The 144,179-nt window shown below is 38.4% G+C and overlaps 1 protein-coding gene across 1 annotated transcript; it reads left to right on the top strand.

The window, feature by feature from the left end:
* Positions 1-6,756: 6,756 nt before the first annotated feature.
* LOC122533217 (discoidin domain-containing receptor 2) lies at positions 6,757-97,693 on the top strand (the record flags this gene model as incomplete). Its single annotated transcript, XM_043662709.1, has 15 exons — positions 6,757-6,988; positions 31,724-31,871; positions 35,403-35,582; positions 44,103-44,242; positions 45,672-45,879; positions 49,112-49,267; positions 53,953-54,128; positions 71,792-71,915; positions 74,252-74,403; positions 76,346-76,659; positions 80,869-81,060; positions 83,834-83,926; positions 87,806-87,947; positions 95,179-95,328; positions 96,015-97,693. Coding segments are annotated over 15 exons (2,569 nt in total), but the record flags the coding sequence as incomplete, so codon positions are not given.
* Positions 97,694-144,179: the final 46,486 nt, after the last annotated feature.

Genomic DNA, 144,179 nt, shown 5'->3' on the forward strand with positions numbered 1-144,179 from the left:
TCTCGCGTGAGAATGGAGCCCCGTCTTTCCGCGATTCGTACGATTAACTTGATCAAATATTACTCCCCTTCTTTCTCTCTTTCTCTCTTTCTCTTGTTTCGTAGAAATTAGCGTGGAAAGTCTGAAGATAAATTGGATACCTTCCTTGCCCGTCAACGTGCCAACGTAGACGCCTCGCTAAATAAAAAAAGAGGTGTAGACGAGAAAGGAAAAGAGAGCAGGGAGAGAAAGGAGAGACTGTCCGAGGTGTCAGTTCTACGGACACGATCGCGATAGCTCATTCTCGAATAACAAACGCGGCCGGGATGCTCAAGGTGGGCAAGACGATGACGGTATTTGGTGTGGCGTGTGACGGCGACGGTAACGATCGCAGGTCATTAGCAATGCTAATGCACCTTTCGACTGATGAGGCAGCGTAATGCCTCTCTGGTCTGCTGGGCTTCCACTCGGGCGCATTTCTCAACCAGGCTACTTTGGAATGGCCGAGCCGTAAGGCCGGTTCTCTCGGTCGGTTGGTTGCCCGGGCTCCTATCCGTAAATTTTCCCGAGACTATTGGCTTCCTATTGCGATCGAACTCTGTAACTATTTTCCAAGAAATTAGGATAGCTCGATAGCGTAACACCATCGCGTGAGACAGAGAGTTAGACTTGTAATTGTCTCGTTTCGACCCGGTGAACTTTGATCATGACAAAGAGAGAGAGAGAGAGAGGCAAATTTTTATTCATTTAGGTATGTTTATTATACGATATATTATATTTACAGAGAAATGATTGGTACTTTGTTTATCTTTTATCTATTTTTGGTTTTATCTTTTACATTTGTTAATTCTTTCATGACGTAGTTACAGGAGAGATGTCGAAATTGTTTTATATTATATTATATTAATGATACTTATATATCGTGTTAGTAGTTAAATTATATATTATATTACATGAGAACTTCGGTTAAATCGTGATATTAACAATTTTTTTTCGAATATATACGACACTAAAAATTCATAACGAAATTTCCTTTCTACGAACTGTCAGTCGAAAAAATATTAACTCATTTTTATGTCGGGACATAAAATTATGGAGGAAATTGACTACTGGAGATAGATTCGACGGAATACGTTACAATATAACTTTACTCGCAGTTTCATTTTCATTTTCCTTTGAGTTCATTCGTTCCAATTCACTTACACTAATTTAAATTACGATTTTAATCAAATATTACATCAAATTACTATCGTCGCTAATAACTGCATAACCATGTGAAAGTAGTCTCTCAAAGAGTTTTCGTATCGAATTTTCGCATTTCATTTTCGTGCTATCAAATTTTTATAGTCATACGAAAGTGCCACTAAATGATAGAAGATTTAATATACCTATGTGCAGATGCTTCTCCTAACCTCGGTAGTTGATGCAACGTAAAAATTTATTAAAAAGAGAGAAAGGAGAAATTGTTAAAAATTGCATGCGCTATGTTTACAACTTTTTCAAAGAAGATACACCTATCATACCATGGTGAACAATTTGGCCTATGTTCTTTTTTACATATGGAGCTTCAGCGTTTCGCTCAGAAGAATTTCATTCGCCCCCGGAACGTCAAAGAGAAGATTTCGAGTCTGATGAAGCTCTTGCGCGCGCTGCTTATGATATTCTGTGAAAGTTTATGATTAAAGGCGGCAATTCCCTTACGTATCTTGAACCGGTACGTTTCGAACTTCTTTCACATGTTTCACGCTCCTGAAATTCGACGAGTTGGGCATTCTCTTGGTCACAGGATTAAATTTCTCCCGATTCGTCGAGCATCGTTTGCTTTCGTTTGTAATGGACATCGTGTTTTATAATGCATCACAACTAGAAATTGTGGAATGTCGCAAATTATTTCATCGTGACTTACAAAAACACCACTAATTCGTCATTACAATATTACTCGACTGTTCAGGTTCAATTTCAGATTTCGCGAATCCCATCTCGAGACGCTCGTTTTTTGAAAACTTACAAAACGTCGTCCAACTTTCACGAACATATTCGACCTTTACACGCGACACCGTGCTACCTTACCGTGTTTCAACACCAAGGCGCAATGACCCTCGTCTAAAGAGATTAAAAATGAAAGAATTCACCGAAGCGATCGTCGAGAAACAAGAATAAAAATTCGGCGGACAGACGAAGCTGTCCTCGTCGAAATTTTGCAACGACCTGCGCGCGTCGCGTCGCGACGGTTAATTTTCTTGCTGGCGTAATTAACCCGCAGCGACGACAGATAATTAGCGACCTCGAGGCGATCGTGGAATCGGTCGGTTTAAAGGAGAGGTCGTGTGTCTGTGTGTGTGTGTGTGTGTGTGTGAGTGGGATAACTTTATTCGGACGAAATCCTGGCCGGGATGGCTTGCGTTGCGGGGTGAATTTCGCTGGCTGAAGGTCCGTGGGACAGGATAGACGAAAACGGGTTGAGAAGAGATGAGAGGCAGACGGTAGCGAGGGGGGGCAGAGAGGGACGAAGCCAGGACATTGTTAACAGCATTGCTGCCTAATTAACCGCAAACGCTTTCAGTGGGTTTCGCCCGGTCTATTGTTTACATGCGGGCATGCCGCCTGTATGATAGTGCTCGACGACCGAACCAGCTGAAATATTTCCATGGAGAGATTCTCTCTCGTGCCGCTTTGTGCGGCACATGAACACGAGCGTCTATCTGGATCGGAACGTGGATCGTATAGGATACACCGGAAGTGTAACGTCCACTCGTGGGGAATTCCGCGCTTCTGCCGTGGAAATCGAGCCTCGGATCTCACGGATGGAGGCCGGCGTGCCGCCTCGGTTCCCCTCACCGTTATCTTTCGCCGATGGAGGTCTTCTTTGCTTTGAAGTTTCCATCCGCTTTCGGCGGATGAGCCGAAAGGTCCGTTGTTTGAGGAGAGTGTGCGAGGAATAAGTGAGTGCATGGTGTTGCGGAGTTTGTTAATGGTTATCAGATGGAGGGTGTCCCGATGATCTTCTTTCGAAATGAGATTGAACACGATGTAACGGTAATTGGGCTAAGCGTTTAATGGAAGTTTAATACTTGTTGTCGATGGGATGATGAAATAATCGATCATCGTTCAAGCGTGTGCGTTGAATAATTTACGGTTGTCAAATTGCACTTTACATATTGGCACATAAAGTAGTACAACTTCTTCAGGACTTTTACTAAAATGATATTCACTGTAAGCTATGTATTGTTGTCACGTTGTCTGATTCGTTTGGTACGTACTACTTATAGAGTCCATCCTGCTCGTGCAACAGATTTTAATAAAATCCTCGACGCGATAGAGAGTGAAATAAAAGGTAATAATCATCATCCATAAATTGGTTCATTGTTCGAAGTAATTCGAATCGTCTGATTTAAAGTAACGTATGCTACTTGCCACGGTACATCCCATTCTTGCAATATACTTTAACAAAATTCTTCAATGTGACACACAGAATTAAATAAGACGTATTACAAATTCCAGTCATCAAATATATACAAATCGTCGTTGAAATTAAATAATCAAATAATTGATATAATTAAAATTATCTGATTTGAATTGATACGTACTACCTGCAGTTGATATTCCTGCGAAATTTTCAATGTTGCGGAGAAAGAAATGAAAGGTGAAATCAATATTTGCCACAAAGTCGCGCCGTCATCGAAACGATCCAAATTCTCCCGACTCGAATCGAACAGATTTCGGTAAAATCTTCGATTCTAAACAACGCAACGTAAATTCTCGCTCGAATCATCCGATAATTAACGCGGATCGCCTTATCATCGAAATATCCAACGCGCTGGTTGAACGGCCGGCTGCCAAACTATCCACTCGTCAGAACAGTGGATCGCAACGAAATAATAGATTAATTACCAGCGCGGGGTCGAGCCTCGGGATCGGAACAAAGTATCGCGGCCTGTCAGAGGCAGGGTCTGCCCGCGGCGAGCCGGTGGGTCAGCTTTCATTAATTTTAATTGACGAAGGGAATCTGCGCGATATCGGGAGGAGGAGAAGCAAAAAAAGAAAAAAAAAAAGAAAAGAAAAAAAAGAAGTTGGCCGCTCTGGCCAACCCCTCTCTGGCGAGAAGGGGGTTGAGTTTCATTTCGAGACGATTACCGCTAACGAGCTTTGAAAATCAAGGAAATTGTATCGTGGCCCGGGAAGTCCGGTCGGTGAGGTTCAACGGTCTGGCTGTTTAACAGCGGACCGCCGGCCTCCTCGCGAGCGATAATAAGCCACTCGGCTTATGCGGTGGTTCGCTCGTCCAGTATCCTTAATTCCGAAAGCTCGTTGCGCGGGGTAAATAGAGCTTAAAATTAAACTCCGCCGGCTAACTTTCTTATCACGCGAAGAATCTCCGGCCCGTATATAATACGATCTTGTTATCGGCCGTGGCCGTATATTTTTAGCCCCCCGAGGGGGGCGGGAGGGGGCACGCGTGGAAAGTCGGCCACGTGCTGTCTGCTCAGCAGGTGGATCGAACGTGGCCCTCGTATCCTGGTATGGATCGGGGCCACGTTCTTCCAGGGTCTTTGCTGAATTAAAAACTCGTTTCGTGCTGGAAATTATGGGTCTCGTTCACACGGAATGTCCATGATTCTCGTATGGTCTAGGAACCGTTCCGCACGGTTCTCAAGAGGAATACATTAGGAGGTATCTCTGCGGTGGAAGTTTAGCGTGCGAGGGGGTTTGTTTGTTGGGCAAGGAGACGCTCTTTCTCGCGGATCGTTGAAATTACGAGCGGGCTTGGATTCGGACGTGGACGAGATAAATTGTTTCGGCTCGCGAATCGTTGCCCCGAGCGTAAAGACAGGCTTTCACGTTACGGCACGAGAAATCTCGATAACAGTCGCGTTCAATCGGGAATTATATTCGCGATGTTTTGCCAGTTAGTTTCTTCAGACGTTGGATATGATGTATGAGACTTTGTTGGAGTGTCAAGTTACAGATAAGTTTTTCACTAAAGTGATAAATGAAACAATGATATTGTGCACAATTATACGCCCCGACTACGTGCTAAGTTGCGATACTTCGTGTTACTCAAGTTTGCAAAAGTACTTCTAATTTTCTATTTTATACCTTACGAAACGTACATGCAAAACAGACTAAGATAAACTAACTAAAATCTGAATTGATCCAAATATTCATTAAATATATCTTTCATTCATTGTAATCGTTCAAAATTCACTGATGATTTTGTTCCCTGTCCTCGCGATAATTTCAAACATTCAGCAATCGTTCCTAAACGAGTAATTCAATCTCTCATAATTCGCGTAGAAGTTTCAGTTTGTTCGCGCGATGACTTTCGACGTACAATCCAAACACTCTTCTTCTCCATACAGCTTCAACTTACCAGGTCAAGTATTCATCGTTGATAAATGCCTGTCTTGATGAAACCCTGTCGCTTCTACAAAATCGGCACACGACCCTCGAAAAAGCCACACATTCGTTTCAAATGCGAAATCGCAACTCGTTCAAGTTGTACGTTCCTTGGGGGTATTTCTTGAGAAAGAGTCGAGCACATTAATTCCGTTGAAGCTGCGCAGCTGTAAAGGTTGAGCGTCGATAATAACGGCGTTCCATCGTCGATGAAGTGGCCTGGAATCGAAGCTGCTTTGTCGTTGTTCTCCGCGTCGACGTTGTACATAAATGGGTCAGAACGGTACGCGATGATTAAACGCCGATTGCTTTCCCACCTTGTACCACTGTCTACCTTCTCACACTCTCGCTGTTATCCCCCGCCTCTCTTGACACCGCTGTGTTGAAAGCCATTATCTCAAAATGCGCACCGACACACATAAATAATTATAAATATTTATATTACTATTCAAACATTAGTACCGTCTATAAATAATTTTTTTTTCACCCCCGTATAATTATATTATACTGTAATAAATTATATTATTCTCTCACTTTCTTCCTATTTTTCTCCATCTTTTTCTATCATCTCGAAATGCAGATCAGCACACATGAATGATTATAAATAATTTAAAACCGACAGTGAAAAAAAAAAAAGGATCTCCAGTTAAACGGTCGCTCGTAAATCAATCCGCGAGTCATTAATTTATACGGGTACACCGGTCGATCGCTGTGGGGAATCGCGTTCGCTAAAAAATATATATATAGGGAAAGAGGGAGGCAGGAGCAGCCATTAATTATTCTTCTACGCGTATCGAAACGCCGAGGGTTTGCAGAAATATGTTTCTCTCCCTTGGCTGTTGGGAAGGAAAATTTGCTGTACACTCCCGCGCGTTAAATACAACCTTCATTGCTTATTCATACGAAACGAGGGAACAGTATCTCTGTTTACCGAAGGATTTGTGAAAAAATACAGCATCCTTAAGATTGTCAGCGAACCTCGCTCTTCGTTCGAGAATACAAAGAAGGGTAAATCGAAAGTTATAATACTTATATGTGACCTACATCGCTGTCAAGGAGTAATTCCTTTCCGAATTAATTTTTTTAAATACAAACATATTAGATCAATGAGTTATTCAAAAATAGTGGTTCGAACAAAGAAAAGACTAACAGAATAACCTCTAATTCTACTCAAAAATAATCCATCGTGAAAAACATAGGTTTTTGAATCACTTTCTTCACGAGTGAACAAGACGATTTTATTAACAAATATTTTTTTTACCAATTTCTATCTCGTAGGTAATCGCGTGATTTCAGTTTAAAAACTTGCACGGTCTGTTTGCTATTATTGCGCGAAGAATATCCCCGTGGCAGTTGTAATAATTCCCGTGGTTTTTCCAGGTTGAGGCAAGACAAGGGTGGCGGCGCCTGGTGCCCGAAAAATATGGTCACGAAGGAGGGCAAGGAGTACCTCGAGGTGAATCTGCACAGTCCGCGTATACTAACGTCGACCAGGACCCAGGGCAGGTTCGGGAACGGCCACGGGGTCGAGTACACCGAAGAGTACTTCGTCGAATATTGGCGACCGGGGTTCAACAAGTGGGTGCGATGGAGAAATCGACGTGGCATGGAGGTACGTACACACCAGCTTCTGGCTGCTCGCCTGCCGATCGATTCGAAAATGTCCGCACTCTCTTTTTTACGTTTCTTTTCTCTCTCTCTTTCCCTGTTTTTTTCTTTTTCTACGTTTTCTTCCTGCCTCGAACTCGCGACCACTCGACTGTCTCTTTTATCGTCGTTAAGAACGCGACGTTCGAGGAAACGCGCGGAATCAATTTGAAATTTATCGAGTCGATTACGCGTTCGTTTGTGTTCGCAACGATGTCTCGACATGCAATCTTGCTGGCATGTTGATTTTGAACGTACTGATTCGTAAAAGTTTGTTTGTAGGAGTGAAATTGTATTGGAAAATAGAAAGGTTTTGAACTATTTTCGAATAATTGTTGCTACCAAATATTATGACTAGAATTAACGCCGGTTTGATTTCTGCTGTAAATATCATTATACCAATTTTTTTTTCCGTTTAATGTAATTGACAATTGGCAATTTGTGAATTTAAAATTCGAAGAAACAACATTTCCCGTGCGTCAACCTGATATAAAAGAAAAAAACAAGTGCGCGTTTGCATTGAATAGAAGAATAAAAGGAGCGCAAGTAGTAATGAACCGTCTATAGTCAGACGCTTCTCGGCCGCCCACGCAGACGCTACATCTTCCAGCAAACTTTTAATACGTGCATCATCTGGAAGTTATTTTGCGAAAAAAATTATTCAGGTCAACTTTGAAACTTTATAAGCACTATTACTTAAAATTTGTTTAATGCTCCTTGAGGACTAACTCTTTTAGGGGTGATTAAAGATATTACCAAGCGAGCGCTGGTTTTTCACAATCTTTACCAAGAAATCACGTTAATCGTAAGTGTGTCAAGAACTTGTAACGTAGTGAAGCAGACAGCTTATACTTTCATATACTTCCAAGCATAATTTCTTCGATCGAAATTCAATCGGTGGCAGTTTATGGAAATAAATTTTAAAATATGGAATGTCTTATTCGAAATATTTGTATTTTACAGAACTTGTAGAATAATAATAATGCTTGTAGAACTTATAGAGTTTCAAAGAGTCCAATACGAAACTGATATAGATTAGAGATGACGTATCTACAATACAACATTATTTTCGCTTTTGTTTCATTTTTTCAAGAATTGATATTGAAGATTAACATCGTAGTAAAATCTTCGGCACTGAAATCTTAGTTTTCAGTTGTATCTCCAATTTCAATTCTAATGCCAGTGCTCTCGAAACAATTACCCCTTCTCTACATCAACCATTGTCAGTCAAGTAATCACATACCTTCGTGAGGCTCGTGACTATCAAACTGGATCTCTTTTCTCATTCACCGCGGACGAGGATCGCGTCTGACAGATTTTTATACGAACGACCAATTATAAAGCAATTTTGCGGCGAGCGGCAGCCGTACCGACAGAATTAATGCACTGCCACTCTTTATAATTGCTCTCGTCAAGAAAATCGGATTACAGTTTTAGCCTAGCTCCGCTGAAAAAAAAAGAAAAGGAAAAAAGAGAAAAAAAGAGAAGGAAGGTGGGGAGAGGCCGACTGTAGAAGGGACAGGGAAGGGGTTGGAAACAAAGGGGTTGGCACCACCATCGCGTAATTCCATTCTTTTGAACAGGGGAAAATCTGCTCGTATCATGCGGAAACCTACCCCCATCCACTTTTCTCCCCTTTCCACCGATAGGCCCCCAGGCCGTCCACCATTTGGATTGCCAAACGGCCGAACACTTCGCCTCTCTGATTCCTCTCCCGTTTTCTTGTCGTCGCCGTCGTTGTCGTGAACGTGTATCCGCAGCCCGAGCCGAGCCAGCACCCAAGCCAGCTGTAAGCGGCCGTTACAACGGGGCGACGTGTTAATTAACGTCTCTTTAGCATGATAATCTGCGCGTGATATCCATTAGCTCGTCAAAATACATCATGCCTGGTAAAGCGATTTACCGGCGTCGATGAAATTACGAGGAACAGGCCTTCTCGTGCCAGTCGCCTTAAATTACTATTACGCGCGTGTGCACGCGCCAATAACGACGGTATGTGTATGGATGAGACGGCTGGCGAGCACTCGTACATCGGGGTGGTCAGTCGCGATTACGACGGGGCGTTTCCGCTACGCAACGTGTCCAGAATTGTATGTCTTAGGGATTAGTGAACGGTGAATTCGTGACGAAATTTTGGAATGGACGCTTGCACCTACGTTGTTTGATTTGTCGTGGGGTTTATCTGCTGACGACTTTTGGTGGAATGAAAGGAACAGGGTTCTCTGTACATACATATATGATGGATATATATATACGTATGTATATATAAAAGAGTACAAGTTGAATTTTGATCAAAATAATATGTCATCGTTCTCATCGTGTGATACAGAGCAACTCGTCGAGTATTTATAACAATTATTTTCATTTTACGTGGTTATTTTTCTATATAATATTTATAATATTACATAATGTTACAATATTTTATCACACATAATGATATAGTAACACATGTCTGTAATATGCATCTATAATATTTTTAACAATGTCAAATGCAACGCCATATTTTTATAATCACGATTAAAACTCGCGAACTATCTACGTAGAAAATAGTTTCACTTTCCAAACATCGTAATAAATAGTTGGATATTTCGTATATTTCACATTCTGTGTATTTTTTTGTGTAATACACAATTGGTACAATCAGTCTGCATTTTTCAGCTTTAATCTTAAAGTTCACACAGGTTTCCTCTCTTTCTCTCTCTCTCTCTTTCTCTCTCTCTTTTGCTGAACTCAGACATTTTGCAGACGCTTCGAAGCGTTCGGTCATTCAACCAAAACCTTGCTCCACCAGCTCCTCCTCTGCACCCTTCAGTCTCAACTGCTCTTTACAAATATTCTTCGTTCACGTTCCCAACGTTCGAAACTTTGTCACTCGCAATAAACATTCACGCGAGATTTCCATCTCGACATCACACCGTCGGCGCTTTCCTTGCGCGGAGAGAGAAATTTCTTATAGAGAATATTATTCAAGTTCTCTCGTTAGTCCCGCGACCATACCTCGTGGGTTAATTCCCTCAACGTTCTCTCTAGATTTCTCACTAAAATACTTGGCGCTACCCGCGTTACACACACGCTCCCTTAAGACTAAACGAATTCGCCGGAAACTAACTAAAGCTACGAGCGCTTCAGACTGAAATGAGCTTGTTCTTACAAAACAACGCTTCAGAGGTCAACGTTTCTCTGGTTTGCCTAATAAGAAAAAATCTTACGTTATACTCTCCGCGATTTTTTTTAGCAGCTGCGAGTAAAATTTCATTCAAAGATGCAACGAGTTGCCAGCGAAAATGAAATTTCTCTTTTTTTTTCTTTCTCCTTCTTCGAAATGAATTTCAACTAAAAATTGGATATTTTCACGATTCTTTTCGCATTGTTGCACAACATGCATACGTGTACATCTTGCTTGCATATTTTTATGCATTTGCGAAGAATCTGAACGCTTGCAAAGAATGTGAATATGAAATATCCAAAATACAGCACATCTAACAATATTTAGAACTAATAGATAAAATTATTCTTTACTTAACGTTTGTTCGTAGAAAGATGAATTCGTTTAAATGTCTGCAGTCGTTGGTTTTAGAAGCAAATGAAATTTCTTTTTCAATCGCTATAACACTTTAGAAAACTAAATTATTTAATAAAAGAAGGAACCTAACGCGAAAAGTTATCTACGAATTGAGAATTATCTCTTAACCGAGGGTCAAATAGTAACAAAAATCGGCGACATTTTAGCTAACTAAAAGGTACAACGCAGAATCTTTGGAACAATATAATCGATGAAATCCACCGCTGAGAGCAATAATCGCTTTTGTTCGCGGTCCAGGATGCCGGCAAATGGAGCTTTAATGGATACGGCGATGAATCGAGCACATTTATTCCGTTCGTTGAAACGGCCAGCTCATAATCAATCGTAACGAGCCGGCGTCCATTTTTTTTTTTTTTTTTTATTTCTTTCGATTTGTCCCGCGCTTTTCTTTATCGCGCGGACGTGTCGATTAAACCATCGTTGGCTCGAGTACGAATTGCCGACCATAAGTGGACGGAACGCTCCATGTTTCTCGATAGTTTCGTTTCCCTTCCGATCGACAAATGAACGCGCTCCAGCGTTTGACGTGTTAAACTTCGCCCTGGAATATCGGAAAAAATTGCATTTCATACGCGTCGAACCTCTCACCCCAATGTATCCCTTTCCCCTTTCAATTCCCATCCCGATGCCTTTCATCGAAATTTTAATACCAAATTTTGATAACTATGTACTTGGTGCGGTTGGAAATGTTCCGTGTGTTATTATTCTCTGTTCTCAAGGGCCTTGCATTTCCGGAAGAGAGTAAAGCCAAAGTTAGAAGTTGAATTAAGAATGTAGCTCTCCTTGGGCACGAAGTAATTTGTCTTTATTCATTTTTCATTCAACCTTGTCGGATAATTTGTATAATTAAGGTTCACATAATAAGGGTTCATCAATTTTCTCCACTTTTTTTTCTTTTTTTTGCTGTTTTTTCGTTCATAAAATAAAAGCTCGCGATTGAATAAGTGGATTCAAGAGTTTGCTTGATCGTGCATTAATTAAAACGATAAGCGAATTTCGCGATGAAACGAATCGCTTTCTTGTGTACGATTTGGTTAATGCATCGTTTAACAAACAGATCCTTGACGTTTCTCTCTATCTGTAAATAAAACAAGCAGACGATTATAAGCAAATTGAAATTCTCCGAGCACATCGCGATAAACAGGCTCCTCCATTTTGTGAAAAGAAACGGATTATTACAAGCTGCTGTAAACTTCCGTATTTTAATAACGCCGAACAAATCGCGAATAAACAGATCTCCAACTCGTCTACTTCAACAGAATAAACAAGACACCGCGAAACATTTCAAAGTTCCGTATATTTTAGCACGTCGAGGAAATCTTCAGTCCCTGTATTTTAAGAAGCTCAGGCCGTTGTGTAAGCGATTTTAAATTTACCTCTTTCAACGGGATCAAGAAAATCGCGATAAACAACTGCTCTATGGCCGGGAATGGGTTGGAGGCGGGCAGGGGAAGCAGGCAGATCGTCAACAAGCAATCTTAAATTCCCCGCGTTTTAATAGACCGAAATTGCGATAAGCAGATCCTCAATTTCTCCGCTGCGAAGATAGCAACCGCGGCAAAGCGATGCTATTTATGCACGACAAAGAGAGTCGCACGCCTTCCCGGCTGACTACCATAATTTAGCCTGATATTTCGATACCCGCTGGCACAGAGGGAAAAGCGGCACACCGCGTTGCGAAAATACTTGCGAAACTCCGGGGCTTGAGCACCGTCACACGGCCGTGTGTGTCTCGTTATTCGACGGGTCTCTGTGTCGTCTGAAGGCTGCCTGATATTCTCTCCTCGTGGCTCGGTTGACTCCCTCCTCCTCTTCCTCCTCCTCTTCCTCCTCTTTGTTGTCTCCTTCGAACGCGCACACCGACATGTACATACGCCCGTTTGAGTACACATAACACACGCCGCGTCGTGTGTCCCTCATCCGGGCTTCTTCCCTATTTTCACGCAGATTCGCTCAAAGCACGAGGAGGGAGCGCAGACGATAAACTCTGGCTGCTTGGAAAAGGAGCGTGTGCACTCGAAGGAGCGGCGAAGATGGGGACCAGTGGCGTGGCACCGGCGGACAAAGACAGAAGTAGGTTGGAGGGTTGGTTCAAGAGGGAACGGAAGTCAGAGGAGGATAAGCGAGAAACACGAACGTTTACCCTGCAGCTTCAATCTGGCCGGCATGTGATCTTTGTGCACGCGCGCCCCTCCACCCCCTCCTCGCCTCTTGTTGCCCCATGTACTTTGAATACGAGCAGGAAGAACGAAAGGGCGGCCCTGGTTTGCCGGTGGGGAAGGAGTCGGGACCGGTTGGAAGGAACGAGAAAGCAGAGAGCGAAACGGAGAGGAGAAAGCAAAACGACGAGTGTTATCGCCCGGTTGTACGTGACCCGTGCCCTCGCCAGGCATTTTTCTACGCGCGGTCTCTCCACTCTCGCGCGAGCGAGGAAACCGGCTCTCCGTTTTTCAGAGTCTCGATCGACCGTCGAGAGAAAAATCCACGCGCCGTGTGATTTCCTTTTACCTCGGCTGAGTGAAATATGTGCATTAAACGGGAGAGAGACGGGGGGGGGGGGTAAGAGAATATCTCGAAGTGGTTCCTTTCGAAATGGTTTACGAGCGGGCGTTCCTGCACGCGCGAGCATCAACCGGTCGGGGTCGTAACTGGTATCGGGGGGAAGGTTTGGAGAAACTGGTGCTGGAAGGCGAACTCGCTTCTATCCCTGTTGAACGAACGAGCGTTATTTTTCCTAGAAAAAAAAAAAGAAAAAGATGCAGCGTGTATCGCCTTACCGCGAACGCAATTTCCCTCGTCTTCGCGGGGTGTATTAAGGAGACGTGAAAGGAGGGATCAAAGACAGCGTAAAGCTGCGAGCTAGTTGGGACGCCAGTCGGGAGATTGTTTCTGAAACGAGTCTCGCGATGAATGCGCGTGAATGCGAAATTACTTGTCATCGGGCGAGCTATCGCGGGTACGAGCGCGCCTTACACGCATCGTGGAATAAATTGGTAATAGAATTGCTTGTAACGAACGAAACTGGCGTTTAAATAATCCTCAAACAGGTTTTCAAGGGGACTATTGTCAATTTACGTTGGTAAACTAAAACTTTGGCTATTTGATTTTTACTTTGTAAATTTCAATCGATGTTGAATCGAATTAAAAATTTCACAACTGAGCCACTTGAAACTCTAAACTGTTCTCAACTGGAACTACCGACGATTAAAGCGTAAAATTTCCATCAGAGACATTGAAGTCAAAAAAAGAGAAGAACTTGCTTTTTTTTTAGGAATCGGCGGTGAGGGTGGTCGAGTGTTTGTTACATGTTGAACGTTGTAGGTTGTACTTACGGACTTGAACTATTTTCTAGACTAAACTGAGTTCTTACAAACCACGTGATCGAGAAGGTAAGGCGTTTTATGATTATCGACAGGCTCAGACTCATAAAGTAATGTTGGCAAATGCGTCCTGAGTATGCACCCCTCACATTATATTTAATACTCCTGGCCATTAGTACCAAGGACAGAGGAATGCATCCCCTACACTTTTATTTCTATATTTTACAAAAAAATTATTTAAATCCTCAAAAATACGCGTGTGTTACGTCTATAAAATATCTAGTTATTTCGGCCACTTTGGTAGTTCTAGCGTTAACTACCATACAGTAATATAAAATTAATAGGAATTTACAAACAATTCATCCAAAGCTAGCGATCGAAAATGTAAATCTACTGTAGAGGAACTACTAGCGTGTAATGGCAAACGTTCAGGGAAACGAGCAAGCGTTGCGTGCCTATTTGTTAAGATTGTTCGCGTAACCCGTGTCTTGACCCAGATTCCTCGCGTTCTAAAAGTCCCTCTGAAATTTTCCCTTTCGCGCGCGTGCACCGTGAAACAGAGGCAACGAGAGAACACCGGCGGACATATTACTGCATACGGCCCCTGCAGGTCGGGGAATTAAGCCGAAAAGAGAAGGCTCTCTCATTTGAATTCACGGCTGGGTCGGTGAAAGAGCAGACGGTGTATAGACGCATCATGATGGAAACGAAACGAAACGAAACGAAACGTGGAGACGCGACGGCGACGTGCAGACTGGATGGCGCGTCTCTTTCTTTCCCGTTGCGGGTGCCGGTTTGTCGCGGCTGCGGCGAGACAATTGCCAACTGTGGACGTGTTTCATTAACGTCGGCGTGCCCGCGCCAACGGCAACTACCTCGACCAGCCTCATTTGCAACGTTCTTCTACTTACATTCATTATGTGGCAAGCATCGGCGAAATTAAATAACTCTGCTGGAAAATATTGTGGGAACGTTGAGAGTTGCGGATAAGATTTTAATATGTGCTGCGGGCTTCAACCCTCGGCGCCGCCCGGGACGACGTACTTGGATCGTGAAACCTGGAGTGGAGTCTGCGAGGCTCTTGTTAATTTATATACGTAAATGTGGAACATTCCCGAGAATCCTTCTCATTGATTCGCGATGGTTCGCGAAACTGTTCGTCTACGTGGAAGAACTTTTACGCCCAAACTGTGCGAGACTTTTCTTAATTTGAGTGTAACTATAAAAACGTAGCAATTTTTTTCTATCGATTTGCGAAAGTGTTCATTTAGTGAAATTTTTATGTATATATTGTGTGCGTTTTTAGAGATATATTGGAATTTTGCTAGCATTGTAACGATAGGTATAATTTGAAAATATATATAAAAGTTATTTATATATTGTATATAGATGTTGTAAATGTATATGGACGATATTTATACATATTTAGTAAAAATTTTAAAATATTATTAAAACATTACACGCATAATATATTTTTAAAACGTTCGCGAGCAATACATCCATCATACGTTTTCCTGTTAAACGTGACAGAATGGAGTGATCCGTTACGTTAATTCCATTCAAACTTGCATCAACGAAACTTGCAGCCTTATCGTTAAAGGGAATATGTAGAGGATCAGCGAAGTCTCCGAGTCTCCGGCTCGAGAGTAGAGGGTTAAACGAAACGACGGAAACTAGGTTTAATAATAAAATTGCAATTACGATTATGCAGGAACTTGAAGCTCTTGAACATCAGTTCTCGACTTTCCCTTCTTACTTTCAGTCTAATTTTCATTGACTTTTCATTGGCCGAACCGTTTGCTCCACGATTACTTTCTTTCCATCTGCATCTTTACTTCTTTTTTTTTTTTTTTATTCGAGGAAGCAGCCGTTCTTAAAAGACACTCGAGCACGTCCTAAAATCTCGGATGGTCGTGCACCTTTCATTCATTCAATAATAACGTCGTCTTTCATATGTATATTCGATATACATATTTACTCTAGATCAAATATTCGTCATTCGCATCTCTGTTTTTTATTTTTATCTGTTCCAAATATTTTTCACTCACTCGATGTAAATTTTTATTAGCAGACCGTAGCGTTTCTTTTTTTTTTATGAAGTTCTATGTCTTTACATTTAATGGAATATTTTTTCGAAATTTTCTATTGATGCAAGAAAATCCACAATCTACTTATAAATGTCACAGTATTGTAAATTGCCAGTACGATACTGTGAAGAAATTTGCTTCCTCTTGGCAATATGCAATGAGATTGTGCTAATAATAATATGCTGAGGAAAGGTGTCGATATATTTCTTTCAAGTGTTGTTAATAAATTGCGGAATTTTATGCCTTTATGCTTTGATGAGCAAAAATTGCATTTGGAACGTTCGAAGTACAGTTATCCGCTATAAGTTTCCTCGAGTGATGCAATTTTTTTTCATTTCCTTTACATTCTTAAAAATAAAAATTCGTTAAAAACATAAATTAACTAATCAAAGTCAACTCAGATTAAAATAAACTAAATCTGCTAAAATCAATTAAATACACGCGAGGAACAAATTGTTTAAAGTCTCTTCACGAGTGTTTTCATATAGTTACGTGTGTCTGAATCTATTTCCCAAAAGTTAAAATATCCAGCGAATTTTAAGACAGCAGAGTGAAAGTTAATCGAGCGCGGAAAGATTATACGTTCATTGTTATCCCGAAATTTAAATTTTGAACACACAGAGCTGTCGAATAAACATGCTCACGGCGCAGTAGTTTTCGTACGCGGAATTTATCGCGCGTGCAGCCGAGATTCCAGAAGAAAAGGAGGACACCACGCGCGTGAAACAAGACACGGTTGCTCCCCAATGATAACATTCCCCGAGGTGTGTCGCGATAAATCCGCAGGTGAAAGTCAACATGTACCACTATTCTCAGCGACATACATTCACGTTACTCGCGGCAGAGTTGTCTCTTTGTAGTTCTTCGCGCGTTTTTGCCTAATTGTCTTTTCAGATTTTCAATTTAAATGCGTCAGTCAGATGTTTAATCGAAACATCGATTTCTGCTTTCATCTATAGCCAACCTATTGATTTTAATTGTTATTTAGCATCTTTTATCACGACGTTAACAAAACTTTTTAATTCAAAACTGACGTTCAAACTTCCGAATCCGAGTTCTTTAATTCGTCTTTCCCTTTTGCGTTTAAATTTTAATTTTTCGAGATTCGGATCTTTCAATCGAGACTCGTGAGCTTCAATTTTTATATATTGAAATTTCTAAAAGTTTCCATTTTCCATTCGAATTATACCACATTTTTGAAACCAGTATATCCTCTACCAGTCTCCTCGAGCTTTAAAACTTTCTAGAGCCTAACGGGGAAAAAAGAAAAACAATGTTCCGTAGGGTCAAGTCGGCAGAGAGTTGGGACAAATAACCGGGAGGAGTGACACGAACTGAAAATGCCTTTAAGAATTTATTAAAGCGGCAGAGCGACGGCAACACGCGTCCGGCGTGTGGTAGATGACGAGTCCCCCGACTTCTGTTTGACTTGGCGACCGCGCGCCGCTTAAGTCCACAAGATACTGGGCGGTAATTTCCATCGAAATTTCAATCTCGTTTATATCCGCAAAGTAACTTGCCATGGAAGCACCGGTCCCTCGCAGTCGTTCCTCACCCTTCCGCGCTGTTTCATCCCCCGGGCGATCGTCGCGAGGGATTGGCAGCACGTATCGAATTTTAATCAATCACCGATAGGGACAGCCAATCCCAAAGCCAATTAACATATTCATTCCGCGTGTCTGCTTTTTCTACTGATTTCAGCGAAATTCAAATTGCAATACGGCGAGCGCCATTAGCGCTGAGGCCGATCACCAGTCATTATTACGCGGCAGTCATTACCGAGCGCGTTCGTTTGCGATGATATTGCCGCGAGTGCGACAGCGTAAAAAAAAAAAAAAAAAAGAAAGGGGACGGAGGAATGAAAGAAAATCAAAGAAACACGCTCTCTGTTATCGAGTCGGTTGATTACGCTTGCTCTTGATCGGATCAATTTTTTTCTAGTATCGCGTTGTTGAAACGACTGATCGATGTAATTAAAACAAACTGAAGGGAACAGAAGGAGCTCTTGGCGGACTGCTAGTCGCAATTGCGCGCTTTTTCGCTAATTAGAAATCAACCTTCCTGCTCTTTTCATCAGAGAGAATCATCGTTACGTGATATTGGCTTCTTCTACGAAAAAGTGTGTGATTTTTTCTTTGAAAGTTACTTTTGAAATAAAGATTGTTATTATGTTTGTTAAAGTAATGAAATGTAAAAGATTGCAAAAGATTCTGGGCTTCGTCCGGTGTGATTCGTGAATTTATAAATTATTTGATTTTTTATTCGTCCTGTAAATTTTCCTGATCTGTAGAATAATCGAAATTGTTCCTTACGGGACTTTCATGAAATTAAATAAAACAATAAAATATAAATTATATTATACGAAATATATAAAGGAAATTCTACACTTGTTTCCAACGAATAATTTGTTATTGTTAAGAATATAGTGTATGAAGTAATATAATAATGTTACATAAAATATAGTATATAAAAATCAATGATCGCAATACTTATAGGATTACTTAATATGTTCAACGCCTTTAATGCGCCGTGACGAATGAAAATTCAATGGTTTCGAACAACAGAGCAGCCACTTTACTTTGGCCAGTAGTTAAGGGCCGTGCGTGGTCAGACACTAGGTCGCTCAGCTATTCGATACGTTCGACACTCGTGCTCATCGATAGAATTTGCAGTACTTTTGAGAGATCAACCGAGCGTCCACAAAGACGATGGATGGACGGAAATCCTGTTGTAGGCTTGCACGTCTGTGTTTCATTTCGCGCAGGGATTAAGGAGAAAAATAAAGTTACAGGCGACTGAGCCGACAGATATTTCTCCTGTCCTTTCCGGCTCCGTTTCGCTCTCCCTCTTCCGAGGAAATTCAATGCGCGACAAGGGGAAACTAGAAAATTTCTCTCTGGCTGCTCGAACATGCAAATGCACCGAGTGTTCCGTGAAAATTCCTATCTGCTCCCGAGACGGAGGTCCTTGACCTGTTCGTTCGTGACATTAAAGGATTAAATTTACCAGAGTGATAAAAATGATCAATTTGTAATCTCTGATTTCAGATGCTTTTTGAAAAGGATCTAACAAATAAAAGCCTGTGTTCTTTATTATCTGTATCATACACACTTTTCTTTGCAATTTAATTTCTTTGACACGAAGATGACCGCGTTATGTCATCGTTAAAGTGCAAGTGAAAAACGACAAAGTCTTTTGAACTATTGTCAAATGAAAAATTAATTTTTCATTGAAGCAAGAGAGTGAGATTGATACTTCATCGACAGGTCTCTTTTTTCAGTCTAATTTTTAGTATCGTTCATCAAAATTACGTTTACTCACATTGCGATCTAATTATTTCCTATAAAACATCAATTGACATGGCTCATTGTCATAGTACTTGGTTTCAGATTCCACGAATATAATCCTTGTATTTTATTAAAAACTCAAGGTTCGCAGTCTCTTGACATTTTGCCGAATATATCAAATCGATCGTTCGATTGAGATAAGTGAAATTAACCATTGACGGTGGAAGAGTGCCAATAATCTCTATTCGAGTTGTATTATGTAAATTAATGAAAATTCACGGGGAATCTAATTATTATTTTTGTTCTTCAATTTACATATCAGTCAAACTGCGTACTTGTTTACACTCTGTTAAAGTTAGACACTCTCGACGCCTCCTCGAATCGCGAGTACATCGGATCGATTCGTAGAAAATGGAGCTCGTCTCACCGTACCAAAATCTACGTCATTTACGTTTCTTCTTCTTCGTTAAAAACGTTCACGACGCCAGAATCGAATAATTCGTATCGCGAATGCAAGGAACGTGCAACGGGCCGAACGTATTATTTGGTACACGCGACGTTGCGTGTATAATTTATCGCGCGCGTGGTGAGAGCCGGTGGAGGGTGTACGTGCATCTATCGAGTATCGAATCGAGTATCGATGGATTACGGATTACCGGCCCGAACGGGGACACCCTATTAGCAGATTACCGCGCGGCCTGGAAACAATTTTCTACGGCCACACTTCCTCTCTCTTCCTTTCTATCCCTTTCCCTTCTGTCCGCCAGCTTTTTCCCGACGACCAGCTCTGCCTGCATTTCATTTTTTTTTCTCTTTTCCTTTTTTTTTTTTTTTTTTTTTGGTCCTTCGTCCCCTCTTTTTTTTTTCTCTGTCTCCTTCTGTCTCTCTGTCGGCTCTCCTCGCTCTGCACGCGGCGCCATCAGAGCGCTGGCCCGATCGGTGAGTGCTTCCATCCAGACGAGAGCTTTCGCCCCGAGGCGTGGAAAGAGATAGGACCGGATTTTGTTTCTTTTTGGTCGAGCCGTCCTCCCGTGGGTCGGTTCGTTTCGCACGATTTTCGGAATATCGCCGAGCATCGGCCAAATTCGTTTCACCGTAAACGAATAGTTACAACTGGTTACTAGCGATCCTCGTCCAACGATCGGCTCCCCAGTTTCCCGAAATCGGCGCTGCTTTGTCCGCGCGACTCAAAAGAATTTCTCTTTGCTTTCTAACTTCCCTTTCCCGGGAATTGTTTGTTAGTACGTTAGCATTGAACACAGGCAGCCGTGGCAAAAGCGTGTGTCGGTCGCGTGGAGAGTAATAGTTTTCCGAGTCGGATATATATTGTGGTTATACTACTGTATTCGGCAAAAAGAAAAGAAAAAAAAAAAAGAGAAAAGAATGCATCATTTAATTCCGTTTGATTATTCATCGGGCTGCGAATTTTTACTCATTCATGCGAAATTTATAAAAGTAGAAATGCAAAGAATATACATTAAAAAGTTATCAAATTTCCAAAGTGGAGTAACAGAAGAATTTTTGTAATAAAAGGTAAAATATATTTCAATATAAATAAAATATATTTAAATATATTTTAATGAAAGGTAAAATGTATTTAAATAAAGGTAAAATATCTTTCTATACATCTAGGGAGTAACATGTTTCCTTTTTAAAGAGACAAAAAGAATTTTTTCAATGCTGAACGAGTGTTGCAATAAAGAATCGAGATCAAATTGCAACAAAGAATATTAAAGAACCTCTATTGGGGACAATTTGCAAAGAAGCCGATTCGTTTTTCCTTTTTTTCACGTCACTTCTGTTTGTCCGTGAGACTTGTTGGCCGAGGAAAAATGGAGAGGAATGTATATCAAGAAAGAGGGTTCGAGTTCGTTGAGAGAAGACAAATTCGAATTATACGGGTTCTTCGTTACCTTAACAGGGGAAAGATTTCAGCCGCAAGCGGATTAGAGGCAAGCTTCTCACCGGTAACCCCGGGATCGAGATCTCGCTAACGATAATACGCAGTTCCGGAATATTTTCCTCTTAGATTGAGCAACAGTCTAACGACCGTGCTCGTTAATGAACATTAACCGAGAGGAGGAAGAGCAGAACGCTTCCTTAAAGAACGAGCGAAATTAAAGAAACGGGCCGGGGACTGGCTTCGTTTCTTTTTCGTAGGTGCCGAGAAATGCCATTTTGCTAGTTAAACATCGCACCTCGTTATTTAATTATTCGTTTAAAGACGAAAATTGGAATGAAAATTGTCACACTAATCAGTTTTTCCGCGCTGAATATAAAAATGTGTATTAATGTACGTGAGCGTTTATTCGATATATGTATAAATGTCATGTTTTCGTCATAGTAACCATACGTACGTAATTATCTTAGACAGTATCAGAGACTAATGTTATACTAAACATTTTCATTTGAAATTATTTATAAATCATTTGCAGCAACTTGAAAGTGTTGGAATACTTATGGACAGTAACATAAAATTCCAATTTCCTTCTGTTATTTCCTCTCTCATTTATTATCGAAGAATTTCTTAATATATGTTATTGAAGATAATATTTCACTGAGGACTGCTAAAAGCCAATGAATATTATACAGCCGCAGGCTATGACATTCGTAATGTAATTCGGAACGTAATTTACAAATTTATAATCAACTAACATTTGTAACAACAATTTTCTCATACTCCTCGTACTAATATGTAAGACCCATGAATACAATTTACATATTGATTCTAAGAAATCAAAGAGCTAGGCAATTAATAACATTTCTCTTCGAAACTTTCTGTTTCCGACCGATATCACCGAGAAGTTTACTTTCCTAGGAAGTATCGCTCTTTCTAGCCAACGGTACAACCCAATTTATTATCCATCGTAGCTCCATAAATCTATATCCTCGCAGCCTGTGAACATTTTTTCTCTTCTCCTTTTACCTCTTTTTCCTTCTTTTTTTTCTCTCTCTTTCTCTCTCGCTTCGGCAGCTCGAAATGTTCTATCGCGCTGAAGGGAAGAGGGAGGGGGAAAGGATGTTTAAGCCGTTTCGGTGGGGAACAAATTGGAATTGCGCCGGGAAGGCGATGTACTGATGGAATTAAAGCCACCGGGAGCAACGTCTTCCGCAGGGTTTCATTATCTCGACGAGGTTAGGAGGTCGAGGCCAGGTAACTCGAGCAGGTGATAGCCGGCGCCTGGTCTCGCAGAGCCGAGAAACCGGAACGAGCTTACGCGGCGCGTCCCGTTTCCGTTCCTCCGCGACGACAAGTCGTGTAGGCAATTACTTTCTTTCGAAGGGAACGCGGCTGGAAAGGTGCACGCTTCTAATCTGTTTGCCGCGGCTATCTACTAACGAAGAATCGTTTCATTTCGAACGTGCTCGATTTCCAATTGAATGAATCGAAATATCGCCTCGGTTGCCGAAGAGGATCTTTCGACTGTCAGGCGAGCGCGAAAACGCGTTCAGGGAATAACGCAATAACGCGGACCGTTTTTTCCGTTTTCCGCGGAATTAATAGCGCCGCGGAGTTTGAATTATGAGACCGGGGGAGAGGGGAGAGAAAGACCCGTTTTTCGACGTCGCTTCGCGCTTCATAAAGGGCATTTGTAAAATTCGCGAAGTTTTGTGTGCCTCGGCTGGAACTCGGAGGTAGGAAATCCGAAAAATACGAGGACTCACGGTGCCCTTTGTTTCGGAGGAACGGCTTTTCCCGATGGCAAATCCAGCGTTTGCTCTCGAGCTGTGCCATATGATGTTTAAGTTCTTCGTGCTTTATGCCCCGTATGAAGTGAAACAGGAGAAACACAAGGAAATAAGAATTACCTTTCTTTCTCTGTTTGGAGGACGTTTTTAAATTATTTGTTCATGTATAAAATATGTTTCAAATGAGACTGTTTGATCTAGCATGGATCTTTGATTTTATCTAAAAGTTAGTAGTTTTTTGTACTATTAAATTTCAGAAGCGAGGCAGTTGTTTATACGTAGTTAATTCTAGCAGGAAATAAGAATTGAAAGAATAAAAAGATGTTGTAAATATATAATGTACACTTATTTCAAATTCTCGGATATTATCTAAGACAACAGCAAGATATTATTCCAAATGAAAACTATAATTAAATAATATAAAACTGAAACTGTATAACTAAATATGTATAATTATGTATAATTAAATAATATAAAACTGAAACTGTAAAAAGTTAGTTTTTGAGCGTGTCTGACTGACGTTGGAGTCTTAGAGCGAAATAGGTGTTCATAGCCATACTCTGAAAGTTTATGTAGAATTTTGTTAACAATACAATGAGACTCATAACCAAACAAATTGGATTAATTGACAAATCTAAGAATATATTATACAGATTATACGATGCTTAATGTATTTAAAAACAAAAGTATTTAAACACTGGGCATCTCGATCAAGTTTCTTGAACATTTGGTTTGGTACACGCAAGAATGTACAGAGTCTCGGCTCTAGGAATTTCATTCGATCTCGAGCGATTTCGGATAAAAGAGTTACCGAGTAGTGGCTGTTTTGTAGACACAGGCATTTTATTAGGTAAAGAAGATTTTCTTACCGAAGAGAGAGGGTACAAGTTGAGTTACTGTAAATAAGGAAATACCAGGTTGGCCGCGTGTTGTGTCTTACGTAGGGACACGTAGCTAATAAAATTGTAAACGTATCACCGAAACTTTTCTGATCCTGGTTTCCTTGTGTTACGAGCTGATAGAAAACGCGTGTGTTCTATCGATCGGGTAACCTTCCCTGTGGGCCTCCCCATGGGAGATATTTCTTCACGGTAACGAAGAAATGCGATTCCAGGATAAGAAGGAAACATTTTATTAGAGACTAAAGGAGAAGTCTCTAAGTTAATCTGCTACGATCGAAAGATCTACAGTACAGTTCAAATGTCACGTATTTGAATTTATCATTCAATGTTTCCAACGTTAAAAACCAGTATTTGACAATGTGAATTCTTCTCAAAGGAATTGAAATTCTATCGTAACGTCAGATATCAAAGAAAAAAAAAAAGAAAAAGAAAAATATAATGTCGACAATTATGTATTTAAATATTTCACTACGATTCCTTCTACCATAGATATACACAAATCCATCGTGTATAGTCTCTGAAAGCTCTGAAAACTGTCCAAATCAGAAATGCGACGCCTTGAATCGCGACGACGCGACGCACATAATCGCAGCGTACGGACACATAAATAACCGGTATAACATACAGAGATCTCTGGTACAATTGCCACTCTATTCGAATGACGGGAGAGAGAGAGAGAGAGAGAGAGAGAGGGGCGAGCGATCCATCTGAGTCGCCGGATATATGGGTTGCCTTCAGAATGATCCTCCCTCCTTCAAGCACGGATATCAATTTTATGTGTCGGTAGGACGATATCGGCCTCGCTCGCTTCCACCCTATCCTGCCCGCTTGTTTATGGCTGTATTAATTATTCCTATCGCGTATACGCCGAGCTACGCTCGCTTCTATTCCCGCACGCTGCTGCAGTTGCAGTTGTAATGCATCCGCGGTCGTTCCGAGCTGGCCGATATAACCACTCGTTCGCCCCTCTCTCTCTCTCTCTCTCTCTCTCTCTCTCTCTCTCTCTCTTTCTGTCTACGCGCAACGATTTAAGGGGGCGCGTTCCATTTGCGTGCCGTTTACAACTCGCTAGCCCGCTTACAGCTGCCTACTCTCTATACCGCTTTGCTGTATTAAGTCCGCGTCAGAGCCGGCTGCGTTGCTACGTACGCTGCCAATTCAATGGCCGATTGGCTCACAAGAGCCGGTACACCGATCCTCTGATCTTCACGCAGCCAAGATGCGCGCTAATTAACAACGGAAGATTCAAGTGCTCTCTTTCAGGCGTCTTTGAAGAGGCACGAAAATGAAAACGCGTTTTAATCGTGGCTGCCTTTTTGGTGAAAGCGGGACGACACTGTTCGGGCGTTCATAATTGTCTTGGTTGGTGGAAATGCACGAACGCTCTGTCCTCTTATTTTCGGGAATGTATGCTGCTCAACGATCGAAAGTCGAGCCGCGTCTTCAATCGTTCTTAGAAAAGAATCGTGAATTAAATAATCAAAATTTATATTGGCTAGTTTTGTTACACGAATACTCGATTCTTTGGTTTCGAGAAAGATAAAATGTATGTCAATTAGCAACCGACAGTTGCTGTGCCTTTTAGGAAATAATTTATTCCAGTTGTCTTTTCTTATCGTTACAGTAGAATGAGACTGTAAACTGTTAAATTTTCCCCTAGATGCAAACATTCAATTCTCTTATCTCGAGAGGTATGTATTTCTTAAATGTGTTTGAAGATGTAGGAAATAATAATAATAATTGGTCGTGTCTTTGTAAAGATTTTTAAAGGGACACTGTACAACAGTTTATTTCAATCGAAATTCGTTTCCTGGAATGTTTCTTGGAATGAAGTGAGATAGTGAAGATTTAAATGTTTAGTTTTTATAAATTAATAAAAGGTTGGAAGTTATAAAGTTCTATTTTCTTTTTGTACGTGATTTTCTATGAGAATCACGTGCAACCGATCTCGGAATCGTTAGAATCTATTTTCAAACGAGAATTGTCGTTATTAGATCCCCATGACCCTGGGTTCGCCGGTATCGGCTTCCACGACCCAAGTGGCTCGATATTGGATCCCGTGACCTCATGTCGTGGACTTCGTGTCCGGTGAACCTGCAGTTATCGACATTGAGTTTCACTTCCCTGAGCATCTTAAATATTCATTCGTTGCGTTTCGTAGCAGCGGGAGGAATACCACCATATTGTTTAGCTTTTGTAAAATGTTAACAAAATTCTAATTGAAAGAACTATTTAATTCTGGAAATTCAGCACTGAAATTTATTTCGATACAATTCTTCCACCACGAGCACTGACAATCAGATTTGTCTGTCAATACGATGCAATAATAGTACATGTCCTAATTATTTTACTATAAATCTATTATTTCATACAGTGTAATAATAGATTTATTTCAATCTTTAATATCATTTTCTTATACAATAAATAATATATAATATATATAATATATAATATTATTATACAATAAATAATAGCATAACAGTATAAATATTGAACAAAGTAAAGCGTGGAATATAATGCAATAAATATTATAAGTAATGTAATTTTCCACAAACGTGACAAGCAGCTGCCCTATAATACAATACAATACACACGTGCGATTGGAAAGGCACAATTCAATTACAATGTCACTCCCTAGAATTATTCTACAAATTTTGATTCACGTACACTGTCAAGGACAGCAGCAACCTCGCCCCAGCAATTTTAAAACTGATTTATTACTCCACCTGCAAGTTTTCTCCAACGCTACGTTTAGCCAGTAGTTTTGTCAACGCTATGGTCAGACGCGATGCGCAACGTTACACAGGCGAAAAGTGTGTCGCCTATTTTTCGGCCCGTCGCTCGGCGACGACTGGAGAAATCGGGGACGTCGCATTTCATGGAAACGGCACGAATCCATTTAATATATCAGCCAAGACGCCGGCACCACACGTCGCTCGGGAATCGTTCGATCCGCGGTGAGAAATCTTGGTGAAAATCGGCTTTCGACAGACATCGTATCATCCGGTGTAACAGGCGAGCGACTTTTCACGATATACCGGCGCGAGTTATTGATATACGCGCGGCGAGGAAGTTTCCAGCGGTGGCGAATTTTTTCGAAAGCAGCATCATTTGAAATATTCATCGCGCTAGCGTGTGCAGAGGTCGGTGAAACAAGTGGAACGAAGTGAAATCTAGTCGTGCGTTTTCACGGTTTGCGGAGTTCCGACTGCATGATTTTTTCGAACGTTTAAAAACACCCTTTTAATACCGCGCGACTGTTTTTTCTTTTTTTTCTTTTTTTTTTTTTTTTGTTTCAATTTAACGAAAAAACAAAACTGTTATCGATGTTCGTGCAACTTGGGTATTAGGATTTATAAAACAGATATCTGTGTAGTGCACGAAATTCATGTTCTTTCTTGTTTCATTTCATTTTATCTTCCAATGCCCGTCTGTTTTGGTAACTGTTGACTAAATTTTAGGATAAAATCATCTTTTATATGTGTATCATGTTTTTTCGGCAAATAACTTTGTACAGATGATGATGCGTAAGACGTATAAATTATATTTATGAATAAAATGACACAGGACTTATGTGTATCCGTTCATTTTTTTCAGACTTCTGAGTATGTTGAAAAAAAATATCTCGGTCGTCACAGATATGTTACAATTTCATTTGTGTATGTGTACAGTTGTGGTTAAATTATTAAAGTCGCTAATATTCTTATAAATGCATAAGAAAAATTATTCTTAAACGTCAATCTGGACAACATACACCAAGACCAATTCTGTTTATCCGATTTCTTTAACAATCGCAATATTTTTCAATTTCTCCAACAGACAAATAGTCAATTTCATATTTCGAAGAACCATCGAAATTGTCAAAGAAGTATTTCGTACAAATTTATTTATTAAAACAATTCATTATCCTAAACTACGCGCATTCGTGATCAATTGCATAATTGCTTTTATGAAGAAGAAAATTTTCCTTCACTAAACCCAAATTGCATTCACTAAACCCACTCTCGTTTTCTTTCCTCTTCATTAAATCTTCCATTCTTTTATTATTCTGCTTCTTACGTGCTCTATAGCAACGACAAAACACCATCAATCGTTCCTCTAGCAACAGTGAATATCGCAACCGCACTCGTCGATATCCAAACGAAATCTTAAATGAACCTCTCCGAAATATCGGATTTCAGCTTCTTAAAACAACACGAAACCAGTGGGATCTCGTTAAATCAACACTGTGGTGAACATGGTAGCGGGATAAGATTAAAGCGGCCCGAAATATTCAAATATGTACGCACACACATCCTCATATATCTCTCGAAAATAACATACAATCATCCAAATCCAGTCTTGGTTTTCGCAAGCAGGGAACGTCAGGCGGATCAGATTGCAGCCGTTCATATTTTTCGGATCGAATAACAGATCGGATCCCGTTGGAGATTCTAATCCGAACTGGAAGGCAAACGAAACCCGGGTGCACGTTTGCTCTTTGCACGCGATACGCTGAGTCGCGTGTAACACACACGTACACCCCTATCCATACGTCACTTGTTCATTTGGAATAAAAAGATTATTACGACGACGTAATAGTCGCCTAGGTAAAGATCGGTTGATCTTGTTTCATTGCGTTTATCTGAATCACGTCTTACAACGCGAAATTAATTTTTACATTGGTACACGACGTGCACATTAGTAGATTTGTGAAAGAGTAAAGTTGCCTCTTGGCTGTTTCACATTTGTGATAAAATGTTTGGTTAAATAACGCAATTCCTTCTGATCATCTAAAATCTCTCTGATTAATTAAAAAACGGAGAGATTTTCCACTTGTTTCGTTGTATTTATTTATTTCCAATCAATTCTCTATTGCAATTTTATAGAACTACCATAACAACAAATTTCGTTACTTTCAGTTGAAAAACTACGTGACTTGCGAATGTTCTGACAAATTATGTCTCATTTTTTGTCCCAAATTGCAACATTTTCTCAGTTCTAAGTATATTTGAATGTAGAACCCAGGCTGAACAAATAATAAGTTTATTATTTCTTAATCATTTCTATCCGACGAGTTCAAAAGAAGGAGAAAGCAACGAAACAATTGTATACGGTTCGGTCACTCGTTATGGTCCGCGCAACCAGTTGCCAGCGCAAGTGTTCACATACATTCTCATCAAGAAAAAGCATACTTGCACATTTTCGAGTAGCGAATACGCAAACCGGTACGTTTAACCAGTCGTTTAACCAGGCGTTTTGATTCCCGATCTGGACGAGTTCATAGTCCTCGGCTCGTTGTCGCGGTTATCCTTGGAGGAGCAACGTTATGGCAGCTTGTTCCCCCGGGGAATCGATCGGAAAGGGAGAGCGTAGGTAGAGAGCGAAGAGAAGAGAGCTCAGACAGGATGGGAGGGCGAGAGAAAACGAAGCAGCAACGTCCACCGCCTTCATCGAGATTTAACGCCGGCATTTACATTTAGAAGAGCTTGTCGAGGTGTTGTTTGCTAATCGAATCCGGAAAATGGTGCTCGCTAGCCGTAAGATTCGTTCTGAACGTTGTAAATACGTCCGATCGGCAGCTCGATGCTCCGTCCATCGTCGAGCTTAACAAAACCACCGTCTGCCACCCGGCCAGACCTCTTTCCCAAGTTCCATCCGCTTCGAGATCACTTCGAGGTCACTTGCTAATAAATTCCCTTCGTGGAATCGTTCCCTTCGAACCGTGTTGTTCATTGACGACTTGTTAGACTATGCGTGTAAGACGAGAGAGAAATTTATGAAAATGAAATTGACGAATGTAAGCAACGAACAAAATTCAATATTGTACGACGGCTATATAAAAATTACGCGGAGATATTTTTAAAATGGTCGTGTACACGAGATCAATTGTTTTCATTTTTATTCGGAGAGTGTGGAAAAATTTGAATATTCAAAATGAACTTATTCTTTATAAAATGATTGGAGATGTTATTTAACGCAGTGTAACGTCGATTTAGTACCATTAGTTCTTTTAATGCCAGTATCGAATGAATTTCATTCAACAGAGACAAAACTGTAGTAGTACCTAGTAGTTTGAAAAGTTACATATCTATTTGTTACGAATTGCGTAATACAATTTTTCTCGATTAAAAGTCGAGGAATAAATTTTGGGATGTAACATTTCTGCAATTAGAAATATCTAACGCGGTGTCGTTTACTTAATCCAAACCGGAGGGAGATCTTAAGCCGTTAGATTCGTGAATTGACATTGTGTGAACACGTTCGAACGGCAGCTCGATGCTGCTCCGTCCTTCCGGCGAGCTTAACAAAACCATCGTCTGCCACCCGGCTAGACCATCTCCTCCAGTTTCTCGCTCCGAGCAGCAGCTCCCGTTGTTCGTTCTTTTTCGTTCGAATAATGGAGAAACATTTCAGAGATTGGCCATGCCCTCGTTCCCTCCGAGGGTTCGTTAAAAGTCCCCTGATTTCCCTCCTTTTCTTTTTTCGTTCGGTATTCACGGGAATGGGGATCGGAGTCGCGAGACTCTTCGGTCTGGTTGGCTCAAAGCGATCGCGATAAAGGGACAGAAGCTGTTGGAGGAAACGGTCGATAGAGGAACGGAATTTTTCTTTCCTTTCCACGCGATTTGTTTGCCATGGTGTTCGATGGACTGTTCGGTGGTCTGAGGTACGAGTGTAGCTGCAGTGAATGGCTTTGAAAGGAGCAGTGATTCGAATCCCTTTGTCGTACCTTCATTGTCAATTTTAATCGTTATTGTGTTAACGTTCGCGGAAACTTACCGTTTTGAAACTTCACTAACCATGCGACTGAATGAATAGTTATTGGCATTACAGTGAAATTTGGTCGATCAGTCAAAAGTTTAGTGCAGGTTAAATGACGACTTCATCTGGAAATATTTTATTCGTAAAGTTATTTTTCATTGTACTAATGCTAATACTAAAATTAATTAAGATCAAAGTAATTGTACTTAAATATCAAAGTTCTATATATTACTATTAATTGTGTATAATTAGACAATTGCATATACACATACTTATTAATTATATATTATATTTATATATCAAAATTGTAATAATAACATTCTTGTTTAAAAAAAAAATGTAAGAAGTATTTTTATTTCTTTTAAAAAATAAGGAATGAACTTTTTATTGGATAAAAGTTATCTAATATTATAAGAATACACTACTTTTTGTAAATGTATTCATCCATTTAATAGTGTGTACGTTTATTATAACCAACCTTTCACTGGTGTGACTTTAAATTTCATTGCTTGTGAATAAATTTACTTATCAAATTAGTATGCTCATACATTGGCTAGAAAGTGTATAAATCTATCAAATTCATCACGACGATGAATGTCATATGACATGGTTCGGTTACTTTCATTTCTAAAATTTCTTAAATATCCAAGACACGTAGAATCCTAATGTTTTATTCAAAGAATTCATAAATACGAAAATCTAGAAATATAAATTAAGGACGGTCGAATTTATAACTCACTCGTCACTGCCATAGTGTTTTAATAGTTACTTTAGTAGATGTCTTTTCAATCGAACAGGAGCTCGCTGCATTTTAAAAACCCGTGTTAGATTTCTACTTTATTATTCTACATAAATATTCATAAATGTTCATAAATTCACGAGAAATTCTATTTCGCACGTGTACCTTTGCACATGTAAAAAATTACACATATATATGTTAGTAAAATACTTTAAATTCTGTTTTAAAGGATCCAGCGATAACTTCAATTTAAAAAAAGAAAAAAACACTAAAGTATAGTAATAAACGACATGGAGAAAGAGCGCTTAACAAAGACGATGAACTAACTTTTTTTATTTTCATTTTCAGCTTCTAGCCGGCAATAATAATCCGTACTCCGAGAAGGAGCAGATCTTCGACCCAGCGATCGTTGCCACGAAAGTCCGTTTCATCCCTTACACGTCGCATATGAGGATGGTGTGCATACGAGTGGAGCTGTATGGTTGTCCATGGATCGGTGAGTGAAATTCGTCACAATTACTTTCGCCTCTGGCAGTATCTGGCTGCTTAATTCGCGACGCACAGGCCAAATGTTGAAAAGAACGACGCGACGGTTCGTTCGACGTCGAGCATTTTTACCAGGCTTTCCATTTTATCGGTTCGACGAAGGAAACTTCTTAGTGGTTGGAAACGTGGTCGCACGACCGTATTTCCTGCGTCCTGCCACCGTCGATTTTCATGCCTCAAAAATCTAATACTATTCTCTGGCCGTCGTTTCCGGCTTACCATAATTCCGGTTCCCTCTTCCATTGTGGTAAACGCAATAAATAGTCGCATGAAAAACTCGCTTTGAATGGAGAAGTGGGTTACTCGATTTTTACCTATAAAACTACTTTCAACGGTCGTGATAGAAATGAAATACACTTCCTCTCGTGTTCGGTTGGATTAGCGTAAAGCCGATTTCTGTAAGTAAATTTTATGGATGTTTACGCCAAAAGTGTGTAAACGTACGATACACGCGTCATATGTAAAAACGTGCTATAGATCGTAATAAGGGTTCGTTTTTTGAAATAAACGTTCACGTGCACGTAAAATGTTGAAACATTGGAATCGTATGCAAACAGATAGAAATTTGGATAAGGGAAAATTCGCATCATTACGCCAATCATTCCACAATATATAAATATAAATGCAGCACACTTTTTGAAATTGAACTGGCGAATCAAATTTTTCCACCAGATTCCATTTTTATCTACGAGTCTCGAGTCTCGTTCAAAACCACAGATTATATTAACTAAAATCATCTCCACGTAATCCAAAACTACTCTTCATAGAATTTAATAGAAGGATAATTGAATTTTCCTCCAGATTTCATTTCTTCAGCGATGCTCACGGAAGGAACATAAATTTCCACGAATCTCGAGTTTCGTTTCAAATTTAGAGGACTGTATTAAAATTTACGATCTCGGTTGACGAGATTTAATCTAACTCTTTACAAAACTCAAAGAATAAAATCCAAGGAAAATTACGAGTAAAAGTTATAATTAAATATTCAAAAATTACTATAACATTTACAAAGGAAGAACATAATATTCACATTGTATAATATTAATGGAAAAACATAAATTTCACATTCTACGTACAAGTCTCAAATTTAAAGGACTATGTTAATCAAAATTTATGATCTCGGTCGATGAACACTCGTTAGATCAGACTTCGAATCGATTCACAGTCTCGTTCGCTACCGGAACTTTCAATTTTAATCATTATGGCCATTCCACGTATCGATATTGCTCGTAATTGTCTGACATTGTAAGAAATATTTACACCGGCGACGGTTTATTCCCCATTATTATCGAATTGCTCGTTCTCCCAAGTTACGCTCGTATCGGGGAGAGAAGCGCATTCACGCGGTTGAACTATGGGATAGCGTCCGCTTAAAAAAACGTTGCGCGAATTATCAAGCGAACGATATTTTCATTGGGGCGTCGTTACCGGTGAAAAACAGCCTGGCCGTAAACGAGTACTTGCGTGTATTGAATTTCGGTTGCTGGCTCTGGTGGTTGTGCAATTACTGTACAGCAAGAACGAAAATATTTCTCCATATGCCGGAACGGTGATTGTAGTCGAAATTACTGCAATCGCGACGCGCACGACCCTCGATATTATTCTCCACAACGAGAGTGTGCATGCGTATTGCACTCTCGTTGTAAAAAATTTTGGAGCATTTCAAAAGAATTAATTACTTTTTAAACATTTTTGGAACGCGTTCTGCCGTTTGTGTTGCAGTATATTCGACCTAGATACAAATTAGATACAAATTCATACAAATTTGCACTAAAGATTTTAAGTTCATATTAACTGTACTATATAGAGTGTAGTGTGGTATAGTATAGTATATTACCAATACTGTATTTAACAAAACTACAAATTTAGCGAGGTTTCGTAAATGAAATGATATAACTATATTGTGCAGTATATACATAGAAGGTAAATTGACCGATTAGTAACGACGGAATCCAGAAAAAAAGACCCTACGGATAATAATACTTAATTACTATATTAACCGGATCGTGTGGAGCTTGAGAGAAGACTAATTAAATTTTAATTAAATTTATTGAATTTGAGCTACGAATTTTTCCACCGATAAACTTCAAATAAAAAAATTAGGTAGATTATGCTCCAAACAGTACATAAACATTCAACGTATACAGGAAAATACCGTCAAGCTTCTTATCTCATCTCTTCTTTCAAGGAATAAATTCGAGGTATTCGTCGTTATGGCGCGACCGTGTGCATTAAAATTGCATTTGGTTATTTCACGGGCGAAAGAGTGGAAACTTGTACCGCTTTCTTCCGTCGCTGATGTCTGTCAGTTCGCGTCGAAGGTGAAAGCTCGCGAATAAAAATCATTTCTCTGTATACGTCCCGTCGAACGCCACCCGTTTCTCCAAACGTCAATCCCGAACGCGTTGATAAGGACGTGCGCCGATTAAATTACGCGACTCCTGCGTAAACTCTTGAATAAAAGCTTTTTAACTGAACGATGGCTCGGCGAAACGGCTTTTAAATTAAATCCAGGCGTTTAAGCAGTGAGACATTTCGAAACTTTAAGCCCAGAGTCAAGTGGAAACTTGTAAATTTATCTTGACGTCTATTTCTTTCAATCAGACGTGCGTTCAAGACCGGCTTCGACCGAAGTGGATCGATCTTTATTTCCCGCCGCGATTTTACCTTGCGATTCGTCGGACCAAAATTATATTTTATTATTTGTCTCTACTTGCGTCTACATTTGTGATTGTAATTGACACGTTACGAGGCAAATTGATGATGTGTTAACTACGATCGATCGAGTTTACTTGTCATTTCAATTTCTAATTGGGAAACACGTGAATTGTAAAGTATATAATTTTATTTCTGCTTTGGTCGAAATAAATATTAATTCTATCGAGTATCTGCGTTGCTGGCAACTGTAAAAAATAAAATATTTAAAGTGATTCGTGATTCCAATCGAGATAACGCAGTATCACATATTTTAAAACGTGATTTTATATAACTGAATCACATAATTTATTATAATGGAAATTGCTGTAAAAAAAAGAAATTACTGTCGGGCTCTAAAAAGATTCTGTATTCTGAAAAAGAAATTCAAATTCTGCATTAAAAGATTTTAATCCAGCATCTAAGAATCTTGAATCCAGCGTTTAAGAATCGAGAGAGAGAAAGAGAGAGAGAGAGAGACCCCGCAAAGTTTCTGAAATCCAACGAAGAACAAGACAAAATCTACGTAACAATCGTCCTTCAATTATTCACAAGAGAATCACGTCGAAATGTTATAAGCAACCACAGCGCGCTTGCACACCGGTTTTAAAAGTTTCCGCGTCTCTTGTGGACGTGCGCTGTATTCAACAACCGCGCGCAATCTTATCACGTATCATCCGGGAATAAAATGTCTGTCTCATCGCCGCGATGATGCATAGTTCACGAGTGTGTATACCACTGTTGCTCTGACTGTATCCTCTATCCCTTTTCTTCCGTTTGGTTGCAGAGGGTCTGGTGTCGTATTCCATGCCCCAAGGAATCAAGAGGGGCTCGGAGGTTGACCTCTCCGACAGGACGTACGACGGCCGGGAAGAAGCAGGCTACCTCTCCGGGGGACTCGGTCAACTTGTCGACGGGCAAAAGGGTCCTGACAACTTCAGATTGGACGTCAGTGGTAACGGGAAAGGTGAGCTGCCTCCTGCTGCAATCCAACGAGATTAACGCTAGATGTTTGATCGTGTCCAGATTAGCGCGTCCAGATAGAGCCGTCCTGCCGCGTTTCGTGCTCGCGAGCTACCGGCTCGTTTGTTACGTCGTTTCTTCTTTTTATCATTCGCGACTCTTTCTTCCTCGCTTTCTCTTTTCTTGTTTCCTCCTGGTTTCTTTGGCGCGAGAGGATCGTTGTTGAGATACGGGGGTTTGAATTCGGGGTTAGGAGCTAATAACGAGCGAAGAAAATTGGGGGACGGTGCGCGCGGTGGAAAGAAAGCAGGATTCGTTTAAGTTAACTAGCTTGGGTTCGTGTTATTTGCCTTTTTTCCCTCCACCGGTATTAACAATTCCACTCCGGGCTGTTTTCTCGAGTGTTATTAAATCTCAATTGTAAATTCGCTGTTTCGTTTCGACGGTGGAATTAAATTTGCCCGGGTGTTATCGAACTGCATAAATATTGCAACAGCAGGGTGTTTCTTCAACTCAGGTCAGGAACGCATCGATGATAAAGAAACTGCATGGAGAAGCGAGTTGTTTTCCTTGTTGCTGTAAAAACAGCGCATCGAACGTCTCATCTAGTTATATATTCATTAAGTAAATATGTTCTTAATATGTTCTATTAAGTAAAAATGCAATTACTTTGGATTTGCTTACGTTGGATTTGCTCGGAACAGTCAGTCATGATAACCAAATTTCGATGCAATGTTAAATTTCAAAATATTTCACACGACACAGCTAGTACATCCATAAAACGTTTGCATATTTTCCTGAGAAACTGCACATCGCTCATTGGATATTGTCTCTTCTAACATCCAACCATACCACATAATTCGCACAGTCTAACGTCTCGATGCGAACGAACTTTTCCACCCGTCGATTTCAGGTGTGTGGACCGGTCCAGACAGCGATAAGAGAGTTTGAGAAAAGCCGCCCGAACCGGTGTTCCACGCCGTACTCGAATCTGTTCCAATTTACATTTATATTGAACCGCAGGCTAGACTGCAAGCCACACGGCTGTTTACCGGCTCCCAGGATACATTTGTGTCTTTCCATTTACGGGACGGGTCTTGGCCACGTACTTTCAGCTTCTTAAACTTTTAAACCCGTCGAGACTGCGTGGCGCAGCTTCTCCCTTCTCTCTTCTCTCCGTTTGTAACGTTGGTCGCACTCGGAGTCTCTCGGATCGAGAAGAATCTTGGCTCGTTTCATCCAAAGGCAGCTGCGGCTGCATCCTACGGATTCTATTTTCCCGGAGAGAGAGAGAGAGAGAGAGAGAGAGAGAGAGAGAGAGAGAGAGAGAGAAAGAAGAAGGACCTTCCGTGGAAATATTTCTTCAGTTCTAATCCGGTCGTGGATTAGGCATCTAACTAAAGGAGTCGTTGTTTCGGTTCGTTGTCCCGTGAAACTTACTCTCGCGTTCTCGTTCTCGTTCTTGTTAATAAGTTTCCTTGGTTCGCGCGGGAGGCCAGATGAGGGCACGACGCGATCAAAATGTCAGCGGGAAACGGCTCGTCGCCGCTGGAGTGAGTAATTAGGTCATTAGGTAATAACTTTCAGATTGCAGTTTAGCGAGCGCCAAGGCGAGGACAGGCACCATTGCCGATTCCAATATCGCCGGGATCGGAGTCTGACGGAGTGTTTCGCCAAGTTTCCCCCCTTTGCTTCGGCGTCACTTTGGTCGCGCTCCCCTTGTTAATAAATTTCCTTCGTAAATTATTCCCTCCGCGAGCCGTGTCGTTGAATGGCGACTTGTTACTCCGTCGCCTGGTAAATATTAGATTCGTCCACATCAGAACGTCACGCCGTTTCGTACAGTCGAATTTGAATCGCGTGTTTCTTCAAAATATCACAGACTGTTTTCGATATAACGATTGTTTCATTTCGATATTCCTTTTAAGAATTGTCAATTTTAGAATTGAAAAGTGGAACGTATAATTATACGTATAATTTCTTTCTAAATGTCTTCAAAAAGTTGTCAGAATTAAAAAATTGTGGAATGAAGGATATTGTCCTGTAAAATAATCATTGCAACCGTAGAATTAAAATTAAAATTCACGCACTTACAAACAGAAATCTGTGGACGAAATACTCAAAATGGGGCACAATGAATAAAAATCTCAATCTACGAAATTACACTATCCGATCATCCAATATTTCGCTAGAATCGATCATCTTTAAATCTTTGAGAATTTTATTCCAAAGCCAAGTAAGAAAATCTCAGTGATGGAAAGTCGATCGACAGCATGTATTAAAGGCGACAGCATGTATGAGAGGCGCGAGTCATCGCGTTCTTCGTTTATCTCGTTTACGTTCTCTTTGGAAATCGACGACACGCGAGTTTTACGATCGCTACACGCTCGAGTCGTGCACAGCTTTGGTTTAAGTGAGAAAATCATCAAGCTGAGCAGAGTTCGTAGCGTGGTGTGCATTCGTGGCCTCGGTGGTTATCTTACCACCCTTCTGAATGTTCAGAATTGATGGTAGATAGCGGTCGAAAACGACGACAGGAAACTGGAAACTATTTACCCGAGGGACGATATTATGGGTGGAGTTTACACGACGGATAGATCATAGCGATTTAACAAGGGCGCGCCGGTCGTGAACATTGTCGATCGAGAGGGGAAAGCAGACAGCAGATAGAAAATTCGAGTGCAGAATGTTCGATTAATACGAATTAGCTCGAATCGAGACGGAACGAGCGAAATTGTTTAACTTTTAATAAGCTACGACGGATCGAAGTAGGACGTCTGTTCGAGCCCGAAATGGAACTGTTTCCGCTCGTGATGTTACGTTTCTCTTCGTCTTTGTTGTCCTCATGGAGAACAGGAGATGAAAAGAAAAAAAAACTCTCATCATGGTGTGATGCATTCGCATAGAAAACGAGAAAAATTGATACGTGCAAGAGTATTCGTGCATTTGATGAAAAATTAACGACATTTTAAACTGTTCAGACTTTGTGAACAAAATCATACAATAATCTAATCAGTTGACCTCAAGCACGGGATATTTTCGCTGTCGAGATTTAAACGTCACTGAAAAATTTGTTTGTGACTAAATATTTTGATGATCGAAATCTTCCCTTTACAATAACTCTTAAAAACTTGCAGTACGATTTTCTTTCGCCATTTTATGGACCTTTGAACATCAAAGTCGAACGAGAAAAATTGAAGAAATCCTAACCATTTAACTCTAATGATTGAACGCTAATAAAATGGCGAGAAACAAAATCGTACTGCAAGTTTTGAGGGCTCCGTAACGACATTTCTGTTATAGCATTTCCTACGTTGGGATTGACAAATTTTAATTTCGCAAATAAAACTCGGAGAAACATATTGGCGTCTCGCAGTATTAAGCGTGCAACGACATTTTTTGTTAATCTAGCGTTTCGTATGCTGTAATTAAGAATTTTTTATTTCACGGTGGGAAAAATTGAAACGTAAATAAGAGAAACAATTACGGAGAGAATCTTGATACCTCATTGCACTAAGTGTGTAACGATATATCTGCTGATGTAGCGTTGCGTTTCGTGCACTGTAATTGGGAATTTTTAATTTCACCAGGGAAAAATTGTAACGTAAACAAGAGGAACAATTATGGGAGAGAATCTTGGTAATTTTTAATTTCACGAGGTTTTAGGTTCTGTTATTGTTGTGCGGGACAGAGATTCAGAATCCTCTTTTAAATTTTGCACAGTAATAAGATGTAAGGATATGTAAAGTGATAGTATACGCCATATTGCAAGAGTTATTAAAAATCTGTGGTATTTGCCGATTAATTTCATGGAAAGATCTCACCTCATTAATTCTGACGAAATTTATCAGTTGTTGCTACTGATAGTATCTGAAACGTAAACGATAAGTTTCGTTACCATTTGTGTCGTAAATTTTCGAATCGTCACATCATATTCAGTCCATACATGTAGTACAAATAGAGCAAAGGATTATAGCAAGATCCACGGTGCTTCTAATTACGACGTGATTTACAAGAGACTTGCTTGTTCTCCCCAGCTCCACGTTGTTCGTAATAAACTTCTCGAGCAGTTCGTTCCGGCAAATTCACATGGAATTCGTAAAATCGCGCGCTGACGAAAGTTCGGCAGGGAAAACCGCAGCCAGCGTCCGGTTAAAGGCCGGAAATTCGAAACGAACCGCGAAAAGTAAGAGAGAAACCGGGTTCGGAAAAACGCGTAACTCGCGGTCGCTGCTGGCTTTAGGGTTATTGCAGTCCATTTTCAATCTGCGTCCCCCCCCCCCCCCCCCCCCCCCCCCCCCCCCCCCCCCATCCCGTCCAGCTCTCCCCATAGGAGGACCGTGGTGTGCGTTCGTGCGCGAATACTCGAAAATCGTGGTGTCTGGGCGTCGAGAATCCGTGCAATAACTGCCGCTGCGGCTCCGCGCCGCGAAACTCTTCCATTCCCCGAAACTGTATTTCGTTACACTTGCGGCGCATGTATCCACCGACACACATTTTTAAAATAAAACCGCCGGATCTGTACGTATAAATCTGAAAAATAACGTTCTTCTCAACAACCCGGGAACTAGGACACCGAAAGTTCACTCGAATCGTAATTAAAACACGAATATGCTTCAATCTTTTTTACACTGTTTTTTTTTTTTTTTTTTTTTTTGAAACTAGCATCGAATAATCTCTCGGCGTGTCGCAGGCAACAACTATTCGAGCAATTCTTCTTTTCGTATAAATGTTCGAGATAATATTCCGTCGATGCTCTTTCTCAATTGTTCATTCAGACATTAAGAAATCCATTGATCGTGATGAATCTGAACTCCCCTCGTGCGCTCACATTCACTTGTGACTTATATAGTTCAAGATTTCTAAAAGGTTGTCTCTCAACTCTTAATAAAAATTTGGAATTGTGCGTTCAGCTCGCATGCTGAGTATTGTTCAAATAGTTTTATAACCAGTAATGAAGTAATTCATTTAGTAGAGGTTTAAAGAAGATAACTAAAGATATTATAGTATATTGAATAAATACATGTCATTCAGTATTAAATTTTTAGACTTTTGGGAATTTTAAGCCAAACGGTTAAGTAAATCTGGTTTGAAGATTCTAATTTGAGAAAAGAAAAGAAACTTTATTTCTATTGAGTATATTTATTTAATCGAGTGATCTTATTTTATAGTAAGTAGTATAGAATAACACTACTATAGTGAGTAAATAAATCTAGAATGGAGCAATGTCACAATAGTTTTAGCTAATACAGTGTAAAAGTTGTTCCACGAGATGCTAACGTTCTGCAAAATTATGGTATCCGTGTTTGATTAATTCTAATTTTGAGATTTCATAGATCTCTATCTATCACAGTTATTAATTAAATAAAACATGCGAAATAAAAATTCGAAAACATTCACGAAACAGTCATTATCTCTGCTCCAGGTAACGCCCGCGGAAATACTAATGCAAAGATAATATAATAGATTTACATCGTAATTACATTGTAATCCTTTTAGATAGAATGATGAGGGTATTTGAGATAATATTTCGCCGGCGCTTTCAGCGCGGGGATCGATATTGGTTCAACTAACAAAGATAATTCCTGGAAATTAGCAGCAATGGCAAATCGGGGAATATGAATTAGGGGGATCGTTGGCCAGCTACGTTGCCTGTTCCTGATACTCGAGAACCGGCGAGTCGGTTTTTCAACGAGTCACAAAGGTTGATTGTTAATCGGTGGGCAGAGGCTGGTCGAGGTAACGGGGTCGGCAGAAAGAGAGGAGAAAAGTTGGAAAAGCGATGAAGACAGGAACGAGGCTTTCGTGCGAGGCGTTCTAGTGGACTCGTTAGTAAGGCTTAAACAGACTTTACTTTAGGGACGAGCGTGTTTCATGGGTCTTTCTAGTTTCTCCTTTTTATCGAGCGCGCGTGTAGATTTGGAAATATATTTCGTTCGTGCAAGATACGGAGTATTTTACAGTTTTTCTTACAACATACTTTCTTCGTGAAAACTTTGATTGTACTATTTGTATAATTACGTAGATATCATTGTTTGATCGTAGACTGCATTTATAGGAAATTGAAAAGAGAAGAAAATATATTTATATGACACATGTGATGTGCAAAATATCGAAAGTACAATGATTTCAGCAATATTTGATATGTAATACAATTTTCAATTTTTACCAAGATTCTATTCTTTTAAATTACAGTCTCAAAGAATTTAAATTTGCATAAAGAATTAGCAGTCTAGTTATAACACGCATAATAAAAATATAAAAATATATAAAAGTCCACAGTTCAGTCACCGTGTATTTTAAATATTTCATTCGACGCTGTAGTTAGAAGCGATGGAAAATTTATTTGTGCAGATTTGCTATTTAGCGGCGACGCCGATGTACATAATTACTGTTCTAAAACGTTTCTCTAAATGCAATACAAAAGACTTATTTGCCAAATGTAATAGATTCACGGGACTGTATCGATGAAATTGATGTATGCAGTAAAATGTTCTTAGACAGAGTGAAACACGGAACGATGTTTAGCAATTAGAAGCGGTCGAGAAAGGGTGGAACAGGAGGGTGGAGTTCGTTTCGTCCTGAATCCGTTAATGGACTTGTCAGTAACATATAGGGACGGGAAAGAATGGGTTGATCGGATTGCCGGACCGAGGATTCGAATCGAGATTTTTCATTTGTAGAACGATTGCACTTGCAATTGTGCTATCTCCTCTGTCGACGAACACCCTGCTGCCAATCTGAAAAAATTTTTTTGAATTTACATTTTGAATCACGAATCCACCACCGTTCCCTTTCGGATAATCCGATCCTTTGCCCGCTCGGCTATCGGAAAAAGATCAAATTTTATTTGCTTCCATTTTCTCGTTTACTCTCGTTACCAGTAATATTTACGACGACTTAAACGCGGAACGCTTATTCCGTCAAAGCGTATTTATCTAACAGCTAATCAAAATGCAATGAATGAGAAAAGTTTACAATACAACGAAGAGTACGAGATTTTATTCACGTTATTTTAGGAAACTAACATGCACTTTGCCTTGTACGATACGTCCGCGGTGAATTTTATAACGCAACGAAGAGCAAAAAATTTTAGGAAGAATCATTCAAATTTCCGAAAAGTACACCGATGTAAAAATTTCTAGAAAAATACCACGCAGAAAGAAAATGGGAGGAAAGGAAGGGAAAAAAGTAAAAGATGTCGAAAGAAAGGCAAACAAATTCTCACGGGGAGCATCTGCGACGTTTCCCCGTTAAAATTCGCCGGCGAAGACCGCAGGACTCAATGCAGTCGCAGATTGCACGGAACGCCTACTGTTCAGCTAGCGATTAATTAAGGCAACATTCAAAGACCAGCTGTCGTTCGGTTGAAAATAGGTTTTCAACGGGGGCTGGGCGGAGAGGACATCGCGCGATTTGCAACAAATGCGTTCACGTTGAAACAATTTGTTCGTTTGATAGGGACCAGGCGCGCGGGGACCGACAAATTTCGCGTCACGCGCGACTCGCGGATTATTTATGTTACAGATTTTATTGTCTCGTTTATCGGTACGCGGTGTCGATGGGCTAAATCGGATCCCAACGACGTAACGTGTCATTTTTCGGACTCGCCGGTGGAAATATTCTCGTCGTACTCGCGCTCATGTTGTTAAAAAATATAGAAAAGAGAGAGAGAGGGGAGAAGAACACCGGGAGGAAATCGGTACATTTGTATGAACGAACGGGATTGAAAAAACAGTGGACCGTTCGATTGTGCTGCAGCCGATCGCGGACGTTGTTAAACTCGAATTAGTCGGCCGGATTCGATTTTTATCGGACGCCGCTGTCCTCGGTTGTCGAACCATGCGCGCTTCTTGATGCGCTGATTCGCTGTGATTGTTGAAGGATCGATGAAAAGACATTTCGTGTAACGTTTTTGTTACGATACGTTGTAACGGCGGAAGTGTAACGAGGCTGGATTAAAACGTGACAGACCGATGTTCACGTTTTTCCTTTTTTTTTCTTTTTTTTTTGTTTCCGTCCTCTCTACTCGAATGTTTTAACTCTTTTGGTGCCGAACGACGAAAGTGACAAAGTGAAAATGACGAGTCTTTATTTGTCGGATGATGCGCATTATCGAATTATTATTTACTTATCTTTTGAAATACGATGGTCTTTAAATTCTGTAATTACATTAAGCGGTCCCCGCTTAAGTGTCGATAATCAGAAAAGCGGACGGTTAAGTAGAAGTCTATTCTGCAAAATGTTCGTATCAATCGAATATCAGCTGATATTTTATAGAAATACCACCTCGCATTTTATTGTGCGAGATATAATTTCGAAGAAGCGACAAAAACTTAAATGAGAGAAAGTGGAGACTACTGTATACTCTATATCGAATTCGTCGGAGGACAAGAGACAGTAATATTCAACGTTAATTTGTTTCGTATAAACACGATTTTACTATACTTCATTCGTCAGTATAAAATGCGCAATATCGGTATTTCCGCAGTAATGAATTTCTCTTTGACTTTTTTTGTTCAAGGATACGAATGGGTAGGCTGGAGAAACGACACGCCAAGCATGCTCGGCCGTCCTGTTGAAATAACCTTCGAATTCGACTATTCGAGGAATTTCACTGCCATACACTTGCACATGAACAATTACTTCACCAAAGATGTGCAGGTACGTTGAACATTCTAACTCCATTTCGAACGTATCTCGAACATAGATATACGGTGGAAATGTTTTCTCGGGCAGATATATATATATATATATATATATATATGTATGTACACATACGTATTTTCTTCCGCGCGTTATTACCTGGGAATTCACTACGAATTCGATCGCGCGCGCGGGGCAGACGATATTCAATCGTGCTTCCTCAGATTATTCCGATTAATATTCCAATATTAATATTCCCTTCTGCGCGGTGATCGATGTTTGCTCAATCTGTACAAACTCGCAACCGAGAGTCCATGAATTCGTTATGATTCATTAAAGTTCGCGGATGACTGGTTAATGAGCGAGAAAGACGTGGAAATCGCCTTCGGAACGTTTCCATTTCCGAACGAGCGCGCGTTATCTTAACGAACCGCGGCAAGCTTCGTCGAAGAATTTCCACGGGTCGTTCTCTTAGAACGCGAACGGAACTTGGAGCGATGTCGCGTCGTTGTTAAACTCGCGATATCCCATCCCGGTGATTCGCTCTCTCGGAATCCGCGCGGTTTAAGAATAAATTCACCGGTCTGTAAAAAGAGGCGTTTTATTTACCGCGAGAGACAAGCCGTCCGGCGAATGAAATTTCTCGTCCGATCGGGCCGAGAACGAGGTTTTTTTTTTTCTTTTGTGCGCAAGGGAACGATATTGCCATCTCGGTCAAATGTTATTATATTTCGTTTCATGCACTCATGCGATATGCGCGTAGCAAATGATGGCGAAAGTGGAAGATAAAGAAAGGAAAGGAGAAGACGAAGGAGGAATGAAAGGAAGAAGGAAAAGAGGAGGAAGCGTTTCCATTATATTAAACGATAAGTTTTCCGTAATCTTCCGCGGTAGAGAACGGGTAACGGGGATTCGCGTTGTTTAAAGAAAGGGTTATACAATCGTATCTTTTTATACGTCGTCGTATCTTTTATACTTTCGTGCAATAAATCGCATTCACGTGAGCAGCATCTTACCACGGTCCAATTGTTAGGCTAACGTTAATGATTTCAAGAATATTTATCTAGAACTTTTTCTCCTTGTTCCTTTTGTTCCTTTTAATTTAAATTGTGCTAATAATTTCAATTCGAAAGAAAACAAGAAAAGAAATCATCCATTTCAACAGTATTTTAAACAGTAATCGTGTGAATGGTCGCGCAAAATATTGTTAATTTTGTCAAGAAAATACGTTGTAATTCTTTTTTCTTCAATTTGTGCACCCGCGCAAGGACAAAAGCGTAATATTAAAAAAGAGAGAGAGAGAAGGAAAAAGAAGTGAGGCATTTCCATCACGTTCGACGATTTCCTCGCTTGTTTATTCGTCCACCGATCGCTTCATCTTCGGCCACGACCGAGACGATCGTGTTATCTCTACGCACACAAATACGCACACACGATTCCTCCGCAGGTCTTTTCCTACGCGAAGGTTTATCTTGGCGCCGGTGGAAACCAATTCAACGGCGAGCCAGTCCATTTCTCGTACATACCGGACCTGGTGTTGGAGCAGGCACGTGACGTTACCATAAAGCTTCACTCGCGCGCCGGCCGTTTCCTCAAGCTTCAGCTTTATTTCGCGGCGCGCTGGATCATGCTCAGCGAGGTAATCTTCGAATCAGGTAAGGGAAACACAAACGGATCAATCGATAAAAATCTATTTTTCATCCCTTCGATTCGTGAATTCGAGACGCGTATGTATGCGTATGTGTGTATACTTTGGCGCGGGAAAAAAAAAAACAAAGACGAAAGGATGAGAGGAAAAAATACAGAGACGTCGGCGTCTCTAGGAAGATAAGGCGAGAGAGAGAGAGAAAGAGAGAGAAAGAGACACCGCGCGAATCGTGATACTGAGATATCGGGAACGAAATAACTTCACGGATTTCAAGGCTGCCAAGGAAACTTCGCCGCGAGTGGAAACCGCATCCGGCGCACGTTTCCGAGCCGTCGTTCGCGAACTTTTGGATCAAGAAACGGATGAGTTCGAAAGTCCCTCTCTCTGTCTCTCGCTAGCTCGCAGAGCGACACCAGCCCGGTCGATTCGATTTCCAATCTTTGGTGACACGTTCGCGCGCCGTGACGATAGAATCGTTGGAAAAGATGAGGGATAATCAGGCAGCTGGGTGCAAACGACGATACGTCACAACGTATTCTGATGGAACGATGAATTCCTGAACGCGGCTGACAGAGGACGAGTCGCCGATGGAATTCTTATTCGCGTTCGTTATTAGTGGAGTCTCTCTCCATGAGCATCGCGTTGCGAATTGTCTGATTTATTTTCGAACGTTCGCGTGTTTTTATATCTTGAACTCTTGAGTCGACGAAGGGACGAAACCTAGATAGAAATTCTATATTTTGCGTATTATACACGCATGTATCTATACGTGGATGAAATTGAAGGTTCATAAAGACGACGTGAAAACTCACAAATATCAAGCGTATTCTACATTTAGCTTCTCGCGGTCGAACATGATTATAGTGGCGATATTTGAAATCCGTTTCCAATACCGAGTGTTGCGATCAAAGAGAATTTCAAATGATTATTACGCTGTTCGTAGTATCTTGCCGAAGGAATACGCCAACCGCGAAGGATTAAATTCGTAGCTCTAAATTGGATAGACTCCGAAAATAAATTTCAACCGGATACGTATGTACGAAATGCTACGTTTCGTAATTCATACTATGTAACGAAGAGACACGAGTTTGCTTATTAAAATTTAACACAGTCTCCACTTCGTATACGTTTCATCGATGCTTTGCTCATGCAACTATACGTTCCAACAGAATGATTCCACCGGATATTTGGTCATTTTAAACAAAAATTGATAGAATTCTCTCGTCTGATTTTGTTTTATCTAATTTACAGTCTTATCGCGAAATTAATAATATCAATAAATGTCATGGAGTGATTGAAGTTCGACTCGTGTGCAGAGAAAACTAACTGAAAAATTAATATCCGATTGTGTTGTGCCAGTTGCATAGTATATTTTATATTCTATTGCGGGTCGATCTCGCGATTTAGTGAAGTAGGACAAAACTTTATATTTGTTCAAGACAATGGTTCGAAAAGCTGCAGAAATTATTCAAAAGCTCAATAAGTCAATCTGTCATTATCGCACGAGGCGGGTGTGCTGATAAAACAGAAAATATAAAAATATAATTGCTTTTTAAGATTAAGATTTTTCACATTATGAAATACATTGAATAAAAATATATTATAAATAAATTTTTTTTTTTTATAGAAAATGATTTTTGAACATATTGTTAAAACCATCGTTTTAAACAACTTTTTTCTATATATAGAAACGCCTGCTTGATTTTAGTTTTCGAGAAAGCCGAGATTACGCATATAGGAAAATATTACTCAAAATATTAATTTTTACGATACATTCGAGAATCATCGAAATCAGTAAGGTCATTACTTTATACAGAACCTTCATCTGAATAATAAATTACCTGCAATTTTATTTCACGATGCAGGATACTTTTAGTTTTCAAATAACTAGCCTTCAATTATAATTACATTTTCATTTCATTAATTGTCCGATCATTTATTTATGGACGAGAGTGTAGGTTCCAAAAAGAACGTACTTGGGTTAGCAGCCAACGAGTATTAAACAACAAAAACTGGATAATAAACATCTCAAATTAAACAATAATAAACATCTCAAATTTATGTCAGAGGCGAAACCGGATTCATCCTCAACGACACTCCGTTCCAAACATTCGGAATTACGCGAGGAGCGAGAAAGAAAGAGAAAGCGCGCGTTAATTCGAAAATATTGTCGCGGCTTATAAAACATTCAAAGGCGGTCTACTCCGGTTATTCCGGTGATGTTGCTCGGTCGTCCCGGAAGTATCAGCGACCGAGGGAAAAAAGGAAGGCGGAAATATCCGCGGCACGTTGCGCGAATCAGAGCACGTGGTCGCGAAACAGAGGATTGCGGAGCGAAGCGCACGCCCTCGAGAACTTTCGTTTCCGTGGCGAACAGCGAAACCGTCGTTAATCATTCTCTTGGTGTTCTGTTCCACGTTCCCGCGAAAGATAACTTTGATTGCTTATCCTCAAAGTGGTTGGAATTCCTCCGTATCCTCCTGTCCCGCGCGACCCGTTTCCATTCCTTCCACGCGAACGTGGCGCGAATCGTCCTATTTCATTTTCCGCCCCCTATCGTCTTTGATCTTTTCTGTAATTTCGACAAACGAAAGTTTTGAAAGAGGTTTTCACTGTACATTTACATTTTTTTTTTTAAATAATTTTTAATAATTTGTCGGTAATTGTATTTATACTTCATATTTGTTATACTTATTTATTTCTATGTACACAGAACTTTGGTTGGTAGTGTGTGCAGTAAATATATACTACAATTGTAATAAATATAATAATATTATATATATTATATTATATAATTATGATATATATTATGTATTATATATAATTATAATCCTACTTTATCGAACGTGCTATAAATTCATAATCATCTCACATGCTCTACCCTTGAAACACGAAACTTGCATCTATCTTTCGTTCCCAGTAAACACAGTTCATTGTCAAAACAAAAATTTTTCAATTCTTCAGAAGATTATCCGCGGAATAGGAACGAGTTTATCATTTTAAAACGGGCACACAGAAGTGGCCGGTTATTCGCGTTGAAACGAACAATCTTAGTCGCTCTCACAAGTATCTAAAAGATCTCCCCCTTCTAAAATTACGGCGATTGCATTGACGTCAAGTTGCAGTTAATCCCTTACGGGGTGCGACCTTGAAAGCGACCGCCCCCCCCCCCCTCTTCATTCAACATTTAATTCCTTTGATAACTGAAAATTTCATTAACCTTCATCTCTGATACGCAGTGATCTCCGAATGGAACAACACCGACGACGATGAGCCGAGGAACAAGAGTGCCATTGTACTGGCGACCGGCAGCCCCTATCAGAATAACGAGGGTCCACTGCAGAGAGACGAAGTGAAGGCCACTTTTAATAAGGAGGAAAACAACGATAATGCCCGTAAGTCCGCTCGTCGATTTCTGCTATTGTTGCATCGAGGCGGTACCCTTCGTAATTTTCCGCACGATTTCCACCCTTCTTTACTATACCATCCCCCTTCCCCCCCCCCCCCCTTCTCTTCTCTTCTTTCGCTCGTTCCCTTTTTTTCCCCTTCTTCTCTCCAAGGTTGCTCTCCTTTTCGCCCTTTTCGCTTCGAATTGAATGCCGATCACGAACGCTACGCCTCTTTTTTTCGTTGTTCGATTTTCTTCCCATTTTTTCCCCATCCCCATCTTTTAGTCCGCGTTTCTTCCGCTTGTGTCGCGACGTCGAGACCTTGTTTCACGATGCTCCGTATGAGTTTCACCGCGACGAATTTCGCAGAAACAAGAACGATTTGATTTTTTTTTCGCGATGTTGCTTCGTCGCGAAGTAATTTTTGGTTGGAAGCTACTGCTCCAGTAATGGCGTCCGTCGCGTCGAGATGTTGAGGAACGGACGTTACTGCGATCGATCTGCGGAAATGCGCGAAACAGAGTTAGTCGGAGCGTGCGAAAAGTCGAGAATTTTTATTCTTGATTGTAGTGCACGCAAGATAACATCGAGATACGAGAGGCATTTGTCACTTTTAATTTCTACGAGAATTTCGAATTAAGATTTTACTCGCAAAAGTTTATATCGTCTGAAAAGTGAATATTTGGAATATAGTCTGGAATTTATTGTTACGTTGTTCAATAGTTTCACGCGCATGATAAATATTCTATTTAATATTCACCAAACACACTTACATATTTTGAAAAACATATAATACATTGAAATATATGAATCACTATAGTTTCAATGACTCTCCAAGACAATAAATCACTTGCTTCCTGAACCTTCTTCCTTCACCTAATTAGTTTTTACACAATATAATATGTACAATTCATTGCCCGTAGATTTCTGAACGTCATTTAGTATCTATTTACGATTGAAAATATAATTAGATTACCTACAATTCATCGTATCGCTATATTTTCTTTTATACCTTTAAAATACATAAATGATTCATAATTGAATTTAAAGTGCATAAATCATTCAAAATTGATCATTTCGAACAAGAATCACGGATCATAACGCACAATGCGTGCGGTGAAACGATCGCTGTACCAACAAATCGACGATCCTGTTACTTCCGTAACAACAAACTGCCGCGATCGCGATAAGTAGGAGAAAGCAGTTAAATTGCGCGCGATTCCATAAAAGCCGGATAAAGTGTTTACACGCAGGTTGCACGACTCTCGGTTGCTCCTCTCTTTCCTCGTACCTTTTTAATGCGCCGTAACGTCTCCCAGGTGTTTTCAAAAAAATTCTCGGTCCGCGGTCAAAGAAACGAAGCGGAAAAGACTCGGCGATACTCACCCGGCGGCCTCCGTAAACCGATAATGTAGCCATGCCTTTGGTTTTACTATCCCCTCCCCCTGGGTAGAAAGCAAAATCTAATTAATTTCTTTTTATTCCTATTTACCGGCTGCCCCGTCGTCGGAGCACTTCGCTTTGAATTGAAGTGTTAAAAGAAGTAACTCCGGAGTACTGACCGCCATTCTTCTATCGCCCGTTTCGTTCGGTAAATCGTCCGGTTGTCTTGGAGTTTCTTCTTCTTCTTTTTTTTCCCCTGCCCCCCCCCCCATCTCCTTTCGCCTCTTTTCTACGTGATCCATGCCTCGCGCATTAAGTTCAATTGATCGTTATAGTGCCTCCTGTTCGATCGACTTTCCATAAAGGGAACCAATCGAATTATATTGGACTTCTCGCGTGTTTAAGATCCGATTAATCGGTCAGTTTAGAACCCACGCGACGAATATCGAATGGAGGTTTTTCTAAGTACATGCACCGCCGGAGATTGAAGAATTTTCTATGTCACTTATTTCAGTTTGGTGAAAATATCGGTAAATGGGATAATGTGTAAAATATTTTGGGACAAGAGCGGCGCAGAGATATAATAATAACAGAAACATGGAAATGTAAAAATGTAAAGAACGTAGAGAGATAGGATAATCGTTCGTATTAGGTTCCATGCGTGCGCGCTACTGTTAAAATAAATTATACAAATGAACTTGCAGAATTTTTTCTCTATTTTCACAAGTTCATTTGTGCAATTTATTTTAATATTTCTCCACTGTACAAACATAAAATTGCAAAAATAAAAAGAAGTATTTATTTATTTTTTAAGTTTCAAGTATTTCTATATAATTTTGTAGAAATAATAATTAATACAGACAATTCTCCTATATTTGTACAAATTGTAATTAATACAGACAGTTACCCTATGAAAATACAAAAGTATAGAAATTTCCATTGTTTCGTTATTAGTCTTAACACTTAACTATTGGCCAAAGAAGAGTTGATTCCCTCTGTAATTAATAATTACAGTGACCAATAGTAATTACAAGCTCGCGGAACTTCTCTCTGCTGCGTTACTGAAAGAAAATTAAAAGCCTTTGCATTCAATCGATGAGCATGCAAGAACTACGCCGTTCAGCTTTCCATGCGATGAAACCAATATTCCGTTTCTTGCATAACGATTCTCAGCTTGCAAAGGGTAGTGGAAGAAGCGGATGGGAAGCGTTACGAAGCGTAACGTTCGCTTTTCTCTTCGTGCATTCGCACGAGGCAGCGTATGAGAAACAAAAGGAAAAAGAACAAGGCGGGCGTTCATAGCGTTCTCAAGTGAAGCACGAAACTGTTTGAAAATTTTCTTTCGAATATCAGGAAACAACGAGGAATAATGAAACAACGTTCTCCCGAATGTTCCCCAGTTGAAAAAAGAAAGCAATTGGCGTTCTAACGAGAAAGGCAATTCCCGTTTGATTATAATTGCTCGCGATTAGTTTACAAACTATTACGAATTATAGATAACGCGGGTTAAAGGTTAATTTGGAAGAATTGAAATTCATACTAGTGTAGTTGGGATGAATGTCTCTTTTCTTTTACAAACTTCATACCGTCGCTTCTCATCGAATCATTTTTGGTTGTTAAAAATCGAGTTTGAAAATTTACTATCTTTCACACCGCTAAAAAAAAATTTTACCGCGATCGGGCCATCAGTGTCGTTCAAGAGAATGCTTCTCGCTTATCTTACGGCATTGCGTGAATATAAAATTTAATATAATGTAAAAATTTATACATATAGAATGTAAAATATATTGAATTCCTGAGAGAACGGAGGTTTTTCTCTGTTTCTTTTTTTTTTTTTCGTTTCGTTTCGGTTTCACCATCGGCGTCGAGGTGCGCGTTGAATGACGGTAAAATGACAGACGATGGACATTCGATCCGGCAATAAAAGCAATGGATCGATACGGCGCTGATCGATCGTGATCCAATTACGACGAGCATGATGAACGCAATCATCATTATCAAGCCATCGTGCATTATGCGAGGTTGCCTTCACGATAATATCCAACGTGATAGGTCGTGTACTTTGGCATATTAGGTGGCCAACCTGTAACGCGGACAGATAGAGAGAGAGAGAGAGGAGTGCGTGCGCGTTTCGTGCATCGCGTACAAACGTTTGCGACCGTGGCTCGGGAAATGCGTCAAAATCGAACGCACGCAAACGACGTTTTGCTCTTTGTTAGTTTGCATCGATTGCTCGATTGCCAGCCAGTTACTGGAGAATCAGATCTTATCTGCGTGGCGGGGGAAACGGGGAAGTTAATGGCGAATCCAACGCTGCAAATGGTTAGATGATCATTTCGCTCGCGATAGTATCACGTTCGCTGGGAATCCACGAAAAGCGTTGGCCAATTTGAAAGTAAAAAGTTTCCGTCTTCGCGCGAGTATTTCACACTTTCACGGAGTAGCATAAAGATAGTTACGTGTGTAATGCAGTATTGATTAAGTAAATTTGATTATCCCGTGGTTAATAGTTATCTCTTAACATTCGTTGCATTTGTTTGGTAGTTTTCTAGTTTCCTTGCTTCACGATCACGCCATATTTAAAAGACAGTTGCGCATACTAGTAAATCACATGTATAATTATAATTTAATTATATTATATAATATAATTCCCTGTGCAATGTAAATATATGTAATATAATGTAATGTAATCACGTGAATCACATATTATATGATAAACATCAGAAAATAATTAAAAGTACGAAGTAAAATTATCACGGACGATGGTAGTAAGTTTGCATTTTATACCTAACGACAACTAATGCAGCACAACTCGTTCACAAATACACGCCTCGCTTCAATAACCCTCTCGTCCCTCGCAAAACGCATCCCTCTTTTCTATTCGCGTGATTTACCACTCCAAACACTCTTAGTATTCATCCCCATGACCAAATGCATCCCTTTTTCTACGTCGGGCCCGTTAGCGTGCCGCTAGACCTGACTACGTGTTGGGTTTTCTCAATCGGCGTGCATTTGCAGTTCTTCTGTCCTATTACCTCTTTATCCATGTTTCTTAGTCTCTCGCAACGCTAAACACGTGCAAATGAAATGTACAAAAATGTAAAACGAACTTCAATGGTCGTAAAAATGATATGTTCTATTTTGAAATAATTTGAAGCATCTTTCATTGGAGATAAAGAGGATATTTTGGTGTTCTGTTTGAGATGAATATATCAACTCACAAATAAACTTATTATTAACAACTGATTATAATTATTATATTTAATTAATATGTATATTAATGTATTTATTAATTTACATATTATTAGTTCCAGACAAAAGCAAGGAGCCAGAATCGAAGCAGTTCGTCGGTCTGGTTATCGGCATATTGACCACAGTGATCGTAATGCTTCTGGCGGCCATCATGTTCATCTTTTATAGAAACCGGAGGCTGAAAGCTGCCCTCGCGCCTTCGACGTTCTACGATCAACACGGCGACTTGAAGGTAAAGAATGTCCCTCGAACGTAATTTATTTCATTCTTTTCATGTGAATTTGACGGATTGTGTGTATGAATCCACGTTTCAAGCAAGATCGCAGGTACAAACCAGGTAGAAAATTAGTCATTATCAGCTAGGGCGTTTCGATTCTAATTTCCACCGTAAATCACGCGTATTTTCGCTCCGCTCGAGCGGAATTGCAATACAAACATAGGAAGCGCAAAATAGGGGAGAGAGAGAGAGGAGAGCCTCGAACAAACAACAGGGTCGCAGAATGTTCCGGGCGAATTCAATCAGGCTTGCGAATCCATCGTTTAAAACTTTCGAATTACCATCGTTTCAAAGTTTACATTGACCGAGTCTCATTTAAAATCCTGCTCCGGATCGGCCGCCATTTATTTTGCCTTTTGCCGTTTCCTGCTCCCCCCCCCCCCACTTTGCCTCGATCCATCGCGCGGACAAAAGCGAAATCGTTAGAAACGCGAGACCGCGAAGGAAATGAGGCGTTCGAACGCAACCTCGTTAACGATCAACTAACTAATTGCTTTAATTCGAAGTCAGCAATTTGCCAAACGACCGTGGCCGATCTTGTGTCACCGTTTCCGCGTTATCGTGATTTCCCTCCGCTGTCGCGGATCTGTCCTCTGGCCTCTGAAACCCGATACGATCAGATCACGATCCCCGCAGGACTTTACCAGAGGTATTCGCGTTCGATTCTCGTCGCGATCGCTTTCAATTTCGGTCCGTTCGTTCGAGAAAGTAGCAGCATCGGGGGGAAACTTTCGTGAAAAATCGTTTTAATTTTGAGCGAGAGGGATGCTATAAGACCGCAGTGAAGTTTCTTCCTTATTTCAATCCACAATTTCACCAATCACCATGGAACGATTTGATCCAATGAACGAACGATCAAACTGTAAACCTGTCCTGTGAATTTTCGCAATTTTGTTTCATTTTTACAGACTCTTCATTCGCATTCGATTATTGTCCTTTCGATGATATTATCATTTGGAAAGTTGATCGTTTCTAATCAAATATTCGGTTCAGAAAATCTTAGATTCTGATTGAAGTAATAGTTTGACTGTGTTCCTCACGGCTAGTGTGAATCAGGCTTAATAAAGTGAACGGCGGCGGCGCGGCGGCGCGGTTATTTGCTCTCCGTTTTCACGGTGCGTTCGACGAAAAGGCGTTTGAGCAATCATGGAAAAACGTCTTCGTCGTGTCGGACGCGTTGAAGCCGGATGCGAGGCGTACGAATGAAAAAGAGAGAAGGAGAACTAAGGTGGGGCTTGGTCTGGTCAAATATTTTCCTTGCAGCTGGCGAAAGAGCAAGTGGGATTGCGCATCGATGGTCGAAACGAGGGATCAAAGCGGGTCCCTTCGATAAATAGCCTGCAGCATGTAACAAGCCCGAATATGTTTTTTACAGCCGAGTATTTTAATTGTATGGCGGTTGTTGGTTACGTTTATTGATGTCAGCATATGTTTTCATTCGTGGTTTATTACATAAACGTTTGAGAAATTTTTTTCAAAATTTCCTTGTCCTTGTTTTGGGTTCATATTATAAATCATATTATAAAACTCAAGTACACATTTTGTGCGCGAAACATACAAAATGTGATGTTAGAATAAAATCAACATGCATTGGTACACTAATTTATTGTTTTCAAAAAAAGAGAAAAAGGAAATACTTGTATGCTTGAATGCTAGAATTGTATTAATTGAAGACTGAAATGAATCACTATTTAGATACCACTGTTTTACTTATGTATAACGAACATCTGCAGTGGCGGATTTTTTTCTTCATGCTCGGATGGAAGAAATCTAATAATTTAGAGAAATCTAATTATTAAACTCAAAATTTAATAACAATTTCCTTGCTTAAGAATTATATAAGAATTATAGAATTATATTATATTATATTATATAATTCTATAATTAAGAATTCTATTATATATGAATTTAAAAGTTATAATATAAAATGGACAAGCTTTAAATATTTTGAAATGTATAAAAAAAACATTTCTCAACTCGATAAAACAAATGTTAATAATTTTATTCTAATTGATCTTTTAATACCAGTATACACTTCTAATGACAATAGTGATTTCCTTGCTTGGAGTATTTCAGTATTACACACTGTGTAAAGGAAATGAACGTGTGTCTGCAATTGGCCAAAAAACGTGCAGTAATAAACAGCGAAATAAAAATGCATTAAAAACGTAGCCAATATTCTATGTATTGTGGAAACGATACAATCTTTATACGAACGAGCGAAATGTGTTTGAAATGGAGTGGTGTATAAATAAAAGGTACTTACTTTTAATCTAGAGTGTTCAAAGATATGAGAGAAGAATATTTGGACAGTATGATCGGGATTATTTGAGCATAGAATAAAAATGGAGTAAAAAGCAAGGGAAAGCAAATATAAAACGGAGCTGCAAAGGAGAAAGAGACTGATCAAAAAATAGAATGACATGTCATTTTTAATTCTCGTTTGAAATAATGTTTTGATTGTCGAATAATTAATAATTCTCATTGGATATCATTGGATATATATATGTGTGTGTACATGTATATATGTTCTTAGAAATATTTCAAAGTACTTGGAGCACGTAGCAGGATTATAAGAGAAGGATCACTCGTGACCTATCAAGCCGATGACCTACATCGGTGCTGTCCAAGTTAAGCTGTGGAGCTTAAACAGTCCCCTTCACTCTCTGTCTCTATTTACTAAAGTACAGAATCACTAGCTGACACCAGCTTCAACATAATACACGTATTATTGGCACAGACTCGCGCTCCTCCAAAGAATAAATCTGTCTTGGTGGCGGCTAAGAAATCCAGTTTGTGAAAAATTTTTTTACTTCGTGGTAGCAACGAGAATGATTGAAAACTGAATGAATTGAAATTTGGAAATGAATTTTGGAAAAAGACCCACTTTGAAAATCATATAAATCTTTTATTAGTCAATTAATTTTGAACAATTGATATTTATTCATTTTGGTAGTTTCTAATGAGAGAAATAAAGAACACACGTTTTCATCCATATTTGCTATATTTCAAGATTTCGAAAAATGCGCTGTCGTAAATCTAAACAAAATTTCCACGAAGGATTATCGATTGGTCGTTTTAATCACTCTGCTGTTTTGTTGGTCACCATATTCATTCCGCCAGTGTTTAAAATTAATTTACGATATATTTTAAAATTATTAATCGGTCGTTCTGACTTCGCCGGTAGTTTCGATGTTAAAAATTATTCCCAACGTGTACACGTGGAGAAATTGCTGAATTAATAATCGTCCGTATTCCTAGCTTTCGATGATAAAGGACGAGGAAGTATTTAGTGACCCGTGGTGAACATCGCAGGATTAATAACAAGCTAAGCTTGGTCCGCGTGAACGGGCAGCCACGACCCTTCCTCTTGGACCCTTTCTCCAAAGTGTACAGAAGACAGTAATTAACAGATTGATGAGAAATAATAGGAGCCAGACGGTGGCGCTCGATTCTCCCTTGACGCTCTTCGAATCTGTTCTCCAGAAGCGAGTTCTCTTCTGTTCTCAGCACAGAACGGAGATACAATGCTCTGACGTTTACAATTCGAGACGTGACGTCAGGGTTATATTAAAACCGGTAATAAACATTAATTAAATCTCCGCGTTTCGCGCTAGACGTGTCGAATGCGCGATTTATTGTTTCAGGAAGCTCGAGTTATCGTTCTCGCATTGTGCGCTACAGCGGGGCACAATGGACGTCAGACAAAGGAGCTGTACAATATGTTTTTTGATAAATAGCACGGTGTACAATGCAACTGTACGAAAATTCTATTAAAGAGAAAAAAGACATTGTTGTTTCAAATTTTTTTCAATTTCGCGGAACGTTGAACGTCGAAAATTCAAATTTACTCTTAGCCGTGCTATGGTAAAATGTAGCACTGGAAAAGTGGAAGAGGACATTCGAATGAAAATCTGGGGATAAATTTTTCCTTTTTTTTTTTTTAAACGCGTGAAGCATCGGCATCTTCATTTTCTAAAAATTTCGAACTTTACCGTGTGAAATCAAATGTCGCTCTTCCGTGTTTCCCCTATTTTACAATTCTACTCCCATTACGAAGTATTAGATCGTTGCGGAATGAAATTGTCAATTTCTTGGTAAAATGTTTCATTTCTATTCAATTCATACGAAAATAATATTTATTAATTACATTATAATTCAGTTCACTAGATTCGATACATTTTGACTATCGTGAGATAGAATTACAAATACCATTTTCATAGGTTTTTTTTTCCCTGACTATTAACTATTTAACAGGTTATCATTATCGTTATGCGTTACGAGCAATTGTTGCTCTATTAAAACAAAGTTTAAATTACCAGTATTCCTAAAATTTTAATATTTCTAAAAGAAACTCATTCGAATTCAATCGTAGATATGACACAATTGCTTAGTTTTGATTTAGTCTTTGCGCAATAAATCTACCATTTAGTTCTGAGATTTAACCCTTAAACGCAGCATTGCAACTCCAGAAAAATTGTCGAGGGTTAAATCATTGACCAACAAACGTCACTGAATATTCACCAAGTCCTAAGTAATTTTTCATGATCGTGAAAATCGGCTGTTTCACAAGTAACCCAACATACCCAAATTGTCTTCAAGCAAACATCCGTGTCTCTGAAATGCGGTTGTACACGCGAAACGAGAATGGCGCGGTTCACGGGCACCAGGCTAATCTTCTCATCGGATCATTACGGAAAGAGACAAAAGCGCTTCCGGTGGGGTGTGCTTCGCTCTTATTGAGAAGTGGCACTCCCGTTGAAAGAGGTTCCTCTGCCAAGAGTCTAGGCACCCTGTCTTGTCCTCGCGTCGTTCGAGCACGACGAACCAATATAATTCTCGCTGAATAAATTCTTTCCCCTCCCCGTCCACGGATATAAAACCAGCCGAGCTGACTCCACTTAATTAAAAGAGCTAGCCGTATGGGCGTATTGTCGGCGCGAGAGACGTGCGTTATCTAGCTCGTTCTCGCGCGTCCGTAAGCAAGCCTGTGTACACACACGTTCCTGGTCTTTCGCCTCGTCCCACAATGCCACTCCCGACATTAGCCACCTGCTACTTGTCTCGCCTCGACGTTACGAAGCACTCCGGTTTCGCGATTTCCCTTTTCTCTCTCCCCTTTCTCTGTGTCTCTGTTTTTTTCTTCTTTTACGCTGGACCCGACCCCGTTGCGCATTTCCGGCAGACTACGGGCTTTCTCGCTGCGAAAGAAAGATCGCGCCAACGCGCGTCGAAGTCTCGAGAGGAAGCGGAGACGTTCAGTTTGGTTAGGTTTGTTTGCTGGGATTACTTTGAAGAAGACCAGCGCGGCTGCAACGAACTCGCGGCGTCAAGATTAATCAGCCGTTTTTTGTTTCTTTTCTTTTTTATTTTTTGTTTTCTTTTTTAGTTATCGTGGAAATATCTTTTTCGGTTCGATGGAAACGTCCGTGAATTGGAAATGGATTTTTTTTTCAAGTTTTTTTTCCGCTTGGAATTTCGGAAAATTTCACAGCGACGGAAGCGCTCGTATCGTTGTTTGCGAATATTGAACGATTCGTAGCTTTTTGCAGTTTCGAAATTCTTCTGTCAACGAGAGGATTCGTTAATTAATCTCGTATATTTCAAAACACGAAATTTATACAATAATTTATAAATTTGCTTATAATTTTTCAATAGAAAATTTCAAAATTTATATTATAGAAGAACAGTTTTTTCTCCACTTTTTTCTTTCTTAACCACATTTGTAAAATTGTTGGGATTTGAAATTCTAAATTGAAAGTAGTTTCTTTTTATCTCAGGAATTTCGTTTCTAACTACAGAATTTTTAAACCATTGCAACGAAACATTGGTAGGATTTTGAATTGGCTGTATTGGCTTATTTTTCGTAACTGCAATTTTCTAAAAAGCTTTTAAATCTAGAATTTCGATGTATAATGTAATAGATTATTATATAGAAACTTCTCAAAATTTTGCCTTCTGACACGAAAATTTGTCTAAAATCATTGTAATAACAGAGCTATGTGTCGCGAGGTTTGCTTATTTTCATAATTGCAGTTCTCTGAAATTAATTTTGTAGAATTTTAATAAAACTCAGTGTACGGAAATTTTAATAAAACTTTGAATTATGCTTTATGATGAATGTTATTCATTTTCTACAATAGCAATTTTTTATAACATAAAATTCTAACTTTCATTCGCAATGAAACTTTGATGTAGACCCTTTAATTTGCAAATTTTGCTTATTATCATAATTACAGCTCCCTAAAATTTATTTCCTGAGACTGAAATTTAAATTAGAGTAATTATTGGATGAAATTTTGACGAGCCTTTGAACTGATAATATTTCTCACAATTCTAAATTCGTTTAAATGTAGTAATTTTAGTTGTCAAAATTTTAAATTAGAATCATTGGAATGAAACGTCAATAAGCGATGAGAAAAAATATAATAGAATCTCAGGTCATGTCAACATTTGTTTTACATTTCTTCTGAATGCCTCGAATATCTCAGCGTAAGGGAACATGCCTCGTCACTTTTATTTGCTATTTCAGTTTGTAAAAAATTACGTCACCGCGAATCTCCGTCGCGAAATTAAACATAATATACGTAACCTCTGATATATTCCATATTGCTTTTTTAGTAAAATCTCGCATCTCGTATTTTAGCGGGGGTCCGAGATCTTTTTGAAATTATAAATTATATCGTAATTTCGTAATAATAATAAACAATACTTAAAATAAAAAATACGCGAGATATGCAGTATTATGTATAAAATAGTTTGATACAACAGAAAGCTCCTGTTACTAATAAATATTCTCTTCGAATAATAAAATGCTCGGATAATGGCGGTTCAAGCATGGTATTGTTCTCGTATCAAAACACCTGTAGAAATATGTTTAAAAACCTGGCATTTTCGTCGATGAAACATTACGGCTTCATTGTTCCAGTAAATATGTCTGTTTTTTTCCCTTGTCGTTGTTAATCCGTGAAAAATTAACGAGCGATATTTCGTCCCTATGCTCGTGAAATTTACTCGATGGAAGAATGATGAAATATTTATATATCTCGTTATGATGGCCGTATCAGTTTTAAAATAATGAGCGAACCACCAACGCGATGATATACGCGCGCGTGTTGTTATAACGAGATCCGATAGTACGTAGATATTCTTTATGTCTCGCGCGTAGGTTGCTTCACAGTAGATTTGTTTCAATATACCTACATGTAGTATTATTAAATTTCTACCTACCAATCGCAAATGAAAAATACGACGAATACATGGAACGATTTAAAATCTTCGTGTCTCTTCTTTACGAATTTCAGCTATTCGTGTTTCCAGAGAAAATTATAGATTTAAAATCTTCGTGTCTCTTCTTTACGAATTTCAGCTATTCGTGTTTCCAGAGAAAATTATTTCGTTATGAAGAAATCGTTAGTTCATTAGGAATCAATAGTTGCGTTAATATTTGCAATCTGCAGTTTGTGGATCTTCAAATTATTGTGGTTGTGAAAGAAGAATTATCAAAAATTTGCTTAATATATTTTTTATCGTTATTTCTTCTGTCCAGATCTTAAAAATTTTTTTAAAGTGATAAAATTTAAAGGAATAGTATTTACAATGTGACAAGCTGTTGCTTGGTCTTTAGTGAGTTGATTCATTCATGCTTGGTTTTGAAATACCTATACGCAAAGATGAATGTATTTCTCTGCTGTATGAGTGAGCCTCGAATGAAAACGACAACGAATATTTTAAACAAATTCCTATTCGTTCCTTCAGATATATCATCGACGTGATATGTATCGAATCATTGATTCATTCCACTTACAGAAACTATCGACAGGATGCAAATTTCCGTCGGTTGATCTTCGACGAATAATAATTTTAAAAACATTTCAATGTCTCATCTAAGACACATAGCAAGAGATTTTTTATTTTATTGTTTGTTTCTTCGAAAACTTCACCTCTTTCACCTCCCAGCGCAATGGTAAGCTCAAGCTTGAAATGTTTCGTGCAACCGATCGGAACAATACCGATTTGTTTGAATTTTTCACGTGTTCACAGCCGTATTAACGTGCTCTGTAACACAACGCTGTTTCACAGTTCGTTACTTTTTAACGTATCGTGAAAAGTATGCGTTTCGCGAATGGACAACGATGCTTAACAAGAGTCAGTGTCCTGCCCTATTGCGAAATAATGGTACTGGCGAAACGAATTAATCCCTGATCATTTCTCAACGAGTCACGATTATTGCAGATAATTTTTGAATTAAATATTGGGAAATACGATAACGGACTGGAGAAACATAAATGAGTATGAAGATGTGCAGATCTTCTTATAAATATGTACAACAATATAACAAGTTGTTGCAATTCGTTGTTCCCACTCTCTGAAGTCTCACAAAAGCCATTAAAGTTTAGTTTCCATAAACGTCTGCCGTGACGTTTATTCTTGCATTTGCACATTTTCTCTCCATTAATTCAGATAAACTTCGTAGACAGTTTAAGAAAGGACTCGAGGACAACTACCTAAATAGTTGGTTTCTTTCGTGTTCTAAATTCAAACTGAAACACTTGCGTTGAAGCATACACACACGTTAACATTCATTCATGCACGATATGGACCAAAATTAAATTCATTTCGTTTCATATGTATCATATTTTGTGCCATCGCTGAACGAATATTTATGCAATTTATGAAAAATTTATATGTGTAAAAATTTATGGAGCACACATAATACGCAAAGGCTGGTAAAATATTCAGGGGGAATTCTCTGAAAAATAACAAATTCATCATGATTCGTGATTCGTAATAATAAGAGAAGATTGCCGAATTTGTAATTTAAAGATGCAAAAACACGGGGAATGCACGCACTACGTAAAATATAAAATAGCGAAAGTTGAGAATTTGTAATATCGTTCATAAAAATTTTCGGTTGCATGAAACTTCCCTATGGCAAGCGTTTGAGTACTTTAATGAGTCATTGTATTTACACAAATTTCACCAATCAAAAAGGAAATTTTCGAAGAACATAAAATCCATACTGACACTTTTCTTATACGAATTTTGTTTAAACAGAAGATACTTATTGCCCCCCCCCCCAAAAAAAAGGAAAAAATCGCTCGATATTGGAGCCGCGAAGGGAAATTCCAAGAATTCGCTGAATATCCCCCCCCCCCCGCGTCGTCGCATCTTCCACCAACATTCTACGATTTATTTCTGAAATTCCAAGAAATTGAAGTATTTACAATACTTGTGATAGATTATTGCTCGGCTCCTAACGACTTAATAATCCAATCACCGCTGTCGTCGACGCCGCACGACATCTCCATCAATCATCCCCTCCGAGTTAAGTTAATTCCATCCCCTCAACAGCGAATCCCTCGATGGAACCGTGTAATAACACAAAAACGAATTTCGTTTTACCGTTGTCGTGGAATTTCCGGCGGAGGAGGGGTGGGAGGGAGGGAGGGGGATGAGGGCGAGGCCCTAGGAAACCACCTGCGAGAAAGGCACGCGTGATTTCATTAAATTTCATGGAATTTATTATCGTGCGGCCGATCCGTGACGCAGGACCGTAAACGCGCTTTTATTCCGATTCGGTGTGTGCATGGTATTTCAGAGGCGTGGTAGCGACGGTGGCAGGCGCTGGGGTCGCGAAACGCGGGAGGGTGGGCGAGTCGCTGGGTCGGGCGGGAGGCGTTCAAAAGTGAGGTAATGCGATTACCGACTTTAGCTGGGTGTGCGGGGGAGGTTGGTCGCGATACGAGGGTCGGCCGAGCGAAAACAGATTATTTTAATTTAAAGCAACAAACTCCCCTGATTCCCGTACACTGTAATCCAGGCCGCAAATTTGACGTACGCGTGTATCCCGATTGTCGCGGCCGGTAGTTTCCGGATTAAGCATTAGGGGACAACCGGCGCCGGCCAGGCAGGCCGTCTTCTTTGATGAAAATCAAACAGATTTTCTCTCGCTCGCCAGGGCGACCGTTGTCTTTGTTCCCCCTTCGTTTCTGCACATTGGTCTTTTCCTCGTCATGAATAAGATTGTCGATTCGAACAGCCGACTAACGCGAGTAGAAAGATGGATCGAAGAATTCATGAAGGTGGAAAAAGTGTCGTGTTCAAGTAGGTTTGTGCGTCAATCTTCGTTAAGGTTCAGGTAATTTATCTGACTTGCAACGATGAATCGCGTGAGCTGCTTTTTTCGTAGTGTACGTAATTAGACATTTCGTGTCTATGGTGGAGCATAGACACGCAAGTACGAGGTGCATTTCGCAAAAGTTTCAAAGAAGTTCGTTTCGAGATAAACATTCGCCTGTCTGCTTCCTCCTAATTTCTTCACATGAAGCTGAACATCAACAACAGTCAAAATTGTATGGTTTCCATGATTACGAATAGAGAGGAATCCAATCACTGACTTTTAAAATGAAAATAAAATGTAGAGCAATGAAGACTGTTGATAAGTCAATCAAATTCTTTTTCGTAGTCTGATTTTCTTATTTCAGTACTGAGTAATAAATTAGAAGAGAGCGTTTTAATATTTTCACTGATCGGTCAGATTTAAAAGAAATATAAATAAGATATAAGAAATTTTATTAGATATAAGAATTCATACAGATATAAATTCATACGTTTTAAATTTTGTAAAAGATCGACGCGACAGTCAAGATTTTTGAAATGTCAGAAGAGTGGCAAAAATATTTCATACCGAAATTAAATAAGAAGAGAATTTGCTCGGAATTTATTCCGACGCGTGAAAATAATACGTTGTGCCAAATTTTTAATTTCATGTCACGATTTATCGTGTAATTTGTTATTTATACTTTTAAAATTTTGTAGATGGTCAACGATACGACTAATCTTGTCAAAGTCTAAATTTTTGAAATGCAAGGGAACAACGGAAATGTTATTAATCAAATCAGCAGAATTAACAGACAGGCGCATTAAATTTTAAATCTGCCTCCCTAAAGAAAATTTAAAAATTGATTATTTGAAAATGGAACACATCACGTTAATTTTAAATTTTACAAAGGTACGTTCACCTACTTAATTGATCTTCTGATAATCAAAATTTTGTGAAATGCGTGTATCGGATGAGTGGTAAAAATATTTAACTCCAAAATCAAGTCAGAAGATAAAATTAACACGCGCTATTTTAAATCTTAAAATCGCTCTGCTGAAAAATTTAGGAAATGTAACTTTTTTTCAATGGATTCTCAATACAATCTTCTTAAAATTGAACATAGATAAAGTATATAAAAGAACCAAAAAATGGGAACATTTTCAGAACTATTTAAATTTATATTTATCCCAATTATTTGAAAATTATTTAAATCGTTTGATCTCATTGCTCTCTCAGAATTAATGAAAATTGTTACACAAATCTTCGTTCACTTGATCATTCGAATCTACGATGATTTCCTCAATTGAAGTTTGTAAATATCGAAACCAAAGAAACGGTAGGATCCAATTTCTATAATTAATTTTGTTGGGTGGAATTTCTAGAAAAAGAACGAGAAATAAAGTGATAAACGACAGTCTTGCAGGAGGCGGATGTCGAACGGTGGCGGAAAATGCGCAGATATCCGACAGGTTGAACAGCTTTCGCCGGAACAGGGAGGGAGTGAGGTGGAAGAGGGGGGGGGGAGAGCGGAAGTATGGCCCATGGTAATGAAAATGGCAAAAAGCACTCTGTCGCTAATTAATGGAAGATCGTTTTGTTCGTGAAATCCAACCCCTTTTCGCGCGCTTGGGATTTCATCAAGTAGCGCCAGCGGTATCTCAGCATTTCGATTCGCTCTTTTTATGTTTATTCCGAGCTAATTATACCGCGTCGAATCTGTCGTGTTTGCCAACACGAGATCGCTGTTGATCCAGCGTAATTATTTTACGACGGGATATTGCTGCCCGATGGTGATAAAAAGCGGATGGAAAAAGAGGAGCAAATATTCCATAGTTTTGCATCAAAGGATATTGGACGTTCCTCTCGTCTATTTCTGGCCACGAGCGGACGCTAACGAGATTGGAACTTCCGAATGTTATTTAATCAAAGTCGTGGAAACTTTCGGAAAAAAGGTTATATTTTGAAAACGCCTGTAGACGTTGTTTTTAATCCAAAGTTAATTCAATATTCACCGTGTTGTGTAAGTTACAAAGTATTTTCAATTCGTTTAATTTTGCTTGGAAAGTCGCCAATTACATAATTTTCGATTATTCGAGATTTATTTTCATAATAAACTCGGTACGATTGTTAGTGACGCTCTCTCGGCATACGAACGAATAATAAGTTCGCTGGAACGGTTCGTTATAACCATAGAAGCTGATTACACGACGAGCGTCGATCGTCGTTATTATATTTCGCAAAGCTATATCGCGAAACGCTGAGGGCGGATCCGTAACGGAAGACGTTTCAGCGCCGCACCGACCACGATATTTTCCAATAAAAGCGTCTTCGGGTCAATCGAACGTATCCACGTTCACGAAAATGGTCAGGGATGTATCAATCGGAAGGGTCCTTTTGTGCGATCGATTGATATACTCGCAACCATCGCAAACACTGCCCGACCGGAAGGGAGCGTATTATCGTTCTGTCCACGATGCACAGCCTGATTTAGGGGAAGTAGTCGACGTTTTGGAAGACAGCAATATGACGATAACGGTCGTACATATTGATAAATGTTTCTTGCTTAATTTCAATTAATCGGCATTAACACCCTTTTCTCGATTCGATCGAGAGCTTTCCTATCAAATTTTAATTCGCATATTTTTAATTAATAGCACAATAATTTATTATATCATAACGTATATAATATGATAACATTTAAATTAATAATTATATTAATTTAATTAACGATAAATTAATTAATCATTATTAAATCAATTAATAATTAATAATTAACGTTACATAATTGTACATTAATATCAATTAAAAGAGTTCAATTCGAAAGTTTCCACTCGAAAAATTTTCAAAGCGACGGAAGGCATCGTAAACTACCATAAACAATTACTAGACAATGAATCTTCATGTATTTATATACAAGTATGAAATTGCATGAAATACTCGCGATATGAAAAAGCATGATAAAATATTTACCTTAGTTCTCTGCTTTTTTGTAATATTTAGCGTGTTAATCAATTTTTCACCATATTTCTACGTTTTTAATTATATTCTGCAAAATTCGCAGGAAAATCCACCGTTTGGTAATTACTTACGAGAGAGAGAGAGAGAGAGAGAGAGAGAGAGAGAGAGAGAGAGAGAGAAAACACGAGAAGCAAAGAATTGAATCGTTCCAATTTTAAATCGGGATACGCATTGAAACATTAAGCTCCTTGCCTGTTATTAAAAATATCAAGCTGAAAATTTCAAAAGCATATAATAATGTTTGATATAAGCAGGATGCAAGTGTATCGTTTAACGCGCGAGCGTAGGTTGCTGTCGCGTCGGCGAGCCGCTTTCTTTTTAATGCATGCGATTTCATTACGACGCGCGGCACGTTCGCGTTTTTAGCTTTTCGCGCGTATCAATCTGCACGTTTTCGTTAATGAAGTACGTCCGCGTTTGTAACAACGTTCCGAGTGAATAACGTGGGACAAGAACGATACACCGTTTTTAATGTTCGGCGTGTGTTGTTAATTTTCAGCATTGTGTGCGCCGGGGGATCACATTATTCAGTGTTATAAGTGGATTTAAAACGATGAAAAGAGCTTTCAGTAATGTTATTTGAATCGTTCCGCGTAAACATTTGGAATTACGGCCGTTGTTTGCGCGAGCTGAAATCGTTTCCTTTTTTCCCCTCCTCCTCGTTTCACTTTTCGAGACCTCTTCTCTTTTCACGCCTCACTTTCAACACTTCGATCGAGCGCGCGCATTTTAATAATTCCGTCCCAATTACATCCGTAACGAGAAATCACAAACTCTTTGGCGAATTAAATATATTCTACCAACAAAAACGTGCCTATTTGGAAAGAATTAAAGGAGAAAAAGAAAAAATGAGAGAAATAATCAACTTTGTTTGTCTCGCGATTTGACGATTGAACGCTCTTGAAATAAGTCACCGAATTGAGTCCCTGAATCGAATCAGAGGCGTGAAACTCTCCGCCAGGAGAGACCCTTTCGCCAGCGCGGCGGTGTTTATCGTGTAATTACTATTTTCAATTAACGAACGACGGCCGGGTTCGATTATTTTTCGCTTAAACGAAGATCAGTCGAAAATGCCGAGCGCTGATTGGTTTGCTCGTAATTAATTTTTCCGTCGTTGTATCAAATCATTGGCAACCGTCGATCATCGAGGGGCTCGTTCGCACGCCCCCAAAGATCCCCGCGTTGCCAATTATCCGCGTGTGCCCCTGGTCGTTTTCAACGATGAATATCCCAGTATCGTCGAGCAAACAAGCGGCCACTGTCGCGAAATTAACGGCGAAACCTCTGGCGACGATTCGTTCGGTAAAACAGCGTTTTACACGAAGCAACAGCAATCGAAATGGTTGACGAATTGTCTGTTTCTAACAATTTTTCATGTTCCGTTTCTAAACTTGACGTAGTTTTCAACTTTGGAGAAATGCAAGTAAATAAACAATGACCCGAAAGAACACAGCATTGTTTAACTCTGTTCATAAAAAAGCACGAAGCTGCTTGAAATCAAACAGCTTGAGTCGTTCGATCGTTGAACCGAAAATTGCCCAACGTGAACACTTCGCGCCAATTCCTTAAAATCAATGACACTTGAGAAGCAACGTGTACGCAAGGAGAAGTCTCAGCGTTCGAGTTGATCGCTGAGTACGATTACCAATCGACACCGCCTCGAATGTCTTGCAATAACCTTTCGAATGTCTGGCCATAAGGACGAAAGGAAGTGGCGACAAGACTTTGGATAGCTTTAGCGGGCCAAAGAGAGGCGTTAAGAAGATCTAGATGACAGGAAGGCGAGCAACGTGCCAGAAGGTGGAGAGGGGGGGGGGGGAAGAGGAGAGACCACGATCAGAGGCAGAGAGGGTGAAAGTAACGACGAGGAAACAGGAGAGGAGGACGAAAGACGAAGGAAGAAAGAGGGAGAGAAGTGGAAGAGAATCGGAGCAAAGAGATTCGAGTAGAATCTCGATGGCTAAGTGGTTATCTTATCTTAACGGCGGTGGCGCGGAGCATCTCGCCGAGTCTGACACCCTAACGCTTCCTAAACGGAAATTAACACCCCCTCCGCGACGCTGAAGGGTCGCAGTGCCCTTCTCGCCGAGTCGTCTCGTCTCGGTGACGTTCAGACGGAGGGCAAGGGAAACAAAAATCAATGGATATTATATCGTGATTCTTCAGAGAACCGAGAGCCCGACGCGGTCTCTACTTTCCTTATCGGCAAGGGAAGATGAAGCGTACGAGTACAGGGCGCGAAGGATTGTTTGTTATAGAGAGCGTTAATTTCCTGAGGTGGTGCCGTTGATCTAACCACGCGTTGACGAGTTCCTTTCTACAAGACCCGACGACGATACAACGATGATTGTTGAGGAAAATGGACATTTGCTCCTTCGCGAAAGTGTGTTGTTCGAAAGAGGTTTGTTAGTAGAAAAATTGACTGAATCTTAGGAATTGATTAGATTTTATTATTTGACGAATACCTTTTGTATTTATTTTTCTTTACTTTTAACATTTAACTTGATGTGTAATGGACCCTTCGAGATTTACGCCAACTGTAGGATATTTTTCTCAGTGGGCCGACGTTTAGTTTAGTTCTTGACGGACTAGTTTGAAATTGAAATTAGCATGCATTTAAGAATAACAAATTTAGAAAACGAAGTTTGTCCCTGATAAGTCGTTCAAGAAGAAATGGTAATCGAACTGGATCAGTGGTTGAGGAGAAATGGAACTCGAACCGAATCTTTTTACCTTTCGTGCGTTGTTTGTTTTTGGAAATTCGTTGTTTTAATGAATTATTGATTCGGACGAATGATTGATTACGAACGAATGAAACGACCCGAACGATCTCTCCTGATCCAATTTCCTCGGTCATCAGGGAGGACCGTGACTGATAATTACCCGATGATACGGTTAAATTTTATTCAGTAGAATTACGTGGCCCGATGAATACGTATCGATGCATTGTGTCGATAATTACGTCGTATGAAATTATTAGCAGCAGCGCGATACGTCGTGGTTTTGTGGTTCTTTCGCTCGTGACAGCACGCGTCAGAATTGAATTTTAACAGACGAAGCCATCTTCCATCTTTCGTAGCCTCTCTAATCAGAATTTCGTTCACCTTTGCAAGAAAAAAAGGATCTCAGTTGATTGCAGCTATATGATGCCACTATTGTTTGCTGTTTTTGTGTTGATGTATTGATGTGAAATCCGCATCTTAATCCGCAATGAGTAGATTATTCATCTTGGCTTAAAAATATCGTGTAATCTCCAATCGAATATTCATTGAAGCAGCAGACAGATGTTGCTAAAAAAAGATGATGTGGGTATAGAACATAAAAAGCGTGAGAAAAAACGAATGAAGGAGCACTGCCGCTTCGAATGAATTATGCATCGGGTATATTATAACACGAGAGTATCAGTTTGATGTGTAAATATGCAATGAGAATGTAAAAATGATGGTGAAAAAAATTCATGCAAATTTCGCTTGTGCCTCGAACGACTTTGTTTTCGATGATCTCGTTCCGTTCAACCACTTATGAATAACTTTGACTCGTGTAATCGTCGACTCTTACTACTTCACTCTCGTTCATAAATTATACATGCATGCACGAGAAACCATAGTGGTTGATTTATGTCACTTTTACGAGTAACTTTCGATTCCTTTAATGTTTTAATCGTAAATAGACGTGCGTGTATGAAGAATCACAATTGGTCCGCGTTATAGTTGATTTTTACTACTTGTACATATCACATACAGTTCTGTATTGTAAACTAGACATTAACACATTGTCGTAAATATAAATAAGCTACTTCCTCTGTCTGCTAAATTATATATAAATTACCGTAAAAATAATTTATGATTATTACAATATTAATTATTATTATTATCATAATATGTACAAATGCTGAGACTATGAATGATGCGTGTGTGAAAGTAAAGAAAGAAACTCGAGGATCAGTCAAATTATAATCATTTAATTCTAAATTTTCTTCATATAGCATATCTTTTAGTGTAATTTAATATTTTTCAACCCTTTGAATTTAGCTTGAAATTATCAAAAGTTTCAGTACTGAATGAGTAACGTGTAATAAATTAAAACATGTAGCTTTTTGACAAAAAAAAAAAAAAAAAACGAATTCATAAAATTCCCGCGAGGATTGGTGTCAAGTAACCGACAACTGGCAAACGAAACCCACGTAAGAATGTTACAACAAATAAGAATCGACAAGTGGAGAACATTCGTAATTATCGCGAGCTACACATAAGCAATCAGTCAATCCCTTCCCCTGTCGCGTGTCCACGAAACAAAAAGGACGTCCCGATGGGGACATGAATATTCGAAAATGCCGGCTGAGGGGGGGTGGGACCGGGGTGGCGGCGCCAAGTGACGGAAAGTTTCCGGTGGCGTATCGCTTTTAACCGCGCGCGCGATGTGTGTGTGTGTGTGTGTGTGTGTGTGTGCATAAATGTCAGGTGCATTAACGGGAACGCTCAATATTCGGCCGCAGGTCTCCGTGCAGGAGGAGGGCGAGGACAAGGGACCAATTTGCCCTCCGCTTCCGGCGCAGTACCACCCGGCCACCTACACCACGACGACACCGCAACTACACAAAACTATCACGGATTACAGCGGTTGGTAGCGACGTTAAGTGCGGCGCTTAAGCCTTTCGAATTCTGCGCGTGCATGCTCGGGCCGGGCCGATTTAAATTAATTCGGAACAGAGAGAGCCCGCCACTTCAGTTTGACGATTATCAACGGGCTCGTAGCACGGAATTGTTAACCGCTAACGCGTAGGATTGCGTCCCCCCTTCGTACGGCGAGCCTCAAAATTTTCGTAATATCCTAACGGAGCAACGGTTTCCAGCGAACGCGAGTTTAACCCCTTGTGATCGGGCCGATGAAATATGTTTACGAGGGGAGCCGATGCCTTCGCCCCCGCAAGTTCCGACGGACGTACAGGTGCACGAGATGGGATCGAAATTAATTCAGTTGTGAGGACGCATTGTGCGAGGCTGGTATGAAACGTTGACAAAGAGTGGTCGATTATTAAACATCCATTCGATTGAGAGTTTTTGATATCGAAAGTAATTCGTTGCAAATGTTTCGACGAAATGATAGATATTATTTCAAGATACTTTGAAAAATTAATTTATCTTGTCGGAATAGAATCAATGAATTTGTAATAGACGAATATTCTCAATGAATAACGAAAGTGTTCGGTGCTAGATATAATCTTTTAAAAAGTATCTCTTTTCAATTCACAGTATCAATGGTAAAGCGTATTTCACGTGTATCAGTTTATCGAATGAATTTCAAGAACAATTCTCAGTGAATGATTGAAGTGTTTGTTCTCTGAATGTAATCTTCAAAGCGTTAAAAGTAGTATTGTTTCACAATTTCAGTTTCCTGTTATTTTTGTTACTGATACATGCGTGAGAAATTTATTGGAGAAATGATAGACTTTATACAACGGTAATCAAACAGTTAAAATTGTCCTATCGTTAATTTCAATTCTGTCAGAATTTATATACTCGGAACTTATTGCAACGAGTTGAGACCTCTTTGTACCGCTGAAAGTAGACGATTTTACGGAAATTTCGCGGTGGTCTTGGTCAACGTTTCATCCCTTCGATATTTGTTAGTGCACAGTGTAATTCAATAGCGGGAAAACTTGAAACGAGTGGCTCCGCGTTACTGCGCATTATCGAGTTTGCGTTTGACTAAAATTACATAAAATCGGCGGCCGACTATGGCCATTGGTCGCAACGATAAACGCAACACCTACCCGTGATATGCGAGCATGCGGCGTTCGAATTAAATTGCGGCTTAATAACCGACGGATTATTATAGAGCTCATGGTACTTAAAGTTCGAGGCTTGCACGAGCGCAAATCACACACGAGCCTCGCCAGTTGCCGAGAAGCTCTTTAATTCGTTTTAATTTCTGCGCGAAAATTTCACCATTCTCACGCACACTTTTTCCTTGCTCCCTTGAAAATTTGCAGAAGCGAATGAAATTTCCGCGATGATTAGCACTCGTGCAAGGTTTCACAAGGCTATGGAAAAGGAATTCAACCGCACGAACGTTGTTTCACGGCGTCGTTCGAATAGTTGATCAATTATTTCGTTTCTTTCCATTCTGGCGACGGAACTGTTCCTCGAAACGCTATAAAATTACCACGAGAGCGAAATTAAAAATAAATCTCGTTCAATTAAGCGCGACCGGCAGCGCAGCGGAAACATAGTTCGCGATCGATTAACCACGCAAACCGCACGCTTGACTGTACTCGAGATAGATTTAAAGTAATTCCACTACGGTCCTCAAATTTTTATATTTCAATGCCATACGTTCATTGTCAGTTTGATGTGAAACTTAATCGAATTAATTTAACCTTCAAAAGACAATTTAACCTTCTGTACGAAGCATTTTGTTTGGCTGCAAGAGAAAATGGTTATTAGTTAAAGAAATTAAATTAAAAAAGATCGCTAATTGAAACTAGTAAACGATTTTTAATTAATTGTTAATTTACTCCAATTTCAAATCTGGTACTTTCATAATAACAATGTTGAAATGAAATATAAAACATTAAATACGTAACCTTTGAGTTACATAAGATTATATAGAGTTGAATTTAACAGAATTGTCTTCCGGTCATTGGAAGCCATCGTTTAAATAAAAAAAAAAAAAATCCACAAAGGGTAGAACGTTCTTACACAAGTAAAAAGACTACGACGATGCACGGTAAAAGAAAATGGGAGAAAACTCCCTCGAAAAAAAAGAAAGGAACGAAAGAGAAGAAATATAAAGCGAAAGGAAAGCGCTCGTTTGAAAGTTTCGAGGAACACGAAGGGGGAGAAGGTTGAAACGCGCCCGGTGTAATTTCTTTCGTGCACGGCGGCCATAGTGTCTCTCTAACTTTGTCAAAAAATTCTTTTTTCCTTTCCTTTCCGGTGGTATCGTCGGACAGGGATCACGGAGGTGCAGCCGGTTATTCCGCTGTTGCTGAACACGGCGATCAATCTTGCCAGGCCAATTCCGCCGGTTCAAGAATATCCATCTAATCCGCCACCCATACCGCCGCCACCGGAAAAGTATTACGCCAGCACGGAGATCTGTAAGGTGAGTATCAAAAATGTACGACAGACATGCGATCCGTGACGATTAGTCGTGGTCGCGAGGGGGCAGTTTTTCAGGGCGAGGGGTGGTGGATGGGTATTAATGCGGGTCACTTGCGCTTGAAACTATGTCAAACACCGGTTCGTGACTTCGGCATCTTACGTCGCCATCGTGGCAGGCTACTCGAATTGTTTCTCCTTTCACGAGCCTTGTCCAATGAATCCTCTTAACCCCTTACCTCGCCACTCTTTTTTTAATTTCTGAGGTTCTTCTTTTTTTAATTTCTAAGCATTACTTATCGAAATTGTAACATTAATCGAGAAGCTATTTAAGGTACAGAAGTTATATATAATTTTTATTTAGCAATGTGTGTTTGACCAATTTAAAAAGAAATAAAAATTCGAAATGGAATTTCACGAGTTTGCAATTTACTTATATCTCCTTTTGCAGATCGAAACTGTAATTTGTACCATGAGTACAGCTCGATTCGTCCGCCGTAGGTGAAAGGTCTTGCGACATTGATCTTTTGTTATATCTTGAGCCAAAATTGGTGAATGTGATTTAAAAATATATATTTTTTATATTGTTCCACGTATTTATCGTACAACGTTGTCCAATGCTAACCGACGGATTAAACTGTTTATTTATATTATTTAAAATACAGAACTGGGTTTTTTTTTTATTATACATAACAAACTAAAACTAACGTACATACATAGTAGAACAAAATCATACGTATGATCTGGAAACGAAACATTAGATTTAAAAAAATAACTTTGACTTCACTGGCGCACAGCTGCATGGAGAACAATGCAGAAAACAATATGACTGCGAAATGTATTTGCAGAGAATAAACTTGCTCATATTTATTGCCCATTCAAATGAAATGCTAATAACTCGGCGACTTTCCCTAATACATACACGTGGTCAGTTTATGTGTGACGTTTTCTTTCTCGTGGTAGACGAGGCAATTAGCGTCGTGATTTATTTCTTGTATTCCATTATTGCGTTCATTTTTTTCCCCGTTCTTCTTCTTCTTCTTCTTCTCTCACTTCCCCTTTCCTTTCTTTTTCCCCTCTTCTTTTCTTTTCTTTTCTTTTTTTTTAATTAGAACGTTTAAAGTTCGCCGTACAGCGTCCAACGGCGCGTGTTAAAACGCTCCGCGCGGAGAATAATGAAGCTTAATGGATGAAAAACAAGGGAACCAGAAAGGACTATCAATCATTACTAATGCGAGACCTCGGCGAGGAAACGTCTTACGAAAGCATACACTGATCACCGGCCGATAGGGTATGGTGATTATTGATCGCAGCTGACTTTAATTCACGCGCAGTTTAATTTCCTCGTACTCCCTTATCCTCGTTTTCGGACTCTACATTTTTCACGTTGTTTCAGCCTCAATTTTAGAATACCACAGTGTTGTTTCTCTTTCATCTATTTTTAAATAAAAAACTAATTAAATTTGCCTTGTCCAATAAGAGACTTAATTATTATATGTAACATATTGTATCGTATTCAAATTTTGCTACGATCTTATACTGTTTTTCAATTTCACTTCAGCTTCGACGATAGTTTCATAATATCTTCAGATTTGCAAAATTCCCGGAGGATGGAATAATTAAACGAAACTAAATGTACAATAGAATTTATTTTACAAAATAATATAATAATAGTACGATCTAAAGGATACAGCTAAAACTGTAGATATACATACACAGTGTCACGTCCAATTTATTTAATTTAATTAAACACAGCGAACATTAAATTACAAATAGAGCAGCCTCACGTGAAAAATCGTAATAAACGATTAAAATGATCGAGAATATATATGTCCCACTAATATCAAGCAGAAACATTGAATTTTCTCCTGAGAGAGATACCTGTTCCAAAGTAACACCGATGATGATCTGTCCGTGGTATTACCGTGTCTTGGTTTTTATTACAGAATTCGCTGCCACCGTTGCCACCGTCGCCGACACCGAGCACACCGCCGCCAATGAGCGCGAAAGCCTCCAGCAGCATGACAAGCTACAGTCCTGAGGATATGCTTACGGAGGAGGAAGACGAGGTGCCCGAGTGCATCTTAGACTTCCCCCGGGAGAAGCTCAACATCGTTGAAAACCTCGGCTGCGGATACTTCGGCGACGTTCACATTTGCGAGGTCGACAGGTTTCCTGGATACGACGAAGTTTTCCGGAACACCAGCAGCGACCTGGTGATCGTTAAGTCCCTGAGACCTGGATCCTCGGATGCGCTTAGGTAAGGGTCTTGTATTATCGAGCGGCCGTCGTCAAACCGCCCGTCACCCGGAAATTTCACGATACTAGGCGAATAATTTCGAAATAATCTCCCGATGGTATCTAAATTTTATATACATCTGATGAATATGTTTACGGATGAAGCAACAATTTTGTGGCTTGATACTGAAATCGATTGAGAAGTGTCAGAATGGCTCGTCACTTCGGCAAGACTTATTCAACTTATTGTTTATTTATTATTTATTTTGGTGGACGGAGATATACGATGCGCGAAACAATTATTAATATCGGGCAAAGGGAATTATTACGCAAGTGCTTGTTTAAATTTTCTGTACGAGAAACGTGAGATCAGTAACATTACATTAATGAGTTACCCTTAATTGTTTTCATTTCAATGAAAGAAATATCTCTGGCGCGGTAATTTCGAAAGTTTCTTCGAGAGAGAAAAAGGGGAATTCGCATAGGAAAGTTCACGAAAGAAAAGGGGAATTCGCATAGGAAATTTCACGAAAGGAATGTTTGATTGGGTATTATGAAAATAATTAGCAATCAGCTTGCGCGTATATTCTTCGAAGGAAATTCACGATGCCATAACTTTCGAAAAGAAATTCCGTTCGTTTCGGAATTTCGACGTTTCACGACTCGCGGCGTGGCGAGCTGGTTGAATACTCGGGTCGGAGACTGATTATCAAAATAAACGGTGGAAATTGTAGTTACTTTTCACGGCAGGAAGGCCCTCACCGGCATAAATTGAGTGCACGCGCGAAAATTGACAGGAAATTTTGGTATGACAGCCGGCGCAGAGGCACTGGTTTCGAAATGCATCCAGCTGCAGCACAATAAATTGCCGCCGTGTCAATAGCAGAGTAATAATTGAGTAATAGTTTGTCGCGTGTGGCGCGCGTAGAACTGTTGTTACATCGCGTGAATGAAAACAGCGTGTCGGAGGCTGTTATCGACAAACAAGCGAACGATCCTGCCCACTGCGCGCGTTTACTTTCCTCTCAAATAAAAAAAAAAAAACAAAAAAAAAACATAAAACGAAATTTAAAAAAAAAAGCAAAAGGAAAAAGGAGAAGGGACGAATGAAACGGAAGCAGGAAAATTATTATTTGCACGAAGGCAAATTCGCGTCTCGATTATGAATGAATCTCTCAGTTCATGTTCGTCGAGTATTCCTTTTCGTCACGATTTATCTTCGTCCGCGCTCGCAAACGAGATAAACAGAAGCGAAGGGAGCAATCGGCAATCAAAGGCAGCTGTACGTTCATAATTAAATTTGCCGATAGGAATGAATCGAACAACGCGTTATTACAGAGCATTGGTTTCAAGTCGCTGAATACGGTGAAATATACCGAGAATCATTAAGCGTTCGATATTTCACGCGTGGCCGAAAATATGGAAAGTATAGGATACACGATCGACAGAGAATTAGCTCGCTCGATTATAGACCTTTATTCTGTTTCGTTTGTTATCGGTATCGAGCGTGTTCTCGCTCGTTCTGGCGACCGTAGGAGCATCAGTGGCGGCCGGCTGACTCCGCGAAATATGGGGCATCGATAGAAAATTATCCCAATCGATTATTATTCAATGAGGGGGGGGGGGGCGCGTTAACGCGATAATTCGATAAACCTGGCGCAAAGTGATTTCGTACGTAATGACGTGGTCCGTGTATTAAGTTGCCGCGACGCGATAATGCAGAGAAGGTGTTTAAACGGTCAGTGACTGGCGCATAATCGAATAACTCGCCTGCTCGTGCCGTTGCTACTTTTCGCGACGGTTCGGCCTTTAACGACTCCTAAAACTGTCCGGCTCGTTGCTCGCGATTGACAATAGCCTGGCAATTTACCGTGCAGAAGTTTCCCTTTGACCCGGCGACGCCGCTCGAAACCACGGGGAAATTGTTTAAATCCAACCTGGTCGTCGTCCTCGTCGTTTTAATATAGTAATAGTTTGAACGTTTTTGAATGCATACAAAGCAGCCGGTGACTCGGTTAAATCGCGAGGTTTATTATCAAACAATTCTGCGCGTTGTTCTACTTTTGTATGATTTCGTGTTAATAGTACAATGCATGATAACATATATATATATATCACTTAATTTTATATTTAGCAAGACATTTAATTTTATATATAATTTTTTATATATATAGTCTGTACCAGGTACGCACTAATGTTTAATCACAACGATTTAACGCGTTCAAATTTTTATAATTTTGTTAGATGTATTCTAGCAATTAATTCATATCAGATTTTCGGATATTTACAGAATAAATCAGAACTTTCGGATATTTACAGCAATTAAATCTAACAGGTACTTATCAAGACGGAAATTTTATAATTAATATTAAATTTGAAAGTTTACGTACACGTGTGTCAAGCTAATTGAACATTTTAATCTTTCTCACTTATTTTCCAATGTGAAATTATTCAGGTCAAGTACGAAATGTGGAACAGAAAAAAAAGAATAGAAAAAAAATAAAGAGAAGTTAAAAATAAATTGCCACTCGCCAGATTCGCCTTCTTACGATGGTGAGAAATTCTTTTTTCCAAGAAATAGTCAATAGAAGGCATGTATTTCGAATAAAATAGAAAATTATTTGCATCTTGATTTCAAAGGGTTCGATTATTTCTGAGACTGATTTCCGGAAAGAATCTTTAGATTACGAAATAATCAATCATTCTCCTGACATCATCGGATAGATATTTTTGACTCATAAAGCTACTTAGATGACTATAAGAATTTGTACCATATTATAAAAGTGCAAGAAATTTAATTTTATATTATCTCTGGCAGAGATTCGAAATTAATAATTCCAGTGTAAAGGCCTGCATGAGCGTCGATTTCTTTCACAATATCTTTTAATAACTAAAACTAATACTTAAAATTAATAAAAATACGTACTTAAAATACTATTTACAGCATGTTTAAACGTGAACCGAAATTACTCATAGAAGAGAAAACTAAACGTTCTCCTAAAACTAAAAATGTTTTTTACACGCGCGCGTACATATACACGCTGTGCATCGGTAGCGATCGATCGATCTGTAGATGTTAGATTGGGCAAGGAAGCAGAGCCGGAAGTACACGATAAAGCGTGTACCGACGAAGAACACGCGCTGCGTTATCGCTGGCACAGCGAAAGGATGATCCGGGTCGACAGGATCGGGGATTACAGGGCTCGACGACGAAACGTACGCGAAACGTGTATTGTCGTCGAGAGAGAAAGAGAGAGAGAGAGAGAGGCCTCTTAACGGAATACCGGAAGTACAATCGTGCTCGTTTATTCCTTTTTCGCGTGATACACCGCTCCCCGATATCGTAAGAAACGTCTAGAATCCAGCCGACAAAGGCGACAAGAAAGAGAACGCCGCGACGTTTCCCATCGCTTGGTACCTTCTATTGGATTTGCCCTGTCTCTCTTTAAAAGATCAGGATCAATTTTATTCTTCACCGCGAAACAACGTCTGTTTGATTGAAACTGCGAAGTTTCCTTCCTCGAAACGATTCGGGAAATCTTTCGTCGACGTGATGCTCTCCCCGTCCGTTTCGAGCTTTAATCAAGAATCCTGCTGCGTGTGGAATTCTCGCAAGAAAAAGAAAAAAAAATTACGATTCATCGTACGTTGACAAGAAAGTTTCGCGATCTGCTCGAGGTTCAGGAGGTGTTCGTCGCGAGTCGACGACGTTAACTTCTTCGTCGCTTGAAATTAACCGAAATACAGAAACTTATCAGTTAGAGGCCGGTGGAACCGATTAACAGCCGCTGTAATTACCGCCGGTGGAAGACAGAACGAGAAGAAATACGGTGAAACTTCACCGTACGAGTAACGTACAAATTCGTTACGTTTAGGAACACGGCCCTTATCGGCTACCGAGATATTAGACAACCGAACAACACAAGCGGACTCTCTTAAACATGAAGCCCAGCGTTCCCGAAACGATAATCTCGACAGTGGCCATTATCCTTGGACGCGAGTTACGTGCCTTCAGCGGATGCAATTCCTCTTCCGCTTTGCCGTTGTTTCTCTTTCCCCTTTTGCTTGAAAGATACGAGCACGAGAGAAAGAGAGAGAAAAGGAGTTGACCGATACAACGACGCAAAGCTCGCGTTATTTCTAGTATATCCGTCCGTGTTCGATAGCCGCCCGGTTGGTAGAGCAGCCGACTATAAAGATATTACTTCCGAGTGTCCCGTGTATTTTCCAGGATAGAATTTCAACAGGAGGCAAAAAGGCTGGCACGGCTGGCCGATCGGAATGTCGCGCGGCTACTCGGCGCCAGCCTCGAAGACGACCCCATGTGCATCGTATTGGAAAACGGCGAGTACGGCGATTTGAATCAATATCTGCAGAGCCACATCGCTGAAACGTCCACCGTGCACACTGCCAAGACACTCAGGTACGGTTAATTACCATGTCTCGCCAGCGAGATGGTACTTATTAAGGATAAACCTGCCGGTGATCGAATGAATCCTCGCGAATATCCTTCCTTTACATTTCTACGCCGCTAACGCATCGAGGGATTATGAAATACGACGACTATCGTGGGATTATCAAGATTTTATCAAGCGTTTGTTTCATTTTTAACGCTGTTATATCGTCACATCGTCGGTCGTTTTATTTTTAATGCTTCGCGCCAGAGACGGGAATGCACGAGTCTGCCAATTGCGCGTGTTCAGGAAATGTGGTGACACAAACTAATGAACACGTGCGAATCGAAACACACGATACAAAATCAAAAGTAAAAGAAAAGACATTCGATGCAACACATTCGTGCCTCTGGCGTGATATATCTGATATTTTGGTCACTTTTATTGCGTACGATTTCTTTTTGTATTTTCTTTTTTTTTTTTTTATTTTCGATTTGCCATTCTGTATTTAACTCCTCGAGCGTTATAGTCTGTCTTTGAAAACGTATTTCACAGTGGCATGAATGTTTCACCTGTGTGTGTTTGTATATTCCAATTATACTCGTTATTTCCACTGTCAATTGTGAGGACTCCGAATTCTTTTGCATTTTTATATTTTCATGAAAGCTAAATATAAAATTTACGTTGTCTATTGTTCCACTTGTTACGCGCATTGTGTGCATTTTTGCATCTTTCAGTTTCCAATATCCAAACGGACCAATCCAGTCATGGCTAGTAAATATATGAGTATTTTATTTTCATTATATATACATAAGTATTTTGTTTTTTATTTTTTATTTTGTAATACCTAAGTATTTTATTTACATTATGTATACGATAATTGCTCGAGGAGTTAAGTATTTACTCACGTAATGTTGCAATGCAATACAAATTTATTGTTTTCCAATATAATAACATAGAACAGACTGTACCTCCTTAATTGAAATATCATATTTATCACATAGAAATTGATTCTATCTATCGATACCGAGATTAATGTCAAAATTGTCTACATAAATGTGTGATGAAATTAAGAAACAAAAGCAAGTAACGTTCCAGCAATCGTTTCCTTCAGAACGAGCAAATTGTCAATCCTGAAGCGTACTCTGAAAGTAAAATATCGACACAAAACGGGCGACGCGAACCAAGCTCAATGGCGCGCAATGAGGCGTAATCTTTCGATCTTATCGTCATCATGCGCGTACGTACGTCGGTTGGAGTGGCGTTAGGGACCTGCGTATCCGCGGATCGCGCGAAACCCGCTCGAAATACGAGAAATCGGCTGAAAACGAGAGAGGGCAGAGGAGATCATCGGTGCCGGTGACAGCTGTCGGCTGACCGTGTTTTTCCCGTGCGTTTATTTTCGAAAACGACCTGCAGAGCCCGTTTCGCTCTTTGTCTTGGTGCGAGCCAGCGAACCGTATCGATCTACAAAGGCTGGCTGGAAATGTTGCGTACCGAACGACTCGCTGACAAATATTTCCCCGCCGATGGGACGTAACAACTCGTTGGCCGCGTCTGGTGAGGGGGAATTACCCGATTCCTAACGGGATAAACGTTCCTGGGAAATCGGCAAAGGACGGATGAAAAGCACGTGATGGCACGGTGAAAAAGGAAACGTAAATCTGCTCCGACCGGCGTAATCCGCGCGCGTTTAAAAGTGAATCGTAGGGAGGAGGATTCGCGCGCTTTCTATGTTCAGCTCTGTTGCTCGTCATGTGTTGTGTTCCTAGTTAGAAACTCGCCGGCGATCGATAATTTTGGAAATTTTTATTGGATTATCTTTTTTAGAACGGTGAAATTCTTGGGATATAAAACAGTCAAAGACAAAGGGAATATAAAGTAGACGGGGCAGATAAGACAACCAAATAACAACTAACATTTCTAACGACCAATCAGATACAAATCTTCCACTTTTTCTGTGTTCCTTTAGTCATTTCAGTTACTCTTTTTGCCAGACTCTTGAATTGACGTGTATTGTTTTTGTACGTACATCCTATTAAGTATCTAGCAGTACATAATCCGTTTAAATTCCAATTTTTCATAGCATTTGTGGTACAGTGCATTTTTACATTTTTTTCAAGGTATGTCAAAATACTCGAAATTCTGTATATAGATGAATGAGAAACACATATTTCGACTTGTTGTAATACATTTTTCAACGTACCATTAAAATTCACATAATGTTACAATATTTTAATCAGAAGTTTTTGGTTAATATGAAATGTGAATTATCAGCTTAATATGAACTCTGAATTACCATCTTGCACACTCCGAGTATATTAATGAAAATTACATTACGGTTCGATAATAACGTCAAGACAAAATAATACAAAAAGGTGAAGCATCAATTGTTATCAATTTCGAAATGATGAATAAGATATCTTAACTAACGAGGTCACGCTATGCACAGTATATTTCTAAAGAAGAAGAGGGAAAAAGTAAAACAAACGTTAAGAATGTCCCACACTCTGCTCGAATGGAAAATAGTGTTAGAAAATGGACAGAGCGAGGAAAGAGCACTAGTGAAGCAAAAGGAGGGCCTGCTTTTGTCGTTTAATGCACATTGGTCGAGACGCGTTCGTCTGTGCCTCGAAAGCGTCGTCATTTGCGGTATTGCCAGCCGATACCAACGATTCGCCTTTGTGTACGGGCCTTACGTACATACGTTTAAACGCGTAGCACGCGGCCACGTACACGAAGACGCGAGTTTCCACCGCGCGAAACTTCTGAAACGGAACCGCCTCGTTCTTCGTGTTGCAGTTTCGGCACGTTGGTTTACATGGCCACGCAAATAGCATCCGGCATGAAACACCTCGAGGAAATGGACTTCGTGCACCGAGATCTCGCCACAAGGTAACGACAGACTGTTTCTCACTAGATTACTTTAAGTCGAACTTCGCCGATCAGTCATCCCGCCGTTCGAACGCGGTGTAGCCGCACGAACGTAAACGCGTTTCCCCTCTAACCGGAAGCTAACGCGTTCGTACGCGGTCGATCCAGGGACAACGTGTAGCCGCTCGAAAGCTGTAACTTCACCGCGTCGGTATGTTATTCTAGCAAAAAAAACTGTGGATGTAATTCTGTCACGTGTCGAATGGTGACGATCGATCGAACCACTATTGCATAACTATTAACCCTCGGGAGGAACCGTGGCTGGTTCATTTTATTCGCTAATATCTTTTTTCGTTTCGACGTACGTTTCACCGGAAAGAGTATCGTTGAAAATGCCAATTCTTTCGAAAATATCGAGAATTTTCAATTATCGACGAAAATGTCACGTGAAATAATATATATGATGGTAAAGTATGAAAAAAAATGTATATGAGTCAATCGTAAATGAGACAGTATTGTTTGGAACTTTCTAGACAATGTAGATAAATCAATCGTTTACCACTTGCGCTGGCAACTGATTGCCGACCATAACGAGTGACCGAACCGTACACAATAATTCGTCGCTTTCTCTTTGAACTCGTCGGTACGATATCACTGATAGAAATTATTATTGAAAAGTAATAAATTTATTATTTGTTTTGCCTATTTTGTTTTACTTAAACATACTTAAAACTGAGGAAATATTACAATTTTGGAGCAAACGACATTTCAGCGCAAGAGGTTAATTAACATGCTCAATTCTCTATCTACCTTAAATCGTTCGCAGCGTCACTTCCGGCCGTCATATTCGGAACAAAGTTTCTCAGTTACGACTTGGCCAATCCCTAGCCAAGGTCCTTGAACTTCTTCGATATATAGAAATCGTAGGCGTTTACCAACACCACCGGCATAATCTATGGGACATTTCTGCGTGGAAGGGCTGTTAAAGGGAACAAGTGGACCGGGGGACAGCTAGGTCACGTGTTCGAATTATTAACTCTAATCATAAACTTTAATTACAATGGCCCGAGGCGCGGGCGTCGCATAAACGCGAAACGCGCGCGCGGCCTGTGGCGGATGAAATTAATTGCCCGTTGATTTATAGAAACGAGTTTTGAACAGGCAAAAGCCAAAACGTTCGATAAACGAAACGATATTCCATACGATATTCTAGATGAAGAAGTATACTTTTCCTGTATTTCGTCAATTATTTCTATATCAATCCTTTTCCTCGTTATCAGTTTTTCTTTTTTCTCTTTTAAATCAGAATAACGAAACACAGTTCACTAAACGCGACGGCATCTGCTTTAATATAAATGTCACGCGTGCGTTTAAAATTTTCTTTTAATTCCGGCTACAAAATTGCAGTCGTACGCGGCACGCACGCACGTGTGTACATTTAATTTCTCTTTAATTCCAAATTAAATAATTATTCGAAAAGATATACGCGACGGGGGAAACCGTGAATAAATATCCCGCCGCGTGCGAAACAAAAACTTTTCGCGAATAATTAATTCTAATGCTCGGCGATCGCGTAAGTTATTTAAATTAATTTTTTGAAAATTAATTACTTCTGATAAATTCGTTCGTGAATAACGTTGTAATCGTTGCTAATCTCTTGCTTCCCGTTGTTATTAGATTATTGCACGTGAATTTTGCCAGTTTGAAATCAATCATCCCATCCTTTGCGATTTTATATCCATTATATATAACGGATAACGATTTTATTTCAGTAGATGAACCTTTCAATCGAGACCGTTTCTTATCAGATTTAACCAATGCTACCAATAATGACAGCCGGATGTTTAATAATGCGATAAAAGAATTTATTCTATCCATTAAATAGCATAATTAATTCATTAGCTTTAATATGAATCTTTTTTTTATATTTTTGCATATCGCGTGCGATCCATACAGTTAAAAAAAAAAGAAATAGATTCACCGTCTATTTTATCAAGTTGTATTCGCTCGTTTCGTTTGCAGTCCGATTGAAAACGGAGAATATCTCGTTAAATTAAATCGCGAAAGCCCGCGGCCAAGCGGTTGTTGAAACGGTCGTTACGATGTTTAAACGCGCGATGTGAAAAGATACGGCTCGGGAATGCTCGAGGACTGCGGCTATTTCGCATTACCAGCGAGATGAATGCCTCGCTGGTAGCAGACGCTACTAAACCCGTTCCCCGCCGGACTCGGTCGGTTTCGCCGTGGAAGTCGGCGCGAAACTTCGAAACGATCGCCGCTCTCGACAGAGCGAGCGTTTCCGGCGGACGCGAGCCGTTTAAAAGCGGCGCCCGCCCCTTCCTCGAGAACAGTCCTCCAGAGCGCATCGTCTTGCAGACGCGGAGGGTTTTAGAAGGTTCTCGACGACAGACCGCCTTGGCTCTCCGTTTTCCCGCGAAAATGGAGCTTCGAGGTATCGTTCAGCCGCTTTCCGTCCGCTTTAATCTCCCTTCCTCCCCATCGGAAACGCTAATTAGCACGGCGAAAAAGGAAAGGAAACGACGAAGAAACGTGGAGATAGGCGAACGACGAGCAACTGTCGCTGGTGGTGTCGGACTGGAAGGGATTGTTTAGCGTATAACAATGAATTATGGTTGGTAATTAGTGGATAATGACAACACGGTGGAAAGTTCGTTTCGCATCGTCGATTCAGCGCATGTCAACGGGGAAGACGTTCTCATTAGCGGTTTCTTGTTAAATTTAATGGCCGCCGGAAGCTACGTGTGCTTTTCGTTTATTTACATCGTCGTTTCCGACAAAGTGGAAAATACTGGCAGCGTAACGTTTCCGCGTGTAACTTCGCTTCGATGAATCATTTTATCGAGAGTGACACAGCGACGAAGAAAGGAACTGAGTTTGAAACAATTGAGAAGCTTCTCGAAGAATTGAACATATTTTTGGCAACGAACGTTGGCAAAATTAGATTAATAAAATTATTACAATTTCCAATATTTTGTTCTTATAATTACAAGATGGATAAAACTTTTCGACATTTTTCTGTCTGAGTAGCAAATAAAATTGCTTCATGTTTAGAGAATAATATGTACTTTAAATTAATTTTTTTTATCATTGTTATCACATGTTATGTTATATTATTTACAGTATGTGAGATGTTTCAAAACTATTTTAACAAAATTTCGATGTACGATTTATACATGCAGATACCTTTTTCAAAAAGGCTTCTCGATTGTTAGGCAAATACGATTCCCGAAAAAGAAGAAAAAAAGAAAAAAAAGAATAAAGTTGAGATCGATGAAAGCGCTTGTCAAACGCACATGGATTACCCAAAAATCTTCGTTCGAATCGCGTTGATCCAGCCCGAAGACCGTAAATAAACCACCGGGCACGATTCGTAGCAATACATTCGTCTACGTGTTCGAGTATCGGGATAGGGGAGACTGGAATAATCCACTCGGCTTCCAAGACGGATTATTTCTCTGAGAGTCTGGTGTATCCCCCCCTCGTAACTGGCCGGTTCTATCGCGGATAAAGGTACCGTTGCCTCGAACGCGAGTCGAAACTCTCTACGCTCTATGCTCCACTCTCGACGATGATCCGGAAAACAAAAGAACGAATAACCGGGAAAATAAAACGGGACGGTTCTCCGCCCAGCCAGTATTCCAGATCCGGAATATTGAAAAAGTTAGCGACGTTAATGTGGGTCAGCTGAAAACCATCATTGTAGAGCCACTATAGAGTGCCAGCTGCGAAAGCTGACAAAAAAAAAAAAAAAAAAAAAAAAAAAAAAAAAAAGGGGAAAAAAAAAAAAAANAAAAAAAGAAAAAAAAGAGAGGAAAGAAAAAAGGGGAAGAAAAAGAAGAGTGACACATACGACGGACTTGTTCCATGGATTTGTTACAGAAACTGTTTGGTGAGCCGTGGTTACACGGTGAAAGTGTCCGACTTGGGATCCGGAAGAAACGCCTACGCAGCCGATTATTTCCGGGTCGATGGCCGACCACCGCTACCGATCCGATGGATGGCCTGGGAATCTATGCTGATGGTAAGTCGTTAACTGAGCAGTTGATCTGTATGGCGGCGAGGCAGTTGGCCCGAATATCGGATTTATAGCGAAGAAATTCATCCGCGATTCGGTTGTTCCATCGGTTTGATCCTGTTAGCCAATCGGATTGGCAGGTCGAGTCTCTCCCACCCCTCCTTCCGTTTCGTATTCAAAGTCAGAGATTTATTTATAAATCGTGGATAATCGCGTTAGTTTCGATCTGGATGTACTACTCACTGTACTACATTTGTCAAGATATATTCGATCAATTGTTTCAACGTATCGATACGTTCTGATCGTGTCTCTCCCCTGTTTCTCGATAAATCTCGTGCCTTCTGGAAGATTCCTTTCCTCCTGTACGATTCTGTAATGTTCTTTCGATAGATCACGATTAGAGGGAAAGGGGAGCGAATCAAGTTTGATCGCAACAGACGCCACAGAACAAATTGTAAACGATTTTTGTCGCCGGAGCGGAGGGAGGTAAAATAAAGCGTGCGCGATCGAGAGTGGTTTTATTTCGCGCCGTTTCGGTCAGTGATATTTAAATGGACCATAGCTACGCATCCGCGCGATGAAACTCGGTTTAGCTTTCGCGAATATACACTCGGCCCCCGCTGTTTTCACCCTCTTTTCTGCATCGAAATCAAAGCCTCGTTCGCGTTTCACGCTTCGACCGATGAAGATTTTTTTTCTCTCTTTCATTCTTTTTTTTTCGTTTTTGTCCCTCCCCCCTCTCTCTCTCTTTTCCAGTTCTCTCTATTTTTTCAGCTCTTTCCCTCTCTTTTTTCTCTTTTTTTTTTGCAATTTTGTTCGGTCAATATTTGCCTTGAAGATTCGGCGCGATCGGTGTTGCGGCGAGTTGAAACAACAGTGATTACCGTTTAATGAGACGGCTTTCTGTACGTGCTTCGACCCATTTCGACTTCGAGTCCGCCTCGATCCGGCGGGATCTGTTTTAGCCCTCCTTCTTGTTCGGGAACCTATCCGGCCTGATCCACGCGGATCGGAGAAACTTGAAGTGGATCCGAGCAGTCGAGGCGGGCTTCCGAACTGCTAGATTAGGTCACACTACAGAGCTAATAACCTATAATGCTCGCGTTTCAATGGCACTTTAACTGTTTTATTATTATTAATAATATATAGTGGCTGTATCAAGTACTTGCGCGTAACTTTAGTTCAGAGTGGATCGATTCTACATTTCGTTTATGTAGTATCAAATATTTGTAATCATACGATAGAAGTTATTAAATGATATGAATTTTGATATACTTGGATTTAATTAATTAGCGTGTTACTAGTGCGAAGAAATATTTTTTAAGAAAATCTTAAAGAATTGAGAAAGAGCAGTTATAGAGATAACAGGAGCTCTTTGTATCTTTACTGTATACTTTTATTTCAATTGAAAAGTTAAAATATTGAAGACTTAATTACAGCAAAAAAAAAAAAAGTTTTGTTATATTTCTGTGTTATATTTTTTGTATTTTATGTATTAAAGAAAAATTAAAGAATTAAAGTATCAGAGGATCGTGCAATCGCTAGCATTTTATTTTATTTATTGATACTTGTATTTCTATTTTCGAGAATTTAAAGAATTAAACCAACAAAAGATCATGTGATTGCGAAAGAAAATAGTGTCTTTAGTGTTTTATTTCTTTGCATCATATTTTTCTGCGAGCGCCTCCTCTCTGTTTTCTTTCCGTTTTTTCCTTTCTATTGTCAGCGATAACAAATATTTGTACATTGCCGTGCGTTTTAAATATTTCGTCGAAGGGAAAAGTTTTCCATGGCGTTGAAAGTATGCGTGATATTTTTGAAGCGTACCTAAACTGGTGCGGTGTACAGTTTGCGGTTAGCACGCTCGATAAAAGTAGCCAGGTAAACATCAACGTCTAGTTTGCGGTGCTCGAGACAAGCTTTTTGACTTAATTTCTGACCGCAGCGTAACAACGGTCTGCAAATTTTTTCCCAAGCCACTATACCGATATTCCTTTTTTGCGCCTTTTGCATTTTTTAACCAGAAAATAAACGACTATTAGGTCGTTTCGCGATAAATGTTGTTCTTGAGGCACGAGAGATTTCAATGAGAATAATTTCTCCTTTAAATGAGAATTTGTACCAAAGGGTAGAATTTATATTCGCGACGAACAATGTTGTATTTGAAAGAAAGCGCGATGTTGACGCTTTGAGAAATTATCGAACCACTATAGGTTATTGTAGACATTTATTATACTTGAGAATATAACGGACTTGCAACCCCCGAAAAACGAGTATAAAATATAATAGACTAAAATCTTCTAACCGAAAGAATAGAGAGTTATTTTGTATTTTTATAATTTTACAGTCTTCATATTTTTTTCTTTAAAACTTTATATTTTCTAAAAAAAAACATACATCGAAATTATTAAGAACCCAATTCCTACCTTTTGACAAGCATAATTTTGATACATGTATATTCTTTGGAAAATGTGATATTTGAAAAGGACGAAGAACACTATTCGACAAAAAAGACTTGAACTCCGTAGCGGAATAGAAATTCTTGAAATAAAAGACCTTAAGAAAGAACACTTATCATTAGATTACGGATGAGATTCATTTCATCTTTCTATAAATATTCTATATAATCTTTCATAGTTTTTATAATACGAAAAGAGCATTTTCATAATACGAAATTTCCCACACATGGAAATCGAAAATTGCACATGTACGCATACATATCAATGACAAACATACGTACGCGTCGCCAGTCGCCGTCAAACAAATTTCGAACCAAAAGGAATTTCGTCTGGCGAAAGACACGTTTCACAAACGAGTGCACTTAACAAAACTGTTACGCGAACGTGTCACTGAGATTAATTCATAAAAACCAGTCGAGAAACCATTACCCCCGTTGTCAGCTGAACCAGTTCCAGATCATAAACCGACACGACGCGATAATTCCATTCGAACGAGAGCCTCGCGCTCTCTGTTCTTTCCCCGTTTGTTAATTTGTTCGTACTATTAGCCGGACGTGGCGGTCGTTATCGTTGTTCAAAAATAATATAAGGCGGTTAACATTGGCGGGCCGGGGCCACGCGAGGAATGAAGTCGCGAAAATACGTTATTCCACGTAGAGCGTGGCGCGGTTACCGGTGAATTTATTGGCAGCGAACGGTATGCCGGTATATATCACTGTAACGAACGGTGGCGCTCTCGCTCCCAGGCCCCGGCGTGTTTTATTCCCGTGTATCCTGTTTTTAATTTCTCGTCCGTAGCCGTCGATATCGAACTGTCGATCCGCGAAACCGCGAAGCATCAGCCCGATAGAGCTGTCTGCGGTCGCGTGGCATTAACGAATCGGGCTTATTCGCTGTTTCCCCGCGTGCCCGCGTGTCATCGCGAAAACCATCGTAAAAGTCCCGAACAGAAAACGCAGTTGGTGAATTCGTTTTCGATGTCCAACGAATATGTATCTGCTGCTTAACCGACGATCGTTTCGTCTCGGCCGCTGGATTGACGGTGGAGGGATCAAAAAAGAGAGGGATGTCGATATTTATATGTACGTCGAAGGATTTCTGACGATGGTACTTTCGGCTCGAGGTACGCTGTCACTCGTGAATTTATTACGTATTGTTGGTAGATTTATTAACGTTAAGATTTTATTTACGCACTTATTTTTGTTGACCTGAGCGCTAGAACCTGACATGTGTGTAGGTTGAAATGTATATTTTAATCGTCGAAGGGAACATGAGCGACATGTACTGCAGTGAGAATATAGGTGAAGGAAATTCTTTTGCTAAATTTATCGTATGTTTATAATTAACAATAGCTTCTGTGTAACGACTTTTAGAAAACATTTAACAAGAGTAATGTGTAATATTTGTTTTAAAAATGTTTAATTCTCATACGCAAGATGACCGATCTGAAGTATAGGAATACGAATTTTGAACTTCTTTCCATCTAAAAATATATTTTTAGTTTTCGAATTTTCAAGTAAATATTTATTAAAATTGCAAAAATATTTATTAAAATATTTTTTAAAATTGTAAAAATATTTATTAAAATATTTTTTAAAATTGTAAAAATATTTATTAAAATATTTTTTAAAAATTCAAGTAAATATTTATTAAATAAATATTCACATCACCTAGCTAGCATACGTAATAGAATGTTATTTACGTTTAGTTTAAGCTGTTTAAAATCAGAGGAATACAATAGTATATATTTAAACATGATTATGTAACTTACAATTAAATTGACAAAAATTGTAGAATGGTTGAACATTATAATATGAATATTTCTTGCAATAGTTCAAACTGATGTTATCATGCCGAAAATAACGAAACAGAGAAGGCAAGCAAAAGATTACGTAAAACGGGACATTAAGTTCAACATTACCCGCTATCATTTAATTAAAGCACGAAGGCTTGTCATTAAAGAGAAACTAGCGTTAACAGTTGCAGCTGTAATGCATCCAATTAACACGAAACTCGCACCTCGCCAAATATTCGCCACGATCCCAATTACCACCGTAAGACAGAGACCGAGCGGCTCGTCGTTTGTCTGATCACGAACAGGCTTGTTTCACTTGTCGTTCCAGCACGAGAACAAAACTGCCAGCAATCAAAAAATTCTCACTACTTTTGAACCGCTTATCTGCCAAGTAAAATAGGGTGGAGAGATTGTCAAATAGGATACACATACGTTGTTGAAATATGAGTTTGAATGAACATTGTGGAATGTATAGCAACAGGCACCTAACGGCATATAAGATACATAAAATTATATATCTTTAAAATAGTCACAATTGGTTTTTGGAAATTGTTATTCAACACCAAAAACATTTCATTTAGTCATTTAGTAGTGTTAAGTATGATTATTAAGGAAATTTATTTGAAATATATATAAGAAGATTTACTGCCCGTGGCAAAATGTTTTCGAAAGTATTTGAAAACACTGAAAATTTTTTTAGACATAAAATACTGTTCCATTCGTTTGAAATAAATGAGAATTATAAATAAAATATAATTATAATATAATTCTCTTGGAATTTAAATGCATTCAAATATTTATGTTTGATCGAAAACCTCCCGCTCAGGGGTAACAGAATAAATTTCGATTTAGATTCCGCTTACAAAAAATTCCGCATTCTAATAATATATTTCAAATATTTTCATATTTTATCATTCTGTGCATTGTTAATGTTATTACAGTTGTTAATAAATTCACGAACGAAAATATATGGACTCGAAAATTCCAATGAATCCAACAGTAAGAATACTCATCCTTAGTATTTTATTCCGTTGATGCGGCTTAGATCGAAGCTTCGATCGACCTATCAACGCCATTAGCATCGGAAATCGTCTATGAATGAAATCCGTGCAGAGGCAAATTGATAGCTAAATGGTAATTCGACTAAATGGGAAACGAGCGGGCGATATAGTATTTTGTCGGTCGTTCACGTAGTCATTTCGAATTGACTGCGTCGTTAATGTTTCATTATTGCCATCGTTTATCCGTCCTATGCCATTGTGCCCGTGTTAATGAAACGAGTCCACGTTTCCGTAGCCATGCGCGCGCGAGCACGCGTGCGTGCCGAACGCCTCCCCAAGAATTATACGAAATTAGCGTCGATTTAATGATTTAACGTTTGACTTTATTAAGTTGGACGCCGGCGCGAACTAATGTCCCGCGATTTGCTCCCGTAAACTTTACGACGTTCAACCTCGATTCCCTCTCCCTCTCTTTCTCTTCGGTTCTCTGTCGTTCTCTCGCGAACTGGGTTATACTAAAGTTAATGCGTAACCGCACGGGGAAAATGTCCCTTCATTCGCGCTAAGAGTTGAACGTTTCAGCTGGAATAAAAAGACTACGTCGACCCACGCGGAAAGCTCGCAAAGTCAAGATTAAATAACGATTCTTTAACTTTTCAGGATGGAAAGAATATTCTTTCGGATTGTACAAAAATATCTTTTGTACGTGTTTTTCCTTTTTACTCATGGTTTGACAATTTACATAGACTTGATTCCTTGATGGGTTAATCAAAATGATAAAAAAAAGAACCTTTTCAATATTAAAAATAGTGGAATTAATTGACATTGCTGATCCAGTGTGAAATTACGAATAATTATAGTCCGGGAATTATAACAAAATTTTAATATACGCAAACCGTCGAAATAACGACTAAAGCCTCGATGAAAAATTAAGCACGCCGGGCACCGAGTTGAGCGACGATTCGATTTTCACTGAAACTTTTAATTACGGCAGCTAATTACGACGTCGAATTAATCAGCGTGACGATTACTTTAACGATCGCGTTGAATTTATCGCGGCCTCGCAACGTTCACGCACGCCGGCTTACGAGTCGCGCGGGTTTCTGCCGCATGCGTGTTTCCTAAACTTGCTTGCGGCGTACTACAGGCAATACGGCGAAGATAGAGTGGTACCGAAGCACTTAAGTTCCAGTAATTTCTCGTCAAGCAACGATACCACCTGCTGTGCTTACCGCCTGGCAAATAGATTTCTACTTTGAACAGGGGATTTACGGAACAAAACCGGAGGAAATACCTTTTTTTTTTTAATATTTCTCCCGTTTTGTATTTTCTCCCGACGGAACAACGAACAATTAAAAATTAAATCAATCGCCCGTTCAATTTAACTTTTCGAAAATCGAATATTTCATTTGTGCACTCTGGTCACTGTCGTTACGCCGTTGTTTAAAACGAAGCTTTCCATGTGTGTAATAGGATAAAATCGATGTATGAAATATTTCGATGCATGAAATATTGTTTAAAAAAAAAAAACATGATTGACAGATTATACGAATTATCGATTTTTCGCGAAAAGCACGAGCGACGTACTAATTCTTCTGTTTGATTATTTCAACGTAATCGTGAGTACGTGATTTACTAAATTTTTCGTGTTTACGGGAGACACTGAAGCGCAAAATCGCATAGGATGAAATACAGAAAAATATGTTTGAAAACAGAAATATAAAATATCTAGAGTGCGAGTCTTTTTGTAACATGAAAAATACGAAAAGTACAAAAGTATATTTGAAAATAAAAAAATACCTAAAATGTAGCAATTCTTATAACATTTGCTGCGTAAAACGATTTTTATATCGTGTATAAATATTTAATATTGTATTACATTGTTTGCTATATTCCACACAGAATTATATTTCATTAAATTCTCGAGTTTAATTTGCATAGATATAAATCTCTGGTCTAATAATTACGTGTGATGAATTTAGGGAAGACATACGTCGAAGAGCGACATATGGTCTTTCGCAGTGACGCTCTGGGAGATCTTAACGTTCGCGAGAGAACAACCATTCGAAGAACTGCCTGACCATCGCATCGTCGAGAACGCGACTTATTTTTATCAAGAGGATGATAGAAGGGTAAGTACCCCGTATTTTTCTCTCTCGTCATATTCGCGTATATGGACCGATGAATATAACGAATGCCTGCTATTAATCCATTCTAAACCTTTCATTGCAATGAATGGCGCTGTTCGTTCCCAACCGCCCGATTAATTCTTCTCAATTGAACAATTTTTCTGTTGAAAGAGCTGAAATCCACGAACAATATTCTGTTAATTTTCTGCACAAGAAATTTAAATTTAATCGTGATATTAAATGATCAGAACTAGTGTCATTGGATACTAGAGATTATCATAATTTATAATTTTAAATTATACGATCTCGGTACATTTTCAATTTAATTCAATTTTATTAGTAATCTCAACGAATGGTATCGCTGGTTCGTGGATAATTGTAATAATTTATATCAGATTATTAAAATTATTGATATTTTATTTCATTTTGAGTTTCCCATTCTTCGTCACGGGTATTAGCAATAGAATTCAATTCACTAAAGAATTTTAAAACCAAGTAGTGCAAGTAGTTTTATAACTGTCATAGTTCTCAACAGTCTAGAGTGTAAAATACAAAATAAAATTAAATACTCTCAGTTTCTCTGATTCAACGATGCTACGTCAGAATTATCCAGTATCTGAAATCAAAATCTGACAATGCTCTAACAATTCAACGGTGACTGCGATCGAACGACCCATATTTTTTCGCAGATTATTCTTCCATTACCAAAGAACTGCCCGAAAGACATCTACGAGTTGATGCGCGAGTGTTGGCACAGGAACGACGTGGACAGGCCGAGTTTCCGCGAGATCCACATGTTCTTGCAGCGGAAAAATCTCAGCTACAAGCACGCTGACACGAACGACACTTGATACAGAGAACTAGAAGGCTGGAACCTTATCCGGCTTTCTATGATCGGCGAGCTGAACGGGAACTGGTGGAACAGCCCCTCGACGACCAAGCTGCACCAAGTCAGACCAAGTTAGTACACCAAGGTCACAGTACATCATCCACTTCAAACTGACGAGTCGAGTCAGAAACAGAGGTAAATCGATATCGCGATCGTGTGACTCGTGGTGAAAATGATCCTTCGTTCTTCTATTAATTATCAAGTGGATTTAAAGACTGCGCTTGTATGATTGAAAATTTGACTCGTACTACTTGAAACTATCTCTAGAAACGAGCAATTAACTTTATAATTAGTAATTCACGGGACAGTCTGACTTTTGTTATTATTCTTATTTCCAAAGGACAAGAGACAATAATTATTTCCAGATTAGAACGTACACGGCGAGGTTAGAACGAATTTTTCAATATTGTTTCATTTCAATCTCTTTTCTCTGTCAGACAATAATTACCTTCGGTTTAGAATGTACAAAATTTTTATCATCACCTCGAGGTTTGAACGAACTTTTTAACACCTTCATTTTACTTCGATCTCCTTTCTCTGTCAAAGAGCGAGGGACTGCAATCGCGCAAGTATAATTACGTAAAGCACAATAAACGAGTACATATCTGCGGGAGATCATCCGGAGGACGAGGCCGAGAGGCCCGATACGAAACAAAACGTTCCTAGCACGGGCCGCCGATGGGCGGAAAGCACGTTCAATAAATCGCGCGCCGTTGTGAAATTGATACTGTCAGCAAACAAGCTCGTGACATCAGCCGCAACGGCACTCGCGTCACGTTCAGAATACACGTGGCCCCGTGGACTTTGGAAAATCGCGCGAGATGCAACGAACTGGCCGCGAGACACTATTTCCAACACGCCAGCGAACGCTCCGTCACGCAAGAACGAACAGAACGCTCGAAAACAGCGAGAGACGTCACGTCGATTTCGATGAATCAGCAATACGAAGTTCCGTCGTGATCATCGAGAGGATACGACGATTGAACCAACGTTCCATCGCGTCGCGAATCGCGCGAATCACGAGCTGGAAAACGTTCCCAGCTCGTTGACGGAATTCAAACAGATCCGGCGGATGCCAACGAGTCGGAGATGAAACACGGCGCGGTTTATTTTTCGCGAGACTTGGGTTCAACATCGGCGAGGAACGGAAAGCCGGGAGATGCGCGTGAAATTTTTCCAGGGAATATCTAGCAAGGTGATCTGATCCTGGCGTGGAAATCAGCGATCGAGATAGTTGAATACACACGCAGAGATACCTAGAGATACGTATTAGCTCCCCGTTTCGACTTGTCTGAAGAAAGAAAGAGGATGAATGATATAAGATTGGATGGGGAAGGAGGGTTGGGGATAAAAGGAATTCGTCGAGCCACTGGCTTACGTTTAAGTTCCCTGAAACTATTAATAAGCTTAAGATGCGCTTAGCCGAAGTGCATAAATGTTTGACAATACCACTAGAGGTTGCAAGTATAAAGAAACAAGGAAAAAGAACTTCATATAAATATAAATATATAAATATAAAAATATATAATATATATAATATATTATTATATATATAATTATATTATATATAATATATGTAATATAAATATATAAATATAAATAAGTATAGCGTGTAAAGAGATGTTAAAGGATGTAACCTTTTATATAGCGTAAAAATTTATTAGAGAGCGTCGTTTTCAAGCAGCTTGCATTCCTCTCGGCGAACGCGCGACGTCGTTTCTCGCCATCGTTCGACCTATCGATTCGCGACGTTTGCTCGATGTCCCGCGAATCGAAACTTGCGTTACCACGAGTCGAATGTGTCGTCGTCCTGCGAGGCAGCCACGTATACGCGGTGAATAAGACTCTGTATGTGTGTATGTGTGTGTGTTTGTGCAGGTGTGTGTGTGTGTGTGAGAGAGAGAGAGAGAAGCTCGCGTGACCTGAAGTTACGTTTATAGGAAGGAATAGACACGGTCCATTTACCCGGTAGATATACCTTCGCTCGTCTTTTACGAGCGAATTTTTGCCCGGTGATCGACGATCGGAAATAGTTGGCGCGAATAATCACGCATCGATTTTGCATTTTGTCGTCGATCGGTTTTTTTCTTTTCCTTAACCTGTACTTTGTTCTGTTTTTGAGAGAACTAATTCGCAGGAATTGTTGAAATTAAATTAGACTTGCTAATTAGATTTACTAAGCTATCGCGAAAAAGATCGCGTCAACGTTTATCTTAATTTTGGAACCTTCAATTTTCATTACGTTTATTACCATTGTCCGTGATTTCATTTAAGGATTGTGGACAATTTAGAATTTTCGATTGGGTACTTAATTTTGGAATTTTCTCTTTAATTTAATAATCCTTAGTCACAAGAGAATGTAAATTACAAAATTAGGTTTCTAACGTAAATTAGATTTATCTTATGACTCGACAATACTATTTGAAGATTAATTATTATTGGTTCACTGAATTATTATTATTTCTGGTCGATCGTTCGATCAAAAATGTTTCTGTAGTCAACTGTGATCAATTAGGTCAGTTTTAATTCTTGCATATCTATTTTTGCTAGAAAGGAAAAGATATACGAAGAAATACACGAGACCTCTAAATGAGAGATTAATTATTGTTACAGTTATCTTCGTTGGTTTTCTAGACATCAGAAATTTGTTGTGTTTTAAGTAAAACAAAAAGAACACGTCGATTATGTAACGGGCAAATGTTTATCGGATGCATGAACCGCGTCGAACGTGGAACAGTTTGAACATGAGAAATTTATAATTGTTAGAAAAAACGAGAGTACACGGAGGAGAACAAATAGCAGACGATAATAAATAAAGAGAGGTATCGATACTAATAAAGAAATCGGCGGATGAAAGTTTGGTGAGTGGTGGCGTACGAGGGACGCTGGATCGCACGGTAAATCGACACGTTGTTCTGAAAATTTATAACGTTACTCACCTAAAAAAAAAAAAAAAAGAAAAAAAGGAAAAAAGTAAAAAAATATAACACAAAAAAGAAGAACAAAAACACAGTCACTCTGGTGGCCTGTGAAACATAAATCGCCATAGGAAACGTAAGTGATAAATGTGCATGCGGCCGAAAGTGGTTCGGTAAAGAGGCCATCGATCCGACGCGATTATTTGTTACCATTTCATATGCAAAAAGGTTTGAAAAACGAAGAATGACAACGATAATTGTCATTAGGCGTTTCACGTCACGTCGGCTCTTCGAACGTTCGTTCGAATATATCGACAAGTGGTGTCTTTCTACGCTAGCTGCGCGAGTGTCGCTGCCTGAGAAACTGAAGCGAGGGACGTTTCATTTTTGAATATGAAAAGTCTATGATATTGTCTATGATATGACGTTGGTAATTTATAATGTAATCTAAATTAAGGTCGACGACACTAACAAGTGAATACTGCCACTGTATTAGGGGAACCCGTATCCGAAAATCTCGCTTGAATCATTTCCCTTCGACACGACGACGAAAAACCATCGCGAATTCCCAATCGTTGAATTCGATGAAGCGCGTGATCGAGAGCCCTGCGGGAATAACAACGAAGGAACAATAAAGGGCGAAGAGTACCTTGAAAGGAAAGATGAGAAGAATGGGGGAGAAGATCACACGATCGATCGTACAGAAGACGAAGAAGTCGCGCGGCAAGAAAGGAATTATCGATGTACATATCCACTTTGATGAGCTTAACGAATTATTAACGAATTATTATCGGTGGGGAATTTTAACTCGGCCTCGTGGACCATCTTTTTGTGCGATCGAACGGCGGCACGTGCGCACGGGTTCTTCCTACAAATCGAAAGTGGAAATTCAAAGGGTTTTCCGACCTGTCACGTCGTACATTCCCGGGAAAGAAGAGACGAAGAAGAATTCCAGATCCAGCGAACTTTGCACACTTTTTCTCTCCGTTTTCCTTTTTCAATTATCAACGCGCGATCATTATCCCCTTCATTTCAATTGGATCCTCCTTCATCGTTTATACGAATTTATTTGAATTTACGACGCTTTCTATTCGATTCACGTTTGATCAATGGAGGGGAGGAAACCCGGTCTCCTTTCACGCGATTAATTATTGAAATTGAAATTATCGATTGTCCGATAGAACGAATATTATTAATTAAGGATTGAATATCACGTATCATTGACATATCGTTCCCGCCCCGACGAGATAATGTTTATTCTATCCAGAGGGCCAGTGGGAAGAAATGCATATCAACTTGAACGCCGTTCCGAACCGATCTGAATCGATACGGAATCCGTCGAGGAAACTCTCATTGCGTTATATTAACATTTCAAATTACTCCGTAGGTCTCTCCTAATGTACATATCACTCCGTGATATTTATCAGTCTACTGGCGCTTGTAGGAAGAACAACTTTCTGCCTGTCGCGTGAGAAAGAAAGGGGGGATGAACGAGCGAGATCGTGAGAGAATGATTGAGAACGTATATGTAACACAGAGAGAGAGAGAGAGAGAGAGAGAGAGAGAGAGAAAGATACACGTATAAATGAACATAAACATATATATATATATAAATATAAATACAACATTATATCGAAGAAATTTTTGATGGTTGAAGCGACGAACAGAGAATTCATTGAACTAATCGTTTCCATTGTAGCGATATCGTATCGTACGATCGCACGAAGCGGAGAGACACTTTGTACAGTTTGTAATAACAAAGAAACAAAAGAAAAAAAAAAAACCTCGGATACGCAAACGCGGTGACGCAGTGATACAGTGAAGTGAGAAGAGAGGAGAAGACGAAAGGAAGAAGGCAAATTCGTTGCGTTGTTCTCGTGGTGCGGTTTTGTTCGCCAAAGGCGGCGGGGCCGTGGTTATAGACCAGTTTTAACGTTTCATCGTCGCCACGTTCGAATCATCCGCGCGTGAAAAGTGGAGCTCGAGCTGGCACTCGCGTGCATACAGTTTATCGGCCTCGTTTTTATTTCGACGCGCAGCGTAACGCCGCGGAGCGTGGTTTAAAAAATTATTAGACCCGTCTGCGGTCAACTGCTACTTTGCCGCTTTATTTCATTCGCTTCACAAAGTTCATTTCGCTCGCTGCCGGAGGATCGTGGAAGACGCAGGAGATTTTTGGAAAGAGAGTTACTATGGACCAAATATTTGGAATTATCTTTTGGCGTTTCGTCGGAGCGTACGTAATACAAATTTTGAAATTTGATGTTTTAGGAATTGCATGTGTTGTCAAAGTGCTTTGGAACATTTTGCTCGCGAAGTACCATTAACAACGATAATTCTAAAATATTTCACACTATTAGCGTGCGAATAATTCGCAAAGCGGGAATTGATTCGTTTTCCACGCTGTGATTTCTTCGTTCGGATAATGAGAGCTCGCTCGACGGGAATAAAGAGACTTATTATCTGTATTTTCGAGTAACAGCGAAATTAGCAGACATTGGCACACTCGCGAATGCAATTAAAAGCGTTTGCCTAATGTATTTTTATGTGTATTACGGCGAAATTTAATTTATCCGAACACGTCGGCCGGGCGAATAATTCGCGCAGCGGGAATTGATTCATTTTCCACTCTATGATTCTTCGTTCGGATAATGAAAGCTCGCTCGACGGGCGTTCAATTAATTGAATTAATTCCTCGGAAATTAGAATTCACCGATTAGTTCGAAAAGCGCTAAGAAGTGTGAAAATATTTTTGAATCTGAAACGCGGATTCTCGCTCTTCGTCGGGACGATCCGCGCGTTTCGCGTGTTCGAACGATTGTTCCCGTATGGTTCGAGACCAGGCCCCGTCCCTCCTTTGCAAACAAGCTTTGTTTTTCGCGCGTATTTACGCAATAGAAGCGCGCTCTCGGCTTTCGTCGTCGGCACGGCCCGGCGGTCGCAAACGAAAGTCGAAACACGGAAGTCCCGCGTTTCACATGGGAATTCCACGTTTGCCGATGGAATTTAATATCCGCTGCCTTCGTTATGGAACACGATCGCGCTTTTTCTACCCTTCTGCCAGCCGCGCGCCAGCTTTCGTTTTTTTCAGCCGTGATACAGTCGAGCAACATCGAATCGATATCTGGGCAACGTGTCTCCTGACGAATTTTGATAAATAGCGAGAAACTTTGTATCGGAAACCTTATATTTGCTCGGTTATCTTTTTCCTTTATTTCTCGCTCGAGACACGGGAAACATTTATTTGATTTGTATTTGCTCGGCTTGGCGAACTCTGGTGAAATTAGTGGACGGATTGTTAATGATACACGTACAATCAATTCATAAATTCAGGAAGCCTCACAAGGAATTTTAAGTATGGAAGGACTTTAATTACTTGTTGGTATTGATTTATTTATTTATTAATCAAAGCTGGACAGATTCTGAAGAATTCATTGTGGTGAAAATAAATCGAGTATCATCACGAGTACATTGAAGTGTACGAAGTGTGTTGTTATTATTATTTATAATTATAATTAGTTCATTCGATGTATGGTATGTATGGTAATTGTACAATATATAAATTTTCTTATAGATCGCTTATATGTTTCCTTAAACAAATGCAAGAACAATATTGTCAACATTTTAGAATATATTAATTTTAACTAATTCATTACTTAAGATCCACAAAATGTCCGAATTTCTTCATTTTGCGTTTCAAGTATTTAGATTTTAGACAGATGTAAACTTTTGCAAAAGTATCTCAGTCTGCGTAACACTGAACATGTTCTTGAAGCAATAGTGACAAACGAGTTTGGTTGACTGGAAAGTTCTATTGCCAGATTTTGAAACTTTATTCGATATTCTTTACAAGTAGCAAGTTGCGAATAATTGAAACGCATTTTATCCGTCAAGGTGTGACTCGCAAAGAAGATCAATTATTACTGAGAATCTAATTTATAAATTGTTCCGAAACCAAGCGGATCTTTGACTCATTGCCAGTTGCATTTCGTACGAGTGTCAGATAGGAAAATTTCTAAAACTTTGTAATGGTAAGAACGTTCAACGTTGAGAAGTCGTAGAGGCGTTAAAGCAATATTTTAATAAAATAAAAATGACGGAAGCAGAACAGTTAATGAATAAATATCAATCGTTAATTAATAAAAAATTTCACTTCGAACGATCGAAGTGTAAACACAGTGAGACTTCCCCGTCAACTCGGTATAATAAATATCGCACGAATTCAAGAGCAATTATAACTCCCCGATAAATGGGGACACAAGTTGAGAAATAATTTGAAAATATTACGACGCAACGCGCAGAACAGTTACCTACCGACCAAATGAAATGAAAGAAAGAAAAAAAAAAAAAAAAAAAAAAAAAAGAAAAAAAACAAAAACTGCACCACCGAACCGTGCGAACCGTGAACTTTCCCACTTCCGGGATGAGAAATCGGAATAAAAAAAAGTTTCGTAACGAACGAAACCGGCGAAATTTCTCTTCGGTTTCTCGCTGTTCGGTCGGAATTCAGCGACGACGGCGGAGAAATGGCAGCGCGCCTCGTTTAGACAAATAAACGTTGCGAAATTCGTGGATTCCGCGGAACACACGAGCGCGTCTACCAATCTCCACGTGCAAATATAAACGGGTGAATGCGTTGCAAATAAGCGTTCGGCTGCGCGCGGCCGATTGGTGTAGGGCCAGTTATCTATTGTTTATCAGTGGGCGTATTGTCTATTGTGCGTGGTTCAACACACTCGAAATACCTTCCACTTTTCCCTGTGTATAAATATCACACACACATACACATACACACACGCACATACACACACGTGTATTTAATACGTTTGTACATAGCGATTCGTTTTCAATAAATACTCAGCGCTTTGACTTTTATCCTTTCTCTGGTCGTTCACTCTCGACTTCAACCGGCTTTCAACCCTTCGCTCAAAAGTCACGGGACTCAGCATCAATTTTTAACGAACTTGGATCGGAGAGAAATTGCTCGATCTTTAATGTAAAAAGAATTACCTTGGGGATAATAGCGTTATATATATATAAAATATATATATATATATATATATATATATATATATATATATTTTATAGATCTCGTAGGAAGAACCGAGTTTGTTAAAAATTGAAGACTGCGTTTGCTTCGAAAGTGGAACAAATTGAACAATACTCTGTGCAACAGAGAATTTGCCAAGTGGATGCAGAAAGTATAATTGCGACAAGAAATCGCGCAATAAACTTTAAGGAATCGTTGTAAAAGGGAGAGTTGAATCTTCGGGACCATGGTGGATTTAGTTATTCAGTATTGTGAAAATAGAGACTTGATGTTTGAAAATGAATCTAAACAATGTACGAATACTCTCTGTGTCCAATGTATGTTAATGCTTCGTAGATTCCTCGTAGTTAAAATTTTACAAAGAATTTAAAAAAAAAAAATAGATTAATTTAGCAAGAGTTTTATTAAGCATATTGCATTATTAATTTCTTCATGTCTTTTTTTAAATAAAATTAATCGATTTGATAAATGAACGGCTCAAATATTAAATATCAAAACTGAAAAGTCTTTGAACTTTCGAGCGGCAGTGTATATTTCGATGATGCTTAAAAGTGCCACTTTGTATGAACGCTCGTATCGTTTCAATGTGACAATAATTTCTCGCGATACTCGAAAAGTTACATTTGAATTATTAAACTTACATAGAGCGGCGGAAATTGAAATTAAATTTTAATTAAAGTCGCAAAATTCTAGAATAATTCATATTGATTAAGAATTTATTTACCCGCATTATTGATTATTAGTCATGCTTTATAATTAAATTAGTAGAAAATTTATTTTCGAGGTAAATTAAAATTTGACGTTTATTCCGTCTGATGTGAAAATCACAATATTGAAAATTAAAATTTATTTTCATTTGTTTGAAATGTGTGAATGTAAGGTTTATAATACGAATGTTTTGTGAATTATTGACTTTAGAATATGAAATAATGAACTGGAATAATAGACTTTATTTTTGTTTACACTATCGTTTATTGTACTTTATTATCAAATCAATGAAGAATTAATCTTTCAGATCAATTAAAATCAATTCTGAATTAAATCATATAATATTGAAATGTATATTATAAATTGTTTGATAATTTTTGGAAAATTTAGAATCACCAGAAAATACCAAAAAATGCAGTTGCAACCTTACGTTAAATTATTCTAAAATTTATTTTTCTTCTACCAATTTTTCGCAGTATTTCCAAACTTATCCAATGACAAACAAATTCAATTAAAAAAAAAGAAAAATCACAAAAAATGTAAAAGGGTCAAATAAAATTTCTCCTCTTATTTTTCATCGAGAAAAAATTTCGCGATTAATTCCAGTTCGCGTTTCCCCCTTATTTGTAAGTGAAACCGCCCTAAGTCAGATTACTCAACAGGAATTCGTTCATAGCGTCGAAGTTTCGCGGAAGAATCGAAAGGAACATCGCAGTCGTTACTGGCTACGAGGTAAGTTGTTACTGAATTCTCTTTACTTTCCTCGGTGCAAGCTCTTTCGCTGCACTTTTTTTTTCAAACGCGTTCTTCGCGCGGACAGCGTGCTCGTACAACGATCTAGATATATAGTTAATCGTTGGATTTTTCCCGACGCATCGCGATCAAACACCACCATGCGATTGAGTCGCGTTTCCGAGTTCTTTTTCGTCACGAATAATTTATCTCTCCTCGCCGAGCGAGAGACGATCGATTAGAAGCTTCGTCAAGTTTGCTCCGCGTAATTTTCCACCTCGATTTTCAACATTTTTCTCCGAGTTTTTTCCTCTCTTTTTTTTCACGCGGATGACAACTGTCAATCGCGTATCAGGTCATGCGAACGAAGCGAAACAAAATTCGCCGCTGGAATCGAGGAAGATTGATTTAATTGGAAACGCGCTCGCGCAAATAGAGATCAAGTAATCCGAAATCCGCTTACAACTCGAATCAAATATGAAATGTGTGATCGACGTAAGAGTCGTTATTACATAAAACGATGGCAAATCGGGTTAGATGTGATAATAAATATCATACAAAGGTTCGATCGATGCTACTTCTTCTTTCGTTTCGTTTATTGTCAATCGTTCATTGCACTTTGGTTTCGTTTATTTACAGATAACCCTCGGGTGCTTGTATTGATTTTTTGCTCTGTCGGCATGATAAATGTATTCTACATATCTGGAATTGTGCCTTGTCCAGATATTAAATAATTAACATTTGGTCCAAATATTCAAATTTATTCAAAAAATGATGAAATCTAATCTATAATAAACAAATAAATATAGCAAGCGGATAAACCTGAATTTGATGTGTTCATAATTATGGAATTGCAAGGAAATAGTTCTCGAATTCAAATCATGGTGTACAAAAATTTTCACATCAGTCAAACATTTAACACGAAAAGTTTGGTCCAATAATGTTGCAATTTTGTAGAGCTGACATTTAGACAGCTTCATATTTTTAATGACAAAATTTCACATTCGCAAATAATATAACGCTACGTTTATACCTTAAATTTCGTAGTTATTATTGCTGTTGAATTGAAACGATGCTGCAGGCTAAGTAGAGATGAGAAATATAATGTCGGTGAAATTGCGTATATGTGACAACAGAATTTCTTTTATATACATATATATATATATATATATATTTTTTTTTTTTTTAATGGTAAAATACATATGACGCACACACTGCGATTTCTACGACATTGCTATTTGTCTGTAAAAAAATGAAAAAAAACTGTTGAATAGCGCAGTGTCATCGCTGTGACATAGCACTGCGATGCCCCGTCTATGTCAAGTCTTATCAGTAGACTGCGAATGTTTGTGCATTTACGAGGAATTTAAAAATATCAAAATGCACAGAACGCGCGTAACAACATTTAATTTAGATAAAACGAATCTCTGCCTAAACTCTGTTCTTTTAATTCTGCAGCAGACATTGCGAACGACACGCATTTATGAGGCATTTAAAGATGCAGAAATGCATGTTTGTAACATGCAAAAGTACGTACATGCAAAGAACATAAAGCATCCAAAAAATACCATATAATATTTAGCAGGTGAAACCAATCTCTGCCTAGATTCTACGGTTTTAATTGTATTCATGAAAATATGAATAAATATTCGCGGTCTACTCGTTGGAAACACAGAGTTAATTCTCTACAAATGTTTGAATATTCTCGCGAGCTACTGTACGCGCTGTGATTAGACTGCGGATTTTTATGCAAATTTATATCGTTGGGAATACAATTAAAAAGATAGAACCACGGGAGACGATCCTTTCACCGAATGTTACGGAAATGCAGTTTCGTATCAAAATAAAATGAACATACGCTCATTCACAATCTTATTGTCAATTAATGAAGAAAATTTAAGAGTGAAGTTACTTTCAATTACCTAAAATTTATTAGATTCCGTGTCTAACAGAATTCAGAAATTAACTACATGAAGTAGAAGATTTTACAAAGTACTGGAAATTAAATATTTAAAAAGTATCTCTCTCAATTTCTTTCATAGCAAATGATAATTTAATTCATTCGGTTTAATATATTTATTGTTCAACAATTTTTCTTTTAAATTTAACATTTAATTTAATTTATCGTTCAATCATTTACTATACTCTGAATTTTTCTTTTAAATTTAACATTTAATTTAATTTGTCGTTCAATCATTTACTACACTCTGAAATACCATTGTGAAATACTTTGGACGCTTCATACGTCGTCTTTCGCGAGTCGACATCTCTGTATTTCATCCGCGAAATAGGAAAAAAGGAGGCATCCGGAAACAAGCACGCACATCAAACACGAGAGGAGATACCCTGGCTACGTGCAACGTAAAGATGACCGGCTGTTACGGGTAATCCCGTGGAAAATTCGAGAGCCAGTAAAGACGAGAGTGTTCCACATCGGATTAACGTCGCGCTCGTGACCCTAACCCTCCTCCGCATCTCGCCCTTTGGCTTCCCCTTGCGGCAGGGTCACGAGGGACACGCGATACAGCTCCCTTCTCTTTCGTCTCTCCGTTCTATTCCCTCTCGTCTTCTTTTCACTCTCTTTCTCTCTCTCTCTCTTTCTCCTTCTTTCTCTGTCCTTCTTTCTCGCTCACGAGTCTCCCGTGACTGTATCTGATAGGCGAACACATCGTGCAAATCCATCGTGATAGCGCGTCGATAACGACCGTTCGAAGGAGTGCGCGGCCGGCTGTTCGTGCTGTACACGCATCGAGAAACAAGCCACGACGGTTCGGGGAACGTGACTCGACGCTTGTCGCCGATGGAAATCGTCGGGCGATTTCATTTCCATTAACCGCCTTGCAAAACGTTGCCGCTGTCAGCGCCGAGCACGACAAAAACCGATGATTTATACCGAATCGATCTCCGCGAAGTAGATCAAGCTGCATCGGACACGGTAGATTCTCTCTCTCTCTCTCTCTCTCTCTGTCTGTTTTTTACGTCGAATATGAACGTTTCGGCCTACGAACTCCGCGTCACTTTTTCAGTCGGTAACTAGACCGCAGATTTTTATGCATTTTACGGAGATTTGGTTCTATGCTTAATTTTGCAATTATTCAACCTCCGTTCTTTAAACTTAATTTGCCCTCTGGTGTCAAATTAATAGCGGTAAAAAAATCAGCAAAATCTTCGACAAAAGTGACAAAGTTATCAATTCTTTTGCCTGACAGTAAATAGATTAAATTTTTATTCAGTTTCGTATAATCAACTTTGAGAAAGTAAATCTTTCGATTTTATGCTGTGATTTTGTAAGAAAAATATGTCAAATTGGCATGCGCGAGCGACGGATAAGGGTTAAATACTGGTTTTAAATTGTTTCACGATTTTGTGAAATTTCAAGAAAATTAAAGTGTTTGTAATATTGTAATAAATTATGGTTTCGTTAAATCATTTTCTTTCTTCGCTTAACACTTTGCCTTTGTTCTAGTTGAATTTATTTTTAACAGTTACTTTCTAATTATGAAAATCAATGTACTTTATCATAACTAAAAAATAATATACTTTAGAACAAAATATGAATATTAGGAATATCTTTTTAATCAGTATTAACTGAACAAGGGAAAGCAAATTACAATTTATATTTACAAATTACAATTACTTTGCTTTATGGAAGAAATGAAGAAACGACACGCACGCTCAGAGTTTATAATTCAGTTTTGCGAATAATATCCACATATTTCAAAAATCTGTTTGATATAACTTTGACTTTTTCACAGAACAAATATTCCTGTTTAACTTCCGAGAAAGTAAAAGTTCCTTGTTTGTGCAAAGAAAAAAAAAATGTAGAATAGAGAAAGTTTCAATGAATACACTGCATTTTATAACAGTTTTTCCTTAAAACGGAAATAGCTGATAATCCAAAACCTTGTTTCCTAACTGATTGAAAATTATACCTTTGTCCTAATTTTAAACGTTATACAAGCCTTTTCCCCTGTACTAATAAGAAACTCGTGGCAAAACTTCACGCATTCGTAATAACGAGTATAAATATATGAAATATCCCGAAGTAACTCGTCCCTTTCCTTTTTTGTTTGCAACAGTTCGTTTTTGCGTTGCATCTCGCATCTATTTCGAGATTTTCGCCCGAAAGAAGAAAATAAATGAAACGTGAAATAAAATAATTTGGGGGGGGGGGAGACAGAGAGAGAGAGAGAGAGAGCACGGTAGGAGCGAATTAATATTATTTGCAACGTTTTAATCTGTTTCATTTCGCATTTTATTTACTTTTCGCATGGCACACGAAATGTTTTTACAACAGAAGCGCAACATTTGCGAAATACATTTGAAGAGGAGTTTATATTGTAATAATGAAACGCGAGGGCGCTTTGGAAACGTTTATATTTTTAACAGGCAATTTCACGTTTCATTATTAAACGCTGTGTCAACGCGTTTGCGAATCCGCTGCGAAGAAAGTCAGAGGGTTAAATGTGACGAGGGTTGGATACGGGTATAACACTTTAATCTTCCGCGACACGTTACACGATATCCTACCTAATCCTTCTATCGAAAGGAATTAGTATCTTCAGAATATGTATATTCGTATTTCGGAGGTGAAATACGATGTCCAATTTTTTTTTTCCAACCTTGCGACGTCTGTGCATTTATAGAGAACGTACAATTGCACGAATGCACAGAGTGCGCATAATGTAATATTTGTCAGAATGGATGAATAAATTTAGCTTAGACTTCGTTATTTTTTATGTAAATATAAATATTCTTAGTCGGGTGTTTCAGTAACTATTTAAAATGCACTTATGAAAAAATTTGACTTATGAAATGTACTTATGAAATTTATAATGTTGTGCAAAGTAACAACAATCTTATTTCTTAATGTAATCCTTTCAGATGCCAACGCACCTAACATTTCTAAGCTTTTTCACATCTTCAGAGAAATACATTTTTTCACTAAGAAGGAAATTATGCATGCACCACTACCTTTAATTCATCGAAATTAATTTTAAACTTTTCAATTCATTTGTACATGCTAGATTAAGAAAGAATACTGTCTTCATAGTGTTCTGAAAATATTTTACAAATTTCGCCTTCTAATATCTCTTCAGACCTGAAAACATGTTATCCTTTTCTTGGTGCAAATATAAAATGGTTTGGTCATTGTTACTGTCTTGATAAACGAAAAACTACGATAAACGAAGATTGAGAAATACTGACTATATTACATATAGTAAAACATATCATTACGGGTGAGTATTTAATCATCCTCGTAATAGTGGAATATATTTCTACATAATTTTGGAAATGGGGTGAGTAACGATACTTCTTCTCTCGAAAATTTTGTAAATTCAAAAAGTGGATTCCATTAAATCAGATCTACCATGATCCTGAAGGTCAAAGTCTCTCTTTTACGAATAATTTCTCAAAATTTGCTGCCGATTCTTTTTTCACAAAGTTATGAATAAACAGCGAATTTTTCTGCATTTTATGGAATATTTAGAAGCACAGAAATACTTACAATACGTGCAATATGCAAAACTATACAAAATATCTAGAGTATTTATTATAATGTAATATTTACTTATAAACAGGCTTACTTAGTCTGTCAATATTAAATACAAATTTCTACTTAAGTTGCGTTTCTTTAATTATATTTCCGATTATTTAAAAATGCATAAAAATCCGCAGTCTAGCCAGAACCGTTTAAAGCGTCGACGATTTCTCATTGAGTATTACGAATACTTTCTACGCTCGCTGTATCGCATATTTTGTAGAAAATCTGAAAAATTCCTCGACAAAATGAAAAATAAGAAAAAAAGAAGATAGAGGGAAGTACATGGAATTGTAACGAGGGGATATATTTTAATACGATTTGGAATGTTTCGAATCATGTATTCCAGGAGTTCGATAACTGTAGATATTATGACGATATTGGATTACGGATAAATTTTCACGTTACCGTTGGTGCTGTAGGAAAAAGGATTTAATTTATTTAACGTGTTTCTATTTCAGTACGCGTTCGCCGGGTTGGGCACTGCTGATAATGATTTGTATAATTATCGGTAAATTCTATACAGTAATTAATTTCCGAATGTGAAATATATAATTGATATAATAGAATTACGGATACATTCCAGCTTAAATGATTAACCTAATTAATATTAATTGGCATCGAATACCGTTCTAATGTTTTCCCGGCGCATATGCTCCTACCATTCACTAAAAATACGATAGACTGGATATTGAAAGGAACTTCATAGTTTCAGTGTTTGAAATATTGCAAAGAAAAACTGTTTTCCGAAATGTTAGCAAAAATTATCAATTGTTCCGCATCATTGACAATTGAAACGTCAGATTAGTCTTGACCGGTAGAGAGAGCTTAATATCAATTAAACTTTCGCGCACGCATCGACTAAATTTTAGAATTAAGTGAATTTTTAAATAATATTTCTGAATATTTAAAATGTGTTTAAAGTAAATGTACTAAAAGTGTTGAAAGTGATAGAAGTGAATTTTTCAACAATATTTCTGAATGTTCTAACTGTTTAAACATTATCTAATATTTCTAATAATTCGTTTGTAACAATTAAACAATAAATTCCCTTCTATAACATTTCCAAATACCATTTAAAATTTTCAATTAATAATTTGTAACAATTGAGTCACTAATACATTAATTCTCTTCTGTAACATTTCCAAGTACTATTTAAAGTTCTTAGTTAATTATTTGTACCAAGCGAGTCACTGATGCATTTCTATGAAATTTCAATCGCGTTTTTTTATGATTTTACGAAATTTTAATCTGTTTCGAATTATTAACTACCGAAGATCGAGACGAAAAATATTGGAAAGGAAAAAGGATTGAATGTCTGTCCTAGTTAGCTCCTAGCCGATCTTGTTTGTCGAATCGTCGATGCTCGTGTGCGCAGACCAGTATCAAAGAAAACAAACAACTGCCAATTTGTGTAATATCGCGTTTTCAATGTGTGTCTTTTTGATTTTTTATACGATGATAACCGGTGTCGTATTGGGAAAGCGCGGAGATTTTATTGACGATCGATCGGTGCCCGCGACTTTTTAAAATAAACAGCGCCAGCCGTAATAGAAAACCAAAAATGTCGCGAATTTTCGGTTTGTGAATCGAAGCTCGTCGAAACAAATGCGCGAATCAACACTAAAACCATCGAAGAGCTTGTATCAGAGAAACTAAATTGCATTTAGTGTAAAAAGTATTTAAATACAGAGGAACGGAGGATTTTGTCTAAATATTTTTGACGAAAAAATGATTCAAATCTCTAGAAATTGTTGTTACGTTGTTGTAAGTTTAGAACATTTCTGTATGAAATTACGATTGTTATAATCACCTTGATAATTTTAAAATACGACTGGAATCTAGCTTTTTTTTCTGTTAGCGTCCAGCCTTGCGTGGAATATCGCGTTAATTCATGTCGCGACACGCGGAAAATATTTTACCTGTCTACTCAAGATCAAGATATAAGTTATGCCGATCCATGTTGCAGGACGTTGAACGTAAGACGTTTGTCGACGTTGGAATACAGACAGGTTTTATTCACGACACGATGAACAACATAATTGCGGTGTACAGTGTCGACTTGTGTATTTTTTGTGAAATGTTACATTGCACGATAATAATTACATGTTTAATAGTAAAATAAAAATAAAGGCTACACAATGAGCTTTGATACGTTAGACTGACATTCTGACTAAATTTTCACTTTAAATCCCTTCTTTTCTTGTTGAATTAAGATTGAACATTGAACAACCATAAATGATCAGGTTGTTCAACTAAACATAAAAGTACACATATACATATCAAACATTCGTCTATTTTTGATTGAATAGTCTGATCGTGTTTGCCTCGTTGAAACTTTAAAATACTTTAGAATCTATGTTGAAATTCTAAAAATCTTCATCTTCTTTTGATGGTACAACCAACAAATTTTTTATACTGGATATTTGTAGGATTTTCAGTAATTTCGCGAAAGAAAATATGGAAATTTTCAGCTGTTCCAGCAGTGACAAAAAAGGATGATATTTGTAAAGACGAAGATGGATAGAAAATGTAAACAACACCAGAGAAAGTTATTTAATGAATACATTTGTCGACATTTGAATATTGTAAATCACAGAGAAATCTATCATCCAAATATTATTCCCGTCATCCTTTACAACATCCAAATATTATTCCCGTCAGCCTTTACCTTAAAAAATAGTTATCACTCTGCTCTGGAAATAAATACACCAAACTCCATTGTGTTTAAAAGCTCAGTCAATTTCAATACGAACGAACATAAAATATGACCATATTTCACGAAATGATCGATATTAATCCCGAACCACTGTACCTGTTAGCTTACCATCGGGGACATCGAACTCCAGAACGCACCCTTGTGACAGTGATCGAGCCTCTCATCGTCTCGAGTGTCGTAAAAATTCCTTCCACCTTGATCGAATATTTTTCGTTGTTCAGACATTCGATCTGCTTCATTTCAATTCTATTAAAAGAATTTACTAAATAAATACATTATTAAAGAATTGCAACTGGAAGAATTCGTTTCATCCACTAAATAAATATTATATGAATGTATTGTGCATTATTGAATTGTTAACCTTGTCAAAGTAGATTTTAATTTTAATATATTTAGATCGTTATTGATAATTGATGATGGAATGGAAAAATTGTTGGTACTTGTATAGAAAGAAAATGTATAACATATTTTTTCTTTACTATTATAACAAGCAACACAATGCTCTTTTGAAGGATCTAAGTTTATTTAATTTTTACGAACTCTTCATTTGCACTCCTTAATGACGTGATTGGTTTTTCAATAGCATCATCATTGGATGACTTTTGAGTAGAAATTTCTTAGAAATTCATTGTTCATATGTTTCATTGAAGGAAGAACTAAATAGTTTTTAATAATTAAAAAACAAATTCGTTATAGTATCTATACCAGAGATTTCCAAACTTATTTGGCTTCCTGCCTAAATTTTTTTCAAGTAAAAATTTACTCGGCAGAAATCTATCTTGTTTAAGTGAACAAGCAGAGAAACGCAGTAACAAATTTGCATTATTTTATGTATCCATATTTCTACCTACATCTTCCTAGTAGTAGTAAGTAAGAAAAGATGTTATTGAAAATGAGACAAATTGAAATTTAAAATTATAAAGTTATCTGATCACGACTTCCTATGCTAGACAATAGATAAAACATGTACGAACGATTTTTCAAAATTTTCTTATCTTCGTTTCTTTCTTCATTCTTTCACCGCCTCCCTATTTTTATTCAAGGTCCTGAGGTTATTGTCGCTCCTCTGAATCGTTCCAACGTCCACTTTAGAAACCACTGATTTACGTCATTAACGCACCTCGAATTACAAACTGCAAATTTTGCTTGAACTCGCGAAATATCACGAAAATAATAGTTAAATAAAAAAAAAACTACAGTACGTTACAGCGTAGATTGCAGAACGTTTCTGTAAAAAATCTGTGGATTTCCGCTAAAACTACAGTATAAATTTCAACGTGAGTAACTTTCTCGTCTGACACGAGCAACGTTCTTTCACTTGAGCAAAGTCACTCTATTGTACTTGCGTTCCAACAAAATATAACCGATTTATGGCAGCGTTCCCTCTCAACTCTGTGCTGCGTAGAAAAATTTCATTTTCACCAACCGCGGATGGAAAAAGGACGAATATATGGCCACAATGTACATACAAGTCACGAAACGTTCGTCGAATTCGGCTAATCTCATCGCTCGAGCTCATGCACGCAGAAACGCTGTAGTCTGCATAGCTTCTACTCGGAATTCGTCCTCGAAGGACGATGGCTCGAGTCGTGCCGTTTTGTCCAGCTCCATTCGTTCCGGTATTTGTAGAATCGTATATCTAGAACTTTTCTTCGATATTTGTCAAATTTGGAATGAAGGAATACGAAAATAAAATGATGAACGAATGAAAATTAACAATAGGAGCATCGTCAGTAATAAACTTCTATGTGATTAAGTTCAGAACAGTACTACGACTATTAACAATATAGTGAATATTACATCTTTTGCTATATTAACGATGATTTATTCTGAAGCATTTACTCAGTTTTCTATTTACTCATTGTTTTTAGTTTCGTAAATAGAACTTGTGAAGCAATTTTAGTTCAAATTTGACTGCAAGTGAAAAATGAAAAGAAAATCAATCATTTGTAACTAAACTGCGAATAGTTATTTCTTTTTTCCGTCTTCACATCTTAATCTCCATTATCTGAATATTTATTAATGTAAGTTGGTTGCTAGATATCGAACGAATTTTATTCGGATGAAACGCGAGTGACCGCGAGGATTTAAAGCAACGTGAAAATAACTTGCCATGCAAACGCAATGACTGTCAGGCAACTGTAATAAGATTTAAGAAGACTATAAAGTCTCGAAGACAACTCTCGCAATACTAAGACGACTTTAACAACTTTAAGAAGACTTCTACAACACTAAACTGCGAGAAGTTCCTACTTAAAGCTTCTCACCCACAAGATGTATATTTTGTTATTATTTAGTGTATATTTATTGTATATTTTGGATACGGTCGTCGAATATTTGAATATGCTCATTTTCAAAGTATTTTTCTTTCAATTTCATTTATCGTGTTTTTCAAAATTAAATAAATATAGCACATATTTTTATATATATATATATATGTTTAATATAATATGTATAATATTATTCCATAGTACAATATAACATAAACTCTGTGAATCTTGCAATTACTGTAAATATATATTTTAAATATTGAACATCTTCAAAGTTTATAATATTTTTATTAAAAAAAATGAACATCTCATGAAGTATTCATCATTATTCTTACTAAAAGAACCTTTTCAACTTCAGTTAACAATAGTGGTTAAACTTTTTTACTTCTTCTCGTGCATTTTTTCCCAAATGATTAATTAGAAATCTATCAAATATTGAACTTGGATTGCTCATTTTCTACTTCAAAATCTTACAAAATTAATACAGTATTAAAATCACAAATCACTTGCGATAAATTTTATTATTGCATGATTCATCGTGAATTCATTCAGATCATATCGAGGAAAAAGTATCCTCGTCCGCTGCGTAATGTATAAAATTATTTTTGAAAACAACGAACTGACAACGGTCAAAATGGAGGCTTCAGAAACGAGACAAAGTTGTATGATCTTTCTTAAAGTTGTATTAATTCAAACGATCGACAATTTTTATGCTCTTCACTGTAACTTCACTCACACTGCTACATCAAAATCATCAAATTCAAACGTTTATTCGATTAATTATAAAACATCGTAAATTGTTTCCTATTGACAATTTTCGACAGCACGTCGTTACATATTGCAAGGAGGACACAAATCACGCGAAATCCTTTCTACGGTGTATAGCTTCATTCGCGTTTAATTTCACCGTTTGTTACAGCGTAGTTTAAAGTATTACCAATAGTTGGAACCCCCCCTTCCCCTTGAATTCGAGCGTTTATAAATTACGCGAACGAACAGCCGTGACGGCGGGGCGCGGGGCCCCACGTAAATTTGCGTATCCCCGGTCGTGGTAATTTTGTCTTCGCGCCGGATATATACGACGCATATTTCGACGGGAACCGGTAGATCCCTAACTACATTAATCCTTTTAATATGAAAGTAACAACGCCCGGTACTGTTGCTCGCACCTGGTGCTTTTGTACCAACCTCTCCCTCGGAGAGATACATCGAGGAAGGATGGCTGGAACAAAAGCAAAGGGAAGAAATTATATATTGCTCGGTGGCTTACGTTTCGTTTCTTCTTTCTTTCTTTTTTTCTCTCTCTCTCTCTCTCTCTTTAAATAGTCTCCGGGGATAATATCGGGATAATATCGGCTGGATTATTGAAAAATTATGACAATAAGCAACGATTAATTAATTCGTTCCTCGGATACAGAACAGATATATCGGAAAGAAAATAAAAAGAAAAAGAAGCAGAAGGAGGAGGGAAAGAAGAAGAAGAAGATGGAGAGAGGGGGGGAAAATAAAATTCACTCGATCGCGTGATGGAGAGATAATAATGATAAAAAGGAAGAGAAAGGAAGGGAAGGAAGAAAAAAAAAAAGAATTGGTAGTAGCTCATGGAGGGGGAGAGAGAAAAAAAAAGTTGCCGATCGATCGAACTGATGAACGCTCACGGTCTAAATAATAATCGAGAGCGCGGCCGTAATGGCTCTTCTGTTGTTCGTCAAACAGAAGAAACTAATCAATCAATAGTCAATTTACGGATAGACCTGGGCACTCACGTGATTAACCAGCGCGTATTGTTACGTTCCCGTGGCGTACGTAAATTGTTTATACGCGTTGGAGGTTAATGGACGGCACGGCCGATCGGCAGGACCGCGCCGATACTTTTATTTCAAACAAATCTAAACGATTGTTTCTCGCCGGCCGACAAAAAAAAGGGAGCTGAAATTTCAGCATGGGAAAACACGTTAATCCCAAACGATTCCGCGCACGATCCGGCCATCGTTTGGAAATGAACGCATCGGCGGAACTGAAAAGGACACACGCGACAGCGGAAATGATCTTCGTAGACCTTTTAGCAGCCGTTGAAATTCGAAGGAATACACTTTCCACCATTCGTCGAAACTCACGTATAGAATTATTACAATGCTTCCGAATTACCGAAGAGGGATGTGAATGTGTAAAAGAATAGGAAAAGGCGGTATTATTTTAGTATGAAAGACAGATAATTCTATAATTATGAAATAAATGTTATCCGAAATATTCGATATGGTAAACTATTCAACGGAAGGAGACGTCTAATAATAAAATTTGCTTCTTGGAAGCAAGAAAGAAAGAAGAGACTGACAATTAAATTAATTGAAAACAGCGAATCTAAATATAAAACTATCATTACATTAATGCTGGAACTACGAATGATTAAAGCAACAATTGAAAAGAAGTTTACGACAAGAGTAGAGAGCATAAATTGGTTGGACAGTCTGATATTCTAATGACGATCACAGCTTAAAATCTTGACTATCAAATCTTCCTGCCTTCCAAGTTTTTTTCACCCCTTTCTAAAGCGTCGAAAGTAAAATACGTCTTGGAGCCAGCAGGGTGCAGCACCGACGAAGATATTGGAGAAGTTCAGTCAATTTGGAAACTTGTAATATAAAAGTAGTTTGCGAACAAGGATGTCAGTCATTAGTTTATCGTGGCAAGCAAGCAACGCCATTTTCGCGATAGGAAACTTGTATTCCTTTTCATCGATGTATAAGACTTACCCACTTTGATCGTTGCAACAGTTAAAAATGTTGAAAAAGCGGAGAATTAAGAAGAAGCGATCGAAGGCGAATAATTGAAAACTAATTCAATAAAAACTTTTTCGTAGGAAGGTGAATTTATAAATTAGCGAAGGAATGGAAGGGGTAAAAAGTGGCAGAATTTTACCACAGTTCAATGCACTTTTGCATTTCGTAAATTATCAGACGAAAGTTATTAAAAAATCAGACACAGGGAGATTGTAAAATTAGAAAATCAACATGTTGTCAAATCCAATCCAAGAACGAGAAATTACAGGAATTTAGTTTACTATAGTTCGCTTCACTTTTCACGTTTCATAAATTACGAGGAAAATGGAAATAATTGAAAGCTCAGTAACAGTGTCATTCAAATTTCAAATGCACATAGGAAAATTAATCGTGTTGAAATTTAAATAGTAGTATCAGTGAAAATTCACAGAATAATAGTTCTTATAATAGTTCTTCTTTTCTACAACTCGTACAGTTAATCATTCGATACCTATCCTCTCACAAATTGAAAATATCTTTGTACTTTGAAAACAACTTTAATAGTCCTATGATAAATTTGTTTTTAATTGTTAAATATCACCCAATACTGTGCAAATAACGAATTTTCAAAGATCTATTGGTTTTGTTCAACGTTCATGCACTGATTGAGTGCTATCTTGGGATGCAACTAGTTTGACTTTGATCAAGAAATTCAGAGTCATCGAACTCATAATCAAAAAACATCAAAAAGGAACAAAGGTCGATTCACATTTACGACGAAACAGAAAATAAAAAGAATTCTCAGGAACAATACAGTTTAGTTGTTTCTGTCGAAACAAAAAGGAAATAAAGGATTAAGAAACCAGACACCGTTCCTTTCCTTCTTTTTTTTTTTCTTTTTTTTCTTTTATCACGGAAATGTTCTTCAACGTTCCCGTTAGAAGGTGGCATAGTCCGCGTCGTCGAGTATAATTGAGTCCTACGAATCCGCCTTAACCGTAACGCCTCTCCGTACGGAAAGAAGCACGAACAGAATTATTGGATGTTTGCTCGTCGAGGAAGTAGCTTAACGGCGGTGGACGTGAGCGGACTTTCGACTTCGTTGGAAATAAACGAAAGACTGTTCTCTCTCTCTCTCTCTTTCTCTCTTGTTCTTCTGACTGTTCCTGGCTAGCTATATTTCTCGCAATTTAAAGGACCGTTGAATTGTCGTTAAAATAATCGCCGGCTTGAATGGAACGATATTCCTCTTGCGATTTTAAATTTCATTTTACCACCAGATCCTCGCGGCTCGTCCTTTAATTGGCAAGATATAAGAACAATGTATTTGAAGTCTGCTTTAGTAGTAATTCGATTAGAATTCAGATAGATGTGTTAAAAATAATTTCACACATTACTTGATTCTTTACAAGATCGTTGAAGGTTGCACGTGTACCTACAGTTTGGAAATTTTATTTCTAAATATTCATAAAAATTTATTTCTCCCATACTGGATTTTGTTGATACACCATTGCGAAAATTTATAATTACAATGAGATGGATTTTTATTTTAAATTGCACGCAAGATATTGATTTTAATTAATTTTCTATTTTAATTTATTTTGAATTAATTTATTAATTGAAAATTATTCTTCGCCTGTCGAAGGTATTTTTAAATTGTAAGATAAAATTAGTCAGTCGTGCAATAATAATTACGATTTTTCAATTTGAATTTTTTCAAATCGTTAAATATACTTTTGTTCGTTGAAACGGGAATAATACGCACAAATATGAGAATAATATTCTCAAAAATATAAAAGTCCACAAAGGTTTACTATTAATTTGCAGATTTGAAATTATATAACATTGCAGTTAATTGTAGCAGCTAATATCAACTCATAACATTTCTCTCCCACAAGTAAACAAAATTTTAGTTCTATAGAGTCGACATTAATATCATTTCTAAAGTATTCGCAAGAAATCTCGAGAAACGGGGGGTTCGACGAACGGCCGAGTACAATGAAAGAACAATTCGCATCCCCCGGGGCTAATTGGAAATTAATTATAAGCGATTGGACATCGATTTCCCGTAACATCAAATTGATGTCAAAATACGGATCGCAAATAAAGTAAGGATCGCCGAGGCCAATTACTTGCGGGCCACTTGAAAAAACGACGAAACCGATCGCGAATTCGTTTCGTTAATTAAAAATCCGAAGCTCGCAACAAGGAGGCCGGCTTCGCTAATGGATTGCAAAAACCGGGGAGTGCTCGGCGAAAAATTCATAATGTCTCGTCGAACGCGACGATTGCCAGCGATCCCGTCGATCGCAATTAAAAGCATAATCAACGGATAAATATTACACGATCCGTGTTGCAATTCTCTCGGTGAATACAAGTCGAGAGAAGAGAGAGAGAGAGAGAGAGAGACAGATGGAACGCTCGGTTGTTCCGAGATGTTCTTTCGCGGCTGAGTTATTTTTCACCGTTGCCGCCCATTATTCACGAGCACTCAATTAAATTAATCGATCCAACGGTTCTGCGTTCGCCGTTTGGCCTTTTTTTTCTTTTTTTTTCTTCACAGCGAAAAAGCCGCAGACTGGGTTTTTCATTTTCATTTCGAGCGATACTGTTGTGGTATCGTCTGGACACCCTGGCCGCCCGTATCGCGCATTATTGATCGCGTTCAGGCATAAATTCCACAAGTTGGCCGGGCCAGATGGCAAGAAATTCATGCGCTCGAACCCTTTTCAAATGCGAGGACGTATCGTCCGTCCCGTCTTTGCGCTCTCTGCCCCTCTCCGTTTCAACTTCGCCGGCAACTAGTAGAATTGTGCCGCGTTAGTCAGACGCGGCCGACTCTAACCAACCACCGGCCGCTCGTATCGAACATCTGTGCGATCGCAGTAAACCGGCTGTTCCTTTGTATTAACTTCGTTGTTATGTATTAGGCTAAGGTTGAATGGATGTTCCACGAGAATGTTTCTCGAATTCCCTTTGACGGAGATACACGGTGACGTTGTCGGCATGAGTTTCATTGTTTGGATTCTTCAGGCAAAAGTCAAGAGGAGTCCAAGTTGATTCTACGAGATGAATAATTGTAGAATCTGTCTGGACAATGTTTTCTTTTTTCTTCATTGTGCAAAGGATTTGGAAATTAATTTGACGTTTCTCGACTGTTTTGAATTCTTGTTGAGGCCTCGACATTTCAATTAAAAACGAAACGATTACAGTGTGTTGAATTCGGAATGATAATTCTGAACTCCTCTGACAATTATTTATATTGATTTTAGAAAATCCTGCCTTTAATCCTCATCCGTCTCTTCCTTCTCCAATTGAATTTGTCAAATTGACGCGACGGTAAAAGGATTAATATCTGCGAGAAGATAAATAGTTAAATTCGCAAATTCTTTTATCAACAGTAATAGATTAAATTTCCATTAAATTAATATACGTAGATGTTCAATTTTATACAGCTGTGATTGTGCACATTTCGCGTGAGAAATGCGTTAAACTGACACAAGGAGGGATCGAGGATTACGAATTATTTTAAAAGCATTTAATCGAGGTCCAACTTTCAAACACTGCTCGTCGTCCGCGACATTTAAACTTAATATTTAATATTTAATTTCAAAAATTTTATTCCCAGACAGTCTCTAATAAATCAAGAGAAATGTCCAGAGTCAACCAGAATCATATCTGACAATCATCTCACGCCCGAAGTGGAAGCAACGTCGTACTATCGAACGGATTGAAGGAAAACACAACGTCGGGTGAATTTCGAAGAGAGTGGAGCGTCGTCGAAATCGCGGGACCACGATTCGACGACAAACGACGAAGGAAACGAAAGGCTCGCCCGTTATTCCCGGCGAATCGGAGGAGATATTTCGCCGCGCGGCGCGCAATATTTGCTTGGCGGTGGTGGTGGGCCCGCAGCGAGGTTACCGCTCGCATGATGGATGCGTCGGAGATTACGTTCTAAGGACGCGGCGTTCTTTACGTTGTCGGTAACGTTGAGAATAATTGAAAGCGGGGAACCCCTGTTGTTGAGCCTGATGAAACCTGATGCACTGAAAATAGATTGCGCCGGGAGAATAAACGGGGAGGAGCTTACGTTCAGCTGGATTTCAGATAAAATTAATAGAGGAAAATATGGCGGCGAATTTTTAGGAAACCAGCCTCAAGCTGTTATTATTTGAGGCTTCCTCGCGTAAATCCCGGTGTCCAGGAGAAATTGTGGTTATATACCGTACGTTGCACGAGCTTCTGACGTATCAAGAAACCGATTTTAATAATAAAATACGTTTCAACGTTGAAATAACATTATTATCAAAGTCAACGAAACAAAAGTAGAAAAATAATGATTGTTCGAAATCAGTTATTTATTCGAGAATAATTATTTGAGCCAATTATTCATAATGAGGCGCGAATCATGTCGAAAAGGAATTGTACGTACGTACGTCGACTCAGTACGTTTCAATGCGTCCTCAAACTTTCAAAGAAGTTAGCTGCAATATTGGCAAAACGTCGGACTATAATTCCTCTTGGACACAGCTTACATCCAGAAGCCACAAATAATACTAATCCAAAATGGAAACCTCGAGTCTCTTATTCAACCTTAAACGGTTTCGATCGATTCCATCAAATTTACGTTATTTTTGAAAACGAACAACCTGAGACTTTCCTGCGACGAATAAATTCGAAAGTATATTTTTTGCTTTCTTAAAGATTCAGGCAATTGATAATACTGACAGATATCCATTGCACAATTCAATTTCCTTATTTCGCATCATGTTCCACGTTTGTGATCTATACTTTCAACAAAAGTTCAATTTGAAACAAAGTTCAGAGCGTTGATAATTTATAATCCGCAGGTTACAACATTTCATTATCAACAACAGTTCAATTGCGCTACGAAACAAAGAAATTTGCATTGATATAGCTCATCTATAGTTAGATCAGAAAGACTGGCTGAATATCGAGCAGAAAGAAAATTTGATTGTTATGCGAGCGATGCTCGTGCTAAAAATAACTAATTGCACGCTATCCGTGGGCATTAGGTCTGGATCATCGTTGATCATTCGTTGCCTACGCGTAATATCGCCTTTAACGCGGTATTTACTGGAGGCAGATATACGCCGTGACTGTAAATAAAATTTAACGAGGAACGTAAGTGCTCGCCTGTCCTAAATTTTTATGCAGATTCCGTATAAATATTCAATGAAGTGTCCCGCGTGCTGCTTTGCGTTTAACCTCTCGTATATTACGCGGCCACGGGTAATTTCTTCTTCTCCCAGCCATCGATTCGAAAGAGGCGTGCTGAAATAACAAAGTGGAGTAAACCGTTTCACGATCTTTCGTGTATCGCGGCAGAAAAGAAACGAAAGATAAATAAGTGAAACGTTGACGTCAAACGGAGACCTACAGTGCACAAATACCAATTCGCCGAGCTCGCGATAAAAGAAATGGATGTAAGAACGAAAATTCGATTTTACGTATACGGGATATGCAAAAATATGCGTAAAATAGTTCAGAGATACTGGTTATAAAATATTTAATAGGTAAAATCATTTTCTATGTAGGTTTCATTATTCCTGAGCAAATATAAACTGATCATTACCTGATAATACAGAGTATAATAAAATAGAAATAAACGTCTTCCATTCAACAATAATTTAGACGTATCTATCCTCGTCTGCGTCGTGAAATCTAATAGCTAATATAATTTCCTCCTTCTGATTATTTTCATGAAAATATGAATTAATTATCCTCAAAGCCGCGAAAAAAGGAAATATTTTTCTATCTAGATTCCATTCTCTTCCCTTCCAAGATATATCTTCCGTTAAATACATTTGTTTATTATTCTAAATTCATATTTATCAGCAACTGAGATATCGAATTATAAGAATTTACAGTTTTCAACGTATCGCTGCCAATTGATATGTACGACAGGGATCTGAACGAGAAGAGCACGATTTTACGTGCGTCGACGTGGGCACATTAAGGAAATCGAGTAAAGAATGTTTCGCGATGCACGATCGCGGCTTAGCGACAGTCGCGACTGTTTTATCCCGGTGTAATTTATCCAACGGCGGGTCATCGTAAATTTAAAGCCGGCGGAGACGAGCAGAGCTCGTATACGTATCGATTTTAAGACACCTCAGAGCATTTACGAGTCACGCCGGAATGCATCCGTTTCAATTTCCTTTTATTATTACGAGGCACGAATTAATATTAGAAGGAAGATCACCTCGATCGCTTTATGCGTGTATAACGTGTAACAATCTTGATACGTTTCAGCGGCTGCGTTAAATGCTGCGCGATCGGTCGTCGGCAAAAAGCGTTCGCGGAATTTCATTAGTCCGCCAAATGAAATTCAAACCGCACAGACGACCAACGGAGAAGGGAAAAAAGGAAACTCGTCAAACGTAAACTCGTCGACGGAATTTGAAAGTTTTCGATTTTCGATCGACCGGCTGTCGCGTCAATTTCGAAATTTTTCCCTACCGGCGGCGTCTTTCTTTATTGAAGCTGGAAAAATGCAGTCGCATGTTTCGTTCTCTAATCGTGTAGAAAGTTGCTCAAAATACGTTCACGTTTACGTACGATCCTATGACAGATAATTAGACTGTACATTTTCACACAATTTCGTAATCAAATTTGTCTTTTGACTCTGTACATTCCATACATTAAATATTTCTGCGTATATTCCTGGCAGTTTGGCATTCCTAAATTTTTGACAAATTGTATAAAAATCTTCAGTCCACAGATGATATTAGAAAATACTTTAAAATATACATTTATTAATTACATATGTGATTATTATATCTTTATAATCATGTAGAATCATTATTAATGAATTGTTAATGAAATTAAATATGCTATACTATGTGTCTTATAAAACATTTTGAACGCTTTGAAATTTCATCAATGTTAAATGACGTGACCACATTGGTAAAACTTTTGGTGATGTTTAGTACAAAATGTAGCATACAGCATGAATGGCGATATTAAACATATCCCATTGAATATTGACACTTATTGATTGTACTTATTTAAATACTTTTACTTTTGCGTTAAAAATCTTGTAATTCCTCTACATATTTTTAGATTTCTTTCAAACTTCAATCAATAAGATCGTAATGATTGAATCCATCATAGTATTAGTAAAATTTCAAAATGTAACATAAATGGAAAATTTCCAATAAACGTTCGAATACTTTCATAAGTAGTAGTTTCATAACAGCATGTGCAAGTATCTCAATAGAAAAGGAAACGCAAGTCTTTAGAAAATGAAATAATAACATTGAAAAGTGAAGTTAGCTTGTTGTTTATGGAATAATTATTTAGTTTCAGAGTTATGTTTAGATTAAATCGGCAAAATATCGCGTCTAGTATGGAATATCAAGCATCACCTTAGTCTGTGTGTTTAATGGGAGTAAACTGTGGACGCGTGTATAACTAGGCCTTTACAGGACGTCCAGCTAATGGTTACTTTTGGCTGTTACCTGTCACTCTGTGACAATTCGACCGTCTCGTTGCATCCATTTCCAACCGCTTCATTAGGAAATTATCCTAATAGAGGTCAATGAATGCCACACATTTAACGATACATTGTTTACATAGTTTTACAATGTTGAATATCTGGTCAATGATCGAGTGATTTTACGAGCGTTAATAACCCTGCAATTATTTTCACCCACATGGTTGATATAACACGGAGGAAATTTATCAACAAATTCATCCGATGATCAATATGAGTGTGCCTGAAGGGAAAACAGAGGCAAAGTTATTTATTGCTCGAATGGAATTTTGAAATTCAATACACTATTTCTATCCTCTCTTCGGTATTTATATTATTTTTTGTATTTATTTATTTACGATGTTGTTGTTTCCTAGCTACAATTAGAGAGGGAATAAATGATCGAAAAGTACATCACATTAGTTAAAATCAGAACTTTACAGTCACGGATATTAATTGAATATTTTTAATGAATTTATCAGTTAATGTTATATTCTAAAATAATGCCAATTTCTTACGTTCATTTGAAACACAGTCTTATGAAAATTTATGTACACAATTATCATACGTGCAGTATAATAAAAACTTTCATACCATTTATAATTATGCTAACAACAGGAACACATTTTGTTTATTTTAAAAAATACACCCATCATATTTTAATGTCGCTAAACTAATTAACGAAACATCATCGAAACGTCATTTTTCCAGAATCCGTGTAATTTTAATCAACAAACGAATCGAAACATTTCAAATATGTATTTCGTTGAACGTTGGAAACTTCGCAGAAAATTAAATTAAAATTAAATTCTCCAGTAGGGATAAGCATATCAAACATTTTTCTCCATATTTTACACAAAATTTACATCCATTCGATTTTACTATGTATATCCACCTGCAGAGAATATCGCTCAAACACACTTCCTTTCTTTCCGAGACTTTCATCGTTTACACTCTCCGTCTACTTTCATCAGACACGTTATTAACTTCGCTAATGAATATCGTACAGCCGAATGACCGGCCTTATCGCTTAATTTATTCCGCGCATTTGTAACGGGATGCGAGCCCGGACGTATTTGCGGCAATAAGGGCGCTCCGCATTCGTTTATATACGGCCGACCTCCGGGGAAATTATTTCAAGTACTCTATCCTTGGTCTTGCTTAAGAAGCTGTCGGTCAGGAGTGCGCGTTCCAGTTGTGGCGGCGTGCACCACCAACTTCCCCTCTCTCTCTCTCTCTCTCTCTCTCTCTCTCTTTCTCTTTGTGTCTTTCGTTCTCTCGAGTTAAAGTTTAATCGGAAAAGTGGCCCGTCGCGGCGCCCACCGAAACAAGAGGAGCGAAAACAAACGTGTCGGTCCGGGGAAGGAAACACGAAATTCTCGCCCGAACGCTTCCTACTTCTTCTCGCTGCTTCCTCTCTCGATCGTGGGAACAGCGAGGTGTACGAGAGAAAGACAAACGAACAGGTTACCAGTTGTTACTCTCTCGTCGAGGAGGATTTCTTTCGGGCAAAATCTGAATTTCCAACGATCAAGCGACTCGTGTTAAACGATACGTTTTCAGATATTGTGGTACGGAATCTGGGCTCGTTGAAACAAGTCGAACTAATAGTTTTCTACAATTTGGGAAAATTTAGTAATATATTTTATAACATTAATTATTAAAGTATACTGTGTTGCACATAATACACACTAATATGAATGATCAATTTCTATAAATATTTTAGAATAATAGAAATAATATGAACATTATCGACGAAAGATTGAAAATAATGTGAATAATTGGATTACATTATAGAATGAAATATACTGAAATATACTATTCGTTGCAATTTTATTGTGATGCAATATTTCGTAAATGTTAAAAAGTAAAACTATTATATACTATTTCAAAAGAATTTTTCTATTCATAAGAAAACAAACAGAATTATATCTTTCCTGACTATAATTGCTGAGATGTCATATACAACATTGGCACAAATAGAGAGACGATTTCTCTTTATGTTTCGATGAAGGACCAACAAAAACGATTCTGTCGCTAACTTAATTATGATATTAATTTCACTCGACACAATTTTTTAATTGGCAACTACAACGAGTTTCGTTTATTTCATAGACAAAACGACCAAGTGATGTGAATATAACGGCATATCTGTAGCATCATTTAATAACAGAAGTGTAACGTAACTTATTTCCTGAAATACGATCTATGTAGACCTGATGATGATGAATATTACGCTGTTTGTATTAGAGAGGGTACGTGTGACCTTTTTTTTACCATGGTTGGTGGAGAATTTGTACGGTTATCAGAATTTGTATTTCTGAGAGAACAGAATGTGGAGCGAGTGAAATTGAAATAAGGGTTGACAGCGAGGAATAGTGAACTGGCGGATGACACGGGCAATAAAATCGTAAAGCCGATGGATTTTGAAGATCATCCTGCATCGAGAATTAGAAACATGTAATTGAATTTTCAAATATTCACTACAGCCGATCAGATATTACAATTTCAATTCCCTCGCTGAAATTTTTCTCATCGTCCCAAATCATCGTAGAAGTGCGCCATTTCTTAAAATAAACGCTTCGTAAGTGTAACCTAATAGCAACATATCTTTCGAATATTATATTTGTAATCCTGACGAATAATAATTTCAATAAAATATAATTTTTAACGTACGAAAAGAAATTTCATGGTTTCGAAGTCATTAGGTAAAACAACACAACATTCGTAAAATATCTTCCCTCTATGATTTTCGTTTTCTAGTTTAGATCAAAACTCTATTACTTTTATTTTACTGTTTCCTATTTCATTTTACATAGAAACGTACATACCAGTTTCATTTCAATTTTTCATTATGAATGGTAAATTATATACAATTGTAACATTTGTTTCTCCTTACACTTGCAAATATAAGGTACTTTGTGACGATTATTGTTTCATAAATCATCACCTACACAAAAAGTAGCTTATTCGATATCGCGTAGTCCGATCGATGTTCAAGCGAACGTGACTAAAATCTTCTCTCCTCTTTCTTCTCTTTCTCTCTCTCTATTTTTTTTTTTTTTTTTTTTTTTTTTTTTTGCTTCCTCGAGTAGAGGGTGAGAAACGAGACGGTGGCATTAGCGTCTCCTTCGCAAGTCGCCTCCCGCCTCCCCCTGGTATAGGTTGCAGGTGCGAAAATTCCATTTCCTTCCGCCTGTCACAAGGCGTGGCCACAATTTTCGTTTTTGGCGTACGTGCACGGACCTTGCCTTTAAATGTTCTACGAGGTGGCGAGCGAACGGAGGATGGAGGTGGCGAAGAGGAGGCGAAGCAGAGGCGAAGGAGATCCTCGGTCCCCGGTGTAAAACGTCCTGCGATGCCTCCTCGCCTCACTCTCTCGGTCCCTGGTCGCGTGCTCGGGGATGAAGACGGGACGCGATCGGAAAACCTTAGCCGAGCAACGTGCTCGAGATCAATGACGAATTTACCTGACGCGTGTCAAACGTTCGCCGTGCGATATATTCCCTCGTGCCGCGCGAAGATATCGATACAAAACGTTTTGATAAAATTCAAAGGGCATAGGAGCTTCGTTCGTGCAACGTTACGCTACCACGAGCCGAGTCGCAGAATTCTAATGCCATTTCCTCGTGCCACCGTTGGATACCTCCCCTTACATTTTGCCGTTTACTCTGACGAATATGAAATGCTACGTGTATTCTTGGATCGTCACTTTAAACCAAATTTCATTCTCCGTAGAAATCAGTTTATTCCTTTCTATACGAAGTGTATGACTTTTTTTTCTAGATATCATATCGTTGAAGTATGTCTGAAAATGTATGTGTTTTACTAACTGCCTTAGTGATGTATGCTTAGTATTATTATTTAATCTATTTTACTACTGAATGTGCATACACGTTTGTAAATAATTTTATTTGATTATTTACATATGTTGAGTGATTAAATTATTTGATCAATTGATGCAATAATTTTTGTCGACATAACAAATATCTTTGTATTTTGGTATTCGCAAAATGCATTTTGTTATAACGTTTGTATTAGAATTATTATTTTCCCATCCTCGAGCTATCTGCATAGCCTGTAGTATGTCTGACTACATACGAATTAATTTTACTGAATGTAGAATAGAGGAAAACCCAGTCTGTTCTGTGCGTCAGACTTGTTGCATTCCTTTACTACTGTGTATTACATAAAGAAAGATTTTTTTACTTTTGTAATTCTTGTCTTTCTAATTTCTGACTAAAAGTGAGGAAATAAAATTTTTAAATGTTTTATGTAACACATATAAAGTTATTATAGCGTAAGCTGTTTCTGTTTCTATCTTGACACTACTACGTCGTCAAGAATTTAACAGTAAGAACTTCAGCAGAGAGCATCAAAACTAAAATTAGGCAAAGTGCTCACAGAGCGAGCGCTTCATATGACCGAAGTTCATTTAATAGAAATTCACATTCATATATTATAGATCCAATTAGCAAAAGTTCGTTTAATATTGAAATTTCGCTCGTATAAATAGAATTCCATATGTCCCTCACTATTTTACTATGACTATTTTCTAACCTTAGAATTGTTTCAAGTATGTTATGTCTTGTTACAATACCGAAATGAAGTTTCAAAATATTTTGTGCAACAATGTACATTTCCGATAAAAGCAAATAGTAAATTATTATTTTATACTTCACGGTCTAATTGTTCAACCTAAACTACATTTTCTCTTCTAAAGGAAAACTTTAAGTACATTCATAATACTATCTTCCAAAGGACTACCTTATATTCATAATACTATACATATTTCCCAGAGGAAAATGTTGTAATATTATAACATATTAAAATATATTAATTATATTATATTATATTATATTATATTATATTACATTATATTATATTATATCATTTTATTATATTATATTCTATATATGTATATATATTAAAAACCTTATACACTATATTACCACATACATATATATTTCATATATTCCATAATCACAATGCTCTATATATAACCACTACATACACAAAATGTTTCAAATACTTTTGTCAATCACTGTATATCATCGTTTCAGCTCTCTGTACAATTTATATACCATTGATCATCAATTACCATTTCCATCTCTCTACGACCGAGTGCCATTTACCCTTGTAAGAATACACGTGATCAGTGGCGATGTTTTCACGCACTCGCGTGACACGTGTCCGTGCACGGGCATCTTAAATCACAGGTTCACGGCAAGAACGTTCTGCATGGTGCCCCTTTAGCGTTCCATGGGAACACGAGCGACACCCGAGACGCGTCCACGATAATGCAGCCGACGCGAGACGCTGGTGCGTGAATTTACGAGGCACCGCCTTAATTTCGAAATTGCTCGACACGCACGACACACGCAGCCGATCCGCGAGTATATCGCGATTCAAGAGCGACCGCAACACGAGGCCGCGCGGCATGCAATGACACGAGACTGAATGGACGCCGTTATCATCGGAGATAAATTGCGGCCACGCTGCCGTGTGTAGAAGTCATTCGAGCGATCGTTCGATAATTATTGGCCACGAGTGTAAACGTTCCCTGTGTTGTCTGGATGGAATTAAGACGACTGCGATGAAGGGGCCACTCTAATATCTCTTCAGAAGACAGACGTCAACAGAAGTTTTGTTGCATATATTTGCACGAAATTTGAAGACCGCGACAAAGGGGCTATGAGATTTCAAAAATAGACGAAGTCAAAATACACTTACACGAAATTTAATGACTGTGAAGGGGCCATTTGGAGCTTTTCGAAAAGAGATAAAATATTCTAGTATATTTATAGTAAATTTAATAGTAAATATTTATAGACATTTATAGTAAATTTAAAGACTATGACAAAAAAACCATTTGGAGAAACAGACGAAGTTTTGTCATATGCATTTACATGAAATTTAAAGATATAAGAATGTGTAGATTTCACAGTTGTCGCGAATTGTCTCGTGTTTTGTAAATGTGTTATCTGTCTTGGAATTTCGTAAACACCGTAATGACGATTATATTAATGGTGTTCGAAACAAACGTAAAAATACATAACATAGAAATTGCAAAACGTTTAGTACAAATATTTCGCACGTATCATAAAGGTACTTAAACGTTCACTCGGGCCATTTTTAACATTTATTTCCTATATACTTCAGATGGCTGTACACAATGTATACTAATTTTTTATCAAATATATCCTGTAATTTTTATACATTAAATGTATAATTTCTATATTATATTTCTTTTCATATTCTATGTATAACTTCCTGATTGGTGAGATACTGTATTAAAATGTCTATACGTGTAAATTTTGCGACAGTAATTATCATTTATTAAATTTTAACGAATATGATGTCACGTGTATGTTTGGATGTGACACAAATTCTTCATATTTGCGCTGCGATGCAAAGAGAAATAAGAACTTAAAAAAGCTGAGGAAAGATGTTTGGGATAGTAATTGAAATCTTCAAGAAGAGAATTCGATATCTGGTCTACAAATCAGCAATCTGTAGAAAAACGTAGACAACGAAAGAATGGAGCGCAAATAAATCGGTATTTGACTGATTTATCGCGGCGAATAATTTTCGACATTGTTAGAAATTTTAAATTTCGCGTGATTTACGGTCTCACGGAAATCAATCTGTCCGTCTCAGCGTCTTGAACCGATTTTCATACATCATTCAACGAATTTATATAACTGGACTGCATTTATATAGGAAATTTGAAAATGCAAGAGTGTATAGAGTACACATTTGTATAAAATATACAAAGTAGCTATTATTATTAATAGCATTTAATATCATGCTAAACTCTATAAGAATCTAAATTTGCATAGATATCCCCAGTCTATTTATAACTCTTACTAGATATTAAATATGTGAATGTGAAAATATTTTCATACTATAATTATTAATTTAAACTATGTTTACGTATGTTACTTCAATAAAGTTTACCGACGTAAAGTTCGCACGTTTCAAATATTTCTGCATTACGATTATACGTATTATTATTCTCACAAATATAACATCATTCCGAAATATGAAAATATTTTATATCATTTTAAAAACTTCAGTTTTCTAAACTCGTATTACTTCATTCCTTCATCACCTTCGCTTCTCCTGCACAAAAATTCCACGCAACCGCTCCCTTTCTCACTCCCCATTTTCAAGGCCGATAGACACCGCCACGTTTCACAAAACGGCTCCCAAATGGAACCGTTCGATTTTCAGGCGACTCGCTCGTGGACCGCCACTCGGAATAGGAATTTTGACGCGCGTCGTGACGGTAATTTTTATCGACTACACGAACGGATATCAACTCGGCGCTGAAAGCTGAAATATGTAGTAGCCTGTGTACCGTGAGGCCGTAAGGTTCTCCCCCTTCGTATTTTTTATGGGGAATCAACGATGCGTGTACACCCGGTCGGGTCGTTGCCTTATACGGTCGTGTATTCGCGTAGAATTTAAAGTCTCGGCAAAAGCGAGGGCAAGTTTAAAATTAAGGCAGCGGCGTCGTGGCCGGTTGTACTCTTAGGAATTTAATAGTCTCGCTTAAGTACACACTTAGCGGTGTATTGTGAGTCGAGAAAAATAGAAAAAGAGAGAAAGAGAGCTACAAAGGCTGCGCAGTGTTAAGAACGTGGCGCAATTGGTTTACAGTAACGCACAACGTTTGATTTAAACGTACATTGCCGTTTAGACTCGGAGGTAATTTCTATTCGCAGGTAATTTGAGTGGAGTAAAAATTTAATCACTACATCCGTGTGCATATATATAATTAATATATAATATATATTATAATATACAGAATAATATATTGTAAATAATAGAATAATAATATATATTAATATATAATATATATATAATTAATACATGCTGTTAGTTTTAAACTTGTCATGCTGAGGACAAGCTCAAATTCTTCACAAATATAATATATATGTGTATGTGCGTAGATAGGTTCACGAAGATACATTTTATGAATTTCATACGTTCTGAAGTTTCATAATTGTATTGGTGCCTGAAATTTAATTTAATATTAATTTGTACTATCTAGATTCACTCGCACATAATTTGAACGAAACATTATACAGTCTCATACATTATTCAAACACTCGGAGACACGTTTTAGAAATTTCACTGAGAATTTTATAATTACTACGACATAACTTTCATAATTGCTGTGCAATATAGTTAATTTTAAAATTTTGTAATTAACAATTATTTTTGTAATTACAAAGTTTGAAATAATTCTGTAAAATATATGTAAATAAGGTATTTAGGACAGGGACCTATATATTTCACAAAGATCACCCATGGATGACGATGACAGGATCGTTTGAGTATAGAGTACAAATAATTCTACAATTATAAATAAACTGAGAACTTTCGCCCGCATTATGTAATACGCTCCATTCCATTCATGTAATAACATGTAGAAAGTAAACATATTGTCATTCTTTCAACTTCTAAATGAAATACAAATTTCTACTAGTCACTTTTATGCAGATTTTTATGCATTTATAAGAAAAACAATTGTGCACGCAGTATGCAAAACTCTACTTGCTGTAATGCTCAGTAAATTCCATCTGTGTTTTCTTTAATTGTGTACAGATCTAATCATTACACTTTCGCGCGATACTAAACTCTCTTCTCTCTCGAAATATTTTCACTCCAAAGTCACTCTGTTTCTCGACAATTTCTTCTATTTATCCCTCTTTGCAGCAAACGCGTCCCTTTGAACGGCAGGTAACCAAAGAAACGTTCGAAACCCGACTGTCGGTGGTGAATGATTAAACGCGGTGCGGCGCGGCGTTTCAAGGTTCACGGTGGGAAAAATCGACGTCGTAACGCGGCAAAAAGGAAGCCGCAACGAGACGCAAACGGCGTCTTTCCGGACGCCACACGTGTAGCGTGTTCCAGCGGTCTGGTCGTGCTCGATTAATGCCCAGTGAATCGCGGGACAGTTCTTTGTCGTCGATCCGACCAGGAACCAGGCAAAGAAAAGCGTCAACGTAGGAAGATTCCCAGGGTAGGTGTCGGAGGTGAGGTCGGACCGGAGTGACAATCAAAGACACGTGTCACGTGCGATCGTCCTAACCTGTCAGTTAGGACTCCGTAAGACTTTTTTCCCTTGAGCCAGTTTCACAGTACACCGCACGACAAATACTATAATTTACGAGACCACCATCTCAATACGGGAAAGTCATTCAGATAATTTTGCAGGATAAATTCATACAAATTATTCTTTATTATCAATCAATATCATACATTGTTTTAATTGCCCTTTTAGGATTTACGACTGAGGTATTTAAATTAATCTCCACTCCGTTTGAGATATGCATACATATGTAGCTAGTAGCGTGATTGTCCGAAATAAGATCAGATGCTGCAATTAAATTAAAGAGTCGTTTGAAGTAGCGTGATTGTCAGAAATAAGATTGCAGGCTAAAATTAAATTAAAGGAGTCATTTGTCTTTACTTACGGTCGCCAATGACACGTACACACGACAATTCTCGCGGGATAGAGTATTTCGTAGCAATTGTGTACAGTCCTGCATTTTGTATGATTCTGAGAACAACATCGAATGCTGATTTTTCGTGTGAAACAAGTGTCGTTCGAATTGAAATTCAACGTGAACGGTATATTCGATAACGATGAATTTACTTGGATTATTTGATCTTGTGCTACATATTAATGAATTCAATATTTCCGTTTCATTTTTTTTCTTTTTAAGTGATTCTTTAATTCATCCATTAAAAAAAAAAAAAGAAATTTGACTACACAAGAATAAATGAGATGTTTTATTTCCAAACGTGTGAGACAGGCTTTATCTATCGTTAGTGAGAATTTTTCTTTTCTTAAAGATTGTTTTGGTCCGTTTCCTAGAAATTTGAAAACGCAAGGAGCGTACGTTTACTTTTCGTTTTCCTGGTTTGCTTTCGAGTCGCGAACATCTACTTCCATTGTCAAAACTGTTCTCACGAGAGAAAGTATGCTGAATAAACACGTCGAGGCAGGAAACTCGGAAGAACTTGAGTAACGAAGCAACGCACGTGGTTCCTTGCAAGGCTGTTGAATTTCGAAACATATCTACGCGTTTGGATTCGTAAAGTATTCGGCGAAATATCCGATAGCAACGCGAAGATATGTAACAACAATCTGACTACGTTGCAACCTTGTAAAGAAAGAACAGTATCTCATACTAACAATCTTTCATTTCAAATCGATTTTTTTTATATGAATGATCTTACCGATCACTCAACCAATTATTCAGTTTTCTTTTATTAGAGACAAACAGAGCGAGTGAATAATGCTAACTAAAAGTAGAAGAATTTTTCCACTGATAATTATTTTTTTAATGATTGCAAGTTTATTGAAAATTCTGTCAAATCAACGATGCTACCTTGCTTCTCATTAAAAGTCGACAAGAATGCTTAAGATGTGATAAATCATTCGAAAAGAAACAACAAATTTTCCCATTATTAAATAACTTGAGTAATTATCAATTTTCTACTTAAAACTAAGTTCACTGAAACTTATTCTATATACTGAAATGAACTTATTCTTGTCACTCACCCACTCTATAAATTCAACGAATTAGTGAATACATAATTACTCCTTTCGCTTTTATTCGAGACAGACGAAGAAAGCTAAGAATCCCCGCTTAACTGTTAAGAAAGAACATCGCTAAATAATCTGATTTTCTGCTTCGGATAAAGTATCCTCAGAACTAACTTCTCCCTAGGTTGCTACCACCTTACCGAATCGACGAGTACGCGAATTACAGAAACTATCCAACCCGTGAATTACAGAAACATCCCCCCAGGACGTGGCGCTTGAGGGGTAGTCAATTATTCAACCACGGAAGGTCAGCCAGGGATACCTGTGTCTGGCTCTGTAAGTCATCATCCGGCGCAACGAAAATTTCGCGCGCGTTCGAGCGAGCTTGCAAGCCAGAGGCCTGGCATTACATAAACGCCTGACCCTCCGAGCGGCATGCAGACACCGTTGAAATAGCATTACGCGTAACAGCGATCCTCGCCCGGCTATGCTAAATTCAATTTTCACTATCTTTTCACTGTGAATTCCTTTCGCGCGTGCGTTGGCTCGCGAATGAAAGTCTCTCCTCCTTCGCTTCATGCGCTCGAAACGATATTGTCCAGGGGCATTTGTCCGAAGCCACTGGTCAAAATTAAAAATACCTTTGTGTCAATTCTTCTCGACAAGATAATATAATGTAATGATGTATGATAATGATCGATTATGCAGCATATAATCATAAATGCACTAGTTATATTATGTTATATTATATTATATTATATTATATTATATTATGTTGTGTTATATTATATTATATTATATTATATTATATTGTATTATATTATATTATATTATGTTATGTTATGTTATATTATGTTATATTATGTTATATTATATTATATTGTATTATATTATATTATATTATACTATATTATATTATGTTATGTTATGTTATGTTATGTTATGTTATATTATATTATATTATATTGTATTATATTATGTTATATTATACTATGTTATGTTATATTATGTTATATTATATATTTGCATTTATGCAAAAATGTTGGGTTTAAAAGTAGTCTTTTTTTTAAATGGTTGGCTATACATATCCTCATTTTAAACCGCAAGTTCATTGTGCTAATTTGTCAAGCTTGTTTTAGAGAGAGAAAATGCACGATTTCGTTGACAATTGTTTGACCCCGGTTTCAAAATGAAAAATCGAAAGGAACATTCTCGATATAACTTTCAAAAGAGAAGAAAAAGTGTCTGTTCACGTCAATCCCGGCGTGACGTATGAGTTCAAAAGGTTAATAAGTGCACCAACCAAGGAGATAATACCTAGTACCTACATACCTAGTTGCTCCATATCTATAATAGTTCCTCCTCAACTATGTCGAGCAGTTGGTCGGTTAACACACGCACGAGAACATGCCGGCCCAATCAGAATTTAGCATCACGCATGGACAGACATGAATTCCATCCGCGACACCAGCTCGGGCGCGTGTATTCCCAGAAGAATTATTCCTGGAATTCTTGTTGATTGTCTCGCGCTCGCCGAAGGATACTCTTGTCGAATCGTAGACACGCTAATTCGTATTCGGTTTCGAGTTTCTGCCACCGAGTTAAATGCACGCCGAGAGGGTCGTTGAATCGCGAGCTTTCCCCTTCGATAATGTATAACGGAACAGCGCTCGTTACACGAGGTGGCATTCTTTGGTGATTGCTCACGTTTCTTTGTTTCGTTGGAGCTTGCAGAGCCGGAATCGAAATCGGAGCTGAAGGCCTGGTGGGAAAGATTGGCCGTTCGGTTTTCTCATTTTGCTGGAAAATACGTAAGGGAGTTCTGGAATATAAACAAGGTGTTTCGTTTAGGATCTGGAATGGGTATTATTCATTGGACACTGAGAAATTTGAAGTGAGGCATAAATAGAGAAGTGGACCGAATATCCTTCGGACTATGCATGCGAGATAGTAGTTTGATTTGGCCGTGAGTGATCGTTCGGTTAGAAGATTCGAAAATATTCTAATAATTAATTTTCATTCTGTTTTTGTATTTATTGTACAAACGGAGAAAATGGGATACATGTATGTATGTTGAACATGATAGTTCTACTATAACTAAAAAAAAAAAGAAAAAATTGGAGGAACTTCGAGATGGAATTTCAATAAATTAATTAATTGTATGTGTGTGTGTGTCTATATATATAATCATCAAAGTATAATATGAACATGCACATTTTGGAACAGACGAAAAAAAGAAGTATATTCTCTAAATGAAAAACAAGACCATATATTGTATCGATTTACTACGTTCTAATTAGTATATACTGAAACAACGATTCCATTTTTTTCCATCTGGAACTTCCATGGAACTATATGCAATTCTATTATATTCATTTCATATTATTGCATATTGAATTATATATAACAATTCCATGTAGTTACACATAAATGCATAATTTTTTAAGAAACAGGATGTCTATGGCAAGATACATATATTCCGTGTTCTAAAGTATTATAATTAATTCCATATATAAATACTAACATGATAGAACTATCGTACTAGAACTGTCATACAAAGTCTTTCTTGTTCTGCTAAAATTAATAAACAATCACGTATTACATTGATATTAAAACGGTGCAAATTATTTTCTTTTTCCACCTTGGCTCGTACATGTATCGCAAAATACGAAACGAAATTGAATAAAACAGCGCGTGTTCCAATCCGAAACTTTGGAATTAAATCGTAGAACGAGGGGATGAATGACGCAAATGTTACATCATCGAGATCGTACACAACATCAAAACAAGGATATGCTTCTGCACCTCTAACATTTATCGCCCCACAAACACACACACACACGTATGCGGTGTTATTTTAATTTCCTAATCACGTGATATATAACGTCACGGCAACAATTTTCCTATCGCGTTATACCTGCACCGCGTTGTACAAGCGCCTACTGTACACAGTCATCCGCTTTCGCACACACAATTTCCCTGCGTTCCATTACACCGCCAAATACGTCGAATCGTCCAATCGTTCATATCGTTCCAGTCGATTCTAAACAGCCAGCCACAAACCGATCGCTTGCAAAGGGGAACTCGATGCGAAATGAAAGACACACTTGTCACAGACGAAGCCCAGAACGTTTGCTCGTGACTCGTCGAGTCTTCGTCCGAATCGAAGGCTGAAGAAAGCAAGAAGAGATTCGAGAGAATGAAATTCACTCTTCTTCGTCACCTCGACGACGCCAATCCCGGTGATTTCAACCGCTGGTAACGAGAACTCACGCAGGCAACGCCGCGCTGCCCGATTACCAGCTACAAACCCCGGTCGCCGGTTCGCTTGTTTAACTACTCTGTATTTACCCGGAATAGATGGAATCGATGCTCATCCCGATGCCGCGTTCCTATTCGGCCACGTTCCACCGCGCTTTCGACTTCACGTTGCACGTAGCGTCGCACACGGCGAGTACACACGGTGACCTATTTTAATGTTCGAAAAGATACACCGGTTGATGGAGGCCGGTCGAAAGGGAGAAAGATTGAAACGGTCGTCGGAAAAAAAAAAAAAAGGAAAGAAAGAATTGAAACGCGCGACGAGGCGGAAAAGTGTTTCAACGCGAGATGAGTTGTAAAATATATAGGGGCTATTTTTTTTTCATCGACGTCTTATCACCGCGTCATTCTTTTTTTCTTTTTTGACTTGCATTTTGCATAGAGATACATATTTGTTGCGCAAGAAAGGTCGTGCGATAGAGAGAGGGAGAATATAATGACTAGTTTGATCAAAATATTATATATTATTATTATTATATTATATATTATATATTATTATTATTATTATATTATATGTTATCGAAATATTATATATTATTATATGTTATCGAAATATTATATATTATTATATGTTATCGAAATATTATATATTATTATGTGTTATTATTATATTATATATTATTATAGTTTATTATTTATATTATATATTATTATATGTTTCTTCATAAGTTGTTCAGAGTTTCATCAGAGAACGATATAGAACAGAAGAAAGGGGAACCGTGTATCTTACAACCCTAAACTGCTTCAGAATGTGCTTAGTGTAACGTATTATTCTTATTCAAGCTTTCCTTTCAATTTAATGCGAGATAGATTGGAATTAGTATTGGTATAAGAGAAATTTGTAGATTCTTATTTCCATTCATTTGTGAATTCTACTTACGTTTATTCATTGATTTTTAGAAGTTTGCGTAGATTTTATTTATTTGTGAATTCTATTTATTTGTTTTGTACTGTTGAGATTGATTGATTAGCTAGGAACCTTGTTGAATATATGTGTTTGGAATTAGAGAAGTACAAAACCTATTTAGTTGCCCTCAGAGAGACCAAGTGTACTTAGATATAATTTGCTGTGTTTTGGAGATTAGTTAATTAGCGTGGAATCTTCGTTATTAGTGGAATGGATTTTTGGCCGAAAACAGGAATTATAGAATATACTTGGATGTTCTGGCACGAGCTAGCTTCCCTCGTTTAATTATAAATTTGGATTATTGATGAATATTCAAAAGAAAAAAAAATATTATAGAGTTTCTATGAATATATCATGTGTATTATATAAAACATAACAAAATTTTACCAACACTGAAGATAAATTCAGGTCATCACTATCATATTGATTAAGTTTAAAAAGAGTCTAAAAATATCTAGAAACAACAAGATGTCTGAAATAAATAAATATTTCATAGAGATTACAACAGTATTAGAACAACTTTAATAAACATCAACCATCTTTCATATTTACTAATTGTACATTGTATGTTAATTTAGTAATTGTATACTTGCAATAAATATTTTCAAATTGTTCTCAAATGTTATAATCATAATAGTCGTTTCTCGCTACAGAATTAATTAAATTTCTTAATAAAAATTGTCTTATACAATATACATAAAATACTTCTACAGAAAGTGTTCGAATACTTTCACGAGTCATTACAGACGTTCTTCAAGAGATTCAAAAGTTCGTACCTACCAATATACCTAATTGATACCCGTTGTTTTAATACTGGATCGAGTTTAAGCATTAAGTATCAGTCTCAATATTAAACTGCATTTAATCGTTAAGTGTGATTCATTATAATTAAATTCATTATAAACAGTGAGTCTTGATGGAATTTGTTCATTAAACTTAGAAGAAGCTTCCTCGAAAATGCACTTTGAATTTCAGACAAATCTGTTATATCTACATCTATCCGTAGCGAGCAACTGTGTACATATGTAAGTAGGCGCATCGCATGCCAAACGCAGTTTAAATTCGACGAAATCCCGTGGAAAGAAATATCGATGTTATCGGTATCTAGTGTCCGCGTATTCGCCGAGAAATTATATCCCCTCGACATGCTCGATAATTCGTTGGAGCACGTCCGCTATACGAATCTTTCCTCCGATCCTGCGAGCCATGTCGATCGATCATCTCGAGCGCGTGCTCTCAGCCCGAAATAAATCTCTGACAGGGACGAAATATTTTTCTTGGAGATAAGGGCGACCTAAGACTTCGTGATAACTCCAGTCTCTCGATCGAGAATGGCCTGCAAAGCACGTGGACATTGGCCATCGCAAACTTTTTCACTAAAACGACACGGACAAACGGAGTCGTACCTAACGATAAGTCTGAAGCTTATGAGCTTTGGAATGTTTGGGCAATCCGTCTTTCGATCGGAGGCCTGAAGATTTTATTAGAATACGTTTATTGTGGGAAATTTTCCTTTCCTTAATTTCTTTTCTCTCCGGGAAATATTTGCTTGCAAATTTATGTGTCCATTGAGAATAAAGTGGGTCAGTGTAGACGAGAAGAGGACGGGAAAACAAAGCAAGGAATTTAAATGAATTATTTGTATTTCGTGTAAAACACCTTTTTCAATATTGTCCTAAATTATTATTAATAATATTCGAATAGAAATATATTTACGGTACGTATAGAAATATATACTTAAAAGCATTATTAATAATATTTTCTATTCGTATAAATAAAGTTTTAGAAATAAAGACAAAGATGTGTATGTACAACATTCAAAATACAAGTATGAAATATGGTGTTCTGGAATAAAAGTTATTTAAACTATAATAATGAAAATAACTAGACTGTGGACCTTTATTATTATTTTTACATTTATGCCTAATTTGAAAATGTCGAAATATATAATACATATGCAGATTTCTTCAATTATGTTCACAAAAATCTGCAGCCTAATAATAATAACAGCATCATATTTTAATTATTGGACCTCAGCAATACGAAAATTCGTGATTTATTTATGTCTTTCAATAAACAAACACGAGAAACGTCGTCATTTTCTTCGAGATCTGATACAGCTTCACCTACCAAGTAAATTACAGAAACCCTCGTTTCTCTGTAAATAAATAGAAAAAAATTATCCCACAGGGGCAGGTGAACTTCTGTGACTGCGTTGGACCATTTTCACGACGATGACGACTGGTGGAATGGGAAAACAGTAGGGATATTTGGCAACTGCATCCAGGTTGAAACGAGGCTAATATAAGTCGATCGATTATTCGAACGATAATGCGAATGCAGCGCACAGTGAAATCGCAATACTCGATTATGCGAGACGTTTTATAAATGAGCCGGAGGTATGTGTGACACGTGTTTCGAGGGTGTAACCACGGAATGTATTATAATGTTTCTTGGAGGCTGGCCAGAAACTGGCTGGTATTCATACCGGCGCCGGTTGCCAAGAGCGCAGAAACGTCTAAACGTTTCCTCTGTAATCTATATCTACTTTTTTGCTGCTGTACAGCGTAGTTCGTTCGAATATTCAATCGAAGCATCATCGTTGTTGGAACGATCGAAATACCTTGGCGAAGCTTCTGGTACATTACGCAGAAGCATATCGCATGTAATGGTCAACAACGTATATACTCAAATCGTTTCTTTTTTTTTTTTTTCATCTTTTTATCCTCGAAGCACTTTCATACTTTCGAATAAAATTATTGTTGAAATATCTTTCAGGAAGAAATTTCATTTTCATTTTCCGAACATAATGGGAAACTTCTTTGTGAAAGGTTCGACTATAGAGCGGTTTTTTAAACAGCGTATGCAGGTACTTGCAAAGCGGCTTAATTAGTATAATAGAGCGTAATTAAAATTTCGCTTCGCGTATTATTCAACTTAATAGTTCGTACAATTCGTCTGAATATTTCAC

Source organism: Frieseomelitta varia, unplaced genomic scaffold (genome assembly GCF_011392965.1).
Source record: "Frieseomelitta varia isolate USP_RPSP 00005682 unplaced genomic scaffold, Fvar_1.2 scaffold_507, whole genome shotgun sequence".
NCBI classification, from domain to species: domain Eukaryota; kingdom Metazoa; phylum Arthropoda; class Insecta; order Hymenoptera; family Apidae; genus Frieseomelitta; species Frieseomelitta varia.